This window comes from Diadema setosum, chromosome 4 (assembly GCF_964275005.1).
Source record: "Diadema setosum chromosome 4, eeDiaSeto1, whole genome shotgun sequence".
Taxonomy (NCBI): domain Eukaryota; kingdom Metazoa; phylum Echinodermata; class Echinoidea; order Diadematoida; family Diadematidae; genus Diadema; species Diadema setosum.
In genome coordinates this window covers 36,608,506-36,712,461 of record NC_092688.1, presented here as the reverse complement: position 1 = coordinate 36,712,461, position 103,956 = coordinate 36,608,506, and the positions used below count along the sequence as shown (strand labels likewise).

General features: G+C 38.0%; 1 protein-coding gene and 1 pseudogene across 1 annotated transcript; both read left to right on the top strand.

The window, feature by feature from the left end:
* The first annotated feature begins 7,363 nt into the window (after positions 1 to 7,363).
* Positions 7,364 to 74,275, top strand: LOC140227218 (sodium/glucose cotransporter 4-like). Its single transcript, XM_072307646.1, has 13 exons — positions 7,364 to 7,474; positions 45,856 to 46,032; positions 49,422 to 49,481; positions 49,948 to 50,052; positions 55,666 to 55,771; positions 56,539 to 56,619; positions 57,485 to 57,693; positions 69,074 to 69,317; positions 69,999 to 70,149; positions 71,140 to 71,308; positions 72,427 to 72,642; positions 73,085 to 73,202; positions 74,076 to 74,275. Exons 1-13 carry the CDS (start codon positions 7,376 to 7,378, stop codon positions 74,273 to 74,275), a joined length of 1,935 nt encoding a protein of 644 aa, XP_072163747.1. The 5' UTR covers positions 7,364 to 7,375.
* Positions 74,276 to 98,774: 24,499 nt separating this feature from the next.
* LOC140227831 (uncharacterized) lies at positions 98,775 to 99,373 on the top strand (annotated as a pseudogene).
* The last annotated feature ends 4,583 nt before the right edge of the window (positions 99,374 to 103,956 follow it).

The window sequence follows — 103,956 nt, the reverse complement described above, 5'->3', positions numbered from 1 at the left end:
AGGTCGAGGTTTAAACATTGATGATTAGTTACAAGTGGAAAGGCAGCAGATACAAAATAGCAGCAAACCAAATATACCCATAAATATTCTGATCTCCTGCTGAGAATTTTGCCTACATTGCTGCCAAATTATTTGAGTTCAATTCAAAAACTTCAATTTCCTTTAACAATTTGTGTAGTATGTACATGTAGCATGCGAGTGTGTTTTGATATATGCAAAAGAATGGGTGTATGTAAATCCGTTCTGTTTGCAAAAACAAGTTGTTTTCTGGAAATCATTCTTCTCTTTCAGTAGTGTGACCCTGGTGTCAAGATTGTTCACAAATGTGATCATAAACTGTAGAAGTTCTGGGGCTGGTTTAGACTTGTTATCTGTCATATTTTCACCATGGTCAGAATCAGATTTAGTTTGTTTTTTCTTACATTACACTATGTGAACAATATGCTACACTTTGATATTCATGTTCAACACATGAAGAAAGTGCAGTCTGTTCTGCTGATGATTTTTTTTTTTTAAATTCTGTCAAGAAATACCGAAAACCTCCAATATTAAGGAAAGAATTGAAGCATGACAATGTTCAAAGTTAGGCAGAGTGTTATTTGACATGACTTTGATTTGTATTTCTTATTTAGGGGGGGGGGGGGTTCTAATCCTTTCTGCTATGGTACTGTGAAGTATTCTGAATATCTGATATGTACAGTATATATACATTTGTATAAATATTTCAAAATATCATGCAGTACATATACTTTACCTTGAGACTATATACATCATTTGTGCTAATGAGAAGAAGGTCCAATTTTAGCTGCCATTCTGCCAACCTTGTGTACCAATCTAGCGACAGGTATGAAAAGAGTACACTGTCAAAGAAAGAAGCATTGATAAAATTCATCATTCCTCGCATCCCCCTTTATGCAAGAAATTCGTAAATGATAATTGCTAACACTACTTGCACTGCAATGTATCTGCAACATTTAATGAACAAAGTGAATATATAAATTTGATATACAGCTGTATACATATATATATATTATATATATATACATATCCATAGATTGATGTCATTTTTGTATAATAATCATGATGCATTAATCCCGTCATTCATTCTCTCCAATAAGGTCACTTCAAATCAGTCTTTCAGAGCTAAAAAATAGAATTGGTATAAGACGCATGATAGATATTATAAAGAGTCCATGTGTATGTGTGTGTGTGTGCTTGGGTAGTGGTATGTGTCAAGTCACATGCACATATTTCATTGTCTTTAGAATGCGAGCTACAAGAAAAGAAGCTAAGCAAGTTGGTAAACATTGTTACATAGGAACTTTGTGATGCAAATGCGTGTTGACTTGTATCATTTCATAATATCCTGATCATTACCAATGTGGCCAATATAATATCTAAATATGTGGCATATGTTTCATAATAGGCCTATAATGTTGTACTATTTTCTTCAGCGTTATACTTGGATATGCCCACAAAAAAAAAAAAAAAAAAAAAAACCAAGATTCTGCTGGTGACATCATCTGCAATCATTGCGCAAGTACTATGATTAACAAATGACATTGGAATGCAACTTCCCCAGACTGCCGAGCATAACTTTTGCATGTTTACATTGTAATGTCTTTTGTTGATCATATCAGTTACACGGAAACATGCAAGTTATGCTCAGTCTAGGGAAAAGTGCATTCCTTTGGGATCATTTTGGTACAGTTTTATCTTGTATAAGTGCCTTACGTTCAAAGATAAGTGTGAGTTGCAACGAATACTTTTCAAAGTGTATGCTGTTTTAATACATAACCTCTTTTCCAAGGATAAAACGAGGTTGGATATTCTCTAGCAATTATTTTGCAATGGATATGTCTTTGTCAGTGTTTTTTTTTTCTTCTAAATTCTATTTCATTCCAGAGTGATTTTTGTCTTTCTATGCATTTGTAGTTGAGGAATTTGTAGAAGTTGTATGTTCTCTGTGTGATAACAAAAAGTCCACTATATTCTATTCGACTACGGAATATACATTGACCTTAATTTAAAGTCTATTTTGTGATGCCATTATGTTCTGACAATTCCATTAACAGTAACTATTAAAAGTAATCAGTATTTTGATTTCTATATTCCTGCACAGTAGAAGCACTTGAATTATTCATCGTTATCAAATATTTATCAATATACTGGCAAGCCTTGCATAAAGTCAAACTCGTATATTGAGTCATGTATTGCCTAAGTCAATGTTCTGAAGCATTCCCTTAGTTATTATTTTCCGTTGGTTTTTGTCTCTTGTAAGTCAAATTTCTTTAAGTCTATATAAGCTGTTTATTCAGCTTTATCTTTTGCAATGTTGACTGCGCCATTGTCTATGGACATCGGTATCAATATTTTGTGCCTTTTATGAGAAGAATTAATATAGATTCTCAGTGAATACATGTTTTTGCATTAATGTTACAAAAAAAATTGAAGAGTTGATAGTGGTCAAGTACTAATCAATAAACCGATAAATTATTGTGAAACTTAGTTATGTTGTTATGCATATCACGCTTGTTATTGTTATATTGTTATATTGTTCCTGTTGCTAGTACATTGCCATGTTATATAAGAATTAAACTTTCCATTTCAAATGAAAGAGGAATCACTTGGAAAAACAGTTTAAAAAAATGTCAAAAAGAAAACTTCCTTTGTGGTTTATGACAAGTGTTTGAACTTTAACAAAAACCCAGGGGCCGTCAAATACACTGCAGAGTTTCTTCATATCTATTCATTCTTCCCATGTAAAATGTACTTTTTCTCAAACTTAGGGTCTCTGCGCAAACGCATATATCAATGGCAGTACACGTATTTTGTGAATAAAATTTTACTTTCATGTTTATGCAGCAATTAAAACAAAAATTATTTTTATGGTAGCGGGCAAAATGGAGTTTTGCTTTAATCTATTGGTCTGTAGTAAAATCTTGTTTTAGTAGGGTTTTCAACTGTTTCTGTCCTAATAAGAGGCAAAAAAAAAAAAAGAAAGAAAGAAGGGAGACGGGAATATAAGATTCATTGAGTGCGTTACAAAGAACTGGAAGGAGAAATTGATCAAATAGAATAGCACTAAAGAGGGCGCTATACCAGAGGTCAAAAAAGAAAACATTATTAAAGCTTAATCAAATATTATCTGGTTATGAATCTCCACTTGCCTAAGACCCAGAGAGATATTAGTTCTCATGATGTTTATAACTGGTGAATAGATTACATTTTAAAGATTTTGTAATTCCATCACCTCTCATGTTTCTTTTAGATAAAATCTTTATTCAGACTGGTGACTGAATCATGTCAAGTGTGTACAATTTATTAATGTTTAATCTATATTTTGCACAAAACCTTTTTGTTGTCCGTCAAACAGTGTAATATAGACATTTTGTGTCACTACAATGTAACAATGTTGATTGGTCTGAATAAAGGCTATAAAAAGCGTCAAAAAAAAAAAAACTTCAATCAGTAGTGAATTAGTTATGGTGAACTTCACATCTGAAAATGCAGTGTGTGCATCATGATGTGTACTGAGTAGTGTTATTGCCTATTTCAATAGAATCAGAATACATAGTGTATATATATATATATATATATATATATATATATATAATGTTCATCTTGGAATTTTCCACGTGTTGGACTTCGAATGTTGTATTTAGAAGAAAGAGTCTCAAGTACGCCATGGATCCAACGATTACAAAAAAATTTTATTACAAAATTTTCGGTCTGCCTCAGACCTTCGTCAGTGCAAAGACAATGACGAAGGTCTGAGGCAGACCGAAAATTTTGTAATAAAAATTTTTTGTAATCGTTGGATCCATGGCGTACTTGAGACTCTTTCTTCTTATATATATATATATATATATATATATATATATATATATATATATATATATATATATAATATGTATATTTGAAGAGTTTGAATGAATAAAATGTCATTTTCAAAGTTTGTAAAATTAGGTAATTATCAGAGTGATAGAGAAAAATAAAATCTTTTCAATGATTTTGCACTTTTTTTTTCATCTAAACTCCCTCTCTCTCTCTCTCTCTCTCTCTCTCACTCCAGATATATCTATATCTATATATATTATATCATATATCTTTTTCTTGTATTTGATCCGCGTATTCGCAGTACTAGTAGTAGAAGGAATGAATTACACGATAGAGAAATGCCTTCATTGCCAATTGGTATTTATCAGAATTCCAAATTTTCGGGGACCTCCCCCTTCGTCAGGGATGAAAATGATGCTAAGATATCTTCACTGTAATGTATTTCTCTATTTTAATGAACATGTTGACATTTCACGTATTGGCTCCACGAAGAAATGAAGAAACAAACTGGTTATGCATTTTTAGCCCACTAAAGCATAAATTCATTCCACTCAAATTCGAGTCAAATGAACTTATGCTTTATTGGCCAAAAATGCATTACCAGTTTGTTTATATATATATACATGTATATTATATATATATATATATATATATATATATATATATATATCAAATGAAGAGTTTTATCGCAAAACGAGCTAAAGCCATTCTTGTTGAGATATTTTTGATTAAACCTGCTAAAAAGGAGAAAATGATAAGAAAATACATGATATCTTTAATCATAACTTCTAATGCTACAAGTGTGAGGTATTACTACAAGGTTTAATTTTGCTCTGTCTGGTAATGGCGTAGGCCTATACTTGCTTAGAGCATTTTGCAATAGAACTCTTCATATACAGATTCACTTGTGCAACTGTCATTTTACGGTCCCTTACAATATTCAAGAGCTCTGAATGACAAAAATGTTATGATAATCAGTGTATAGGGAAATTCCCTGTCCGCGCTCATTGACAGCTTATGTAGAGGTGAATGCTTATAATAATCACCATATCCCATAGCTAAGATGAAGAAACGAGATCGAGGGAACGAGAGATGGGAGACCAATGCAGCTGCAGTTTGTGTCTGCACTTTTCAATCAAAATGTACTCTAATTTTTAGTTATCGAGTAATAAAAGAAATATTGATCCACTTTTAAGAATGAACGAGAAGCCGTATTACAATTATTCTGAAACCTGTCAATTATGGATACCAGGTAATCTCCACTACTCTCGTTAAAACGAGCATAGCACAATTATCTTCTATATGAAGACAGTGATGATGAGAATTACTAGTCCTCGGTCAATAGAAAAGGCTAACTTCACAGCCTTTCAAAGTTGTTATCCCCTATGAAAGGAAAATATCGCAAATGATACCAATATTTCTGGCAAACATTCGCATAGGTTTGGTGTAGAAATTTTTTCGTAGATAAATTATCAAGCTCTCAAAACAGATGTATTCAGATGTGTGTGTGTGTGTGTGTGTGTGTGTGTGTGTGTGTGTGAGTGTGCGTGTGTGTGTGTGTGTGTGCGTGTGTGTGTGTGTGTGTGTGTGTGTGTGTGTGTGTGTGTGTGTGTGCGCGTGTGTGTGTGTGTGTGTGTTTACGCTTTTTGCTATCAAAAGCCATGATTCCATTGAAATATTTCATCAAGTATAGTGCCCACACCTGTTTTTTGAATTGTGACTAAAATCTATGCAAGCTTTATTTCGGAGCAGGATTGTCCAAAATCATAATGTGAATAGAAGCAATTTCGATAACATCACGTTCGACCCCGCTTCACTGAATATATTGCTGATACGTTTCCCCGTTTACCTCGTGTGCATGGGAACCGCACCAAAACGGAATATTACTGTAGTTCCATCAGGGTCGCCTTTTATGCGGTCAACTATTGCGGCCAAATAAAAGGACATACACCTTTTTTTTTTTTTTTTTTTTTTTTTTTTTTTAATCGCACGTGTTAGAAGGTATGTGTGATAATAAGATGCTTACTTTGTGATTCTTTGAATATTGCCTGGATACGCATGCACGATGACGATGATAATGATGGTAATGATGATGATGATGATGATGATGATGATGATGATAATGATGATGATGATGATGATGACGATGATAATAATAATGATGATGATTATCAACAATAATTATGTAACGGAAAGAGAAAGAGAGACTGGGGAGGGAGAGATGGAGGAAAGTACGAGCTCGTGCAATAACGACATGCAGTTGTATCCCCAAGAAAATGGTAAAACTCAGATTTATATTTCAGTGATCCTCGCTAACTAAAAAGCACATGCTCTGTAAGCACAGGGAACTTACTCAATATAGCACTTAGACACATGGTAACATGTCATTTCTGACAAACCTACATTCATGTCACATTGATAGTTTTGGCACTTTACAGTCAATCAATATTGTTTTTGCTACATTCAGACAAGAAGAAGCAAAACGCTTCGGCCGTAGCAGATTACCTTATTCACTACCCAATTTCAAGAATGAGTTTTCGCGATGCACAATAAGATATCATTTAATTCCTGAAATGTTAAATGCCAATGTCATCAAGCAATGTGCTTCAATATGTTTATTCAACAGAAAACATAGAGAACATGCTAAAGTATATGATGCATCCATACAATAGCACCTTCTTGTAATATATGGGGCCTACCCTACCCATTATATTATTATTGATGCTATAGTCATATCAATATTTTTGGTTTTATTCCGTTTTGTTCTGTTTTGTATTTGTTTTGTCTTGGAGTTAATTAGAGTTGGTATTTCATTAGGGGAGGAGCCTTGGCAGGTCAATGACCTTTTCTCCTTCCTCCACATTTAGTAGTCTGTACTGCATTTGATTGCCATGTTGTTTTGTATTGTCCATTTTTTTTAAACTGAAGTTGTGCAAATGAAATGAAATGAAATGAAATAAAATGAAATGAAATGAAATGAAATGAAATGAAATGAAATGAAATGAAATGAAATGAAATGAAATGAAATAAAATGAAATGAAATGAGATATACCTGCTCCTCTTCGAAGATTCTGAGAAAGAGAAAAGCAATTGTGGAAGAGAGAGAAGGAGAGAGAGAGAGATGAATGTGATGTTTGTGTAGAGCTCCCCAAAAAGAGAGAGAAAAAAAAAGAAAAAAAAAAGAGAGACAGTCTGATGGGGAAAAAAAAGAAAGACCTCGACGACAAAGAGTTATTGACGAAAGGATTTTCGCATTCGCATTCAGGGGCATTTTATGAATGGCTCGCAAATGCAGTCCAGTCCACAGAACAGCGTGTGTGTGAATGTGTGTGTGTGTGTGAGGAGATTCACACAGACCAATAAGCGAAACGGAGTCTGCTGTCTGTATTCAACCGGCGTACAAGTTGCATAAACTCGTTAGTACTTCGGTGTGTGCGCTAGGGTCAACATCAGATTTCGAGCTCGGGATAAGTCCGCCTGTTTTGAGTGTAAGTCGACAGTGAGAAAAGGAGTGCGCGTGGAATCATCAGAAACCATGGCAACCACGGACGACACGACCTACGCCAACCTCAACTGGATCGACATTGTCGTGATCGTGGCCTATTTCGTCTTCGTGATGCTCGTTGGAATATGGGTGCGTATAAATATACGAGGAAAGCGTAGTCGATGTGGATGCATGGGCCATAATACAACTGTCTGTCTGCTAATGCCATGATTATAATGCCGGCTATAGCGTTTTTCTTTCCTTGTTTCCGTCTTCTGTCGTACGTTCTGTCGTAAAAAGTTAATGTGTGTATAAAACATAATACGTGTAAATGTGTTCCCAATGTATGAGTGCACGTAGGTTGAATCGAACCGATCGTTGACTGTTCTCACATTAGATTCAGTTCTTTATCCAGCCCCTGGCCATTTCGATGCATTCATGTTTTCTGTGTCTGCAATTCAGTGAGAATGGGCAATGAATATGCGGCTTGCAGAGCTGAGGATTCGTAAAAGTTATGAAAGAGAGCTGAAATTAAGTATAGCGCTAAAGGCATCTTCCTAGATGCTTTTCATGATGATTATGAATGTTAAAGAAAAAAAAAAAGAACAATCTTGAAAACCCCTCCTCCTTTGCAGCGAGGGAGGGCTGTGCTTGATGTCCGAATATCACACGGTCTTCGAAGCTCGAAGATTCTTTAACGTGCTATGTACGATGTTACGACAAACAACTTTTGTCGCATCTTCTTCTGAATATATTCATCGCAAAGTTACACGATAGGTTACTGCAGTTCGTATTGTACATAAATATTATGTAATATCTCTTGAATATTTCAAGCTTTGACAAGCCCAAACTGGCGTCATCATTGTGTGGTCGTGTCCATATTATTGGCGGCTTGCGGACAGTTGGGGACGGCTAATATAGGAACAGGTCCAAAATTGAAAGAAATTTCGATGAATGAACATAATGACTATGTCGCTTGATCATGGAACAGATACAATGGTATGGTGTTCGTTTCTGCTAAGAACCCCTTCTAGCTATAGCTTCAAGGATGACAATGTTATAAAGCAGCTCAGGTCGGTCTCCTTTTCAGTTTCAAGGATAAGATTGTGTCTTGTCTCGTATACAGTAGTGTGTGTGTGTACGTGTGCGTGTTTCTTTTGGTGGGCGGGGCGGGGCGGAGTAGGGGTGGGTATAGGTGTGTACGCATTAGGACAGTGGCCTTGTATCCCCCTCGTATTGTCCCGAGAATGAATGAGCGTCGCTGGACGGTCAGGATATTATTGATTTGAAATAGAAGCAGAGTAGACTGTATATAGAGCATTACGGTATCAGTGTATATCCGTTTCTTCTTCCTTTCTATACAATATCTTTCTGTCCATCTGCCTGTATCTCATTTTATGTGCGTTATCATTGTATTATATACCAGTATACATATGTTATATGTTTATATATAATATATATATATATACATGTATATATATATATATATATATATATAATATATATACATATATATAATATATATATATAATATATATATATATATTATATTATATATATATATATATATATATATATATATATATATATATATATATATATATATATATATACAATGATATCATATACACACTTGCACATATTAGTTGTGTTCCGTTGGCATATCCGATGGTTGCAGTAAATAATTTATCACATTCTATGTGCAGGTCTACACCTGCATTCCTATAGACATTACACACAAACACGATGTCATTGTCATGTAGAGTTGTTTGCTGTCAGACAGTGTAAATTTGGATAACTGCAAAGACAGACACTTACCTGCATGTACACCGATTAGAATAATCATGTTTCATGTAAGTCAAACGAAGAACAGTGCTCTGATAAGGATATCTTTAATTCCAATTAATGTCCAGTGATCTTTGAAGTGTAACTGATAAACCAATGATTGGCAATTCAGTTATCGCGAATTGCTTTGTACAAACCTGCTCTGGGAATCTTTGGACTCACACGTCTGTATGAAGAATATTATATGGTATTTACAAACTGTATAGCAATACAGTTAGTTACTTGCCCCCTGCAGTCTTAATTAACGCATGAAAAAAAAAACCAAAAAAACAAACAAACAAAAACTCCAACACATTTTTACAAAATGAGCACGCCACGCGTATAGTTGGATTCTGGCACGCATTCTCTTCGTGCATGGCCAACTCAATAACACGCGGCCGATACACGTTATTCATAATTCATGGAAGCCGGAAAGTCAGCTGCTTTTATACGCGGTCATTATTGTATTGCTGTGACTACCCTAAACCAGAGGAACAATAAAATGTGCGATTTTGAAAGAACCAGAATGAATGGTTCCCACATACTTTGTGCAAGTGGCATTGCACTCGCGGGGTTGCGGTGAACTATTGCCCGTTTAGTTCATCCATTGACTAGCATGGAACGGTGTGGAATCCACAAAACGTGTGCTAGACAATACTATTATGTGTGTGTATGTCGAATATTATAATTCAAATGCACGCTGACATGCACTAACAATAAAGCTTGAGTGTTGGCACAACACGAGAAAACAAAACTTGTTTTTTTTTACTTCACCATGAACCATGCTGAATTTCACAATAGTTACATACAAGCTGTTGAGTTCCACCTATCCTGCTATGTGTTCAGATCTAATGTCTTGTGAGATGTACCTGTTATTGTCATTTCGAAAGCATTGTCTGATTCTTAGTATGTTTTTGTGTTGTTGTTTTTTACTTTACCACCGGGTAAAATTATCCGTTGTATATCTAAATAAAGCACTTTTGTCCAGGGACGTGTTTAGCACTGTACGAGACAGGATTCGAACCCATGATCTCTTGTTCATGCACGGAAAAAAAATGTCCACACTACTTTAAAAGTGCTCCCACAAACAACGTGTGTCCTGACTTAACTAGCCCGTTTACTTATACATATAGGTATGATATGCGTGTGTGTGTGTGTGCGTATGTGTGTGTGTGTGTATGTGTGTGTTGGGAATTGCAGACTCATGGCAAGTGTTTCGCAAACCTGCTAATTAGGTCTAATGGGTCAAACGGTCAATGGTCAACATCGCAATCAAGGCTTGTAAAGTTTGTATCTCTTGTCATTGTGTAGGACAGAATATGAAGTTAAGAAAAAAAAGCATATTCTAATCTTATGAAGATATGACTTATTTCACGTCATTATCAGTGAAATAAGCTTAGAAATATTGTGCTACCTATAATCCATAATACTTAAAAATGCGATCGGCCCCTTGAAGCTACTTAATCGTATGTGCGTGCGTGTGTGTGTGTTTTCAATTTCGAGACAAACGAGATTATTGTATCTGCAAGCTTGGGAATCAATCTTCTATTGTATTGTATTGTATTGTATTATTGTAGATAACAGCTATCACATAGTTTGTATTTTCTGTAATACGGTGTGTCAAGACGACTTGAAGACTCATACGGGTTTACAGGGAAACATCATTGCTATCTGGGGCAGTATTACTCAAATTCAAATTCAAATTCAAATTTAAATCTAAGAGTAGTTTGCTGTGATCTTTGGAATATACGACCCAACGAAACCATCAGACACCTTGAATTTGTCAGCGATGAAAGGGTAAAATGCTCTTTCAAGAGACGTTCTAGTTGTCATCAATACGCCCTGGTTTCATATAATGTTTAAAAACAATGTTGAAAATTAGATAATTGCAGATCATTTTGAACTGAGTTCATTCATTCATTCATTCATTCATTCATTCATTCATTCATTCATTCATTCATTCATTCATTCATTCATTCATTCATTCATTCATTCAAGTCGGTTTCCATTAATATCACTCATCAAAAAGTCCGAAGACAAACAATGTAAGTTTACATAAAATAGACATCAGGATATCAAATGTGCGAGTATGTATCCTGTATGTAACTGGGCTCCATAAAGAGCTAATTTCAAAGCTGCTGATGTTGATGTTGTTTTATTATTCAATGTCAACCTTAATATCTAAAGTCCGGCAGGTGTGTCCGGTGAATGAACAGCAACAATAACGCAACCTCACACTGTCAGCCGCGCGCACGACGTACCAAGTACTCGTGATAATAATAATGCTTTTCAGACTGTTCGGGGTTTGGTGATGGGTCCAGAGAAGGGGGAAGGAATATTTGAACACTCTCATTTTGACAAACATAATCCTGTATCAGAATTTAGCATGGGGGGAGGTCCGGAGTTCCAATACGGACGTTTTTGTTTTTTTACCTTTATTGAACTTCAATACTTGCTGATTCATGGCGCTAAACTTAATTGGCAGCTTGCCCATTTCAATACCCTCTTTGTTAACTTCTGTTGACCGAGATGTCAGAAGAAGAGAGAATGACCCAAGTTCAATTCTGTATAATATCTTAATTGAATTTACGAATCCCCGGAAACGTATTCCAAACATAACACTTTGAAGCGTTCGATTATTTCAAACATAATTATAGTGCGGCTTCAAAGAGATTAAAAAGGAATAAACTGATTAGTGTGTGGAACAAAATCCTGGCAATAAATTCAGCGAACAGGTCAGTTTTAAAGCTTCTGTATGACTCAAAATTAAAGATCTGCGCGAGAAGAGGGAGGCTATTCGTTAGAAAGAAGCTTACAGTCTTGATCATTTCATGTTCATTTGATTTTCATAGGGGTGCCGAGGGCTTGCTACAACTGCTGAAATACTCGCTTCGGTTGATTGGACATACATAATGAATGTATGTACATTATAAGGACACAAAGTTAGTAAAGGGTAATTTAATGATCGACGTTGGTGAACATTTTTCACTTTCATATCGTATGTCGGCCGTCACAAACACTTCTTTAGGACTACGTTGTGTTTAAGTAATGCATGAAGTTGTCTCATGTCCTCTGTTTATAAGCCAGTTCGTAGTTCCACTTTGCGCATGAGCAGAAAAAGGTCATTTGTACCAATAGGCAAAGTTGGTTTTTGAATTCACTGAGATAAGCTTCTGTCATACAATGATTATTCATGCAATCCTTGTAAATGTTGCTTGCCAGTACATCCACCTTACAGCAAACCTGGTATTTGGCAATATGAAAAAAAAAGTTTTTTAATGCATTCAATGCAAAACAATGAAATGGATGTTTCCCCGACGGTTGATTGACGGACCATTCTGGTAACCTGGTCTATGCAAGTTCGTTCATTGTTTGAACACGAATTCCATGAATTATTACGTCGGGCAAGCTTACCGGTACCCATAATGTCCTCTTTGAAAACGATTGAAGTGCCTAACCAACTGAGAAAAAAAGAAGGTAATTTGTACTAACGTGCCCATGAGCTAATTACGAACTGGCTTATTGAGATGCATTGCTAACTTCTGTTTGGTTTTTACCTGTTTTTGACAGACGGTTTGGGTTACTATTAATGTCCCAGCACCCCCCCCCCCCCCCGGCCCTTTATAGGCGCAAGTCACACAGGTCAAAGAGACACTTCTGGTCTATGTCGAGATGACCGGTGTGGATGAGACTCTCATTATATCTTTGCTCACGCGTCAGCTGTCACTTCTACAGCAAATGCTGCTGTAACCTCCAGTCACAAAGACAGTCACCTTCGTCAGTTGGTCGCAAACGCCTTTCTATTCAACACCCTAAAAGTTCGACGGTATGCCGGGAAATTTGCCACTAGGAGGCCTTCTGGACCCTAAAACGTTATCAATTTTCCCGGGATGATATCCTTTAGCTCATTTTGTTACATCAGTACCCAACAGCTACGAGACGAATATGTATATCTAAATGTCCCTTCAGGACCAAATACTAAATTCCATCAAACACGATACATTTCCTCTGTTGCTACAAAGTGTGACAAGACATTACTTCGTGTCGTCACACCACAACACACACTCTCTCTCTCCCTCGTTCTTCTTCTGCCTCAGGGAAAAACAATAACAAAACTAAAACAAAAAACGTCGTTGCTACCTATTTGAGTAGTAGCTTCTTTGCATTAAAATGGTTCAAATCTGGATATGGTTGTTATATATGCGTATCGTTATTTCATTCCAGTGTAATCATCAGAAAACTGCTGTATTACGATTGTCAGCGATTCTCATATTGTTTCTTCGGCCTCGGATCTCGATAATAACCGCTCGGCTGCTGCTTTTGGAGAGTAAAGGTAATTCGCCGTTCGCATGGCAACTAAAAGCTGCAGGTCCCTGGTCTTTTGTATGGGATTATCGTTTTGGACGGAGCAACATCCAGGGAAAATCTCGCGGTGCATTCGGAGATGGAGAGTTATGATGTGAATCTCTCTTTTCTCTCTCCCTTTCTTTCTTTATCTCTCCGTTTTTATTTTTCTTCCTTTCCTTCTCTCTCTACAGCGTGAAGTCTCGAACGTAGATCAGAGAAGAGTGTCGTGATGGTAGTTGGAGCTAGTTTCTTCAAGAAAGGTGACTGCCGCCGTGTCGAGTGCATTTGTAACCATGGCTATTATAGTCTCTTTCTGATCAGATGGGGGTAAAATATAGGTCGCTGCAGGGTTTCTAACAATCGGTCCCGATGTAGCTCATAAAGAAAACACATTTGGGTCAATGGAGCCTGTATTGCGTCCTTCATATAGAGGGGACTGCGTTTGACAATTTGCACAACTCGTGTATAATCGGCGCCAAGTTTCAATAGATGCGCCCTAAAATATATCGAAATTACATAAAAAAGAAGGTCCATGAAATTGCATCCCAGTTGACCTGATTCCATTAACTTCCTTCAAGTTAACAGTCTCTCTGTAAGTGTATGAGAATTCAAAGAAGTCTCTAGAATCGTTGTTCCCTGATTGATATGCTATTTTCAGACAACATGTTTTTACGCCGAGCTGATTTACAGTCTATCTTTGAAACCGGAAATAGCTTCGAATACCGGGGGTAGATCATGCTTTCTTTTTCTTCTTTGATGGAAATAAATAAACTATTGAATTGAATTGAATTGAATTGAATTGAATTGAATTGAATTGAATTGAATTGAATTGAATTGAATTGAATTGAATTGAATTGAATTGATAGCAATAATCAAACGGCAAAGCTCTACGGTGTCACCAGTGTACCATTATGCTTTAATAGATTTTGATTATTTTCTAGGGCCGCAATACGATATGGCCATGGCATAGATTGTTTATCATAGTGGATGGTGATGATGGTGATGATGATGATGATGGTGATGATGATGATGATGATGATGATGATGATGATGATGATGGTGATGATGATGATCCAGTAAGAAGAATGATAATGATTGAGAGTCGATAGTGCAGTCCCAGTATGAATAACGATATGTAAATGAGGGGGCTACATGATGTCTTTTTTACCATTCACAGCAAAGAAAGCTGTGTGATTGTGTGTATATAGATGCATCGATAGATACAGGTGCCTCGAAACAATTTATTGTGAGTAGGGGCTCCGGCCTATGGGGAGGGGAGGGGGGTGGTGGTGTCATCGCAAGAGCTCATAGTTGGGTCATCCTTTGATATGATTTGTCAAATTCAGTTAATATTGTAGCAAGTCTGTTAATCAATTCCGCGGTGCCTGCATGGGATAACCAGAAAGATAGATAAAGAGATACAGGTACATAGACAGATAGATAGATAGATAGATAGATAGATAGGTAGGTAGGTAGATAGATAGGTAGGTGTAGATAGATAGATATATGATTGATACATACATAGATATTATTATTTAATGTAATTATGTAATTATTTTGATTTCTCACATTTTGAAAGAATTAGAATAACGTCAAGGTACAGACAATCATATACCTCCTAACTGTTTTTATTTAAACGCGTCCTTGATGTCTAATCAAAAGGGCTTTTGAGTTTTTTATTACCTATCTGAAAATATCACATCAACTCTCCAAGACACATAATTACATTTTCTGCTTAAACAAAGGACGAAACCAAATAACATACGTGTGGATTGAGTGAATACAGCTATGTTAGTAGAACACAAGAAGAGTTTGTTCGCAAAAACCGATAATTCCATATTTGCCAAATGGAGATATTTGCGATTAAAGGTGAAGAAAAATAAAGAGAATAATAAGAAAATTTTTGCTTCTTTTGACCATAACTTCAAAAATGTGCCTTTACACGTAGTGACCAATATATCATTTAAAAGGTATTATTTTGTACTTTGTGACAGAGACCATACTTCAAAATCTTCGAAAATGGACCTATCGGTTTTTGCAAACAAACTCTTACTGTGTCACACCTCATGCAGCGGGGAAATTTGAGGAAAATAATATTGGACAATAACTTCAAATGTTATGAATTTGAATTTGAATATGAAGTTTTGGGGGCGCTATTGCTGGATGAGAAAACTATCCTCCCGTTCGTAATCCGTAACTTCAGTGGACAATGATATAAAGCAAATTGAAAGAAAAATCAACATAATTATTCACACTCTTCTGGCATATATAAACGCGATTGACTTGTCTCTTTCAGAAAACAGAGGGCATTAAAATCACCCTTAAGATTATATCAGTATCATGAAGAGGGAGTGTATCTTTTTATATAAAAGTAAACATTTCGTGGAAATCTCTTTATATTTTCTTTGTGTGTTTAATGTATTGAGGCAAGCTGTTATTTCATCGTATATTGCAAAGCAAAACATCGAATATTAGGCCTACTCTTACAATGATTTTATTCATGCATATTCAACGTATACGAGTGACATATTTATATAATATATAGCAGGGACATTTTGTGGAAGACGACATTTGTATGCACATAAGGAAACGACCAAGAAAATAAGATTTATTTCTTTCGTCACTTATGCAGAATACTGTGAACAGTTTCTCCACCAATTTTTTCTGTCGCATCTGTTTTTCTTTCTTTTTTTACACATTCATTGCAACATATTTGGATAAGAGATTAATCAAATCTTTTTTAATTGCGGTTGGTTTTCAAAGATGTCTTCCTGTGCTCTTCACTTGACAGTCTTGTTCTTTATGTCCTACACTTTAGCCTAAATCATTATTACAGTGCTATTCTAATGGAGCGACACTTCCTATATACACAAACACGATGCCATGCAGATTGTCTTCAGTTCATTTCGGTACAACATCAGTCGTGCCAGGCTACAGCAAACAACTCGTAAAAAAGCCCGTCCCTGCGGCATTTATGACATGCAGGAAAAACTGATAGAGCATTTTAAGAGAGGCCTCTGCTACTTCTTGCTTTTATTATTCGTAATGGCTGACCGATATGCACTGACCACAAATGCACTTAGGAACTGCCGCGTTCGGTTGGAGATAGGATTAAGAGACAATGTTACGTTGCCTCGGAAGTGACGTCATTCAACAAGAGATGTGTAAATGTTTTTATTGAGGGAATGTATGTGGTGCCATTGGTGAATTTGTCCAGCATGCATGAGGTACCATTCAATGCCATAAGATCATTTGCATCTTCTATTTTTGCTTGGTCGTTCTGTTTTTGTTGGGTTTTCGGTATAGATATCAATATTGTTTATGGAGGATGGTGTTAGGAAGGATGTATTCTGGGGCTACTTCAAGTTCAAAGTGCGAGAAATAAGCCAAAAAACCATCTCCTTCCCAGGGGATTTCAGCCATTGCATGTTTGCAGTCCCAACTGGCACCATTCTGCACTCCATACAGGCAGGGTGTCGGCAAACAGCGGAGGATGTCTCTTCTCCAAGTCAGTGTCGATGTTGAACATCAAGAATTTGTTATTTGCCATCAAATATCCACCTCGATCTCTACTGCAAATGTTACAGTGTATATAGAATGTAGAATGACAAATTATCGTCGCGACTGCAAAACGAGACTATTAATAGTTGCTATTGTGATAAACCTGTTTAAGTTCAGACAGCCGATGTGTACGATTGAATAATCTGAATGTAGTAGGAAACTCTCAACTCACTCATTACGGTTTTCCCCTTTCTTGCACCCCCTTTAGCAGTTCTTGATTTTTCCTCTTCTTGTTCTTGTTCTTCTTCTTCTTTTTCTTCTTCCAGTAGAGAATCGATAGAGCATTTCATTAATCCTGGTGGACATCGATAGTCACTTTTGTGCGAATGTTCAGAAAGCCTGTTCCAACGGTCGCTTCCATGAGGGCGTTGTTCAAACCTAGTAGGGGAAAAATAATTATATATTATTGAAATTAATTCAACCTTCCTATTTTGTCATCTTCATTTCAAGAGGTTGGTTCAGAGATTGATTCTTTGGTACAAACATTTTTGAGGAACCTTGAGCGCAAAAAAAAACAACAACAACAACATACAGTAACAAAAGGATAATCTGTAAGAATTAATGGTTTGTCTGAATCATCATGCGAGTCTGGAGGGATTTTTTTTTTTGTTTATACGAACAATGTCTTCAAAACAGGGTTGAAAACGTTAACCTGTAACTATAAAATGAGGGCGTGTCATAGGCAAAGACCATATGCACGCGCAGTGGTTTGAAGAGGTGAAAACACCAAGCGGTATAAAGTGGTGACTAGTATGTTGCTTGCCTCATGAGTAGTGTTGCTCAAAATGTCTCGTTTGAAATATTTACCATAGTAGCTTTATTAGACTTACACGCTAGTTTCAGAGCGTGGTTAATTTTCACAAATTAACGCGAACGTGCGTACCCTTGCCACTGCTGAGTATTTGCTAACTATGATTATCTTGGATGAATCAAAAAGGGGTTGCTATATCACACACCTTTTTTTCTTTCTAGATGGTGATAATACCTCGTTGGGGTTAATGTCATCCTGCCTTGTATGCAAATAAGTGAGGCCGCAGAGGTCTGAAACACAGACTGTCCCACATCACTCCTCGTAATTGCAAAAAAAAAAAACCAAACAGCAACAACAACAACAACTACTACTACTACTACAAAAACGTCACACAAAGCACGAATAGTTTTCAATAATAGCCAGTCTAAAATCAATTTTCGTCATCTCACAGGAACAATTATACTATGAACACGTTAAAACAACTCTCTTACGCGAGAATGTTGAAATATTACAAATGGGAACACACTGGTAGGATCGTGGTACACCACCCACATAACGATTCTGATAACCTTTCAAAGTCGCCTTCTCTATGCTTTGCTAAATGGAAAAAAAAAATAAAGTCCATTCAGACTCGGGATTGGCAAAATTATATTTTCGAAGATAATGCGTTTAATACTGAAAAAAAAAAAAGGCAGCGAATAATTGTAAACTTATGACCGTCGCCAGAGCTCCACATAATTAGATGAATAGATAGATAGATAGATAGATAGATTGATAGATAGATAGATAGATGGATAGATAAATGGAGAGAGAGAGGGAGAGACGGGGGAGAGATTACTGTAATATGCAAATAATAGGTACACGCCGCTAGATAGCTGTTAACATATCCATATCATCTTTTTTTCTCTCCTTTTTTAGATCTTTCAAACGGATGTCCCTAACTGTCACCACCATTTCTGTGTCAGGGTCAGATTGAACTGCGGGGCGGGGAGATGAGATGAAAAACATTCTCATGCACGGTATATACACCACGGGCGGGATTTCTTTTCATTGTATACTCCGCGCAGTTCATATTTGAAGTTCATTCTTTGATCAAACAGACAAAACAATGCGCTCAGTCCAGAAAATGCGTATTTGATGAGATGGTAGTGATCTTGAGGGCGACAGGTACTACGCATGCAGATACCGCCATCTGTCCCTGCATGCCCAGCTGCTGTGGCGCTGTGTGTAAACACATTCCTTGGAAAGTAACCAGCCAATTCCTAAAAAAAAAAAACAGATTTTAATAAAAACAAACTATGAATTCCTCCATAGAATTGTGTGCTCTTTGATATTTCATAAGTGGTTTGTGATTATCTTCCAAAGAGTTAAAATCTGATTTCCCTATCTCAACCAAAACTATACCATCCCTTTAAGAAACGAAACGATTGTGGTGAAAAGAAGTCGTAGATGAGGTGACTGCTGCATAAAACGGTAAACAAGCGATCTGTACATGGATATATAAAACAATAAATTATGTGTAATATCACCCACCATCTAGTGAGCAGAATGTGAAGCTTCATATTTAGACCAGCGTGTATCTCTATTGCGGAGCGCGGGTTATCTTTGTCATCTCCGAGTTGCCATGGCAACGGTGAAAAAAAAAAGAACCAAAAGATAACCTGCATCACCACATTGCGATTTTGAATCAAATATTAAAAAAAATAATAATAATAATTCACTGATATCAATCTTGCCAGCGACAGACATCGCTTTCTAGTTTCAAAAGAATGTTTTCAATGTCCCCTCTCCGTTCGGTTTCAAGCAAGTCACCCTCTCACTGTTTAATGCGAATAGTATAGTCATGAAACGCTTGAGACATGTATGACTCTGTTTTCATTGACTGAGAATTGAGGAATTCATGCTTTTAGCCAAAGCTGCATATCGTACACTCTACTTCATTATTGAGATTCCTTTATTCACTCCATTTGACCGACGGCAAGAGCAATATACCCCAACAGAAATATACGTATTATGTACACAACGAACAATTGACGAAATAAGAAAATAAAAGACAAGCGAATGAATAAAGATGTTATTAATATACCTTATGGTTTCACAGGAAATAAAGCGTTATCAATTTCCGCTGACCCCATAATGCAGTATTAATCTCATAAATAATGTTTTTAGTTAGTTACTCGAAAGGTTATCGTTTTGGGATTTTATTGAACCTAGTGACGTCTTACTATTAAATCTGTATTGCCGAATTTTCAGTGAATATGAGTATATGCTTTCTTTAAAAATGTGAAGATACCTAAACAGTATATCGAGAAAGTCGAATATCATTAAAAAGCATTCTCATTTTCACATCCAGTGGACACATTTAAGATTTCGTTTACGTCGATGCCAACCTTGGTCTTAATGGTTGGCAATATTTGCACACACACAAAAAAGTGCACATGGCTTATCTTATCCTGTAATCTCCAATCACTTTTTGAATTTTATTCATGCCGACTGCTTGTTTGTGAGGGTGTGGGCATGATGATGATGTGTGTGTTCTTGCGTATAATGACAGTGGAGATGACTTTATATAACAAGTGACACACCCTGATCGACATCAATAATCTCGACATAGCTATGCTAATAGCATACATAGGCCCTAATTATGATATAATTATTGCGTCGTGTTTGGGCATGACTGTAACCTGGATAAATCAACTTCAGCCTGTTACCTGCTATAGCACCCATTAGCGCCACATTAAACTTTTCAAGCGACTGGACAGGTTGAACCTTGCATTGGTATAAGATGGGTGGAGTAGCAACAACGTTCAGGCATCCACAAATTACTTTTCGCCCCCCTCGATTACGAGCAAACTCCAAAGTCGAGACGCTCGATTCTGGAGTTACGAAACTATCGCTATTGTTCGGAAGGGGATCCGCCCCTTCTGGAAGAGAGAATGTTAGTGGTTTTTTTTTCTTCGTCTCCAGATGACCTGTCAACCTACAACTTGCATGATAACACAAACGAAGGCGTGTTGTGTGCAATGATGGAGTGCTGGTTTCTTTTATGCGACTAGCAAACATGGACAAAGTTTGAATATTGACATTCAACAAGGACAAGAGAAGAGGTACGGAGAAATCAAACAGAATAACCTTGGGAGAAGAGGTTAAATACTTCCATATAGGCACACTCCGTACCATGCGGTTATATTGCTTCAAAGTGGGATAGAGGATATTGTATATAGTATAAGGATTTGATTGATGAAGATCATAAATCTCAGGACATATATGGTGTGATTGGAGGGCTTATTGACAAAACAGAAACGCAAAGGTTATTTTTGTGTACAAGGTTGATGGGCGTTAGAAGATGAAAATTCAAATAATATCACGTGTCCCTGCACATTGTAGGTGAACTTGGAAAATAACTTTACCGTCATGACAGTGGAATTAAAGCTATACCCGTCGGCTGGGATGGACACCACGATCTAAACAAGAAATCCAAACCGAGACATTTCAACACGAATTAATTTCTCCAGGTCCCTCACCCTTTGTATCTAATATATATATATATATATATATATATATATATATATATATATATATATATATATATATATAATATATATGTATGTATATATATAACATAGAATATATATAATTATATATATATGTATATATGTATATATATATATATATATATATATATATATATATATATATATATACAAATAAAGTGGGCAATAGTCACGATATTTTTCCTCATCTTTGAATGTTAATGTGGAGTGCTCAATATTATTTGCGTACCTGTAGAGTGTTCTATTGTTAGTCACGTTTTTACTGTGAGTGAGCTTTTGGGGGGTCGTGTTTACGGAACTCATTACAACCACAAATCACATAATATTTACTGGTAACATTGTTTTGTTAGAGGGGTTCAAAAGCGCTAATCTATTCAATGAGAGAGAATAATATTGATATCATGAATGGTACATAATTATGGTAACACAGATGAGCGCGTTTCATGATGGGGTAAAACATTGCCGCCTTCCTGTATTTCCTCTTCCGGGATGCTGATGCGGTTTTTGTCAAGGCCAGTTCTGTACGATTTGGTAGAATTTTAATGTTCCCTCATTAATTTTATGGATATCCATTGAGGAAAAAAAACAAACAACATTAACATCAACTTCAAACTCATTGATGACCGCTAAATTGTAGTAAGTACTTGCACCTATTTACCAAGTTCGGGGTTGACAGTCAAATTAAAGTTACACAAGCACTAAATATCACTCATTTAAGTTGACGATCACGTTTGCAAAGTGACATTACTAAATTTTACTGCATGGCTTCAAGGGTAAGCGGAGATATTGCTCATTGAGTGTTTTCCTGTATAACTAGAACTTTTTTCTCTCTTAAGCCCCTCACCTATTGTTCAAGATAGGATGTAAATGGACTTCACCCTTTAATCAGCCGATGCAGAAAACAATCTAATCAATCAGAAAAATTCAACATACTCCCTCATTCGGATCCGATATTTGGGAAAACCCCCGAAGCATTCTGTCTCAACGTGATAGCGCATGTTGCATAAAAGTTCAGATCAAACATAAGTCAGAGAATCAAACATAAGACTCTGAATACTTGGTTCTGATTGGCTGATACCTGACTGACGTTCTGACTTATGTTTGATTGCATCTTTTTATATGCAACAGGGCCCCTATTAATGGTTAGAAAACCGAGCGCACTCTTTCAATGAGAATTGATCAACTTTTTGATAGGCAAGATTGTAGAATAAAGGTTCCATCCCCTGAGAAAAATATCTCGACCAAAATGTGAATATAAAGCTGATGATATACATGTACAATTGAAATTGATTATCAATTTAGCTTAATTTTCAAAGTCACTGTGACGTTGACAATCACTGCATTACTACAAAATGAATTTTTTATGTCATGAATCTAATATCTTGCAAAATTTCAGTAAAGATTTCTCTACTATATTATGTTTTTTTCAAGTATTTGATATCATCCTAATCAATAAAGTAGCGGTTTTCTATCACTCCTCCCGTTTGGCAATGTCCTGTTATACAACATTCATGACATTGGCAGCGTAAAGCGGTTATTGTCTGAAGTCAACTTAATCAATAAAGGAGCGATTCTCTTTAAGTCTGTTTGATTTCCGCTTGATAACCTTCTTGAACACGAGGTTGATGGCATTTCGAGATGTTTCAAGCAGCAGACGAAATGAAAATGTACTGAATAAAAAAAAAAAAAAACACGTAAGAATTTGAAGTGCAACATGTTTGCTTTAAACCTCGTGGGTTAGCATGTGCTTTTCTTCAAGCTTACACCTCTATAACTTTACCCGTTGGGATGGGGGGGGGGGGTAGGTGCACTTATCATGACTAGAACTAATGTCATAAAGATAAAGAAGCGTCTATGCCAAGAGAAACTTGAGAGATTGCGGAGGGTAATTGGTCGTTTTACAACATTACAACCGACGTTCATAATTATTTATTTAGCTCGTAAATAGCCGAGTTCTGGCACGGTTGGGTTCTTTTCGTCTACTCTCCTTATGCAACATTCATCTTACGAAAGTTGACCATGATATACATGACATGAAATAATCGCTAAGGCGTTAAGGTAACTTTCAGAGGACAAATTACAGATAGACGCGACAGGCGAGTGGTAATAGCATGCACAGTTCAGATCTTGATAGCGTATCCGGGCAATTACCCCCCGGCTAAATACTGGTCAGTGGTAAGATTAGAGCAAAGATTGGGGTTAGGATTAGGTTTAGGGTTGAGAGTATAGGTTAAGGTGAGGGTTAGGTTCAGGATTAGGATTAGGGTTAGGGCCAGGGGAAGGGTGCGGGGTAATTGCCCAGGGGGTAATTGCCCTAGACCCCTTGATAGACATATAATGATCGATTGGTATATCTTGCTCCCGTCTCGAAATCTATTCCCGTAACTTGTTTCTTCTTCTTTTTTCTCCTTTCTCTTTCCTCTTCTCTCCTTTACTGCCACTTTCTTTTCTTCTCCTTCCTGATAAGAAATGAAAGTTACATCATGACCTTCTGGCCATGCATGCTAGACTAATGCAATTGCTAATTGAGTAAGAGCAATTTGTGGTTTAATTTCAGTAAAGGATGTGGTAAAACATGCGCGCAAACAGTCTTTGATGGTTTTAAAACTTGGTCTATGTTTGATTTGAGACTTGATTATCGATTTGTGGTAGTTTCTATTGTGTGAAGAGTTCAATATTGTGATATAAAACGCTTGGAACTTTGGACTCACATTACAAAAGTTGAATCAGTTCTCCACGCTCTGATAAGCTTCCAGGAGGTCAGAACGAGTGTTTAACTAGGAGGCTGATTTTTGTTTTTTTTTTCAGTCACACCTTTATTGAGTGATTCGTGAAAGTGATGGTGTTGAATCGAAGGGCTTTCTTTGACAGTTTGATGTAATCCCCAACAGAGACACATTTCCATTTGACTACGTGTTGGCCCTCTACGGAGCTACTTCAAACTTTCGATGATCCTGATTGGCTCGCTATGTTCAACCAATAATGACTGTGATGATGTCACGTCAACTGAAACCCGAATGGACTACAGCCTGCTGAGCCGATGCAGCAGTTACGAAATGAAAGTGTCCCCGCGTTATAGTAAAATAATATGATTTGCTCAATACGTGGAGGGTTTGCTCAGAACGGGGACGAGTCGTAAGGACGCGCCTGCAGGAATATCTGCCAGTAGAATTAGACTGTTTTGGAGCGGATCGAATGTCTAAAGTGTCTACGCCACTGATCACGATGTAAACTATCAAGATCAGTGATATACGTCACAAAGAGACATCCATCATTATGGATAACGTCATACAACTGAAGGTTAACAAGTGGACGGATGCACCCTACGATACGTCGAGAATGTTGATGCCATACTTTTCATGAATACTTATACTTTATATTTGCTGTTTATTTGAATTTGTTGGAACCGAGAGCATTGACCAAGATAGAATTTAATGACACGGATCTCTCGCAGCTCTGTAAAGTTTTCAATATCATGACAACGTTAGGTAATATTTCATTTAGGAGATATCTTAAGGAGACTCCGGATGATTTTCAGACTTTTGCATTTGAACAGGCATAAATTAGTTATACCGAGTACAGACTTTAAGAATTTATAGCTATTGGGATGAAGAATGAGAATGTTTTCAAAATTTAAAACAAATTGCAATGAACAAGGATGATGACATGGCAGCCTCACCGTGAATGTACAAGTGGGCCTCGAGGAAGCAGAACAAGGAAAGAAGGCATGCATAGATTTCACACAGGTGGACTTGTTCAGCATGTGGTATTTTGTGATTATTTATTTTTATTTTGTGATTATCGTCATAGCCGACACTGTCACTCTCCACGGCATCATATCTGACTGGTGTGTCAACGAAATCGACGAAAAAGATTCAATATAGAAGTCCCCCCCCCCCCCCTCTCTCTCTCCTTCGGTCGTCAATATTTACCAATTTTTACAGCCTCATCAGTGTATAGCTTCAAGATAAATGTCATTCACACAGTTAAAAGTGGGTTAGTGGCAAGGTAAACTTAAATGAACTCGCGTCATTATAGAGCTAGTCAGACGACCATGTGCAGGGAATGACACAAGACAAGTCGTCGGTTAACAGGGATCGCCGAGCGGAAGTGACATCGCAATGACCATTGAAATATTGCTGTTCCCTGTGCATCACAAGACACCTGCCTGTAGTCATGCAATAATGATGAGGTGGATATCAATTTGCTGCTACTTAAATGTTAATGTGTTAAGAAAAACTGATGCCTTGTTCGGCTCGCGCAATATACTCAAGGCCGCACTTCATTCCGCATATTTCATAAGTCAGCTTAAAATGATTTCCGTTACCATGACAGCAGACGGGACACAACCCATCCATATTGCAATTTGGGGGTGTTTCATCAACGCTTGTCAGCGCCGACAACTGTCGGCGCTGACCAATTTCAGCAAAATCCTTGGTTTTGATTCGCTGAGATGCTCTGGTCACTGACTGTTACTATGGTGATTCAAGTTGTCAGCGCCGACAAACGTTGATGAAACACCCCCCCCCCCCCCAGGAGGGAAGTTATTTGGATGTTTGCTCAGGAGGCTGCTAGGTTAATTTCGAGTGAATACGATTGCTTAATTAAGCATACTTGATGATCAGATCCAACTCCTGGGACTCCGATTTGGTCTATCTGACTTATATAGGGCCTACAGTTGTTGGACTTGAACCTACGACCCGGTGTAATCTTACTTATGTAATCATAAGACAAGCATCAACCACAGATACATAAGCCGAAAGATGTAGGATATAAAAATGTCACATAGGTAATAATGACACTCAGGTGATAAAATGCACAGGTATGGTATCATAGGCAAAAGTGTATTCTCACAGGCAGAAATGTAAGATGTACAAAAGTCAGGGATAAATTTCGTAAGATACTATATATAATATCGATGCAAACATTGTAATTCTCACGAACCAATTACTGTAAATACCGGATATTTTCATTTACTCTGCACTGAATTACGTTAGGTCCACTAGTCGATGCCCTCTGTATGACTTAGCTGTATTTCATGCGTTTCTAATCTTCGTACGTTTGGGATCTTGAATAGGCTCCAAGATTCTATAACTGTATACAACAGCAGTATACCTTTAAAAGGGGGAGAGAGGCCACACTGCTAAAGACAAGTATAACAGGTAGGAATTCGTAACTTGGCACATAAACGTATCTACACAACACAGATTGTGTTAAATTTAACGTTAAGGTGATGTAGGTCCGCACCTCTGGAGATACACATTTAAAAACCAAATTTGTTTCTCTACATGTTCAGATCATGGGCCTGTGGTTTTTCTGCATTCGCATCTTCCATTTACGGCTTCAGCACGCAGAATGATAGTATAATCTAGCCTGACATGGGATCTAAGTTATAATTCCACGTATAAATTTTCGTCTGTATAACAGTTATGAGGTTATTGTGTTCTTCATAGATACCCTAGGTGTGACGGGTTGGTGTGAATGTTACCCTTTTGTAACGGGTTGGTGTGAATGTAAAATCCAGATTTTAAACACAACAGAATACCTGTATTATACACATACTTTTAATGGCTTATCTAGCGACATCCGCATAAATTTACAGCTGTACTTTATTCAAATGTAGACAAATAGTGAAAGTGACTTTCACGCAAAAGGTCAGTCTTAGGTCTCAGAAGCTCAATCCTAAACAGCCTGTTTCTATTTTTGTTTTTGGTTTTAAAAGGTGTAGCTTATAAACAAGGACGTACATACAAGCCCGCATGCACGCAGACAAGCTTGAAATTCCTTATAAATCCTTCTTTAGTAGTAATGCGGAGCGAACCCCTCTTTTGGTATGTAAAGTAAAGGAGCGCCAAGCAGAATACGGACACAAAGGAAAAAGGGCACTGTCGAGTCCACCCAAGGAAATCTCCTTTTGACTCTTCCTTATTGTGTCGTTTTAGCCCTCATACATATCAAAGGCCTCGCCTCACCAACGCCCACTTTCTTCAAAGAAAGAAAAGACGTGGATTGTCGCCTCCCGTTGTATGCCTAACGGCTTCACGTCACCCTCTGGTATTTCGAGCCACACAAGCGTACACACAAGGTGACTCACACACGTGCGCAAGTGACAAAGGACACACACAACAACTACAACCACAACAACACAACACATACATAATATACACACATATACACAGCGTAAATAAACACAAGACACAAACACATCTTTTGAAATAAGAAATTGTCTCATGGATAAAAGTCATTAAAATGCATTATGCATGCTTTTGTCTTTGATCTGTCTTATTAAACTGTTGGGGTTTTTCTTTTTTTTTTTTGGCAAAACATAGGGGAAATAGCGAAAGAATAGAACGCGCACACAGCCACGCAGTTTCCTATCTCAAATTGAGATGGTAGGGTTTAAACGCTTTCAAAGCATAATTGTGATTAAAGACATTAAATCCCTTCTTCCCGTTTCCTGCATTTATGATATCGATAGTGAAAAATCCACATTTCATAATGTAATTACAAGAAAATAGACTGAATCATTTTATTGAGTTTATCTTTTTCAAGCCTTTACCTTTTTTTCTAGCGCCGCTAGCGTGTGTGCCTATAATTTCCTTGAAGTTTGTTTGTGTGTCGTACATAGCACAGAAACACGATTAGAGCTACATGTAACATCAAGGACGTTATAGCATGCCGTAAACAAGACAGGGCCTTCTTTGTTTGTACCTTTTGGCTTTGAATCTTACCGAACGTACCTTCGTAAGTTATTCGAAGGGTAAAAATAGACGACGCGAAATGCGGAGCGTCTAATGTATCTGCAATGTGATACGTTCGGGGAATCAAAGCGAGCTTTGTTTCTATAAAGGGCGCCTCATTTCGGATGTGTGCCACCATCGCTTGTCGGCTCGCCCAGTGAGAGCGGGAAAAGAAAAGAAATCGAGGGAGGGAAAAAACATACAGCAATTATTGACAAAACAGCTTTAAATTAGTCGCTGATTTTGCAGTATATAGACATTGGTAAACAACAAAAATGGTGTTCAACAAAATTTAACAACAAGATCTCGTCAGTGGTAGTGTTTACCTAATCATGGATTCCGTACCCCCATGATCTAATAGAGAATTCACAGCGTAACACTATACCAGAACTAATTTCGATTTTATTTATTCATTTATTTTTTTGGTAATTTTTTTCATGATTATCTTCCTTTGCGAAACAGGGAACATGGATATCAAAAGCCGAAACAATTAATGCAAGGACCCTCTTATCTCTACAAGTTTCTAAAAAAGTATTCTTTTAATGCTGCTTTGTCTTAATGTCATGTAAACGTTGTAAACTGTTCGTCATCCTGGCAAACGCCTTATTTTTTTTTTTGAAAAATTTCATGACGTCATCACCGTCAGCTGACCATGCGCCATACCATCAATATTGATACTATGGTGTTTGGTGGGCTTCAGATATTCAGGAATGTGAAGTGGTGCTGCCCCCGTCTCTTCCCCCTTCGCCAGTCCGCTGGGTCACTTTTACTTGCTTACAGGTCATTATTACGTCAAGGGGTAGTCAAGTAAAACGGCGAGTCGTAAAAAACACGCTCTCCTTTCACGCAGCCCCTGTGATCACTGCGTTACAAAAAAAAAAAAAAGTAGAAGAAGAAAAAGAAGAGAGAATGTTTATAGCTGACACTCACGCACTCAAACGCAAACTTTCGCCCAAAGTATGCGAAGTATGCAAAGTATGCGCGCGGCATGTCTCAGTTGACCAATTCTACGAAGAGGCGTTTGATGGTCTCTTCATGAATGTTATTGTTGTTGTCGTTGTTGTTTTAAAACACAAACAAACGAACAAACCCTGACATAATTTTTCAGAGCTTATTTGTCGTTACTTTATAAATAAATTTACAGACTACCTTTTGTTTGTATCCGTTATGTCTATTCTTCAATCTCTGATACGAACACATTTTTCTGGAACATATTTGTGGAAAAGTGCGCAATTAAAAAAAAAAATAAATAAAATGAAAAAGTGGTTCAGGAGAGATTTGACGCAGTGCTCAAAAATGTAGTTCTATTCTGCTGTTTTTACTAGAAAGAGAAATGGTCACATTATCAACATGACCTTAGAATAGTATTTAACCGATTTGAGATAACGTCAACATTATTTCGCATGTACTACATAGATTATAATATTCACGTTTCTATATTTTTGACAATATCATGTTTTATGATCACACACTTCCTAAAATAAAGGATAGTATCACGTTTGGTTTTAGGGTTCAACAGGACCTTCAATTAATAGGTTTATCTATACGTAATCATTGTTCATGTTTTGTTTTGTGTTTTTCTGGCGTCATATGCAAAAGTACTTTCATCTCAGAATTAACTTAGACATTAGTCATGGTGACAGCAATTAATCGCGACAGCGAGGATGGTGATGAATGATTATAGTATTGAATGCCCATCTTTACCCAGATGACACTTTTGATGGACTTTATTTTGGTGGGATATAGGCTTCTAGGTTGAGCATCTGTTCGGCAATACCACATTTCTGTCTCAATTTTCCTACATGATGTCTCAAGGGATGAACTATGGGTCGGAAAATATCCTCCCTCCGTCATTCTCATACCAGTGTCGCCAGGAGTGATGTTTGAGGAGAGGTTGCATAGCAATTTCGGTACTATCTTGTTCCGATCACTTACCATGTATATATCAAGAGCAAGGGTCATCTAGATCATAATGTAAACAAATAAAATGCTGTACATTTTGATGTGTGCAAAGTTTTTTTCAAACACTGACATACATCTGATGATGAGGAAGCATATGACATTAATCACCTGTAAATGTTTACTGACAAAATATACACACGGTATTTTGCAGCATCATTAAACCTATTACTTAAATCATTAATGGATGCATTTTATTGATGTTTGACGTGATTTGGTGTTAAAGGGACTGTACAGTATTGGTTGAGGTGGAGATTCATGTTTTGAACATTCCTAATTAAGTGAGATAATGCGAAACCTCTTATGAAATATGAAAGAGCATGTAATTTTAAGAAGGATTCAACGTTTATTTGATGAAATTTGGTTTTCAAATGGAAGAGATATCCAAAAAGAGTGATAATAATAAAAGGCGACAGGCCACGCCTTTTATCAGTGTCTCTTTGTTTCACCTTTTTTTTTTTTGATATCTCAGCCATTCAAAAACCGATTTTCATCAAATAAACTTTTGATACCCCATAGAATTGCATGCTCTTTGACATCTCATAGAGTGGTTTCTGAATATCTCGCAAAACATTAAAAGCTAAATCCTCGCCTCATCCAGAACTGTACACACCCTTTAACCCCCTTTGGTTGCAATTCCTCCAAAAGGAATATCCTGTATTGATGAAGCTATTACATTCATCATTCAACTATCTTCATGCATGATAGAGAAGTTGGCGTACCTGACAATATCCTTAACATTATCAATATAAAGTGGAAGAAATGTATACTTTTCATTTAAGAAGAAGATTAAATTCTATGAGATTCTCTTTATAGTTTCTCTATACAGCACTCTCCTGCGGTGACATCAAGAATTAATAGTTTTCTCATCTATCGATAGCGATACCGAAACGGTCTCTAAATTTTTGAACGGATTGACAAAATTTTCTCAAGTTTTACTGATTTTTACAAAAATATTTCTACATTTCTTTAATTCACCTATTTTGGGTTCAATTCATCTTCAAACACGTGACTCATACTCCATGATTACCTAAATAATAAAGTTTAACAATAAAAATGTTTATGTGAGCATACCAGTGAAGCAGTAACAGTGCAGTATGGCTGATCGTGATGAAAATGTCAGTAGCAATGATGCATAAGTCTGTTACTTCAAATGACATTACAACTTTTGTAAAGTGGTAAAGTGTCAATACCTTGTATTGCCCCCCCCCCCCTTTCTACCTTCTCTCTCTCTCTCTCTCTCTCTGTATCTACGAGTACGACCTAGCAAAAAGCAGAAAGAAAAACGAGAAAATCATTCTGGACTTTCCTACAACCATGCACATTAAAGAGAGAAAATCGAGAAAAGATCTTTGTTATTCCTCCTCTGGATTCTTCTGAAATGAACTCGAAAAGTGCGGTAGAGACCTACTCAGACAGATCCTTCATCAGCGTGGGTCTTAATTTTCAGCAGTGCGTGCTGCGAATCGTGGTATAGGGCCTTCCAACGTGCACCTCTCTATATTTATTCAGTCGTCTGTAAACACAGCGACTACGGCCGAAAAGAGGGATGTGGAGGAAAAAGGAGTGGCGGAGAAGTGAGTCGAGCTATTTTGTAGCGCCAGCCACTTCTGATACCTGATACCCGACGTGCCTCAACAGACCATTCGTAATGCTCGTCCGTCTGCTCTGCTTTTAATCCAAAATACGTGCGAGTCCGCATGTGAGTTCGTGGGAGTGTTTCGAACATTCATGTACTAGAAAGAATGTATGTGGACATGTTCGTGTGTGTGCGTATGTGTGTGTGTATGTGTGTGTGTGTGTGTGTGTGTGTGTGTGTGTGTCAGAACATTCACCCCTCGAAGAACTGTAGCGATTCGTGAAACGCGAGAAGAACCTTATCTACTTGAGATGTGAACGTATTCGATCGAATTATGACGTCACATCTGTATAAGATCCGGCGACATGCCATTACTAGTAATGTGCTTCATGTTTCGTTTGTATGGGGACCACGTGATCCTGAAAACTGTTATAATGGCATCAGGTTTCACTGATTGCTTATACGTTGTACCGCTGCTGATGTCATTCTTAGCAAAGCTGACGCGTTGTTAGCTGAAGTTACAGCGTGTTGTACGTGTGCTAAACATATCTTTATATTAGGAAGTGTATGATCAGAAGTAGGTGAACGTCTCAAACAATGAATCCTGTTCTTGGCAGAATGCTAATGGATTTAAGAGCAATTCGGAATTAAGGCGTTATGTAAGCTATTTTCTGTGTCTTTGCTCCTCTTTAGATAATTTTAATGATAATAATAATGATATTAATAATGATAATAATAATTTTAAAAAATAATAATAATAATAACAATACTAATAGTAATAGTCATAACAACAACAATAATGATATTAATTTGTATATGATAAAGTAGGGGTAGATAATATGGATATAATCAAACTATGTAAGGGTATAGTGTATCTGCTTAGGTGCGTGTGTGTTTATGTACGTGTGTGTGTGTGTGTGTGTGTGTGAGTGTATGTATTTGTCAGGGAATGTTCAGGGAAGCCTTTTGATCAAAACGCACAAAGATTTACTGTCGGCTACAGAATGAGAACAGACATTTTCACTATCCTGTATTTCCTTGCAATTCTGTGTGCTTACATATGCAGTAATAATTGATGTTGCATGGCAGTGACGTCAATGGTGGCAATAGTTTCATCTCGCAGTCAAACACACGCACACACACACACACACACACACACACATTTGTCCGCGACTTGTCTTCGAGCCTGAAGGACGCAGGACTACCAGAAGAAGTGTATAAAACGAAAGTTTGAATGAATATCTGAATATCAGGTATAGCAGTCATTGCTGAAAAGCACTGTATATTATATGAAGAGATTTTGCTAGCATGTTGTATCTGTCATCTTCGATTATACAGCTGTATTAGTTTCTGTATTATCATTTACATGTCCTTGACGATAAGAGAAAAGTTTTAAAGCTTTCAGATGCTTGCTTATTTCTCCGATCACTATCAAAGCAGTATTAAGCAGCACAGTCAGAAATGCTAAGTGGTGTCTGTGATATAACTGTCGCTCTCGTTTTCGTATCACCGTGACCAGCCACGGCTTGTTGATATTCGCAGAGGGGAGCGCACAGTGTACCAGTCTAGCCACTTCTGCCCGAGGGTCCACGAGTCACTCTGCGTTTTCTTGTGTATACTGGGGCTTTTTTTTTATTCAGCTCACCGCTTGCACGACGGTGATGCTATGTGACCCAGCCTCCTGCTTCGAGGAATCTAGAGGTCTCACATCTTGGCTACAATCTAATAGCCATATCCTCCTCTAGGGAAAGAGAGAACACTTAAATTGATTTCGTAGATACCTAAAGACACCAGTGTAGCAATTTTCTGATCTTTGGTTTCAGCGACAGAAGTTCCATGAAGTCAGTTGTTGTTGTTTTTTTCTGCCCCTGTATCTGCGTTCTCCTTCCCACAGTCTCCTCTCCTCTTCCCACCCTGATCCTCTTCTCCCCCATCACCATCCTTTCTCCTCCATCACCATCCTTTTTCCTCTTCCCATTCATCCCAACTTCATCATCACCTCCGCCGCTGTTCTATCTTCTCCTTGTACCCGCCCCATCCCACCCCTCTCAACTGTTGATACCTCACCCCTCTCCCCTATGCTTCTCATCCCTCTTTTCCCCCTACTCCCTCATCACCCTGGCCACTATTGCATCATCTCCCTGTCCCCTATCCCTTATCCCACCCCTCTGAACGACCCCACCCTCTTCCCTACCCCTCGTCTCCCTTCTTCCCTTCTCCCTAACAACCTTCTCCTCTGTCACATCATCTCCCTGTCCCCATCCTTTATCCCACCCCTCTGAACTACCCCTCCCCTACCCCTCATCTCCCTTCTCCCTAACAACCTCCTCCTCTATCTCATCATCTATCTGTTAGTACCCCTCTCCTCTACCCCACCTCCTATCAACTATCCCCTCTAACCTATATACGCCTAACTTCCTTCAACCCTGCTCCCTCATCATACCACCTCCCTTTCATTTCCCAATCCTCCCTCCCCATCCCTCCTCCCTACATCCTTCATCCCACATTCCCTCCGCCTCGTTGCCTTCTCCCCTTACCCTCATCCCTTTACCTCACCCCTCTCCCCTACACCTCTCACCCCTCTTTTCCACCTACTCCCTCTACCTCACCTCTGCCTCTATCACATCATCTCCATGTCCCGTATCCCTTATCCACCCCCTCTGAAAGACCCCACCCCTCTCCCTTACCCCTCATCTCCCTTCTTCCCTTCTCCCTAACCACCTCCGCCTCTATCTCATCATCTCCCTTTACCCCTCTCCCCTACCCCACCTCCTATCAACTACCCCCTCTAACCTGTATACACCTTACCTCCTTGTAACCCAACTCCCTCATCATACCACCTCCCTTTCATCTCCCAATCTTCCCTCCCCACATCCCTAATCCCACATTCCATCTTCCTCGTTGCCTCCTCCACTCACCCTCACCCTCCCCCCACCCCACATCTCCTCACCCCTCCTCCTCTGTCCCATATACCCTCTACCCCCTTACATTCCGATCCCTTTATCTTTCACTCCACACTAATTTGTACACACACCTCAGCAAGTGTGCATCGCATTCCTGTCTTGCACCGCTTCCTCTCCGTGAATCCAGACACCAACAAATAAAAGTATAGCGTCTAAGCACTAGCTGGCGTGGAAACGAGTATTAACGTGTACGGTGGTCCTCAATACCTGGGCGAGGGCGAAAAGGAGGATGGGGAAAAATCAATTTTCTTAATCAAATAAGACAGCTACGATCTATTTGCCGACGGCTGGCACCATTTCTAGTCACGTGATGAACTGCCAAAGGCTTTCTGAGAGTATATCGCAGGAGATATGCATGAAGATGAGAAATGTAAAAGAACAAGCGGTCAATCCAGGTTATAGAGTTCATTGTAGCGTCCTATTTCTAACCGATCAGTTAGCGCAGTGTTTACAATGTGACGTTGAATGGCGGATGAAACCCGTGGAAAAACCGATGTTCCATTCGTCGCGATTTTGGTCAACTCATTCACACATCTATCAATCTGCCATGAGCTTTCCCTTAGTATGGTTGTCAGTTCTTGTTGATGCCACACGTTTGCACACGCAGCTAAATAATGTTGTTATTCGTTCGGATTAAAGACCTCATATTATGACGTCACTTAAGCCCGTTACTCGTATCCATGGTAGCGAGAAATGTCATCTAGAAAAGATAATTACATAATCTTTGGGTTAGGCGAAAATCGACATAGCTGACATTGGAAACGCGAAGAATTTGACTTGATATGTCTTAAATTGAGAGAATCTGGGGGAAAGCAAAAACGTCGCATGAGGAAAGAGGTACTGGGATGGAAATTTCCACTGTAATAATCTGCAATACCAAAGAGTTTGTTTTATGGGTTCATGTTACAGAGTACTTGCTATGCTTTCACTAGCTTCGAATTTAAACGTGAAATCGTGTTACTGACTCATCCTCTGTAACCGAACATTCATTTATGTTAATCGAAACGCCCATAATCATTGCGTCCGTTTGCGCGACATGAACCCACTCTCTGTATAATTGTGCAAATTAGTACTTCTCAGAATTCTGCCTGATTTTTGTTGTTGCTTACTTAAGTTTAATTTAGCTCAATTTAGTGGGGATTTTTTTAATCTGTTGCCCTGTATCGCTAGATAATAGACAATCGTCTGATACAACGGGGAAATGATGCTCATTTCTGCTTTTTAGCATGTAAACCATCCTCTATTTACTATAGCGTACACACGGCGATATCGATCGAGTGTAGCACGTGCCGCATGGTGGGCTAGCCTGGATATAACTGAAATCAACCATAGTTCTACTTTGACCACAGCTACAACTACCACTATCACGTTGACCATCACACAATGAATTGAATATACCGTACCGTAGTAGGCGTACTTTCAAATTCCGTTAAAAAAAACCGAGCAACCTGAGATTATCCAAGATCAGAGTTAATGACAAATAATGTAGTAGATCAGAATATGGGAATAGAAAATACTTCCACCATTGATCAGTGGAAATGTGATGCAAATGACGTCTTTATTTGTAATATACAACATTTATTACTGATATGACTTAATAATTCTAACAAAAACGATACCAACTTTCAAATCATAGCCGGTGGGTTTCACGAGCATTTGCCTGCACGTTATGTGTGAAACATCGTGTTTCCAATAGGATACGACTCCAAAACAAACACTGCTGGAATCCTAAATTCTCTTTGTGTTCTGTAATATACTACTGACCTCAGGGCTGTATGCAGTTCCTTGAAAATGATGATCTCATACCGTCCCCTCAGAGAATATCATAAAAATATCAGCAGTGGAGGCCATCAGCATTCAGGATTATTGGCCGTTCTTGACAACCAGCGCAAGCTAGTATATAGTTAGAAAGTAGATGTTAGAATCGAAGAGACATTTTGACATTGGACATGGCATTGGAGTGACATAAGCACCATAACAAGACCAGTATTGGCGTCATTTTTGATGTTCGAGTACCACGAGTCGCAGGGGAGGGGTAGGGAGGGTGAGGGGTGCCACCTCCAAAGTCGTCTACGTCCGTCATTCGACGTTATATTTCTGCTGGAAAAATGAATAGAGGAAGGTGATGGGGAAGAAATAGAGATAGATAGATGAATTAGATAGATAGATAGATAGATAGATAGATAGATAGATAGATAGATAGATAGATAGATAGATAGATAGATCAGATAGATAGATAGATAGATAGATGAATAGATAGATAGATAAATAGACAGACAGACAGACAGACAGACAGATAAATAGATAGATATAGAGAGAGGGAGTGAGAGATAGATATACATAAATAGGTAGATAGATAGATATAAGGATAGATAGATGGGAGAGATGGGGAGAGAGAGGGGTTTGAAAAAGGGAATGAGAAGTGTACGCGTATACTCGCCATATTAAGTCACACACCGACGCATACAACAGCATCTATAAATGCACACTACACACATATGTGTGTCAGTACTTCTAAATCTATTCAGTTCTATCATTTTCACTGATATATGAATACAAACGCTCATATATGAGGCAACTCATGAACAGCCTTTAAAATAGATGGGGGAAAAATCCACAGCAACCAGAGCTTGTACTTTTTAAATCAGCCCAATAACGAAAATGATGACAAAATCTCCCGCCATTAAAAGTACAGTACCTGATTGCAGAGTGCGATGAGATTTATAGGACGAATGTAAAGACACACAGATATGACGAACGACAGGAAGATAGAAATAAAGACAAAGACGGCCTTGATGAGAAGAGACAACAGGCATGACGGCATTTTAGCTTGATAGATCTCTTTCTAAAAATCAATATCGGGAACTCTGCTCTGATAAGTTCTTGTAGGTTGCTCAAGATGTCGTCTCTTGTCGAATATCATGGATTCTTCTCCGTCCGTCCATCTGTTTCCATTTGTCATCATCACTGTCGTGAGGGTAAGAGGCAGGTAAAGGGGTTACTATATTTCTGGCACCATGTGCAGGATTATCCCGTATTCCTTATCTACCTCTATCTCGTGATCTATCGTCTGTGCCGTGTGAGGAGGATTGGAGGAAAATGGGCGGGAAATATTCCCAGCATGAAATTGACCCTCTTATAATAACCCGACGCATGACAGTCCCCATAAGTATACAGTACACTGCACATCCGAGTTTCCGCGAGGAATAGGTTAAAACTAAGATAGTACCAAGTAGCTTAAAGGGATGGTACAGTATTGGTGGAGATGAGAATTGGGCTTCTAACTTTTTGTGAGATACCAAGAAAACACTGATGATATAGTACAGAGCATACCATTTTAAGCGGAATTCAAAGTTTATGTGATGAAAATCGGGTTTGGAATGACTGCAACATCCAAAAACAAAGTAAAACAAAGCGATTGTAACAAAGTATGGGTCCCACACTTTATTAGAATCGCTCTTTTTTGGATATCTCAGCCATTTCAAAATGAATATTCATCAAATAAACATTGAATTCCTCATAGAATTACATGCTCTTTCATACTTCATAAGAGGTTTCTCATTATTTCACCAAAGAAATGTTAGAAACCTGGAATTAGGTCTCAACCAAAACTGTGCGATCCCTTTCATTCCAGACTCAGGTCATGCTACCCCAGATTAATCGGCCTTTGTTTTTCCTCCCTGCTCTCTGTTGTGAAAAGAGTACTAGTAAGATGCAGAAGGCAGAACACAAAGGTCAGACCAAGGAGCTATTACAGCTCCTTGGTCAGAAAGACCAGGGAGGTGAGCACCTCCCTGGACAGACTGATGCTTGGCTCAGACATTGAGTCGTGCCATGTCCATTTCGCTGGACGTAACAGCGAACGGCATTCTTCCGGTCAGGACGATCGTTTGTGTTCGTGTGCGGACGAGTAGGACGATTAAATACGACGTAAATAGGACGGGGGGGGGGGGGTGATGTGTTTAATAGAACAAGTACTAGTTCATGGTGAAACGAAACTCTTTTCTAGAGTGATGATAATTATAATCAGTAATTTGAAGCGTGGGAGAAAGTCTACCATTTCTTAGCCAGTGCTTTCATGTGTTCCTCCCAACTTAGGATGATTTATGCTTACAGTTTGTTTGTGTCTAATGCAGTGCAGATTACAATTTAATTTCCCATTTTCATTCTATCCATGTAGTGTAACATCTTCTCTTTTTTTTAAATGGCATACAACACACACATACTGAAGCTTTTCGACATGCACTCATCAGAGTAAAATCGCATGAATGAACAGAAAGCCAGAAACGAAACAATATAAAGGAAGCGAAGGAAACCATAAGGGCGAAATGGCGAGCTGTGATTGGCTGTCAAGATAAACAAATTAGCCTTGCTGCCAGCCGTTTGGTTGATTAATGCTAAATTACTAAAATAATGCAAGTGTACTTACGAACTCTTTCTGTAACATCTTTTTCGATAGAATGATATTGTGTGTACAATTGTGATCATTTTGGTCAATCTGTCTCTCTCTTTCTCCTTGCATTTATGCATACATATTTTTATTCATTTATTTATTTTTTATGTACTTATCTGTTTGATTACTCTTTTATTCATTTATTCATTTATCTGCATTCATATAGATGTATGAGATAAATACGATGCATAAAGTGATAAGATGAATAGAGGAATGGAAAATGAATTAGGTATATTCAAGGGTGATAATCGCGATAGAAAAGCAGACATCCGTCGTGTAGTGAAAGAAAGGCCATTCGGAGAAATGTATCGTTTGCCAGCCACAAATTGCCTGCTCAAGGAATTTGCCAGGTCATGGCCTGCAGACAACTCGCCATGACTTCCGTAAACTGACCACAGAATGGACGGCCGACGTGTTTATCCTAATGCAATTGCCATATCACACAGAGAGGAACGAATGTTACTAGACACGCTTCCCTTATAAAAAAAAAACCATGGTTTTACAACCGTAACTATGGTATAACCATGGTTATGGACGGTTTTACAATGGATCGATGGTAGTCCATGATTTTTAATTCATATCCATGGTAAATGTGTGGCGAAAGTGTGGTAATACCATTGTTAAAATACCATAGTTATGATAACATGATAAAACTTTCATTTTACGACGGTTTTAAAACCATGGTGAAAAAATCATTGTTATACCACAGTTTTAAGAAATTAATAAAACAATGGTGAGAAAACCACGACAAAACCATCGTTCTACTTTGGTAAAAATAACATAATAATATAACAATGGTTGTAACCATGGTTTCACAATAGTATAAAAACAATGGTTAGGAAACCATGGTGTAACTCTCGTTCTACCAAGGTTGAAAACCATCGTTATTAAACCATGATTTCATCATGGTTTTATGATAGTGTAAAAAAGATAGTAATAAAACCATGATTGTAACCATGGTATTATGATAGCACAAAAACACTAGTTATAATACCATGGTTAAACTTTCGTTTTACAAAGGTTAAAAATGATGGGTATTAACCATGATATTAACCATGGTTTTATCATAGTTAAAAAATGATGGTTATATAACCATGGCTCTAACAGTGGTTTAATGAAAGTGTTTTAAAACCATGGTTAAAAAATTATCGTTATACCACAGTTTTAAGAAATTAAAAAAACAATGGCGAGAAAACCACAACAAGACTATCGTTCTACTTTGGTCAAAATAACATAATAATATAACAATGGTTGTAACCATGGTTTCACAATAGTATAAAAACAATGGTTAGGAAACCATGGTGTAACTCTCATTCTACTAAGGTTGAAAACCATCGTTATTAAACCATGATTTCATCATGGTTTTATGATAGTGTAAAAAAGATAGTAATAAAACCATGATTTCAACCATGGTATTATGATAGCACAAAAACACTAGTTATAATACCATGGTTAAACTTTCGTTTTACAAAGGTTAAAAATGATGGGTATTATAACCATGATATTAACCATGGTTTTATCATAGTTAAAAATGATGGTTATATAACCATGGCTGTAACAGTGGTTTAATGAAAGTGTTTTAAAACCATGGTTAAAAAATTATCGTTATACCACAGTTTTAAGAAATTAAAAAAAAAAATGGTGAGAAAACCACAACAAGACTATCGTTCTACTTTGGTAAAAATAACATTATAATACAACAATGGTTGTAACCATGGTTTCACAATAGTATAAAAACAATGGTTAGGAAACCATGGTGTAACTCTCGTTCTACTAAGGTTGAAAACCATCGTTATAAAACCATGATTTCATTATGGTTTTATGATAGTGTAAAAACAATAGTTATAAAACCATGATTTTAACCGTGGTTTTATGATAGCACAAAAACACTAGTTATAATACCATGGTTAAACTTCGTTTTACAAAGGTTGAAAACGATGGCTATTAACCATGATTATATTAACCATGGTTTTATCATAGTTAAAAAATGATGGTTAGGCTATATAACCATGACTTTAACAGTGGTTTAACAAAAGTGTGAAAACAACGGTTTTAAACAATCGTTCAAATTCCATTTTAGCAAGGAAAACGATGGTCATAGCTACACCAGGATTTGAACCATGGTTTTATCATAGTGTGATGTGCAAAGGATGGTTATGAAACATTGATTGGTTCTACGAACCGTGGTTTCATGATAGTGAAGAGGCGGTTAAAAAGCCATATGATTTTCACCATGGTTGTATGATAGCTCATAGGAACAGTGGTTATAAAACCGTGGTTTAACTTCTGTTTACCCACGGTTGAAAAAGTGGTTATTTTTTAACAATCAATGGTTTCAACCGTGGTTTCATGCTGATCAGATATAGAGTGCGGGAAAACCATATTCTAGAATTTCTAACCGTGGAACCTTGTATGATAGCATAAGAACAGTGGTTATTAAACCATGGTTAACTTTTTGTTTTACCAAAGTTTAAACCACGTGCACTAGCCATGATTAATTGTGAGCAATATTGTCGACAAGGTTCATAATTCGCCTGGTTCGTTTCCAGTCCATTCTTGTTCATTAAAGGATTATTGCAGCAGTCAACGTTCGAGTCAGGGTGCATAAGCCAAAATTATAAACAGATATATTTTTGATGTTGAAGAATTAGGAAATTACAGTGATGAGCACCGTTGCTGCATTAATATTCCTTTGCATAGTTTAATCGAGGGTTGCCATACCGTTTGTCTGCAAAACAATGCAGTTAATGTTGCCATGTCTGTCTCCCCATAACCTCCTCCGTTTCGTTGTTACTATGGTAACGTGATTATCAGCATCATTAGCAGAGCTGCCAAGTCACTACGATTTTGCAGGAGGATTCCTGAAAGCTTGAACATCCCTTCATGTCCCGATACGAGAAAATGCAAATCGCCCTGATTAGTCATTTATTTTTTGCCCATTAGAGTCTAGTTACACACAAACACGTCTCTTGGATTCATTTGTGGAATCTCCTTAAGTTTAATTGGTGAATGTTGGCAGGTCTGCTATTGGTAAAGATCAATGTTTGACTCTGATATCCTTTCGTCCCGCCATATGTATTCTCGTTATGTCAAATGGAATAAGGAAAAGCGAATAGGACTCAGTACCTACATGTCCAAATCTTGAATGACGATATATATGCAAATTCCGCTCCTTTATCTCTATTTTCTCTTTCGTTTACACCAAGTCAGTTCTTTTCCAACTATTATGTTTGCCTCTTTCTTCTGGGTCTACACCGAGTTTAGTACAGCATGTGATCTACTTTCACTGGACGTTGTCAGTGGCCTAGATCCAGATCCGCCCTGTCCGTATGGTTCACAATTGCTCTATATCATGTACTGGACAGTGGCATGTCTGGCGGCAACACACGCTTGGATGCCGGAGAAATATCATACCAATAAAGTCAGCCTGTCACTGACCGTTAGCATATCTTTATGATCTAGCAATTCGTTATCCGCATTTCGGAGAAAGGACTACTATGACTTTAACCTGCTGTCCAGTCTGTGGGTTGGTTTTTCTAAAGCTGTGTTTGTCTCTACTTGAAGCATTTGAAGCGGACTTGAGCAGAGACCAATTAATCGTGAACTTCGAAAAAATAGTATTGCTATATTGCTTTTGAATTCTCGTTCAAGCTGACAACGGTACATTATGATTTTGAGTTAATTGCCCACTACCTCAGGATAGTGTAGGTGCTAAGGTTATGAGGCAATGGCTGCTAGGCAGGTGTACTGCGTTGGGTATCCTCCAACTAGTACCCCTCCCCACCCGTATCCGGGCAATTACCCCCAGAGGGCAATTACCCCCCGGCCAATTTCTGGTTGGTGGTAAGGTTAGAGTAAAGATTAGGGTTAGGGTTAGGTTTAGGGTTAGGAGTTTAGTTTAGCGTTAGGGTTAGGTTCAGGATTAGGATTAGGATTAGGGCCAGGGGAACGGTGCGGGGTAATTGCCCAGGGGGTAATTGCCCTAGACCCACCCCTCCCCACCACGCCCATAGAGGATAATTTCGTTGGATCCAGAGAAAGGAGACTCGTACATGTAGTTCATTAAAATGATATGCAACTGTGCATCGATGCCTTGCGCACGCAAAGTTCGCTTCATTTGCTCCGAAATCAACATGACCAACATGGTTACTATGCACATGATGCAGAGATGATAAACCGATCCCGGTCACGTGAAAATTGGTGACAGTAAGCTAATAAAACTGGAAATGACACATTGGATATACTATGACAAGCGTAGGCGATCCCCTCGTTATAAGATCTTATTCTGTTAAAGATTTTGTTGATTCGTGCGTGGCGCCATGATCAGCTGGACGACGTATAACTCTCGTTCATATCTTATTTACAGGCGCGTGGTAGCCTTAGGCCGTAGGAAGCCAAAAGGCCGTAGGAAGCCTACAGGCCGTAGGAAGCCAAAACCCAAAGAGAAATGTGGATTGAGTGAAGGCAGCAACTTTAAGTAGAACACATCAGTGAAAGTTTGAGGAAAATCGGACAATCGATGCAAAAGTTATGATTTTTAAAGTTTTGGTGTTGGAACTGCTGGATGAGAAGACTACGAAGCGTTATGACGTCATGTGTGGACAACAATATAAAGAAAATATAAGTGAAATTCCACAAAATTTCATTTTTCATGAAAATTAGACATTCCATCAACTTTATACTGCCATGTGTTAAGGGTAGCAATAATTATTTCCCCTGTTTTTTGAAAGCGGTTAGTCAAGGACTCTTTCATTATGCCAGAAAAGTGAATTTTCCCTCTATATTTTCTATAATATTGTTGTCCACACATGACGTCATAACCTCTCGTAGTCTCCTTGTCCAGCGGTTCCAACACAAAAACTTTAAAAAAAATCATAACTTTTGCATCGATTGTCTTATTTGCCTCAAACTTTCACTGATGTGTTCTTCTAATGTTGCTACTTTCACTAAATCCACATTTCACTTTGGGCTGTGGTTTCAAATCCGATGTTCTCCAACTTCTTTAGTTGCATTCTAAGTGAAGGCCAAGTCACGTGATGACGCCCTTTCTATTTACTATGTTGATGTATTAATGCATGGAAATACTCGAGTAGCATGCATTTGCGGAGAAGAACGACCTGGAACCACGGCTACAGTCGAAGGATAATGTCTCATAAGGTGCAATCTTACTCCTCCTCATGGCGTAGGAAGAGTCCGACTCTGAATGAAAGATTTCGGATGATAGATGAGAAACGGATCCCTGTGTTTGCCCAGAGCACACCGGAAGTACACTACCTAGCTCCTCTGCTCGCATTGATTTATTTACGGCCATACAAAGTGCTGAATACCGCAACATCTAACATCTCTTTCTGTTTTATACACACTTCGACAGGTCTTTTTTTTTTTCAGTTCAGTTCAATTGGCATTTATTTCCATTCGTCGACAAAGACCGTAACAAAATACAGAGTATACGTTACACAATTATCATTTCATCATTTTATAACAAAATATCAAATAAAAGTATCATGAAGTATAATAAACTATACATGCATCTTTACGCCAAGTCACTTTCAAATGTAAGAATATTATGTAATACTATACTCATAGAAAGAGAAATATATACGCAGTATTTGCTTTTTCAAACATACGCCATACTCCTTTTACGTTCCTTCGATAGTATAAAGTCTGAAGTCAGTCTGTGGTCGGCCTCAAGACTTCATCTTCTAGTTCTTCCTTTTTCTTCTTCTTCTTCTTCTTCTTCTCCTCCTCCTCCTCTCCATTTCCTACTCCTTCCTCCTTTTCTCCTCTTCACCCGTCGTTTTCCTCTTTCTCCCTTCCTCACCTTTCCCATTCGTGTTTGTATGTTTGTCTGTCATTTTTCACGTTATCTCTCTCTTCGCCAGTCGGAATTTAAGCAGTTAATGGTGCACAACCCGTTCGGGTATGCACTATGCAATCATCAATTAGAATTGCCATTTCTAGCTTGTTCTCACGATTTAATGGGGGGGGGGGGGGGCACTTGCACTCCGATTGTTAAACCATTGCTCACGTGATTTTTATGAGCCCCGTAGAAAGTTTATGGGGATTTCAGACTCTTGCTGGAACTCGGCTTAACTCCTGTACAACCCGTGATTATGAATTTCCTGAATGAATTTTAAACACACACATGGTCACGCACACAAACCTACGCACACATACACACATAGTTGTTTTCTTAAGACATTAAAACTTGAATAAGACAAAACAAAACAAAACAAAAAGAAGAACAAAATCGAACCATCTGTACAGGCATGCTAACATGGAAACATTAAACTGTACATTACTTGAATATGAGACCATTCTGAAGCAAATAATTTTCACACAACAATAGATATATAATGTACTCTTAAATGAATCCCACAAGGATTGGAACAATCATCCTCCAGCATTTCCACTGATTCCCACTGATCAGTTATTAGCCATCCCCTTTAAAAATAAGATAAATTATATGGTAATTGTTTGCATTAAACTGTAACTTTGTATGTCCATAATTTTTTTTGATAGTATGTTAATTCCTTTTTTTTTTGGTAGTATGCATGATTTCTTATGTTTCGCTTTTGTGTGTGTTTGTTTGTTTATTTTTTTTCTTTCGTTTCCTATACTATGCAGAAAATGTTGTATTTTGTAACTGTATAATAGTTTTTTAAACTACAGGGACTCACAGAAGAACAGCCATTGGCAGAAGTGAGTAACCCCTGGTGAAATAAGATAAACCAATCTGATACGCCTGTTCAAATAATTTCTAATATTTTTATTCTTCTACCCCATTCCACTATCTCCAGGCATCATTCCAGTCGAGCCGGGCCACACTCAAGGGCTACTTCTTGGCGGGAAAGAGCATGCTATGGTGGCCCATTGGTGCTTCGCTCTTCTCCAGTAACATCGGGTCGGGCCACTTCATCGGGCTGGCGGGCTCGGGAGCCTCCGGCGGTATCGCTGTAGGGGCTTTCGAGTTCAATGTGAGTATACCACCATCCGGCCACAACGTCCTCGAAATTTGCGTCAATCACATAATTATATAGCGGGCGGACACATTCTTTGTAAAAAGCAGATAAACAAAAGCAAAATCAAGATTGATTTTCTTTTTAGACCATAATTATGATAACAGCAAACATTATACCTTTCCAATTAGGTGTCTGATTTTGCTACAGTTGAAGCTGCATGATGCAACTGCCATTAAAAACACAGCATCAACAAACAGCACCAGGTTTGACTTCTGTCTTTCGTCGACCTTATGAATCAAGTTGCATGGTGAAGCGCCAAAACCAATTCATCTAAACTAATACAACCTCTAGTCTCGTAGTTGCATGTTTGAAATGTCTTCTTCAGCAGTGGTTGGTAAAGGTGATGGCACTGGTCCTGCTAAGCATAATAGCAGACACTTTCACGTCTTAAAGGCAAAGTATGTGTGTGAATTATACGGCCTTGGTGTTATACTGTTTAAAGTAAATTCCGGTCTTTCTACTTACTTTTGCTCTTGTGTTTTTTTTTCCTTGTGCTTTGGAGCTATAAATAAATGTGAATCAATCGAAGACAAACTTTTATTTGGGAAGCCTAAAAGGTACTGATTGCAATGACACAAGATGGTCTTTAGATTATAACCGGTAATGTAATTTCTTCTCTGTTTTAACATCCTTATATCCTATTTTTCCAACTTGTTGGAGTTTGTGATTATCAACCGGTATTATCGTTTAATACAAAAATGGCACCCGTTGTACCCCTAAAACAACAAAAGAAGGTCCTAACTTTTCTTTTTGTAATTTCCTTTGTAACAACAATCGTGATCGGAACGGCGTTAGTTATTTTCCGTCCCCCGTTTTTGACTAAGTTCTGAAAACTGAGAAGTGGTTCACCGTACCTTAATTCAAATTCGTTGGTATTAGTTCAGAGGCTGCCATATTATTGCTTATGATGCGTATGATTGCAAAGTCTGTAATACTCCATCCTTCTTGTCTGAATAAGATTACCAGGATAAAGTTTCCATCCGACGCTACCATGGTTACTATTATGCCGTCTACCGATAGCAAAGACGGCAAAACATCCTTATTAGCATACCACGCGGTTCATTGCCCTGCCGCGGGAGTGTGTTTCGTAAATCATCATTTAAAACATATAATCAATATTGATGCAGATGTCATTGTAATGAGTCATTGAAAGATGACTGATGCCAGCATCAATCTTTACGCGTTGGCGCAGTTGATTTGCAATTCTTTTTTATGTGACTGAAAGGACAGAAACTATGACTATTTATGGAGATCACCATCGCACATCTGACTTTTATCTCTAACTAGGGATATTTAGCGATGTATAACTCGCATCCTCAGTTTGAGTTATTCAATGATACGGTGCTGTATCGGGTAGACCACCCCCCCCCCCAAAAAAAGGTTTAATTTGAAAGGCAAAAAAGGGTATTTTTATTTGGCAAATCAGAATTGCTCGTTTTCGAGGAGATTTGATAGGTTGTTTGACGTTCTCGTAGAAACCGATGAGAAGATGTCTTTGTTTGTCATGGCACGCTAATAGCAGGGTCCAATTGCTCACATCTCTCTATGATTACCCCTCCCCTGCCCCATCGTTTACCCAATCCCTGTTTCTCCCCCCCCCCCACATCGAGAAAACAAACAAACAAACTAAAACCAGCGGCTAGGTCAGAAAACTTAAAACACGTTAGATTTTCCCCGCATCGCACCTCAAATAATATGCTACGTGCAAATGAGACATTTTTTTTTTGAAAAAAAAAAATCAAATTTGTGACGGTTTAAATTTGTGACGGTTTAGTGTCAACGCTTCTATCTTTTAGCAGTAGATTGAGCCACCAAAATTATGAAACACAGGTAAACAATCTCACGGAATATCAGGCCTTATCAATCAACACACTGGCCCAAGCTATATAGCTGTAAGTTGGTTTACTGAGGCGGAAGAAATATGCCCCTTGATGCAAGATATAACAATTATTCTACAACAACAAAGCAATTTGGGATTTTGTACTTTGACAAATTCATGTTCGGAATTGCTGCTTAGGCAAAGAACAAGGTCCAATCGATTTTATTTTTCTCACAATGAATCTTCAAGATATTTTTGTTCTCACACGATCACACGTACAATGTCAAACCTGCAGCTTGTTGTCAATATACCGTTATGCACTTCGTCCTACATATCACAATGCGTCATGTTCTCGTCGTCACGTACGTACGATTTTGAGTGAACTTCATGTTTGCGTGACAGAAATTAATCACGCTAATGTTTTTATGCTCCCAGAAACCTGTTAACTAGTGTTGGTGTTACTATTTGAGCAGAGGGCGTTACTCACTTTACACAGAATCATAAAAAACTCAGTGGTATGTTCAAACTACATTAACTGATTGCATACACTTTGTATAACACAACTGAACCTGTTACAAAATTGTAGGTATAGATATATTGGAAGTTATTAAGAGATATGTCAATGTGTATCAGGGCAAGTACCCCCCGAGGGAAATCCCCCCCCCCCCCCGGCTAAATACTGTTTACTGATAAGGTTAGAGTAAAGATTAGGGTTAGGTTTAGGGTATAGAGATTGGGTTGGGGTTAGGATTAGGTTCAGGATTAGGATTAGGGTTAGGGGAAGGGGAAGGGGTAATTGCCAAGGCGGTAATTGAATTAGACACATGTCAATGAAGTAGAATTAAACAAACTATATCATTGATCTTATAAAAGTTAAAAGGAAGGAAAAGCTGAAAGAGTTTCTCATTTTGATTTCAGTAAGAGTAATGTAGTTGTTTTTTAATACCACAGCCGTAATGTGCCATTTTGCGTTAAAACAAGCAGACATACCAGTGACTTCTTTGATATAGAAAATTTAATCGAATCTTCGCCAAGCCACATAGGGTCACTGAAGCTACAGAACTCTGCACACATACTTTCGAGGGAAAAAAAAAAAGAAGGAGAAAACGTTCTGGATCCGGAGCATGATCGGGATTACCACCAAAATCTTATTACCCAGTTTGTCTACGGATCTATCCTGAGAATTTCATTAAAATCCGCTCCCTTTTTTATTTGTTTGTTTTATTACTTTGTATTTGTTTGTTTTACTATTTCGTATTATTTTGATGAATTTTGTTGTGAAGTCGTTTTCTTGAGGGCTTCTTTTTAATGTTTTTTTTTTCTGATGGGGAATGATGTGTTATAATCTTGGCACTTACACAAGAACTTTATGGCGAATCCGTCTGTATGTTATAGCTATAAAGGGCGCGCATCAATTTTGTAACGGGTCATTGGTGGGATTAAAGACCCCTAGGGTAAAGACCTTTATATATATACCCTCTTTTATGTTTGTGCTTGTTTTGTTTCTTCCCCCTCCTTTCTATAGGCCATGTTTATTCTCCTCATTCTGGGCTGGATGTTCCTGCCTGTCTACATGTCAGCAGGTGTAAGTATAACATTACGAGATGGATCAGTTTTACCGTGTAGACATAGCAGGTGATTAGCGCAGCATTTAATACCTGTAGATATTTAGAGGGCCGATAAAATGTTTCGTATTATGTATTGACAAAGTATTTCACTCACCACTGTTGATTACTTGTTTCTATCAGTGTGATTTATAGTGAAAATTGCGGAGATCGTGAAGAACCGTATACCGTCCCGTTATGTTCATACTAGTAAAGGATCAATTATCTTTTCCAAACACTGAATCTATTTCATCGTGAACACCAAAAACAACCTTTCAATCAAACCGGTAGTTCCTCAGTGTTTCAGATGAGAATTTAAGGATTATTGATCCTCTCATTGGGGTGTTAAAACATGTGCCAGAAATGTTCAAAACATGATGTTACCATTGCTCTTGCTGGAAATTTCTGCGTTTATGTCTAACCTCGAATTTTGCGATGGTTTTCCAGGTGTTCACAATGCCCGAGTACCTCCGCAGACGATTTGGAGGCCAGAGGGTTCGGATATACCTGGCTGTCTTGGCCCTTATACTCTCCATCATTACAAAGATTTCCGTAAGTATTGGTGCACAGCGTAATTGTGTTTCTTTCTTTCTTTCTTTCTTTCTTTCTTTCTTTCTTTCTTTGTGTGTGTGTGTGTGCGTGTGCGTGTGTGTGCTTCCTTGTGTATGTGTAGATTTAAATGTAAAATGAAGTGGGATGAAAGGGGCTCTTTTCAAAGAGAAAATTTTGCTCAACTCGCATTGATGTATGAATTTAGTGTGAAAGAGAAAATAGACATTAAAGGGATAGTATAGTATTGGTGGAGATGAGGATAAGGCTTTTAATTTTTGCGAGATACCAAGAAACAACTTATGAAAAAGTGTAGGGCATACCATTCTAAGAGGAATTCAAAGTTTATTTATTGAAAACTTGTTTTCGAATGGCTGAGATATCCAAAAATGAAGTAAAACAAAGCGATCGTAACAAAAGGTGGGTCCCACCTTTTATTCGGTTCGCTCTGTTTTGGATATCTCAGCCATTTTAAAACCAATTTTCATCAAATAAATGTTGAATTCCTTTAGGAATTACATGCTCTTTCACATTTCATAAGAGGTTTCTCATTATCTCACCAAAAAAAGAAAAAAAAAGTGTTAAAAACCTGAAGTTAGGTCTCAACCAAAACTGTAGATCCCTTTAAGAAATGATAACATGCATTCTTCACGTTTGTCGTGGGGAAGTGGCTTGAATACCAGAGAAAGAGGAAAAAGGGAGGGAAGGAGGGGTAGACAACATGGGGGGGGGATGAAGAGACGGAGAGCACTAGTCGCACCTCGTTTCCTGATGCGGTTGTGCGACACACACCACATCCATCTACGTCGTGATGTATCGATTGAAGACAAATCGCTCTTGTAAACATCGATTTGCGCCAGATGTATGTTGTCCCTTCCGCCATGAATATTGCGTAATTACGCCCCACATTTTTTGTTTAAACCAAAGAAATAAAAAGAAAAAAAATCAAGGGAAGGTGCGTGCGCCCCTCCCCTTGAATTTTGTAAAGGCGCCTCCCTCCCCCCCCCCCCGCATGATCCGCCCCTGTAATTATGTGCGTAATCAGGGATGTCTGTAATGTCTGTAAATATTGTATCGTGTAGTCAATGTCTTGACACAAGCACACGCACACACATACACACACACACACACACACACACACACACAAAAGAAATATTTCTCAACCAAAACAAAAACACACAAACTCACACAAAAGAACAGACTGTAGTTGAGTTTTGAGTTTGGGCTGTTTGCAGATTCCGATTGCGCACGTAACCATATAATAATATCCGGCAAAATAGCTATCAATCGGCCACGATCACTGGGTAAAACACTTCCGTTTACCATGTTTGCTGTGCTTTTCTCAGACAACAATCTTACAGACATGTATTAAATTTATTTACTTTTGCAGGTGTATACATCTGAGCTTTCGAATTTGAATATACATCATGAGTAATATCGTTCAAGAATATTCGCTTTGAAAAATTTTCTGTAGGCCTATATTCTGACGTTACACATAAGGTTTTTAAGGTTTCTTCCGTGAAATTTGTATAGATCATTTGAAAAATTGGTTTTGGCAATAGTTTCCGTCGTTTTAACAAACCAGTATACTTTGCCCTCGATAATCCCGTTTCGCAGTCGAATTACCGAGTCTTATGCACCCGCACACTGTTGACATATTCAATTTAGTCTGCACTGACCTAATTCTTTTATTTTGTAGCAATATTTGATAAGGTGTGAACTTTACACACTTCTCATAAGTATGTGAATGAATCCCGGCGTCGATAAGATAAGTAAGCACACGCCATGCCAACCCTGCCAAACAACAGAAGAAAAAAAGTTTGACACAAACATGTCCATAGCAACCGCGATTTATAATGATGCATAAAAACCTCACAAACTGCACAAAGTTACACCTGAAAATGGATGGAAAGCGTAAGAGCGTAAAAAAAAAAATCGCGCACACAATAATTTTAGTCCAGAAGAAAGTTCATGGGACTACTCAGAAAGATCGAGAACTCCGGACGTGAAATAACAATACAGTGAAAATGAATAAAGAACTTTATTTTACGGAAGAAAGAGATCTTATAAGTTTTACATGTTTTGCATGCGACAATCATAAAAAAGTGACAATTTTTTATATGCAAACTAGCTGAGATGATGATGTCATAGCCTATAAAAAGTCTCCGATAACAAGCAAATGTTGACTAAATTTCATTTTTAGGCTAAATAAAGAGGCTATTGAATCCTTCTCATACAAATTTTCTTTTGTTGCAATAACCTATACAGCAAAATGTCATAATATGACTTTTAGGATTCGGTTAAAAGGTAGTAGTTGCTAATATGGCTGAAACTTATTCTTATTCAATAATCATAATTTCTGCGCAAATCATGATATTATGTAGACTTAGGAACCGATGGCACCATCAGCTAATTTGCATCATGATGGTGGTTGCTACCATTATCTATTATTCAGTTAAGAGCTAGCTGTGACACCGTAGAATTCGATAACATTCTTCTTATGCCGACTTTGATTAAAAGTATACCAATCTATTCCCCTGACTTTGCATCATGTATTAAAATTATCTTGAATATTTTTTTTCTCATCATGTAAGTCAAATATGTGCATTTTTTTAGGCCAATGTGCCAATCAATACATACAATTAGTAGCCCCCATTCTCTCCATCATTACAAAGATATGTGTAAGTATTGACGCAGAGTGTAATTGTGCCAATTAATACACTCACACGTTATGTAGGGTCTACCCTCCTAAATGACCAACCCCAGAGTATGTACGGGGCCCCTTGGCAACAATAATTAGTGTTACAGAAAGCATGACAAAAATCAGGGAGGTGAGACAAAACCTCCATGCAAAAATCGAGTACCTCTGTATAGCTGTTTTGCATGACTTGTCATCCCATTCACCAATACAGTCACGAGCAATCTGAGCTGATTTTCTGCAGAGACCCTCCCACCACCGGCCAGTGCAATTCTATCAATTTTTGACACGCGTCGTTGCAACCCATATAAGGACCCTCGTGGGGATGCAGTATAAAAGAATCAAGGGTGTTGAGATTCCTGTACTAGCGCAGATAGTCAGTCATTTTCACTCAGTTTAATTTGTTTTGTTTTGTTTTTTTTTGGTTTTTTTTTTTGGTTTTTTGGGGGGGTCACAAGTAACTTGGTTACTAGCTATATACAGTGTAGCTATATATAGACGATGAGACTGATTCAACGTTTTTGCGTGACCTCGAGACAAAAGATTGAGTATCAACGTTTTGATACGATCTTTGTATGACCAAATACTGTAAGTACGTCTGTGGTACGACCAATAATACGAGGATATGACAAAGGAGCTTCAGAAACTGCTTTGTAGGACCTCTGCGTTTAGAGCACGGCCTTGCGACGAGGGCTGAATACTCTGTACCGGTTTTTTCAAACAGAACAGTCTCGATAGTTGATATTCATGAGGGGCGTGTTTGTTGTTGTTGTTGTTGTTGTTGTTGTTGTTGTTGTTGTTGTTGTTGTTGTTGTTGTTGCTGTTGTTGTTGTTGTTGTTTGTGGGACATGTTTCCCCCTTGTTCATCACAAAAGTCAGACTGTAGAAGGTCAATCATAGAATAGGGAGGGGTATAAAATGCTAGCACACTGATTTCCTTTTTGTCCTCTGTAACACACCGACGTAGGAGAAGAAGTATAAGTAATGAAAAAGGAGGATAAGAAGATGATCAAAAAACACAACAATGGATTTCCTTGAAAATAGAGAAAGGAAAATGAAAGACAAATGAAGGACACGATGACCGGTGGGGAAAAAAAGAGGAAGAGATGAAGGAGGAGAAAAAGAGGAGAGACAAGGATGAGCAAATCAAAAAGATGGATATGATGATGAAGATGATGATGTCGACAACGACGACAACGACGAAAGAGTAAAAGACGAACAAAAATAAAAAGAAAGAAGGGAAAAGGAAGACGAAAAGAGAGAAAGAGAGAGAAGAAAACAGCAAAGATGAGGGGAAAGGACTAGGGAAGAAGAACGCATTCATTTTTTTTTTCTTCAAAAATATTCACAATTGATTACAAGATCAATTTGAATCACCGCTTTTTAGGGGCTTGGCGAGAATCCAACAAACCTTCCATCAAATCCTCCTCCTCCCACTGCTTGAGATATCTTGGATCCGAGTGACGTTAAATCATCAAGAGATCGGCTCTGAAAATATCAAATCAAATTGCTGACATCACCACGACTTGGCCTTTTGTCGACGCATACCCAACTTAATGTTTGAGAATGTTTGTAAAGTAATGAGACTAGAAGGTTTAGAGGGCCTACCCGGTGGTTTTTTCCTGTCCTTTCCGATTTGTAAGAAGTGGATCAATTGCTTCGGCAAAAAGGGGGAAGAATAGCGAAATCATATTTGTACGAAATCGGTGACGCTCCACATTAGGTGTGTCAACTTTTGATGGTAAACTGTGGATCATGATTCAAGCACGCATACCCGGGTCCACCCGGGAGCTGCATCTGTCCCTCCGTGGGTCTGAAGATTCTCTTTACACATCCTTTCCGCTGAGCGCTTAGAAGTCCCCTACCATGCAAGCCGATGATCTGCAGATAAGATTCTTGGATATGATAGAATCTATAATTATTCTCCTTTACATTAAATACATTTCTACATTTATCGTTATAGTTATTATGCAAACTCCCAGCCCTTTCCGGTTTCTTCTGATGTCGCATCATATTCAAAATGGTCACGTGAGCTCAAAGCTGGGCACTGGACCACCTGTTATTGAGACATAATTCTAAAGGTGGTAAACCATGTGCAAGAGTTGCAGTGTGCATGGCATATCTTCTAACACTATTCCGCCACAATGAAGTGTAAATGCCCTTTGTGTGTTTAGCTGATACTAAGAGCAGAACATTTCAGTATAAAATTAATACAAGAACACTTCTTTTGAACAAAAGATTACACAAAATGAAAATGGTTGACTCTGAATTGTGTACCTTTTGTAAGCAAGTGGAGGAAACGCCAGAACATATATTCGCTGAATGTCAACATGCATGTGATTTTTGGGAAGAGTTTTTGAAATGGTGGCATACAAAGTTTGACATAAATCTACGATTGAAGGAAGAAGAGATCTTGTTTGGTGTATTTGGTGGAAGCCTGCATAGGCCCCTTTTGAATCACTGTATGGTTATAGCCAAACAGATGATATATGCATGTAGACATTTGGGTATTTTGCCAACATTTGAACTGTTCTGGTCAAAGCTAAAAAATTATATATGTGACTGAGAAGCAAATTTGTTTTCAAAATAGACAACTAAGTAAATTTGAAAGGAAGCGGATAAATCTGCATGCCTCCTTGACATGACATTCTGGCTGTAACTTTTCTTTGGTATGTGATACGGATAGCATAATTCAATATGTTATATCTGAGATTTAAAAAAGCACAAACTTGTGTGCACCTGCTATTTTTCCCTCTTTTTGTCGTTTTTTTGGTTATGTATAATTATGTACAATTATTATTGTTTTTGTGAAAGGATGGAAATAAAAAAAAAGAAAAAAAAGACAATGAACTTTTGCAATACAGACGTCCTCGAAGATGTGTGTATCAGAAAGCCTTGATTTTGCTTGTCCCTTCTAGGTGGATTTATTCGCAGGCGCCCTCTTCGTCCAGCAATCTCTAGGATGGGATCTGTATCTGTCTATCATCATACTTCTCGCTATTACTGCTGTGTACACAGTCGTTGGTGAGTCACAATCAGTCGAGGGGTCTTCTCTCAGTGAGACGATTTACCCCAAAATATATTCACGGATTCAATCAATGCAGAACGCATCAGTAAAGTTTGAAAAATTCAAATTATCAGTTCAAGACATTTTTTACCAGTTTTAACAGTGGCTGCATGAGAAAGCCACAGCAGAGCGTGATGTCATAGAAGAGGAACAATATAAATAAAATACTGTGACAACACGAATTGTTGTAGCGGTCTTATGCAGTGATGGCAGCACAAAAACTTTAAAAGTTCATAAATTATGAACGTATTGTTTAATTTTCGTTTTATGTGCTCCATCCCTGTTCACGCCATTGTTACAGTTAACGGTGTTGTGATTCCAAAGTCAAGTGTAATCAATAATGGTTTTCATCTTTTTGCTTCTTGGTAATCATCTTATCTTTGTTTTCATTTTTTTTTTTTTTTTGTCGAAACAAGTTCTGTAATACTGATTAATACAATGCGACTGGGTTAAACCAAAGTCAGATTAATACAATAGGTTTCTCTGAAAGGCAGGTTATCTATGATTTTCATGCATTTTTTTTTGATTAGTTTTCAATGATTTATGATTGGACCCTTAAGTAGGCACCAGCTCATTCCTACGTTGATTGTTCCTCCTACGAATTTCCGTTGAGCTTTCTGCTCGCCTCAAAGAGACAGCGTTTGTGAATGACGCGCACGCACTGTGCTATCTTCTGACAGTGGGTAATACTTGTTTTATAATTTGTGCTCCCTTTACGTCACAGGTGGTCTGTCAGCCGTGATCTACACTGACGCTCTCCAAACGGCCATCATGCTTATCGGTGCCGTCGTTCTCATGGCCCTTTGTAAGTTGCCAGAATAATTTGAGTAGGTTGGGACAAAACAGCACACAATCGTCTCATAGTCAGAGATGCCTTTGCGTCTGAGTGCGACATTTGCAGACGTAATGTGGACTTAAAAATTGAAACAAATGGAAGAGAAGGACTTAAATATATAATTGTGATCACGGTGATCGGCACCGATACAATTATGCTTCAGTGTTGAGTAGACGTTATGAACTTAAGTAACATTACATGATAAAAATGCCATCAGAGATAATGTACCTGTTATCATAGCCATAATATTCGTTAAGTACTCCGATTATGAATATCAAGATCATTATAATCATCATTGTTATTAACATGAGTAGTAATAATAAAAGAAATAGTATTAGTATTAGCATTAGTAGTAGTAGTAGTAGTAGTAGTAGTAGTAGTAGTAGTAGTATGGTATCATTACTATCATCATCATTACTTAGTTACAAGGGCAGCTAAATCGTCATAATTGTTTTCTTCCTTGTTAGAGCTAATCTTAAATGAAGGGACTTTGCCTCGATCGTTACCCAAGTACTCTAGGGTAACCATTTCCACTCGTAGGTCAGCGTAAACAAATATTAATCGTGTGGGTGGACGTTCGCACCCACCCATCGAACCCATTGAACTTGAGACCTCCTGTTTAAGACCCCAAGTCCCTCTCCACCACTTTAGAGATGGGTGCCCCAAACAGAGTGCTCGAGTCACAATGATGGTGGCAAGGCCCTCTGGCAAAGCAATTCCAAACACAGATGAGCATAACCGACGCCATGTTCAGATTATACCGTAACCTGATGCTTCAATTCCACAACATAATTCTTTTCACCATCATTATCACCTTTATCGGGGATCCTTGCAGCTTTTGCCCGCGTGCCGTACGATGAGCTGCCGATCAAGTATTTCCAGGCCATTCCAAACACGACGCTGGAAAACCCGAACACGACGTGCGGCTACCCGCGGACGGACGCGTTCCACATCTTCCGCGACCCCATCACGGGCGATCTCCCCTGGCCCGGGATGGTCTTCGGCATCACCATCTCCTCCATCTGGTACTGGTGCACCGACCAGGTAAGCGATTACGGCATCGACGACAGCCGGTACTCCCGTGATGACGCGCGGGTATACTATGGCATTATCATTCACTATGGACTGCATAAATGATACCATTTAATACTAGTACCCTGTCGATAAAGTTCTGGTTATCGTGGCGGTACTGGTAAATTCAGGTTAATTCAGCGATGAGGTCGAGAATTTCGACGACGAGGATTTTCATGGCAAAAACGAAAAAGACGATGCTGATATTAATGTATATATATATGTATATAAATACTGAAAACTTTAGACTGAAAAAAACTGCATCGCTTTATATATATGTATATATATATATATGTATAAAGGAAACAAACAAGGGGAAAACTGACCTGAAACGAATGATAAATAGTGAAAACTTTGAGCAAAGAAAATAGGTTTCCATCTGGATTCGAACCCATTTTCTTTGTCTAAAGTTTTCAGTATTTATCATTTGTTTCTGGTCAGTTTTCCCTTTGTTTGTTTTCACTATACAATGTATATTAAATAAAATAAAAAAACTGCATCGCTTCGGTTATCCCTCACATTTATATTTATACCAAAGTTGATTTACATCCTTCGGATTTATGTCAGGTTAATGTGTGTGGGCACACATACACACACCATAGCTTCTGACCACACGAGCATTGAGAATCAAGGGTTATGGGACGAACATATGAGGCTTTCTATTTCAGTCGGTAGAGCACCGTTCTACTAATCCGGAGGTCTCGGGTTCGAATCTAGTCTAGCGGGCGACGTATTTTTAGCCTAAATCAGTGATTGGCAGTCAATAGAGGGCGCGACGATGTGGAAGTCAAGTTGACTAAAAATACGTCTAGTAAGAAACCTCCGAATAGAGGCGTGGAACCGGGTGTGGCATGACAGTTGTCAGTCGTCAACTCTCGAAGTTTTATTGGCTGAGCATCGGATGTCAATCAAAACACGTCGCAGAGCTCGAAGAAATGCTAGTCTACTCTCCTAGGTATACTACAGATAATCTTTCAATAAAAATACAGTTTGCCTGTCTCTTTCAGCTTACTACAGTATTTTTTCACTCTTCTCCATTCTTTTTAAGGTGTATTACATTTTACCTTACTTCAAATAGAAAAGAATGATGGTAATCAGTGCAACTGACTTCAGTTGTAAATCTATGAGGGTTTCGCACGTGGAAACTACGCCCAAATTACTGCCGAATGCAAACCTTCAATTATTGGAGTAAAGTCTACTTGATATATACTTTAATTGTACGTTTCGGAAATATATCTGATATCATTACTCCCCTCTAGCATTTTTAACCTTGAGTTACCATATATTTTTGTATCAAACTTTGTAAGATATTTGCTTAACATCAATAAAGCTGCCGTCAAGACATCAATCTCTATATCGGAGCACCGTAAACTTTAAACAGGCATTTTCTGTCGTGTTCACGCGTGATCATACTGTCACGGAAGAACACGTCCGCGGTACATGGGCGTCCAAGGGGAAAACAAAGAGGAGCTGCGACACAAAAAGATTCCTGCAAAGCCAAAGACACAGGTGAACTATGGTGCATCCTTTGCAATCATAAAATTACGGGATGCCATCTACGTGGTGCTGGCAACAAGTAAGGAGGAACCGATTCAATCTGATTCACATTTTATTACAATGCATATGAGGACATCTTTGTGGCCATTCTGTATGCATATTATGTATTGCTAAATTGAGTATCATCAACAAGCTAACAACTGTGGTAAAATACACATACACACACACACACACACACGCACAAGACGTATTACGCAACTGAGGCACAACACGCAAGATTTGTGTCCATGTCAAAATCGCTAGAAGTGACATGTATGGCCCTGCTAAAGAGTCTTGTACGATTTTCGCCTGGAAGATCTCGTTTAGAGGTAAGGCGTGGTTGTTAAAATAACATTCACATGATTCGACCTGTCAGAAATAAATTATACTCGTATTTTCTGACAAGATTTCAGAAATGATTGTGTTCCTTCGTGTCCTTTCTGGGATGCATCAATTCAAGGATCGTTAATCTGATAATAAAATCAGGTTCGTTATTCCGAAAACGAAATATTCTTCCTTTAGCTATAAAATACGTTGATGTGACACCAATATTAAAAGGTTGAATATTATGCATTAAAAATTGAACGAAAACACGTATTCATGCCTACTCACGTGCACACACACGCATTGACACACACAAAGACAAGTATAATGACAAACATACACAAACTAAAAAGGTCAAAAATAAAGCACTCGTGTATGTGCTGATAATCCCCTTTGAAATACGGCCCAAATCATAGATCAGCCAATTCCCACTCTCATAACTCAAATGCATCAGACATGCAGATGTAAACCAAGGATGACAGAAAAAGGCAGCAACGGTGACGAAATTAAATCAGCCCACAATGTGCTTATCTAATGCCTCAACTTATTTTCCACTTTGCTTAGAGTAGCAAGCTTCTGAATGTGCTTTATCAAGACGTTTTGTCCAAGACACACTTGCTTTGGATTGCAGGGGTCAAATACCTCAGACAGTTGTAAATAGGGGTGACGAAAGAAGGCGGCAACGGTATCGAAATCGATTCAGCCACAATATTCTTAAATAATCCATCAACTCGTAATTCAACATTGCTGAGAGTTGCATGCTTCTCAACGAGTCAAATCAAGACATCTTATCCAAGAGACGTGCCCTTTGGATTGGAGGCTCAAATACTTGATGACGTTGTAAATACAGGATGACGAAATAAGGCAGCAGGGTGACAAAATCGATTCAGCCAAAAATATGCTTAGCGAAGACATGAAATCATTCTGCCGCTTTGATTAGAATTGCATGCTTCTCAATATGCTATATCAATAATTTCTCTCCAAGTGGCATGAGCTTTGAATTAGAGGGCTGAAATGCATCAGACCAATGTACAGAAAGGGTGACGAAAAAAGGCAGCAACGGTGACAAAATCGAATCAACTTACAATGTGCTATGGTAAAACAACATCATACCACTTTGCTAAGGGTTACATGCCTCTCAATGTACTATATCAAAAAGTTTCTTTTTTTCCAGGACACATGTGATTTACATTAGAGGGCTAATATACATGATGAGATGTAAATAAAGGGCGAATAAAAGAAGAAAGGAGAACGCTGACGAAATCGATTCAGGCAACAAAACGCTTGAATAATACATCAAATCGTTTGACTACTATGATCGGAGTTGCATGCTGCTCAGTGTGCTTTATAGTGCATCAAGAAGTTCCCCCCTGTGACGTGTGCTTTGCATTCTAGGGCTCAAATGCATGAAACTAATTGTACATGAAGGGTGGTGAAATAAGGCAGCAACGGTGTCTAAATCGATTCAGTCCAAGATATGATTAGCTAATACGTCGAATTGTTAATTTTGTTCAGAGTTGCATGTATCCCAATGAGCTTTTGCTATGGGGACTCAAATACATAAGAAAGTTGTACATAAAGGATGAAGATAAATGCAGCAACTGTGAGGAAATTTTACTAATCCTAAATGTGGTTAGACAATATATCAACTCGTCATACCACTTTGCTGAGAGTTGCATGGTTCTCATTGTGCTACAGCAAGACGTTTTCTCCAAGGGGCATATTGTGCTTTAGATGAAAGGGCTCACTTGTATCAGGGAGATGTAAATAAAGAGTGACGAAAACAGACAGCAACGGTGACGAAATCGATTTGGACTAAAATTTATTCAAGTACTACTCCACTCTTTATACCTTTCTACAGAGAGCCGAATGGTTCGCATTGTGCTTTATCAAGGCATTTTTATCCAAGAAGCGTGTACTTAGCCTGTACATTTATAAAAGAGACATGTGTTTATATTAGAGGGGTCGAAAATACATGATGAGGTTGTAAATAAAGGGTGACGAAAAAGGCAATCAGGATGACGGAAGCAAACAATGTGTCTAAATGATGCTTCAAATTGTTATATCAAATTAGTTAGTGTTTAATGCTTCTCAATGTGTTACATCAAGACATTTTCTCCCAGAGACATGCTCTTTGCATTCGAGGTCTTAAATACATGATGCCGTCTTACACGAAGGGTGACGAAAAAGGCGACAACGGTGACGAAATCGATTTAGTCCAGGATATGATTAGCTAATACATCAAATTGTTATACAAGTTTTACAGTCGTATATCACAATGTACCTTATCAGTATTTTTTTCAAGTGGCATGAGCTTTGGTTTAGACAACTAAAATGCATCAGAAAGTTGTACGTAAAGGTTGACGAAAAATTCACCAGCAACAGTGACGAAATCGAATCAGCCAACATGTTGCTTAAGCAATAAATCAATTCGTCATATTACTTTACTGAGATATGCATGCTTTTCAATGTGCTTTGTCAAGGTGTTATATCCAAGAGATGTGTCCTTTAGATTAGAGGGCTCAAATGCATCAGTCATTTGTAGATAAAGGATGACGAAAACAGGCAACAGTGGTGACGGAATCGAATCATCCCACATTTTGCTCAAGTAATAAATCAACTCGTCATATCAGTTTACTAAGAGCTGTGTGCTTCTTATTGTGCTTTATGAAGACATTTTATGCAAGACATGTGGGCTTGGATTAGAGGGCTCAAACGCATCAGATAGTTGTAAATGACGGGTGACGAAAACAGGCAGCAGCGGTGACGGAATCGAATCAGCCAACAATATTCTTTATTACTAGTACATCAACTCGTTATATCGCTTAACTGAGACTTGTTCACTTCTCAACGTGCTATATCATGACGTTATATCAAAGAGAAAAATGTTTTGGAATAGTATATGGCTCAAGTACATCAAAGAGTTGACAAACAGGGGAAAACCCCACAACGAAGAGCTGTACGGTTCATATGCAGTTACTACATTATCCGCGATCCAGACTGTACCACGTGCATGAGGGAGAAACTGAACTTGCCAACTCTTACCTTGGGATGCCAGGTCCGGAGATTAAAATCATTCTTCAAAGCGGTAGAGGGGTTGGTCCCAGCCCTACATTCTGGAATTGTTTTCACTAAAGTAAGACCCAAGCGAAATATTACAGCAAAGAAATAAAAAGAATGTAACGTAACAAAAAAAAAAAATGTCGAAAATTACGTTACAAATCAAACCAAATGTTACACACTGAGGCACTGTAACACATCAGTATACCGACCGAGTTTCCCTCTTTTTTGTGAAACCGATCCTGGTTTGGAATTAACTTCCAGCTGAAGTCGTTAACAGTATATTAAGGAGGTTTTCAAAGCAAAGATTGAGCAAAGTCTTCTTCACTTTGACTACCAACGCTCCCAATGTGCCCTCTCTCACCCGGTGCCTTATACCGCAAGGTCCTGCACCGTACTACATCCAGAACCAAAAAGGATGACCAAAAAAACGGCAGTAACGGTGACGAAATTTAATCAAGCCCCGATGTGTTTAGGTAATGCGTCAACTCGTAGTACCACTTTGCTGAGAGTTGCAGGCTTCCAAATGCTCTACATCAATATGTTTTCTCCCAGAGACAAGTGTTCTAGATTATAGGCTCAAATAAATGATGACAAAGTGAATAAAGGGTGACGAAAAAGGGCAACAGCGGTGACGAAATGGATTAAACCAACAATATGCTAAAATATTACATCAAATCGTTACACCAATTTGTTTAGACGTACAGGCTTCTCAATGATCTATTTCAAAATATTTTTGTCGCAGAGATATATGCTTTGCATTCAAGTTCTTCAAGGACAAGTTCACCTGACTAGACACGTGGATTGAGTGAATGCATATTGTTGGCTGAATCGTTTTTGTCATGTTGACTCTCTCATTTTCGTCACCCTATATGTACAACATGTACAACTGTCTCATGTACTTAAAGGACAAGTTCACCTTCATAGACATGAGGGTTAAGTGAATGCAACAATATTTAGTAGAACACATCAGTGAAAGTTTGAGGAAAACTTGACAATCCGTTTAAAAGTTATGAATTTGTAAATTATATGCACAATCACTGCTTTATGAGAAGACTATGATGTCATATGCATAGACCATATGAGGAAAATGATAAGAGAAAAACTTCGCTTTTTGAATAAAGTGCATATTTCCTGGACTTGTTACTGACCTACGTTATATTTAAAGAAACATTACCCCCCCCCCCCGCCTTCTGAAATAGAGAAGTCGATTGTTCTTTTTTTTTATGCGAGAAAAGTGGAAACATGTTTGATTGTCTTTATAAAATGTACTTTTTTATATTGTTGTACACATGTGACATCACATGCAAGCCATAGTAGTCTTGTCATCTAGCCATGACTAAGCAGAAACTTCAAAAATTTATAACCTTTGAACGGATTGTCCGATTTCCATTAGATTATCACTAATGTGTTCTGCTAATATTGCTGCATTCACTTAACCCACATGTCTATGAAGGTGAACTTGTCCTTTAAATACATGAGACAGTTGTACATATAGGGTGACGAAAATGAGAGGCAACAGTGACAAGATCGATTCAACCAACAATATGCTTGAATAATACATTAAATCGCTATGTATATTAAAAAGTTTTCTCAAAATTACAAATGCTTTGGATTTGGAGGACACGCATGATACACATCAACCAGGCAATTACAGACCTGTCTCCCTGACATCCGTGATGTGTTAAAAACATGAGCAGATGATATGTAAGCCTTCTTGCAACATTTGGAGAATCACAACATCCCGTCGCCCTTTAATCACGATTTTAGACTACTGATTGAACAATTGCCCAGCTCCTCAGAACAATGTATGATCTTTTTCTTGCCCATGGCAAGAAGGTCCAGACTGACACCATCTTTTGTATGTCTCCAAAGCTTTCGATACGTTACCGAACGGTTCTCAGGCGGTTACTATTTTTGTTCTGAATAAACGACCTACCAAATACTCTCAAGTCCCGACTCATTACGCCTTTTGGTAGATGACTGCCAATTGAAAAATAATAATAATAATAATAAGTCAAGTCTTAGCATGATTATCTCAAGTTGCAAGATTTATTTCAACTGAAAAAAAAAAATGGGCATCCGACAGGGGAATGAGGCTCAATGGTGACAAATGCCAAGTATGAGTACTGACGACAAATCCTCATACTTGCCCCAGGCCACCATAAACAAAATCATCACTGAATGCAATGTACATAATTATGACCAAGAATGGATTTCTCAGGAGGTATCACTTTTCATGTGCTGATATATTGAAGTAAACAAGGACACTTTATTACACTTGTCTGGGAAGAAGTGAAACTGAGCTTTCATTAAGTGAGAACATTGAACTTGATGATCTCACGTCTGAAGATGGCTCAGATATATTTGGCCTATGAACGAGTATGCTGATGCACAAGAAGGAAATAGTGACAGTGATAATGATACGGGAGTAGATCAAGTTCAAGATACTTTACTGAATTAAATGCATTATCTACCATGTCCAGATGAAACAAAAGTCCAGCTTAGGTGCTTCAAAATATTTCTAAAATGTGGATTAGGGATAGAAACGACAAATGTAAAAATTAAGTACTATGTATTGTTGATTTACAAATTGGGTACAATAGTTATAATAAAACATGTAGCTAGACTAAACCATATTAAGTTTTAGTTTATTGAGTAAGGCTTTATTGGTTGGGGCTTTTTTATACAACTGACCTACACAAATGCATCAAAATTGACATGATAATTCGAACATTTTTAAATCACTACTCCCAATGGTAAACAATGCCTTTAATGATCTGCATTGCCTCGTTACATGTTTTTTACTGCTACTAATAAATAGTATCCATCTCTTTGTGTTGGATAGGCCTACACAGCATTTCAATAACATTTTTTTATAGTTTCTAGGATTCCTTTTAAATGATCTGCTCTTATCATCAGGGTTCGCTCGCATCTATAATCAAAACCGTGTTTAATTGGTCTTCTTGTTTTTGAAGGGAATATAAGCAACATTATTATGAATTATGATCAGTAAATTTCAATACACAAGCCCTGCACTGGAGCAAACTGCAACCCACTGGTAGAATTGAAGAGTTTGTTCGCAAACACCGATAAGTTCATTTTTGAAGATTTTGAAGTACGGTCTCTGTCATAACATTGCATAAAGTCCAAAATAATGCCTTTTAAATGATTATATTGGTCACTACATTATAAAGGTACATTTTTGAAGTTATGGTCAAAAGAAGCAAATATTTTCCTATTATTCTCTTTATTTTTCTTGACCTTTAATCGCAACTATCTCCATTTGGCAAATATGGACTTATCGGTTTTTGCAAACAAACTCTTCAATTATAACTAACTAATCACATTGTTATGTGTACTATGACTGAACTGCAAACCGAATTTGGTTCAGGTGAGTGAACATCATATGACACATAGTGTATTACACAATATAGGCCTATTTGCAAATGTAGGCCTATTGGAATAAATTTCCAGTTTAGAAAATATGGGCAAAAATAGCAAGATTGAACAACCTTATTGCTTTTCTCAAAGCCAACATAACTTTAATCCCCTTTGCTTTCTAATATAAATGCTATCTCGACTATATCATGGCCATTTGAGATAAAATATGTGTTGTATGGATGATTAAACTGTAGTCATATTATTATTATTATACTGACCCGTTCGTCTTGCACGTTATGGTGGAAAAGCACAGGCAACCTTATTTTCTCAAAAGAAGGGCAATACAGAAAGCGTTTCAGCGCCTCTGTCACAAATTTCCATCATTCATCCATAAATTACAAATATATTTATCTCCCAAATTGATATGTTATAATAATCATCATAGATTTAGGTCATTTTCACCATGATCATAATTATAAATCGTCCATGCTATATCTCCATAGTTATTAAACGACTCTTGGCGTTTTATAATAGCATGTTTTACAGTAGTCGTTGAGATAAGTAATTTGTCGGCCTATTTGCACACATATAGAATGCAAGGTTTCACTTCATATCTATTACTCGATAAATTATTACTCTATTTAGGCACTTTCATCATGACTGGTGATGTATTTGCCGCTGGACAGAATCTACAGCTTTGTAGAAGATCGCATTTCCATGTTTCCATGTTTCGCTATTCGAACAGAGTCACTTTATTTGTCAGCTGAATTGGACATTGTGAAATTAAGTGTCTTTTTTCAGGCAAACGTATATCAAAGCAATGAAAATTCTGGCTTTCGTGCGCTGACCACTAACGCAAGTTATTTATACAGATATTTGGTTAAATAGATGCAGAAAATCATGGTTGATAAAGCTTGATAAGAAAACTATAATAGTGTGCTGATAAAAGAGAAAACAGGGTCTTTCACGAAGCGTAAAAGCGGTATCGTGTTTAACATCTTCTACGGAGTGAGAATGGTGAATCTCCACATGCAAGCGAAGCTTCTATCTGAAATCGTTCGTCACTGCATTCAGAGCAACAATTTGTAAATTCCAATTCAGATGTCCTCATGCTCACTCGAGGTGCATCCATATTCAAAGAGTATGCTTTACCCATTTACGCCTATACTTCCTAGTCATATTTCACACTTTCGAGAAAAATATAAAAATTACTGCTGGTGCTCGCGCATTTCCAAACATTTGCCTAATGTCTATATTTTATGATGCCACGTTGACCTGCTGTACACCTGGAAATATAACTTTAACTTTTCAACCAATGTATAACGTCCCTCGAAGCAATTTCTAAGATATGAAAACCAGGAAAATGAGGTATAGGAATTACCATGAGCTACCAACTATATAAGCATGTATACATTCGTGGATGTTTGATTTGACAACCGGGAAATTGGATAAAAAATGGCCATCACTTGTCTTTTCCGGCGCTTTGGCCATGGTCACATATCGTGCGTGTTATGCTTCAGTTTCGTAAGTAGGTAGTGGCTTTTTTTTTTCTCCTTTGCGTGTGTGTGCATGCATCAGCCACATTGGTTAGCTTAATTTTCTGCATTGGCATGCATTCGGAATGGTCAGAAAGATGTCCTAATTTGCATTTGTAAAGAAATGTGAATAAGATTGAATCGGTTCCTCCTTACTTGTTGCCAGCACCACGTAGAAGGCATCTCGTAATTTTATGATTGCAAAGGATGCACCATATTTCACCGGTGCCTTTGGCTTTGCAGGAATCTTTTTGTGTCGCAGCTCCTCTTTGTTTTCCCCATGGACGCCCACTGTACCGCGGACGAGTTCTTCCGTGACAGTGTGATCACGCGTGAACACGACAGAAAATGCCTGTTTAAAGTCTACGGTGCTCCGATATAGAGATTGATGTCTTGACGGCAGCTTTATTGATGTTAAGCAAATATCTTACAAAGTTTGATACAAAAATATATGGTAACTCAAGGTTAAAAATGCTAGAGGGGAGTAATGATATCAGATATATTTCCGAAACGTACAATTAAAGTATATATCAAGTAGACTTTACTCCAATAATTGAAGGTTTGCATTCGGCAGTAATTTGGGCGTAGTTTCCACGTGCGAAACCCTCATAGATTTACAACTGAAGTCAGTTGCACTGATTACCATCATTCTTTTCTATTTGAAGTAAGGTAAAATGTAATACACCTTAAAAAGAATGGAGAAGAGTGAAAAAATACTGTAGTAAGCTGAAAGAGACAGGCAAACTGTATTTTTATTGAAAGATTATCTGTAGTATACCTAGGAGAGTAGACTAGCATTTCTTCGGGCTCTGCGACGTGTTTTGATTGACATCCGATGCTCAGCCAATAAAACTTCGAGAGTTGACGACTGACAACTGTCATGCCACACCCGGTTCCACGCCTCTATTCGGAGGTTTCTTACTAGACGTATTTTTAGTCAACTTGACTTCCACATCGTCGCGCCCTCTATTGACTGCCAACAACTGATTTAGGCTAAAAATACGTCGCCCGCTAGACTAGTTCGAATCCCGATGGAAAGCCATTTTCTTTGCTCAAAGCTTTCACTAAGATCAGCCAGAGAGGCTGTTTTTAGTTAGTCCGTTTAATAAAAGTAATTACATAAACAAAATACACATTTTAAGGACAGAATTGCATTTTTCTGTTATTCTTTGATTTCTATGGTCATGATGGTGATGTTTGACATTTCTTTTTAAATCATTTTAGTGCATGGCGGCCTGTCTTGGCCCGGACCTTTCTTATTATTATGATTATAATTTTTAAGATTACTATTAATGTTTTCATTGTTATCATCATCATCATTATTCATACCTTCATATTCGGAAAATTATCTGTTTGTTTTTTTTATAATCGTAAATATCATTAATTCAGATATCCTTGGAGTTTTCTGGGCGAATTCTATTGTTATATATCATCACAGTTATTGTTATCATTATCATTGATTATTATTATTATCATTCATTTTTCACAATTTATGCTGGTAATTTTCTCTCTAGGTCATCGTGCAGCGCGCTCTGGCCGCGAAGTCCCTTGCGCACGCCAAGGGTGGCTGCGTCATGGCGGCTTTCCTCAAAGTCCTGCCCATGTTCATCATCGTCTTTCCCGGCATGGTCTCCCGCACCCTCTTCCCAAACTCAGTCGCCTGCGCCGACCCCGATGAGTGTATGGCAGTGTGCCAGAGCGAAATCGGCTGCAGCAACGTGGCCTACCCCCAGCTCGTAGTCAACGTCATGCCCGTGGGTAAGTGAGGATCTATTCAGACCAAAACAGCTGCAAAAAGACATTTGTGAGATTTGGGTGCCGTTTTTATTTCACTTTAATCTTTGATATATATATATATATATATATATATATATATATATATATATATATATATATATATATATAGATATATATAATATAATATATGTATATATATATATATATATATATATATATATATTCACTGCTATATAGTAATGATAATGATAGTAATAGTAAAAATAATAATAATATTGATAGAAATAATTATAAATAGTAATAGTAATGATAATAATGATAATAATAATGATAGTCATTATCATCATCATCATAACGCCTATACAGCGAATAGCACATAGTGGTATAGACTCTAGGCCTAGTAGAATATACAAAATCTTTACAATTACATTTCGTAAGGTAGAGAAAAAATCTTTCCTTTGATCGCATTATTGTCGTAAATAAAACTTTGATTTAAATGTTCATTTTTCATCTATTTTTTCATAAAAACGAAGCGAAAATGGATGTTTCTTTCAGTAGGAGAACAAAATAAACAAAAATATTGTTATGACTTATTGATAATTCTGTTATTTTCCTATTTGGAATCACATTCTAAAGATAAAAGTTCCCAGTTCTCTCTGATGCATGATGGAAAATTGTATCACGTTGTTTCCTCTCGTCCAGGACTTCGTGGATTGATGCTGGCCGTGATCATGAGCGCCCTCATGAGTTCGCTGACGTCCATCTTCAACAGCAGCAGCACCATCTTTACCATCGACATCTGGCGGAGGATCAGGCCCAACTCATCCGAGACCGAACTCATGATCGTCGGCCGGTACGTTTCTCGAGGTCGTCACCGCTGAATTATTATCAATCACTTTGAAAGGGCGGTGAGTTGGCTCAGTCGGTAGCGCGTCTGCCTCACGATCACGCGGCCCGGGTTCGAACCCGAGTCTGGACTGAGCAATGTTGTGTGTAAGCATACCCTCCCCTCTAGCATGAGGCAAAGCACTCTGTCCCTCGGATAGGACATAAAATGGAGATCCCGTGTATGAAAGAGTAACAACTCATGCACGTAAAAGATCCCGCTTCATTCATTTATGGCAAAGAGCAGGGTGTTTAACCCGGTGAAGCGGTCCCACCTCACACCCAACTGGACCCCATGGAAGACCAGCTTAACGTAGCTGAATATGAGCTATCCAGCCATCTTCTCAGATGGAAATGAACAAACAAACAAACAAATAATATGAATTATATCAATTTAACAACAACAACGACAACAACAACAACAACAACAACAACAACAACAACAACAACAACAACAACAAAAACCACACACAATGTGCATTGGATTTGCACACAATATCACGAATTTGAGCTGTTTTGGGGGTCGACATGCATATATGCAAAACATTATGTAACTTCACAACAGTGAACCCGGACGTCGCATATTTGGTCTCAAAATATGCTGGCTACTTCAAGAAAAAAAGATCATGAAGTGGCGCTGCAAAATCTTCGCGCGCTGCTATGTGGAATCGTGGCGCAAAATGTCGGGGGGGGGGGGGAGCAATTTATTGAACCCCATCAAGTTAAGATAGGGTTACAGTTGCAGGAAGTGGGGGATACGTGCTAAAAAGCCAAGCTTGTAATTTGCAGTCTCCTCGCAATTAACACTACTTCATCATTTTGTAACGTTAGTCCGCATTATGATTTTTTTAAACAATGTTTTTCCTCGGGGATAAACAAGTGGATATTACAGTGAGAATGCATCCATGAATCATTTCACTCCAAATTCGCTGCTCCTCCTCTCCTCCTCCTCCTCCAGGATCTTCATCCTCATTATGGTTGGTATCAGCATCCTGTGGATCCCCATCATCCAGGCGGCCCAGGGAGGACGTCTCTTCGACTACATCCAAGCCATCACCAGCTACCTGTCTCCGCCAATCTGCGCTGTCTTCCTCCTCGCCGTTGCATGGGAGCGCATCAACGAAAAGGTGGGCAACATCTGTTTCCATGGAGATTAAAGAGGGATGGTATCGTTTTGGTTGAGATTGGGATTTAGGTTTTAACTTTTCATGAGATAATTCAAAACCACTTAAAGGAAATATTAAAGAGCATGCGATTCTGAGAAGAATTCCAAGTTTATTCGAAGAAAATTAGTTTTGAAATGGCAGAGATAACCTAAATCAATTGAGGTTCTAATAAAAGGTGGGACCTAGCTTTTATTAGGACAACTTTGTTTTGCTTTGTTTTTTTATATCTCAGCCATTTCAAAGCTAATTTTTATCAAATGAACTTTGAAATCCTTTTAGAATGGAATGCTCTTTAATGTTTTATATAATTGATTCTAATTATCTCACAAAAAGTTAAAACCTGTTGAAACCGCGTGTAATGGCAACAACAAAATAAAATCCTCTTCTCTCTCCCTTTTCTCTGTCCACCGTGAAGGTAGTCTCTTTCTGTCATTCATTCCACGCTTACTTACCTTTCTCCTTTCCTCCCCTTACTAGAGAGCTGTCTCATGTTTGTTAATGAGTCTGTATGTGCGCACTTTGCCTTGTTTTATCAGTTTTGTAACTTGAGCCTTGCCTTGAGCACCAAGTGGATATGTTGCGTGTTATAAATGACTATATTATTATTATTATTATTATCATTCAATGATAATGATAATGATGATAATGATAATAATTATAATAATAATAATAATAATAATAATAATAATAATAATAATAATAATAATAATAATAATAATAATAATAATAATAATAATAATAATAATTATTATTATTATTATTACTATTATTATTATCATTATTATTATTATTGTTATTATTATTATTATTATTATAAACTACTTTTGTTTTTATGAGGGGACAGCAGATTTCAAGCTCAGTCTTTTAACGGTCGCTTTCATTTCCAATCTTTTTTTTTTCTGTATTTGTCATGAAATCACAAAATTGTATTACTATTCATAGTTCGTTTTCATTGCATTGTTGTACCATTTGTATATGTGTATTCAAATGTTGTAATCATGTGTTGGAAATCAAATAAAACGAAACGAAACAAACAAAAATAAGTTTGAGTTTCTCCAAAATTAACACCACGCACGCAGGGCGCCTTCTGGGGTCTCATGGCGGGGCTCCTGGTGGGTCTCATCCGGATGATCCTCGACTTCGTCTACCCCGCGCCCAGCTGCGACAATGAAGACACGCGGCCGGCGGTCATCGCCAACATGCACTACCTCTACTTCGGCATGTTCCTCTTCGCCTTCGTCTGCCTCATCACCACAGCCATCAGTCTCCTCACTACGCCGATTCCTTCCAAATACGTGAGTATGCTCGCTCCGCCCACCGTTTGAAGAAAAAAAAAATCTACCCCCTAAAAATGAATACTATATGTTGAGAAATAGAAAAATATTCCCTACAGAACGATATTAAAATGGCAAAAATCAGATAAAAGATAAAGAAGATGTGACATTTTTGAAATTTCAATTTTTTTTTCCGGAAAACATTTCTTTCTTATGAATATTCAAATCAGCAAATCAGCAAGTTGACGATGTCATGCTCTCACAATTTCTTAAACATTTGATATACAGAAATTACAGAAATCTCATCCTTTAGCTGTCTAAATGAAATATATGTATATTATATAAAAGCAGTCATAAGATTCGCGTCGCAGATCTAGACCTTCCTAATCCTCCTTTCGTGACGCACTTCGAATCTTCACCCTTTTTCCCGCCATTATTTGCTTTCTCTCTCTCTCCCTCACAGCTGGTGCGCTTGACCTGGGGTACTCGTCACAGCACACTAGAGAGACAAGACCTGTCCATCTCTGAGGTGAACGAGGAAGAGGCCAAGAAATTCTCACCGGAGGAGGAGACACCAGAAGGTATTCATACATCACTCCATGATGACTCTTTCATTCCATTTCATCTCATTTTATTTCATTCCATTTCGTTCGTTTCATTCATTCAATTTCCTTTCCTTTCCGTTTTGTTTTGTTTTATCATATTCCATTCCATTTCGTTTCTTTTCATTTCTTTTCCTTTCCCTTTCATTTCATTTCAATTTATTTCCTTTCTTATCCTTCCCGTTTCTTTCATTTCATTTCATTTCATTTCATTTTATCCCATTTTATTTAATTTAATTTCATTTCATTGTTCTACATTTCCAACAAGTAAAAATTAGCATTCCTGAGCACAACATTATTATATATATACACACATAATAATTATCTGAAATATTTAACTCAGCTCGTGAATTAATATATATAGCTTAATGATAATGATAATGAGAATGATTGCGGTGTCTTATTTAATTAGTCCTAACAAAAATGATAACATATTGTAGATCTTGGTTGCAGGTTTTCGCCATGTTTTCTTCCCTCTCTTTTCTCCTCTCTCCTCTATTATACCGATACTTTCAGTTGCTCAAGTATAATAATTGATATTTGCATGTACTGGTTATCACGATTATTGTAGGAGACATAATATTCTGCGTTGTTTATCTCTATATTTCTTTTTCTAATTTTCTAGTCCTTAGATAACATCCTCCCTTTATTCCATTTCCACCTACAGTAAGAGTGGATCTGGCACATTACAAAACGATAATAATAATAATAATAATAATGATAACAATAATAATATTAATTATATGAATTTATAAAGCGCAAAATCTATGTCTATATTATTCTTCTAGTAAATCATATCCGTTATTTTTTTTTTTTTTTTTTTTTTTTTTTTTTTTTTTTTTTTTTTTACAGAAGAGGTGAAATTCTCGCGCAAGCTGGTCGACTGGATCTGCGGCACGGGCAAACAGCCCGAGATGACGGCGGAGGAGAAGGAAGAACAGATGAAGCGGATGACGGACATCGAAGAGACGCGACGTGACAGATTCATCCTCAATGTCACCGCCATCATCACTATGGGTGTCAGTGTCTTCTTCTGGGCCTTCTACGGATAACGATAAAAATATTATTCAAATCCCTCTCCACTTCCTAAAAACGGCAACGTAATGGTGTAAACGACCGGTAAACATGCAACGCAACTTTAATCAAGCAATTTCTTCGTTGCAATGGATGTTCCCTATCGGACAATACATATCAGAGAATGAAGTGTTCACCTCTTGTGCTTGAATATTTATGGACTACAAACTCCCTCAAGACGGCAACATGCACATGTATAAATGACCCATCCACTCGCATGGCACTTTTCACTCCTTATCCAACGCGTCAAGTGTCATGGTCTTAGATATTTGTGGACAAGAACTTCAGCAAGGCGGCACACATACACACACAAAAAAATAAAAAAAAAATAAAAAAAAAATAAAAATCGTAATCTAGGCGTCATTTTGAACAGGAGTAAAGAATGTTATGAAAAAAAAATGGACCTTCCAGGCAACTGCCATTAACATAGAGCTGCGTAATCATCGCAACCAGTATTACTAACAGTAAAACGGTATCAGTGGCATGTTTATGAAACCAGATTCACACCTCATCATCTTTAGCATTTAAGTGTATATCTCCCCAAAAATCTTTAAAAAAATTAACAAAAATCAAGTAACATTCAAAACCATGTCAAGTCTTTCTGCTTAAAGCAATAACGCCTTGTGCACACATACTCTGAGATTTGTGAATCATTCTATAGCTTGTTTCTTTGGTTGGTTGGCTGAAGGGGTATTAGTGATTTGCCGAACAGATAGTCTTGATTTCTTTTTAAGGTAGCGGGTAAGATCTTTTGAGTTGAAATCTGAAGGTATTCATTATTCAATCATTTTGTGGCAAAACTGACTAAGGAAGCATTCACATCTGCAAATAGTTTCCGGCATATGTCGATGAATACGATATTATAATATAATTGTATGAAGCCCTCATTTTGGAAAAGGGGCATTTGTGGAACTGATGGGTATAGAATAGCTATCATTTGGATCTGATATTATTTTGTCGATGTGACGCAAGAAATTATAGGCAAGTACACGAAAACAGTAAATGGTTAGTCCGATAAAAATAGAAAATAGCTTATACAGAAAATACAAGATTTATATAAAACAAGATAACTCTACGTGTCCTGCAAAAGTCACTGTGCCCGTCACAATTTAGAACCCTTTATTTGCGACAGTGAACGAAAGGTTATATATTACGTTATCGGGTAAAATACCGTCCTTTATTCTTACGAATGATCATGGGAAAAGTTACATTTTAATTCCATTACAGAAAGTACTGACAGCTGAAGCAAGGAAGATCTAAATGTTTCTTTGAGATTTGATCTCGCTTTCTTTTAGCATATTCCCACCTCGTCTTAAAAGGACGATAGTTCAGGATTACTGAACCGATGGAATATATCAATCCCATATTCCGATGTTCTTTTCCGTCTTTTTTTTTTTCCTTCAGAGAAACCTAACCTAGAGAAACTCATATATAATTCAACGTGCTTTCTGCGTGGATAACGATTCACTTGGTTCATCTCCATGTAGCATCGATTGAAACTTATCTTTGTAGTGTGTTGTGTGTTTGTTTGTTTGTTTTTTTTTCAGTTTAGAAATACCGGAAGTAGATCATGTGAACCTTTCATCTTCTGTATGTTCCTAACAAAAGGTCCCCCTTTTCACTCATGTTAGAGCTGCTTATACATGTATTTTTTTTTTTTTAAATTTCACCCAGTGATGCAATGCGTTTGAAAATTAGGTGTGAGAAACCAATGTCTTGTCAAGAATCCTCATTTGGAAATTTTAAATTTGGTGCCCGTGGTGTGAAAATCATTAATGCCATTTTGTTTAATATTTAATGTGAATGTGTTAGAATGTCGTCATGATTATCATTTATTTTAGTTCTTCTCTTAATATCAGAAGTCTGTCTTTTCAGAGCAACTCTTACAGTATAGCTTGTCTCGTTTTACGCTAATTCTTCATAACCAACAGGTTTCTCTGTCGAAATTGGATGTTTTAAATGTAAGCTTTGAAAATCAAAAATGCATGACTTGTCATGACGTTTTGTCAGGTAAGAGGTTTATTGGAAGTTTGACATTTTAATATGTAGAAATATCAAGGTCTTAACGGGGTATTTCAGTGAATGATATAGTGAGGGATCATGCTTTATCCCGTCACGTTAGATATAAATCGCATAAAATCTTATTCAATTCCTCCTCTGAAAACAGTGAATCACAACAAACATTCCCATTTCGAATGAAATTTGTACATTACAATCTCCGCTAATTCTTCATAACCAACAGGTTGTATTTATATCAATTATTTAATTTATCCTTATGTTGGAGCAAAATCATATTTTGGCATAAGATTTTAAGAGATTGTCACCTTTGTATATATATTTTTTCCTATATGTACGCAAATGACTGTAGATAAAAAAAAAAAAAAGAAATCGTGTGAGAATTGATGTAAAGTGACAGAAAGAAGGCTATATTTTGACACGTAGTGTATTGAAAACGTCTATTTTCATGATGATGTTTAGTTTTCTATATTTCACGTGTGTTTTGTACCGTTTCGCAGCAATTGTCCAAATGCAGATATAAAATATTATGTGAATGTTCAAAACATAAAAAATTGAGCGTGTCAAATGGTTGGAGGTAAAGTACACTTCGGTAAAAACTAGCATTTTTACTGAAATGTGTAACAAACGTGACAAAGAGCGCGATTCATGGGAACAGTGTGATGAAAACACACGTAATCGTTCAGAGACTAATGTTGATTCTTGAACAGAATCACGACAACTACCTTTGAATTACTATGGGAAATAGCACCCAGACATCACAACACAATTCAACAACAATAATTATTCTTTACCCGGCTTGTCTTGAAATTGTGCATTTGATTCCTCAGTAAAAGTGATTTTGATAGAGGAAACATAACCTCAACTTTGTTAGCAAATACCATTTGACATAGTCTGATTCTTGAGCCACTGAAAACTATGCTGCACGTAGCATGGACCCATTGCAAGTTCAAATGCAATCTACCCATAGAGGAAAGTGTTGAAAGAAAATCCAGCCACCCTTTTATTATTCTTCAATGATTGAAAGAGATCTGAAACAGAGGTATGATTGGTATTAAATGCATTTGATTTATCCAAGTTACTGTAGTTATCCGGTGTGAATGCTTTCTGCTGTCTCACGTGCAAAACTCTGGCGTACAGCCACATTCCTTGAGACCCTTGCTCTCCAACTTCTAATTCATTCATCAACTTCTAGGACACAAACACACACACACACAAACACACAAACAACCAAGAAATATTCTCAGAGACAATGAATCAGGCTGGGATAAATGTATATACTATAGAATATATATATATATATATATATATATATATATATATATATATATATATATATATTTATAATAATAATAATAATAATGATAATAAAACAGAAACCAAGCTCATGCTGTCATTACCATTAATTGTACAACAGGTTATTTTGGCAAACAAATTTTCGCGCCAATCGCTTGAAAATTTGTGCTAAAATCATACTGTTGGTAATGACAGCACAAACTTGGTTTCTATTTCATTTTGGATGTCATTTCACCAACACATGGACTACTTATTCAATAAATGAATGATTATGTATATATAATTATATATATATATATATATATATATATATATATATATATATATATATATATATATATCTATTATATATACACGTATATATACATACAATTATAAACACTATATATATACTATAATACATATATACAGACACACACACATATATATACATGTATATATATATATATATATATAGAGAGAGAGAGAGAGAGAGAGAGAGAGAGAGACAAAAAGAACGACTGCTCATTGGATAATGAGATGATGACCAGTGATTTTATTACATGTGTACATTAGAATAAAATTCGAATATAAGGCTACAGAATTCAACAATTATTTCTTTGAATCACACTGTCAAACAATTCCTCAAAATTCTTAACAATACAAACTGTTTATCCAAAAACTCATCACCATTTACAATTTCACTATTATCCTCAAAAAATTACCTTTCAATAAATTGCTCAAAAACGAATATACAGCAAAACCAACGTTATGTATGCTTATACATTGAGGTTTGTTTAGTAGCTCTGTGTTCATATCATACACATCAAAGCTCAGTACCTTTTGGATCCTTTCACTATATTGCAGACAGGATTTGCAAAATTCTAAACCAAGTTTGAATCTATACCTATTTATAGGCACTGGGCAACTCAACAGATGACAAAGTGGGAGATAGAATATAATTACCAATAGGCTCATGAAATAAAGACCGAATGATAATGATGGGTCTGTTTTTCAGTAGGCCTATCACCACCCTGGTACATCACCTGCATGTTGTGCATTTATACAGACTCGAGTGTCATCACCTCGTACCAGTATAGGCGTATGACCACTTGCAGGGCTGCCAACATCAAGCCATCATAATCACAGAGACTCCAAATCATAAAAATTTAAGGAGATACATTTGCTTATGTATGCATTTCAATGGGTACACTTGTAGAATCATGGAGATTTGTATTCACTTATCTAGCTAGACAAGGAGAGATGTGGAAATTTTCAGCAAGCATCTGTGCACGGTCAGGGAGACCTTGCATCTCTGTGTTTGTACATGTATCAATTCATTTCAATTCAATTCAGTTCAGTTCAGTCCAAATTAATTTATTTGGAATCATCTGCATTGAATACATATATTGCACATGAAATACAGTCTTTTCTCTTTCCTTTTCAACTCAATAAGGCATACAGTGTGAACATGCAAACATAATTATTGAAATTCACGCATACAATGGGCTGTTAACATATTGAAGAAAAGAATAACATCAATTGGGAGCTACTCAGGATAGTGAAACAAAATGATCTGACTGAATTATGGTACATGTATTGCAAATATGAATGCAGAAGACTGTTGTCAAATATGCATATATTGAAGATACGACAGCCTTGAAAGAGAAAAAAAGTGGGTAAAACATGCATCATGTATACTTATCGAAAACAAAAAAAAAGGGGGAGGGAAGTCAGATTGTCAGCTATTCTGGCATCACATACTGTGATGTCAACAAAAACTGCAAAACTGTAGATGCTAGAGAGTAAAAGGTGAATGTGGTGAGTGTTGGTGCAAGTGCATGTGACTAGTTGACCCATGGTAGAAGTGCCTTTTACCTGTGCATTGTGTAGTACACAAATTCAGACGTAATCAGCTTATATATACATTGCTCTAACCATACCAGAATATAGCTACAAAGTTAATGTGTATTTCACATACCACTCCTACACTCCCACCCTCAATCCCAGGAAACACATTGCCATACGTTGTAGCTGCCACATTTGCATGACTGCTATCTCACCAGCACAGTCAAAGTTCTTACAGAATTGTGATCCGGTATAGCTGGTGTAACATAGTTATGATTGATATCATGATAACATAAATAAAAATTTATAATTTTTGGTATGTATCTATAGTCCTTGTCTGGGACAACACCACCTCATTCACATTTTCAAACCACAGATATGATAATGTAAAAGGCATGACATAGATTCTATTACATAACACCAGTCCAAGTCTTCAGAGGTAGCATTTCACGCTGATCAGACAGCAGAATTTACGCATCTAGATTTAAATTAAGCTATTGACATGGCAGTGAGGTACTGCATATGGATGTGAACTTTCTCCATGAAGGATTTGTGTAGAATCATGATAAGCACAGATATAATCACGTCATTATATTGACCTGACAGTAATTTGACAGTGACGTAGAGGTAGCGGAATGATGATTATCAAAGAGAATGATTGAAAAAATATATATTCATCTGAGTGTCCATGATTCTACAGTTAGTGACCTTTAGCCAAGGGAAGCTTTTTATGAAAAACAGACCAAAACAGATTTCTTAATCGCATGAAATTAAAAATGAGAACCACACCTTGAGCAAAGCCACACAGCCCTGCTGTACTCAAACACAATCAGTTCCCACCAACTGCAGGACACCCTACAAAATGCCGATGTGCGCTCAAATTAGAGGAACTTTCCATGATGGAGCGGCAAATGAGTGAAAAAGAATTGGCTAAAATGTAGACTAGATGGGTACACATCAGATAACTCTGTCACCATAGGAAAGATTTAAAAAAAAAATTGAAGCTTCGTCAAGGAATGGTATGTGATGGAAGATAGACTGGTAACATCATTCAGGAATTCTGTCCCTTGTAATACATGTAGCTACTCCTGGACTGGTAAACTGAAGAGAAAAAAGTTTTACCTTTATACAGTAATATACCTAATAAAAACATGTATCTTTATAAATTCTGAAAAAAAAAAAGATTGGATATTCCAGAGACCTCCATAGATATATACCTTTCAGATATAGCACTGTCTTAGACCATTTTTTTTTAAATTCATGTATGTTTATTTGCTTTTTTTTGTTCATGTATTTGTTTCTAAGCAAATGAGGACCTTACTTGTACATTTTCTGCCCGTGTGAAATACATGAGAGTCATATCTGTTTTTAAAGAATAGTAGACATTATCATAAGGATGATCAACATTTAAAACATGTATTGTAGAGTCCCTTAGATAGAGAATCCAAGAATTTCTGCAAAAATTGGTCAGTATGGTGGAAACAAAGTAACAACAGTTAGTAAAGAAGGTTAGGAAACCAGAAGAGAGGGACAATTGGTGGATCTTGGACAAGTTGGAGTTTCTCCGCCCATTCATCGCACAGATGCTCATCAGAGTGTATTTAAGTGCAGGGAGGTCCTCTCACCTCCCTGGTAAGTGTAAGTCTATTAAGTTTTGCAGATAAACACAGCTTAGCCTAGGAGAAATATTATTCAAAGGTCTATTTCTAAAATGTCTAAAATGTCCAAGAAACGGTACAATTTGTCAAACATGGTCCTCTTTATATAGCCATTATGGATACAGTGCACAACATAAAGTTACTTCCATTATGTGTAGCAAAGTTTGGAATAATTTGCCAATACTTTAAAGAGTGAAGCAGCAGTGTTACAATCAGTCTAGAAGTCAGAATCAAACATGTAAATTTTAGTTCAGTTTGAGGAACATTGAACAATCCATTCAAGATTTCTGAACTGAAAGTTTCAGTGCAGCCATTGCTGGATGAAGAAGACAATACAACAGTGTGTGATATCACTGCTTGTATTTTCTGATTTCGTGCATTTCGACGACGAGATCATTCATCTGGATCTAGGAGAAGGTGGTCCAGGTCTAGCCTCTGGGGCTAGAACTAGAGAAAGGCACATAACCTTAAACATGGGCCTCCTTCTGAACCATGAACTTCAATCACTGGGGCAGGTCAAGTCAACAATGACATGCAGTTAATGAACTTCACGCATTTTCAGCCTCAGTGATTTTATTCCATATACCAGTATATGCTCCCTAATTGCTAATATCTTGCGATCTATTTTACCTATTGATTGGTTGTTAACATAAATCTGCTGTTATTGTATATGCAAAAGCAATTCATAAAAAAAAAAATATATATATATTTAATGTCTGCGAGTCATTCCTCCGTCACACATATACCCAAAGATAATGCAGCACCCACAATGTACGAGGCCAAGCCCACTTCACGTTATATGGAATCAAATGCGCTCTCCGTTCACCGTAAATTTTAAGCTAAAGAATGCAGACATACCTGTCCTACCTGATTGGCACACAAAAGAGCTTGGGATAATATACTGCAGGAATGCAACAGGATGTGGGCACAAAGTTTCAGCCAGTGAAAAAATGAACACCTGGGTAGTCTCCTTAATGTACTTCAGTAAAGATGTATAAATGGTAACTGTTGCAACTACTGTGATCACATACAATACAGGTATTTCAGGCAATATTCAAAATGTTAATGTAGATTCAATAAATTATACTTGAGTTGTATTTGTGTTGATGCACTAGACATGGCTCACATGCAGAAGGATCCTATCTCCAACACCAGGAGTGTGTGTTGTGCATAACAGGCTTATGTACTGTACAGCATACAAGGCTGAAACATGGATTCTTTAGTCAAAATGTCCCACATTATCTCTTAAAAGAACTACGGAAATGCAATCCCAGTAGCAAACTGGCTAGAAGTAGCAGACCACTGAACAAAAAGAGGGGTCAGCTACAGGCAGAGATTGGCAAAGGGATTAATATTTGATGACATAGCTATAAAACCATCTTGTCGACATCTCGACAGTTAGCCGGGGTATACACACACTGGCTAACTGGGACTAGATTGTGGACAGTCTCCTCACTTTATTATATGTTTTTTTATTCCTTTATATTCTTTATCACATCTATTATGTTCATGTACGTTTCCTTTTGACAGCTCGTCTAAACCAGGATATCTTGGAAAATCCATTTTCCATCATTTGCAGAAAAGGGGGATTTCGGGGTAACCCTTCGGCAAAAGAGTTTAGATGTTCATTTCGTATGGTCATGGTTGCTGAGCTTCTGAAGCCAAACGTGAATGCCAACTGTTCTCCAAATAATGACCAATTTATGGTGAGACTGCAAACTCTAACCAAGAACACAAGAAAAAAAAAAAACCCTTCTGTACCAATCTCCCTTGTCATAAACACAGCTCCGCATCATGATACCCTCCGTACATGTATTACCTTGGATCTTCCTGCACAGAATACACAGACTGGCATGGCATATATGTGGCAGGTTACATCTGTCGCAGAGTTCTTGAAGGGCATGAAAAGGGTTCGAAGTGTCAAACATGCAGAGATGTGTTGATACGGCCTGATGCGAGATTAGATGATCCAGTCCTCTTATTCATCCATCATAAGGCATACAACACATCTAAGTCTGATTTTGGTGGATTGATGGTACCTTCAGAGTATTTCCTGGCATTTTGTGAGGTATCAGAGAGGGTCTTTTGTGCTGATGTTGATGGCCGGTGTCAAAATGACGAGAGCCATCATTTCTCGTCATATGAAACAAGCCATTCAAGATACTCAGGAGTACAAAAGTTTGAACTTGTGCAGTGACAGAATCAAGGTTCGAATTGTGTCCATTTTTGTAAGTGTTCACGTACACTACAGACAAAAATTCAAGAGCACTACGTTTGTATAACAGATATTGATCATTCCTCCCTGAACATACCATGTTGGCTTTATTTTATTTATTTTTTTTTTTAGTGAGAGAGCTAGGGTTTGAACAGGACATTACCCGACTAATTATGAAGATTACCACAAAAAAAAAATATATATATACACGTATAAAGGGGATATTGACGGGAAAAAATGGTTGAAGTGGCTAAAATGAAAAAAATGCGAGGGTATGATGGTGTGTATGTGTATGTCCGAGAGGTAAAGAATTAAAAAGGCAACATGAGATTCACAGAATAGTAACAACAATACAGTATAATTATCTACTTGGTCAATTGCACATTTCATAGGCTTGCACAAACATACAAAGAAGTCGTAAGCCCCCTGAATGTTTGTGCCTGTTAATAGGTGACAACCCCCCCCCCAAAAAAAAAAAAAAAAAAACCATATATATATTACTATATATTTCACAGCCTCTGTAGAAAGCATAGAAATTCATATTTTCCAGATTTAGCAACATTCTGTGTGCGTGCTCGTGTGTGTGTGTGTGTGTGTGTGCATTTATAATGCGTGTAAACTGGGGAGAATGGTCTGAATACACACCTTCTAACTGTGGAGACACACGCAACTGTGGAGCTCCCCCATTGTCTTTGAACAGTTTATGGTGAATTTCCACGCCTTAGAACTACGCCCTCAACTTTCCAGTGCAATCCGGACGGTTCCACGATTTCCAAGTTCTGTGTCAGAAAGTGTGCTTACTTTTACCACAGGATTTACCAGGAGTGTATAATGTAAAAGTTTGCTAGCACCCCCTTGTGATATACAAAGATGTTGACCACACTTGGCTACTATGTACCATGTACTAGACACAGTGCTAGTGTAGAAGGCGCGCGCCGGAGCAGATCGATCTAGATCAAGATCGATAGAGACTCAGCCAAGATCGGACATGTCTGTCGGCTCATTTGCGCACTCGCGGGCATGGCGCGGGCGGGCTTTTGAGCCTTTGAGCTACAAATATTGTAGCTTCGCGCTAGCTGCCATGCCGCCGAGGAGTACATGTGGCAGCAGAGACTATCATTGGAATTTGCCGGGGGAATTTGGCAGTGATATCACCAATATGGTAAGTGGAGAAAAGACATTATGAATAAATCAGATTCGAAACTTTACTGTTCATGTGATAAAGTGGCCTAATCATGAAATAAGCCCCCTCTCATTCAGTATGAATGCACACGTCTATGACTGAGGACACGAGGTGGGAAGAAGTCCCCATGTGCACTGCCGATATAAACCGCTACTGTGCATAGTGAATGGGGGGGGGGTACTTATAATATTGGTCCTTGTCGTAGTTTAAGTTCCCTCTGTTGTATACGGCAATATAGAAACATGTTTATATGTTCGCCCGTGCAGCATAATAAGGAGCTTTCGTTTTTAATGACGGATGCTTTCTATGACGGTTGAAAACTGTAACTGTACCGTCGGGTGTATAATAGTTTCCGTCCTGCAAAAAATCGTTTCGATTTTTAGGACGAGGACATGAAAAGGTATCACGTGACCAATTTTATCAGGTAACAAGGAGGGACTACAAAATGGCGAACCTTCACAGGGTTCGAGAGTGCTTGCTCTTTGGTCATTGCTTGGATATCATCGATGAAGAGGAATTCATGCTCCTTTTTGATGTCAACAAACCTACCAACACTGACTTTAGGTACTTTAACTACGAAACTTTCGACCTGGACAATTTCAACGATGATGAATGCAACTCTTATTTCCCGCAGAAAATCGGGAAGTAGGCGCAAATCCTTTATTAAATTTCGCGCGGTTTTTTCATGAAACGGTAGCGAGGCGGTGCCGATTTTACAATTTCGATTAATTTGTGTAGTTGTTAAACTGCAATTTTGGAAAGTAGATAGTAATGATTGTATAATGGCGAGCCATTTTTCAGTCGCTTGTCCATATTTTATTTTCTGGGCTTTACATATTTCTTTACGTAAGCATTTGGAATGTCCTTGGGACAACCTGGATGTTTCAGCTTAGCTTTAGTTTTGCCTATTGTGGTATTCGTAATAATTTTGGTATTTGTTATAACTTTGTAGCGTCGTTTATACTCGTGTCCTACAGTGCATGAGTGGGATTTCTGTCTACAATTTAGTGGACGTTTCATATATGTTTGCGTATGAAAATATTACATTATGCCTTAGTATGAATATATGAAGAAAAACATGTGTTATTATGTCTGATTATAAGTGTTTTGGGGGTTTTATCTCTGTGATTTGTTTACAGAATGGACCCGACCTTGGAGCTATTCCCCGGCAGTCCCATGTTGATCCCTGGGTATGGAAGGGGAGGAACAGGGTCTCGGGGGGTGGGGGGAATTGAGTGAGGGGAAGGGGGAAATACTGTTAAAGTCAAAGTTGAGCCCGGTACAGAGATGGGGGCTACTGTCAAGGCTAGATGGGAACCGGGCAAGGGGCGCAGTCTCCGTAAACCGGCCTTCAGGCAGCCCCCAGTGGTTGGATACCCCCCAAGCAGTCCTCGTGCTCAGGGTACTATAGGGGGGAGAGGCACGGGCATGATTGGCCTGCTTGCAGGCAGCGTGCGCTCACCTTCCAGGGGGAATGAACCTGGTTCGTCTGCCCAAGGGCACGGGAGTCAAAATAGTCCGCACATGCGTGGGACTGCAGTTGGGCGAGGGAGAGGCATAGCTGCTTGGCTTGCTACCAGCATGACAGTGCTCCCTCAGGGGGCTGAACCTAGCACATCTGACCCAGTCCAACAGGAGGCCTGTGGGACAGGTTGACCCCACAACAGAGAGCGTCTGTGGCGGAGGTAATGGGGGAGCCAGGCCCACAAGCACCGGCTCCCGTACCTACCGTCCAGGAGGCAGAGACAGCCGTGGCCGGTACACCAACACCGGCACCTGCCACGACCGCGCCTCGGGACCCTCCCCCGAGAACAAAACGGGTGGTCAGGTTCAATACCCACTACCATCCTGATCAGCTGAAGTCAGTGGCCAATCAGGCTTGGATGCCACCGTGCAACCCCAACATGACACCACTGGCCGCAGACCCGACCACCCAGTTCCCATCACGAGGGCGGTCCTGAATTTTTGCGATCTGGACTGACCACGAGTTCAAAAATGAACTCGTGAGGTCGACGAGTCGTGGCCCCCATTTTAAGATGGCAGTGGGGATCCATCCCAAAAAGGGAGCCATGTACACGCAGGCCCAGTAGGATGGATTCCTCAGGTTGCTCTGCAACCCCCAAGTGTCCGCCATCATTCAGTGAAGTTAGTTTTGACTTCTCAGCGCCAAAAGATTTCTGGCGCCCAACATCCAGGGGGATCAAGCTCTTTAACCGAATTCTCGCACTGGGGACCTGGGGACCACTGGGGAAGGATGGCACTGCGACCAGGGTTTCAGCTTTTTGAACATGATATTCTGCCCGGGAATGGCCAAGTTATACGTAAGTAGATGATTTAAGTTACTAAATTTTCATTTATATGTGTTTATTTGCTTTGTTATAACATATATTTTGTATTGTTTCACCTTTAGAGGTGAGTTTGTGAGCGGAGTATACCATAGCAGACGCTATTGGGTTGGGTGTGGCGTTCTACAGAATGCCAACAATGCCGTGGCGCGAATCCTTTAAATTTCGCGCGTTTTTTTTTTGTGTGTGTGTGTGAAATGGTAGCGAGGTGGTGCCAATTTTACAATTTCGATTAATTTGTGTAGTTGTAGTTGTTAAACTGTAATTTTGGAGAGCAGATATTAATATTTGTATACGTGCAAGCCATTTTTCAGTCGCTTGCCCATATTTTATTTTCTGGGCTTTACATATTTCTTTAGGTAAGCGTTTGTAACGTCTATGGGACAACCCGGATGTTTCAGCTTAGCTTTAGTTTTGCCTATTTGAAGAGTTCGGTTTCAAACGGTTCTACATCGATGTGTCAGTCTCATATATTGAAGTTGACACAAAGCATGGAAATTATTTCGATTGAAATTAAATTGCATGTTCACAATTTGTTTATTTTTGTCTTCATTTAACAGTCAACCAATATCTAGAAAAGACAACATTCCCCTGCACAGGTGCCCGTACAAGAATTGTAAGGCAATTGTGCAGAGACTTGATGCCCACCTTGTAAAAATGCACAACCTAAGAAGGGGCTCAGCCGAGATCAAGGCAGCTATGCAGAGAGGAAGGCCGACTCAAGTTGGAGGTTCCGTTTTTAAATGCTTGTTATTTGTGTCTCAATTTAGTAAAGCCATTACCTAGCTGTAATAAAGCTGCTTATATGTAAGAAGTAATCACAGCATTTTTCCTTTCAGGTAGCAACCAGCTTTTAGTGAAATAGATTGAATTATTTGATATTAAAATTTAACACATTTTACAGAATGAATTGCTCTTTTAAGCAGAAATTGTACTTTGTATACTCTCTTGCTTTCTCTCTTATAGCATGAATCGTGTCTTCAAGGTGATTCTGGGCCAGAATGGATATAACTTGAAATTGCATGTTCACAATTTGTTTCTTTTGGTCTTCATTTAACAGTCAACCAATATCTAGAAAAGACAACATTCCCCTGCATAGGTGCCCATACAAGGATTGTGGGGCTATTGTCCTGAGACTGGATGCCCACCTTGTAAAAATGCACAACCTAAGAAGGGGCTCAGCCGAGATCAAGGCAGCTATGCAGAGAGGAAGGCCGACTCAAGTTGGAGGTTCCGTTTTTAAATGCTTGTTATTTGTGTCTCAATTTAGTAAAGCCATTACCTAGCTGTAATAAAGCTGCTTATATGTAAGAAGTAATCACAGCATTTTTCCTTTCAGGTAGCAACCAGCTTTTAGTGAAATAGATTGAATTATTTGATATTAAAATTTAACACATTTTACAGAATGAATTGCTCTTTTAAGCAGAAATTGTACTTTGTATACTCTCTTGCTTTCTCTCTTATAGCATGAATCGTGTCTTCAAGGTGATTCTGGGCCAGAATGGATATAACTTGAAATTGCATGTTCACAATTTGTTTCTTTTGGTCTTCATTTAACAGTCAACCAATATCTAGAAAAGACAACATTCCCCTGCATAGGTGCCCATACAAGGATTGTGGGGCTATTGTCCTGAGACTGGATGCCCACCTTGTAAAAATGCACAACCTAAGAAGGGGCTCAGCCGAGATAAAGGCAGCTATGCAGAGAGGAAGGCCGACTCAAGTTGGAGGTTCCGTTTTTAAATGCTTGTTATTTGTGTCTCAATTTAGTAAAGCCATTACCTAGCTGTAATAAAGCTGCTTATATGTAAGAAGTAATCACAGCATTTTTCCTTTCAGGTAGCAACCAGCTTTTAGTGAAATAGATTGAATTATTTGATATTGAAATTTAACACATTTTACAAAATGAATTGCTCTTTTAAGCAGAAATTGTACTTTGTATACTCTCCTGCTTTTTCTCTTATAGCATGAATCGTGTCTTAAAGGTGATTCTGGGCCAGAATGGATATAACTTGAAAAGAAAGAGAAAATCATTTCCTACAAAATGATGCAAAAATTATGAAAATCGGGCAAGAAATAAGGGCAGCAAGAGATATGCCATTTTGTAATGTAACCTGTTTTTGGAAAACATTTCTTGACCAGTACTTTTGAATATCGAGATGGGAGAATCGATGAAGTCATTCCCTCACAATTTTCTAATTTCATTTACAGAAATAACAAAAGTCGCATATTTCAGCTATACGACAGTAATGCTTACCAGCTGTCCATCCAAACTGAATGAGAAATGGTGTTTATTGTGACATATTTAAATCTGGGGGTAGAGTTTTACCAGTACTTGCAAAACATATTAGAATACTCAAAAGTTCATGTATATAAAACAAAGCTGCAAACTAGTACTGATTTTCAGCAATTGTATCCCCCGAACAGAGTAATACTAATAGCAATAATGAGTTAAACCTCACGATTTGTTCAAAGTTAAAACAAGATAGTAAAGGTGAAAGAACTTTTCAACCTTTGCAAAAGTACAGTATACCTTCATGTACATATAGAGTATTGGTAAAAATAAGCTAAACAATTAACACTTGTTAAGACTTTCTCACACTTCTTACCACTTGTGTTGAATTTTGTTTTGAAAAGTGTTAGCATTAGTGTCACTGTTGGAATTATTTTGAAGGATACTGAATATTCTTCAAAATGAAATTATCATCAATACTTACGCTATTGCTTTAAGCTAAGTATTAAAAATGCAAGTATTAGCAACTTACCAAGTGTTAACATGTGAACAATTCAGTTTATTTTGACTAATATTGTACTTAAGAACCTTACATGTGGCCTTCACAAAATGTGAAGAATTACATGTATTTGAACAAGGCTGCGTACCACACATCAAATGTAGAGCTAGATTCTATAGCATACTCAAAACAATGCCAATCTTAAGTTGTTATCTCAATTTTTGTCACATTCAATACATACTTCAATTCTTTAAAGCCGGTCCTGAAGAAGAAGAGATTAATATGATAACTAATTAGTAGATCATATCCTTTCCTTTTTTTTTACCAACATCAATCATGTATATTATTTATCAATTTCCTGTTCAATAATCAATGTGCAAAATTTCAATAGCAGATTGTTTAAAAATACAATTAATTTACCTACATAACTGTCCATGGGTACATTTTCTGATGGCTTGCTGATAGCACTACGGATGTACCTATACCAGCCACCCACAATGGCTTGCTGATAGGTACATTTCGAACACACTCTGAAGAGTCTCTTCTGCAGGCTTGACCATCTGGTACCTCGAATGACCTCTTGGCCAACATCAGGTATTTGAGTATCTGAACTTTGATTTGCTCAGTTTTCCCATCCATAATTGCTAGACAAACATAAGAACCGGTAGCAGGAATTCCTCTTTCCACTGTCCATTCTCTTGGAAGATTAGCTGTAGATTCAAATTCAAGCTGTTTGGGAGGCTGTAGCTGCTCCATCATGTAAAATCAAATGAAGAAATCCGCATGCATCCACAAACCACATCAGCTACCTGATGTCTTCCCGATGGTTAGGTGAGAAGCTGTTTCAAAAACCAAGTTTGCTGATGTGCTCCTGATAGTTATCAATTGGCCATCGGCTAGCTGATGTCTTGTTGATAAGTGTGTTAGAGACTACCAGGAAGACATGGGGTAGTGTAAGAGCTCAGTGTGTGCACATGGGCTGGCCAGTAAAGCCCCGGCTAACCATTAGGTTATGCAATTTATTTGCTTACGGGCTCTGCCAATCCTGTTTAGCAGGGGGTCAGTAGCCCAAGGGACAGTCTTGAGGCCCGCATACCGGCTGTCCCAGCGGCCCAGGTGCACCACCCCTAGAAGGTGGGGCAGGTGCAGAATTGCGTTCAGCATACTCTGTACATGCATGTCCGTGGGCCACAACAGGAGGAAGGGTACGTGTAATATAACCTTTGCTGGCAGGCTGTAGCCCCTTCGCATGGCGGAGGGGGAGTGAGGTGAGGGGAGGATTAAGTGCATTTATTATGCAGTTATTAATTTTTTAGATTTATTGTGGGTTTTTTTATATCCTCGGCGAGGATGCAATTATTTTATTACGGCCGTTGATCATGGGGGGGTTAGTTACCTCATTTATATTTTGTAGATTTATATATTGACGATATCCCTCATGACTTTCTATTCCCCTATTTCTTCCCAATTTGGTCGCATTTACCGGGGTGGAGCCTACCTTGGGAACTCAAATCCCCACCAGGAAGCTTCAATGCGACGGGGAAGAGTGTGGTGGGGAGCAACTTCGGACTGACTCGGACTTACTCGGATCGACTCGACGACCGGCGGACTGCCCTTGGTCTCCGAGGGCGCGAACTTGAGGTGCCTCAGAGAGAGAACGATATGAGCCCAAACGAACCGCACATGGAAGTTCTTTGGGCCTTGAGCAATGCTATTTCTACCAAGCCGGAGGATAACAACACTCCCGTTTCAGGTAGGAAATGCTCCAAGAGAGTTTTCTCCACAATTGTAGTAGGCTGGCCACCACTACAGAATTACGAACAAACTGTCAGACGTCACATACGGGATTCAAGCTACACCACGATCTAAACCAAAGATTGTACATTTTGACAGACTGAAGCCATACGAAGGAGCTACAACGGATGAATGGTCCAATGTAACCCAGAATGATGAAGTGGCAAACACAGCTCTGTCCAGGGAAGCACCAGACCAACCAAGTTCATCAGAAACATAAGTACAGAGGGCAAGTCCAAGATATCGCGCACCTTACGTATGGGACATTCAGAGATTTCAAACCTCTGAAAAGTAATGAAGGAGCACTTGGATTTTATTGTTTATCATCAGGAGGACTGGTATCCCTGAGAAGAATATTGTGTTTAAGTTTGATGTCATTTGACCTTGGGTTGATGGTTTTATTAAGAAAAATATGCCAACTTACGTATGGGACCAGAGAAAAACTGGATTTTTCAAAATAAAGTTTGAACTGAAAATTCTCTGAAAGTACCTTACTGATCAAGTTCTGTTTGGAAGTGAAGAAAGGTACAATACTGAAGTATCTTTCAGCAAAGTTTCACTGCAAAAGAATAAAGCATATTTTCATGAAGTTGGTTTAATCAACGAAAGTACACCTTACGTATGGGACATGGCTCAACTTACGTATGGGACATTTGTCTTTAGTGCACAAATGCATTCATGGGATTGACTTTAAATTTCCCCATAGTGTCATATTCAGTTCCACAAATCATGCTACAACATGTAACAAATGAAATAGACTTCTAGGTGGGTACTTTCCCGGTTCAGGTACCTAGCAAAAGCTAAAATAAAACAAATAAAAGTAATTACCAATTTATAATTAAATGTCTTAGTTTGGATTCCCTCATGCATCAACACTGTCCTCATGATGTCTACACATACAGATACAGTATACTGACACTCTATTTCTAGCCCATTTGTAATTACTCTAGTCAATATTTTTTCATCAAATGAAAAAAAAATAAGCGAATTCTAGCTTGTGACCTTGATATAGCATACATGTACATGTACAATAACTAATTTGTAGTCTTGATAATTTCAACTTTAGAATCAAATGTCATGTACAATGTAATTTGCAAATACAGTTTGAAGTGGGTACTTTCAGTAGCTCTAGGCTTACCTTGCAAGTTGTCTAAGTTTTTATAAAGCTTTATAATTGTTTGAAATGCAGCACAAAACACAACAACAACAAGAGTACTTCATTTTGCTCTGTAATCATCATGTTTTGCCATGTGAATTTTAGCTGAACTGCAAAATCAATCAAATTTTAATGAAAGTTTTAGATTTTAAGGAGATAGAAGAATGTATGTACCAATGCTGTTTGTTTTTTTTTTTTTGTTTTTTTTTCAAATTGCTTGGCTTCGTGTCTATGAAACCAAAGACGACAAAATTTGTGTTACTTTGTGCATACATACATGCTTGTGTAGTGATACAGGAAAGATTATCATTTGCACATTCAAATCTAGATTTGAAACACTTAAGTAACTCACTGATCTGCAAATTACAATTTTGAATAAATTCTAATAACCTCATTTGATCATACACTACCAGATTGCAATGTATGTTGATAATTGTGTAGATGTGGGGTACAAAGTAAGTATGAGTTGATGAAGGTGTCTCAGAGCACATCTGTCTCTTCAAACACAAAATAGAAAAGAAAATTGAATTCCCTATTTGTTTGTGTAATTTGTGTTTTTAGCACTCCAACCACAGAATCAGTATTGATATTGTGGTTTATAGCAAATGTAAACTATAGTCTTCATTTTACAGGATTTTCAGAAATCATGTTCATGACCTTGATAAGTCATGACATATTCTGAGGGTGAGCAGTTGAAATATTAACAATCATATCAAAATAAAAAGTATTCTCATAAGGTTTTTCCTTTGCTATCAACTCTAGTACTGACAAAGTTACCTGCTCACACCTTAAGTGATTTTTCTTTTCAGTAAGACCTATAATGTTGTCATTGATGCGCGCCATAAGCACAATTGTTTTGATTTCGCTTTTGAGGCTGTACAACCTGTGGTACATGCTGAACAGTGTACTGCACCTAAAATGACACTCAGAGAATCCCATTCTTGGACAAAGTCATTTTGTAGAGAGGTAAAGTTGAAAATGATAACTGAATTAAGAAAATGTCCAATATCAAAATGTTAACGGGGAATGTTAATTTAAGACCAGCTGCACAGCCTGTAATGAAAATAAGAAAATACAAGTATAAATGAATATTCTTTATTTTCCTTTCTTAATCATAGAATGACTCAATAATGCTGTTCTTACACTCTCCCTGAGGTCAACTGAGTAGGAGAGGCAGATATATAGACATATCCTTCAGAGTAGGTGCAAAGATAACCATTAACCAAACAAATGTAAGGACATATAGCATCCATGTCAAAAGGCGGTTTTCCCATTCACTTTGCATGTAATGTCCCATACGTAAGGCATTTGTCCCATACGTAAGCAGACTTTAATTAGTTATAAGATGAAGGACTAATTAAATTTCCTCATTTAGTTTTGCTAATCTGGAGTTGAAATGAATAAATTAGAACTTCCTAAAGTATGATTGGTCAATGTTACAAATCTTCAGAAAAAACTTAAAAAAACATACTCAAATCCTTACGTATGGGACACTATGTTCTGGGAAAGTGCATAATTTGCATAATTAATGTGCTGACTTTGTCTTACCAATTGCAGATTATACTAACTCATACAGGGGTCATGTCCATAAAGGAACTAGGTCAAGGACAAATTCAACTGATTTTAGATGAATATTTATAATTTGTCCCATACGTAAGGTTTGTTTTTGATTTATGCAAATCAAGGCCATATTTCTTGCATAAATTTGCATAATTCAATATTTTCTTTGCTGGAAATATATGATTTAACTCTTTGGCTACAACATGATATCAAGAACTTTTTGATAAAATCAAGATGAATTTTGAGCATCTGAGGGGACATTATCTTGGACTTGCCCCAAACTAAAGAAAATGAACAAGAAGTTTTTACAGATTCTGGTTCAGGGCGCTACCCTAAGAGAAATAGGAACCCTCCCAACTATTTCTGGAGAATCGGGGAATGATTCTTAGGAAGAAATTGTGGAAGAAGTTGGGATATTTCATTCAAAGAAGTATTTGTTTAATGTTTTGCTTTCTCGTCAGATGGGCCGCTTTGAGCGCAAACTGATGACCATCAGCCGGAGGCCCCCTGCCTACCGATGCCGTTATTGCAATTACGTATCGACCATCAACGAAATGTTGACAGCTCATGAGAGTTCCCGACACAAACAAGACAGGGCGCCTCTCACTAAGGTCATCCCCCCGCAAAGACGCCTGCAAGTGGTAACAAGGCGCCCATTTGAAGCCAACAGGAAGAGGTGGTCTACACCGGATCTGACGGCGAGGAAGCCCACGAGACCATTAGTGCCATTCTGCAGGGCCAGGAGGCTTACGTCACCCACACCCGTGCCATCACCGTAACACGGATCCCCAGAAGAGCCAGTCCCTACCCCTACAAGCGATCAAGACGTCCCATCTAAAGATGAGACAACCACGTCCATCATAAGCCTCAACGAGGACAACTTGACGGAACTCGATGATGATATCGACGAGTCGACACAAACGGAATTCGACACAACAGAAGCAGAGACCCAAACAGATAACGAAACCAGGCTCCTCTTTGACGTATGTCACGAAGCGCTTTATACTCACTCATCTTTTACCCAGTCTTTTGCCCTAGGGTCTACCCATGGTCATGGTGCCGGTACATACGTCGTGGAGACGGTCCACTTGCCGGAGAAGGGTGTCATTTACACGAGACACATGTATCATCACAGTGAGCAGTAGAATCTGCGCTAATAATATGCTATTATGACATATTTTCTCTTTCTTCTCTTTCTCCTCTGTCTCTTTCTGATCTTCATCTATGAGAATTGTAACGCCACTGATGTAAATATGTATATACAGGGATTGCACTTGTGCAGGGGATTAGTGGGAATCTTGTGGAATCGCTCATCTTCAAAAGTTTAAATGAATTCAATAAAATATGTCCTCCAGTGATTGGGCATTTGGCTTTATATCAGAAGATGACATAATTGTTACATTTCACGATGCAAATATAAATATTTGGTGATTGTGATCATTACGAGATGATTGACGGTGTTGACTTGATCATAATGATGAAGACTAATTACATGTATGTACGTTCTTTGGATTGAAACTGTGAAATGAAACAGCTGTAGAATTTTTAATTGCCAGAATCTTTCGGCTAATAATACGTTTTTCAATTTACGGTCAAGCATGCTGGATTGAGCATTTCAAATTGAGTACTCCCCAGATGTATTTTTATTTCATGAGATCCGTTAACATTGTAAAATGCGAGGACGCATTTCGTGGGGAGGGAGGCTGTGTAACCACCCTATGGTTCAGTAGGTTAGGGAGGGAGATTAGCTTCTCTTGGAATATATTATTAAATATTATTGAATATATTCAAATTTTACCTCCTAATATTCTCCTTATCGTCTACCTAACTGCTCATACTTATACTTATCTCCAACCTTACTTCATAAAGCTACTGCTACTATCTATGTCAGTGTCGAAGAACCTCAATTTCCTTCAGCTATCCAGCTATCTTTGTCCCTGTGGAAGTATAACATATCTTCAGACAAGTTAAAATCATATTCATACAATTTTTGGTAAAATGTCCATTTCATTGTGGAATTGCTCATCAAATCTTTCCTGTACAGGTTTACCCAACTGCCATACCGCTGGCACCCGTTACCCCTGCATCCTCTCTTTATTCATCATCTTTATTCATCATCTTCAGTGTTTCCCAGTTGTTCCCAATCATCATACCCTGACATACTACAACATAGTTCCTCCTCAATCTCAGGCTTCACCTTCATCTTCTCCTTCATCTTCCCGTCCTCCTTCACCTTCCTTTCAGACTACATGACTGTATACCATTCGACAATGATCAAGCTCATCCAGTCCATCTTCCTGAGTCTCACAAGTCTTCAGTTTTCCTCTACCTCTTCCTATTGTTTATTGTCTTGTTACTTGTATTCCTAGTCATTCTAGAATTAATCCATCTCTGGTTAGTGTAGATTTTCAACTGCTAGCAGTTGAGTTTGTCAAGTTTCTATATTCATGTAGTTGTATCTACATGTATTTCATATCACTTTGGGGTTGTGTGAGGGGGAGAAGGGATGTCACAAGTACAATAAAACAAGGGATAGAAATAAGGTAACAAATTTGGTGAGTAAAGTTTTCATTTTGAATCATCGAGGGCGCCATGTAAATCGTGCCCTGTTGAAGTCTTTTGAGGTTTTTGTGTTTTGGTGTTGAATTCCCTTTTTTAGCCATGCACTATCTCGACTGTTACTTCATTTTTTGATCGAGACTTAGGTCAGGTGTGGCAAGTCTATGCATTTTTGATATTTTTCTTCATGTACTTCATTCGTATTGTTCTTTGAGTTACTTGGTGTGTAAACGCCTCTTTGCAATAGTTGCTGTTGATTTGTCTTTACATATGTCTGCTGTCTACCTTTTCTTGAAATATTTTCTGGTCTGCATTATTGTCATTTATTTTATATCACTAACCAGGCCAGGGCGGGGGGAGGACTGGGAGGCCCCCCTTGACGTTTGAGGCAATACATCCGCAACGCAAAAAGTTTTTGCCGTGACTTTCATGACTTTATTTTTTCAAATTTTATACATCTTTTGAAACCAACTTCGCGATGCCCGGGCATGCGGTTCCAAAGTTACGCCTGATTTTGTACTTGCATGTGGGACCAAAAATTTCCCCTAAATGTGATTTCTTGTACTATAGTGGAAGCTCAGTATAAAGAGAGTATAAAGATATCACAATATTCCTGATATGATAGGTAATATTCCTGGTCCCAGCTCTTTATAGTTTATTGTTTTTTTAACCTGATATAGCGAGATTCCTACCATAATATGATAATTTCGATGGTCCTAACGACCTCTTATACTGAGTAAATTTCTATTGTATTTCAATCTCAGAGTTAACAGAATTGTATGATTAATTGTGTCAAATGTGGAAGATAAATCGAGGAGTTAAACAGAACAGTAGTCCTCCTATCATCCATGTCTCTCAATGATCGCAGAAGTGTCACCAACAAATTTCATGGAAAAAGCATTCAAAATCAAAAGGTCAAAAACAAAGGAATACATAAGAAATTTTTAAAAATGAAGTACATTTTGAGTAAAAAATTATACTGGAATTTTTCGAAGTACAATTGCTATGAATACCACGAGTATCTAGACAAAAAAATTAACATGTTTTGAGTTTATTTATTGATTCTAAGCAAACAGTCTGATATGCATAAATTAGCAGAATTAATGAAACCATTTTATTTATGCCTCAGGCAAAGTGTATGCAAATATTTAGTGCGATCGGGCAGTCGACAGCTGAGATCTCAGCCCCCTCCCCCCCCCCCCCCCCGCTTTAAATTACGAGAATGCTACCAAGACATCAATGTACTTTGAAGAATAGAGTAAAGAGTGAAAGTTTGAGCAAAATCAAACAAACTGTTCAAGAGTTTTGAATTTTGAAAGTCGTAAGTAAATAATTATTATGGGGATCCTTTAAGTTGGCAACCAGCATCTGTGATGTCATTGTGGATAACTCTCCATTTTTTTTTCATACACAGAATTTATAATTTTCTTCATTTTCAAGAAAAAATAAAAATTCTTTTGAGCTGCTTGAGTATAACAAAGCTACATCAATTGTGCAAATATTTTGGGAAGAATTATGTTGATCCCTGAGCTAAAATTTCAAATAAATCAATATTTTGGAAAAAAAAGTATGCATGAATGGAGAGTTGTTCTCAATGACATCACAGATACTGGCACAGATACTGGCATAGATACTGGTGCGGAGGCACAGGCGGAGGTGAAGGGTCAAAGTGATATCCCCAAAATGGCGGCGGCCACAGCGAAGAGAAATCTCAACTTCTCGGAGACCGAGCAAACCACTTCTGCCCCTGATTGGTTTCGGGAATTTGATGAATTGGGAATTGGACGAAAAGCTAAGTTATCTGTTTAGCCAGATATCGGTTTGTCATTCCAAGCTTAAAGTACATGATGACATGTTAATTGGGGTTGACTATGAATTCGCACAAATGAAAAACGAAATGGAAGAGCTGTGCAAACAGAATGAGACTCTAGCTAACAAGATAGATGACATCGAAAACAGGGGCGCCGAAAGAACTTGGTAATATTTGGCATCGAAGAAAAAAAGGACATACGAGGCAGCGGTCTGATGAAAGAGGATGGTATGAACACGGTTCATGAATTCCTTAGGTTTGCTGGAGTACAGCAGAGTGCTAGAGTGCATTGAGAGAGCCCATCGTACTCCCACCTTTGAAGGATGATGACCTTTGAAGGAGCTGACTGCACGGATGTGGAGATGTCAGACAGTGGCCAAATCCAAGACTGGCAAGTTTACACTTGCAACGCTCTCTTCAAAACTGATTTGATACACGCGGTTGGACATTAAAATCAAGTGCTGAGGAGAACGGAAGTGACCCAATACTCAATGAGCTAAACAAGACAGTTCTTGCTTTACAACAACGCTACATGGGAGACAAAGAATTCCTTGGAGGACCAGTACAAAAATTCACCAAGAAACTTCAGGAACTAAATTCTGGAATGAATACTGGGTTAGCTTCTGCGCGTCACTGCTTTGGCCGTTACTCTGGGGTGGCAGGTGCTCTGGGCAAGAAAACACAAAAATGTCTAGTCAGTATGAAGACGATTGGTGTTCAGCCAACGGCAGCATCTAGGAGAAAGATGGTTGGCGGTGGCAGAAACCGCATTGGTGCTGGCAGACCGTCAAAGGATTGCTTGAAAACCAGGAAAGAAACTGTGCCATTCAGCTCTCAGCATATGCCTTGACACAAAGCACAACATAACATTTGCGAATGTGTTAAAAACAACCAATCTCTTGGTGAAACACACTCTACCAAGTAAACGGGACACTCTCCTGGGAAAAATAACACCAAATTCAAATAACCACTCATTTTGCCATGAATTGACCATAGAAACCAATGGTATATCTACATATTTTGCCATGAATTGACCATAGAAGCCAATGGTATATCTACATATTTTGCCATGATTTGACCATAGAAACCAAATGGTGTATCTACAACAATTACATACACTCTTTTGCCGTCAAATGTTTAGGCAAATTTGAAAAAAATCAATACAATTTTAATTACCCTTCACTAAAATTACTTTGATAGTGAGAGAAAAGATGAGCTCTGAGTGATGGTATGCATCTTTGCTTGTACTCATGCGTATACTCTTATTTATTTTCGCTTTTCCTCGCCACAAAAAAAAAAAAAAAAAGAAGTCCACGCGCATGCGTACTCTTATTCCGAAGACGTAAGTCATGAATATTCATATAATGTAGACTTGGGGTCTGGAACCTATGTGGGAAAAATAATTTCGCCTCCGGGCAGATTTTGTTCACAGCCCAGGGATGCTACATGTACATGAGGTTTAGATTTATGGAATAGTTTGGGGGCAAATATGCCCATGCTCAAAAGTCACAGGTTGCCAAACTTTTACTAAAATTCCAGTTTTCCACCCATTACTTCAGTTAGAAATGTCTAGAGGTTATGAAATTTGGTAGGTATGATTTATATACGTATTAGAAAGACATTTTCAGGAGGCAAAAGGGTTGGAAAGTAATGGAACCCATTCCTGAAACTGTGACTGTAAAGTTTAGTAAAAAGAAATGGAAGAGTTTAGAACCATCACTGAACTATCTTTTTTAGATTAACACTTTTTACAATAGGAGGCTTGAGAATGATCAAAACTTTTTGTCAAATGACAGATCACCCTTACCATGATTATAGTTCAGCAAATGTTCCCAATGAAGTTTATTTAAAGATTCTTTGATTATTGAACTAAATGTAAATACATACGTACCCAACACCAGCCACGTCTATATGTGCAAGATTTGCTGTCAATAGCTTTACTGTCCTTGCACCACCCCGCCGTGTTGTGGTTAAGTCCTTTGATGTCAGTATATGTATATATACATGTAGTATGTATATATGAATTGCGTTACTTGATTTGCAGGAAGAGCAGTGTTTGCTGGGAAGAATTTCCATAAAGGTGACTTCCTTCTGTGGTACAAAGGAATTTTATTGGATGCTGCATAAGGGGAGAAGAGGGAGGAAAGGAAGGAGTCCGTCTTCAGATACTTCTTCCACTGGAAGGGGAAAATGTGGACGGTACTGAGCAGTGAAGAAGATACTTGTGTATTCCTCATTGTCAATTGGACAAGGGCAAAGTCAAAGAGGACACAGGCTACCTATAACCATCTCACAGACATTCAGAGACAGGACAACAAAGTGATGGCGAAACTTTGCTTTTTGATGAAGGACCACGCACATGAGGACATTGATCAGCTTTTCAGTCGCATATCAACTCATATTCCTCCGAACTCACCATTCCAATGCTCTCTTCATAGCTATCGCACATTCCGAAATCGCTAGCAAGCCGAATGCTTCTGCTGAGAGGACACAAACCATCTTCAATGTAAGGGACTGGTGTTATGCAGCATTCCATACTCTGAAGCAAGATGGATGCAGACGTGTGACCAATGGGATGGTGATCGTTTTCCCACAATAAACAACGTTCATATCTGGAGACGGTTGTATTTTATATACAAGTTTCGTTCTTATGTGTTCGAGAAGTGGTCTGACCCGTTGCACTGGTTGCACACACATCAACAGACCATCACATCACAGTCTTCCACACCAATTTAAGATAACCAAAGTAGATGGAAAGGCTATCATTCAAACAAAGAAGTGGAGCGATAGTCCTGAATGACAAGCAATAACAAGTAGCAGCCATATTCTTTCTGGACTCCCCTCTGGGATTCCCAAAGCTGTCCACAGGAAGTTGGAGGAGCTGCACCTCACGCATCTGCACAGAGATATGTCCAAGTACATGCTCATACCTAAGTGAATCAAGCTCTTTGGAAGTAGAAGATAATGGCTCATACCCCCATTGGATACTACGAGATAGTTTTATGGCCAAGGACTCCACACTGACAAATCAGCCCCGGGAACCTCATTCAGACATTCATTTTTAAAATAAGTTCAAGCTGGACCCTTGAAAGCATGGTATTCATTTTGACAAATTTAGACGAGGAAATACCTACCTTCCAGAGATAACATTAAGGAAGGTAGGACACTAATTATGACGAAAGAGTATGCACATTGCGCAATCAAAATAAGATATGGTAACAAAGTTCATACCTTACACTTTGTTCAAGTTTAGCTTCTTTTAAGCACTCACTTACAGGATATGTTACCTAAATATTACTATAGATATTCAAACACTTTTAAAATGGGATAGTCGGTAAGTGGTTAAAATATTTTTAGGCAAATTGAAAAAACTTTGCAAGCTGAATAGTGTTATCATTTCAAAGTTCAGGTTCTCAAAGCCATCCTAGCATTCCCCTTCCCTCATTTGCTATATCACACCCCTCTCCAAATTTGTTTTCGAACCCTCCTTATAACTGTTAGCTCAGGACTTTTAAAAGATTATAAAAGTAACCATATTACCTCTCATAACATAAACAGTTTACTACATATATGTGATTATTGCCTTTGTGCTGTATACCTTGTATTCTTTCTTCTTCTTTTTTCTGTAACTGTTTTTTTTTTAACCGTGAACCCATAACTACATACATATACGACTATATTACGGCAGAAATAGAAGAGAATCTACACCAGCGCAATGGAGACATGAAATTGACCATTTGAACTTTATTTCATCAGAAACATTCATCCATGGATAATCTCCTTTCTGTGAACTTATGATGTACATATCCAGATAGATCATTTTCATATTTCACAGAGGCCTGCTTTTCTCCTACTCCCCTAGAACATTATCATGCAACTTGATGTAGAAAGACTGAGAGACCTACTCCTGAATGTGGTGGAAAGGCATAGCGGTATGCTTCTAGACTTACTGAACTGCCCTCCAAAGGAGACTCTTCCATCCCCCGAGATCCCTAGATGATGAACTTGCACCAACTGCTGTCCGATGTCAAAAGACCTGGAGGCAGTATGTTGTGGTCTATCGAAGGAAAACTGCCTCTCAACATCAGAATTACTTACGTTTATGAATTAACACTTGCCAGTATGAGTCTCACAAAACACACCACTTTAGACAATCCACTTTAATAGCACTGATATCATTCGATAAATATTACATGCTTACTGCATTTTATCTAATGTCTTTGAATGAAATGAATAAGTACACAAATTCAAATCCATTAAACGAAATAAATAGGGATTAGGTTGAGACATTCACTCCCTACCCTTCTGGGACTTGTCAATGAAGATGCCATATCAAGAGGCTATTGATGTTGAACAGATTGAGAATGTTAATTTTACTCTAAATTAGCATTTGTTAGACTTTGAAACTGCTTTTACAGACCAGTCGTAGTTTAAACTCTAGATTGGATAATTCAGAGGTAATAAGCAATTTGCCATGTATTGAACCTATTAGAGGAGCTTCAATGCAAAGAACCCTATTAGAATTTCGGCACTTGTTGACAGATCCTCATACTATTTAAATATTAAAAACCATGTTTATTACTAAAAACTCCACATTTTACTGATTTAAACAATCCCTTCCACTGGAGTTGAATAGCAGTCCACAGAGTCAGTGGTACTTGATTGGGTTTGCCAACTAAAACTGTAAACAATTAAATCCAGCCTATAATTGCATGTATGGTCCTTGAGGAACTGGGGTGTTATCCAATCATAAATTATGCACATTTGTGAATGATTCATTTTTGGTGTAAACTCGTTCATAAAATCGTTCTTCCATTGCTAATATCATGTATTGTCTTAACGGTGTGAGTATGCAAAATACCTGAGATTTTTAATCAGACTAGCTCTCTACTATATACAGAAAGTGATTACTGACTGTGGTTTTAATGTTTGGCCTTCTCAAACATGTGCTGTTATTTGGTTTAAAAGGAATACCATGCAGAGGTCAGCAGGTCAATTTATCCAATCTTGGATTAGTACTTTTGAATCGAGTAACGTATGGGCTGATTACTTCTTTTTTTTTTTTTTTTAAATAAGTTCAAGCTAGATACACTGTTAATTCCTTGCAAGCATAATATTATTCATTTTGACAAATTTAGACTAGCAAATACCTACCTTCCAGAGATAACATGAAGGAAGGTAGAACATTTATTGACGAAAGAGTACGCACATTGTGCAATCAATATATGATTGGTGACAAATTTCATACCTTCTTAAGCACTCAGTTACAGGATATGTTACCTAAATATTACTATAGATATTCAAATACTTTTAAAATGGAATAGTTGGTAAGTGGTTGAAATATTTTTAGGTAAATTGCAAAAGCTTTGTAAGCTGAATGGTGTTATCATTTCAAAGTTCAGGTTCTCAAAGCCATCCTAGTGTGCCCTCCCCCCCCCCCCAATATACCCACAATATTTCCCCCTCCCTTATTCGCTATATTATACCCCTCTCCAATTTGGTTTTTAA

Coding starts and splice junctions, on each gene's coding strand:
- LOC140227218 (XM_072307646.1), top strand. CDS start 7,376: ATGGCAACCACGGACGACACGACCTACGCCAACCTCAACTGGATCGAC. Junction 50,053..55,665: donor CCATCATTACAAAGATTTCC/GTAAGTATTGGT, acceptor TGTCCCTTCTAG/GTGGATTTATTCGCAGGCGC. Junction 69,318..69,998: donor AGTCAACGTCATGCCCGTGG/GTAAGTGAGGAT, acceptor CCTCTCGTCCAG/GACTTCGTGGATTGATGCTG.